The sequence below is a fragment of the Pinus tabuliformis genome, chromosome 4_1 (genome assembly GCF_031772625.1).
Source record: "Pinus tabuliformis cultivar Carrire ecotype Pingquan chromosome 4_1, CPIR1, whole genome shotgun sequence".
Lineage (NCBI taxonomy): Eukaryota > Viridiplantae > Streptophyta > Pinopsida > Pinales > Pinaceae > Pinus > Pinus tabuliformis.
The window spans coordinates 826,629,082-826,773,260 of NC_142303.1; the positions used below are offsets into that span (position 1 = coordinate 826,629,082).

The window sequence follows — 144,179 nt, forward strand, 5'->3', positions numbered from 1 at the left end:
AAATGTGAGTCTAAGTATGTGGTGCATAAAACTTTTTGTAGGCTTTGTCCCATGGAAAGACATTTATTGATTTAGGACATCCGTCCCAAAAAAAATTTCACCTTCTCCACATATAGATGGCTAAATTTTTCCGGGCCACCTGATTTTCCTCTAGTCATATTCATTGCATGAGAAATTAATCACTTCAAATTTCGGTTGTCAATAGCCTGTGAAGGACTTGAAACTAACGAGGCCTTACAAAAGTAACCAAGTTGCTTTCTAAGAGAAATAAAACAAAATTAGATTGAAGTCCAGAAGAGCATAAAAGCATAAGAGTATTAAAAACAGATAGCCATTAACTCGAAAGAAGCTAACTTTTGTTGTGACTACCTAAAAAGTCAATCTACATTTTCCCCAAGCCCAAGCTCAAAGAAAAGTCTAAATTTAGACGAAGAAAAACATTCCACTAGGCTTGGATGGTGAGAAACAAAAATTACTTGACTCTTGTATCCATTCATAAGTTGGGGTCTCGCTATTACTCAGTACAAAAATAATTTGAAATTTCATTCTAGTCTATTTCTTTATAACTAAACTCAACGAAGAGATAAATATAACCAAATGTTGATTTAGAGCTTATGACATGAATTTTTAAATGTGTGCAATATAATACTTTAAATGGAAAACACTAGTTCTAGTGTTCGAGTATTTCTTTTTCTTTGAAAGTGTTTAGGATATAACGAAAATAATACTCTGTGTGTGATTATAATTGTGAAAAGATTGAAGATCTTGTACCAAATGTTTACGATGATCTGATAATCAATATTGCAGGTAGAAAAAATGAAATAGATTGTGAACAGGTATAGGAGTATAGGTTTGATTATAAAAAGACACTATTGTAAAAAAACATTTATTTGTTGGAACTAACCTTGATATGATTATAGGTGAAGGAGAAGTGAGAAATAAAGGTAGATATATTGTTTAACGTAGAGGGTTATTAGACTAATAGACAGGGGTTGAATGCAGGTAACACAATGCCTAAAGTCAATTTTTTTTTTAATATTTATGTGTCAATTCTAGAAAGAAAAGTTTTTTTTCTTGCAGAGAGGAAGTCAGTAATCCAAGATTGGATGATGCTTTAAGAACAAATATTTCAATAGTAAAAGTAATACCACCTTCATACTAACAACCATCAAAATAATTAGGGATTTTAAATTTGAATAACTTAAATAAGACAAGATGAACATATATTGGATTATATATTTTTTCGAAACAAAGGATTTTTTTTTTCATTATTCAATTCAATGGTTTATTAAGACTTAAAAAGAAAAACCTCCATATCTACACCATAAATCATAAACAACAATTCTAAATTACTATTAAAAATAACAATCTACAAGAAGAATGTAAATTACTTTGAGTAATTTTCATCCCATTAATAGGATGATGTCTGGAATGGATCCATCCCTAACCAAAAATACAAATGTAACTAGAAATTTAGTTCAACGTAAACCCCTAAGTTTAGCATATTAATTCATTTCCATACACTAATTATGAATAATTACTTGCATGTTCATGAAGGTATAGTTAAAAATTTTAGTAGGCTTGAGGGCCAAACTGAGAAACAAAGAAGGTACGCTTCACAAACTCATTACCTGCTTTATTTACAAGGTGGTATGCCATAACCTATCAAATGTAGCACTATGATGTTCACTCATTATTACACTAATCAAATACAAAGCTACAAAGGTTGGACTCCTAGAGATTGACCACATAGATGCTTTTTCTAGTAAAGAAAGGAAGACTTGGATCACTCGAAGAGGAGAAAATGCTCCAACCACAAATCTTGCAATATGCAACAAGTAAAAAAATACAAGATTAGAATAGAAACACATGAATCAACTTGTAGAGAATCCTAGACACACATAGAAATCCATGATTACAGAATGCAATGTATAAATTGATCATATAACAGAAACATCATTGAGTTATATAGGCATGATGACCATATAAAAAAGAAGACCATCATTTCTAGTCCCTTCCAACAAATCTAACCTTCAGATTGAAGACAAAACTAAATAGACTAAGAACCAACAAGTTCATTATAAAAAATATGAGATTAAATGGATGACCTCGAGCATATCTCATCCACATCAGGCGAAAATTAAGACAAACTAGAAATTCCATGCCTTTAGATTCTTGGCCATCAACAAATTTATATAAAGAAAAAGAGCCACATGGCTACTCCAACGCCTCCTTGGAGAGCTTATCTGCTAGTTGATTGAGGTCATGATAAATGTGGGTGATGGATGACCATTCTAGCTCCTAAATGCACTGCCAAATTTGAGACATCAGGGATTGAAGTCGCACATTCTATATAGAAAACGTATATTAGCCCGATCAACAACTATTTGAGATTCCCCATCACTTGCAACCTCCTCAAACCACAATCACTCGTCAAATCAAGAACAACATACCATGTTGAGAACTAGACATTTCAATTTGAACCAATACCCAAAGTATATCTGATATGAATGAATTGAAATGCATTTATATACAAAACACCTCCAATCCCACACCTAGGTGGATGCCCTTGGCTGGCCCCATAAAAGAAACCCTATGGGGTATCACAGTCCAGAGTAGGCATAATCAACATACCATATTTGTTTAGTTTAGGATTGCACTTGAAGTTATTCATGAACTTAACTATAATATTGGCCAACACTTCTTCTAGAAGTTGCTTATCTTGAACACACTGATATTGTGAGCCCACCATACAAAATAAACAAAATGACAAGGCATCGAATCATAGTTAAAGACATATGCATCCAATAACCAACCTTGGACACATAGCTCTAAGCTCTCCTTATTCCAAGATACCTTCAGATTATTTTTGAGCTCTAGGTAGGAGCTATCCACCCACATTTGAGTCTAATGTTCCAATGTAAGTAACTTGCCACTAAGTTAGCCACTGAACCTTGCAAAGTTTATACTGAAAAATAAAGTTGGAAAAAATTAGTAATTTTTGAAAATATGAAACCGCTATGTATTTATTTCATGGTCAAAAATCCATTTGACATAGATGGAAATATGAATCTAAGGTTAAGTTCAATTCTACTGGATTTGAGACAAAATTTTCACCAAAAGAGAAAATACCTAATGTAAGCAAGGGAAATCTAATATTCTTTTCTATTTGAACCACAAGAAAATTGTACAGTACAAAATATTGGAAATCATAAAAATCCATAAATCGTCAAAATAATAATTATTGAGAGAGAAACCATCAATTGAATCTCAAAATATTGCAGCAAGTTTTTGGTACCATCAACCGGAAACACTTTCAGATGTTCACCAATTAATACCAAAAAGGTGAATAATCATGCAAGCATGATATATTATAATGTGGATAAAGTTCCAAATCACTAAAAACAACATCCAAGTCTGAATATCTAATATATTAAGGTCACAAAACAGAATTCCATAAAATTCTTACATGCAAAACTGAATGCTGGTAAAAATTCGGAAATGCAAATAATTCCCATCTCTTAACATAATGGAACAAGTAAGAGCATGAATAGTTGATTTTCATCTTAAATTATGCTGATCCGCTTCCAAAAAGGAATATAACACCTAATACTTGTCCCAGGTAACAACAAGAGATCTGTTGCTTTAGGCCTGAAACAACAAGAACCAACATGATGATCAACATGTGCAAGGGAGTCCAGTACTTGAATGAGATTAAGGATTCCGTGGTGGATGCATTCTAATGGGCATGAATGATAATAGCACTTATAGAGGAGAACATGCGCAATAAGGGTCTTCTATGATGCTTAGCGTACTACCAAGCTGAGGCTTCTGGAGCCTATATATCCGGTTGATATTTAGGCACCTGAGCAGGATCTGCATGGAATTTAAAATGTGTTGAATCAAAGGAGTGGCCATGTGTTTGACGAGCTGTAGAGACCTTAGAATCCACTGTATAACATTAAATCCTATTTTCCAGTGATGAAGTCTTTCAAATTTGCAGATACTCTTCGACTTGAAATTGGCAGGTAGGATTTTATTGAGACTATATTTGATCAATAGGATTTGCTGGGGTATGATCCAATGGACTCTTGTTCAGAGGCTAGTCATCTTGTGATTAATTTCAGAAGGAGAAATGGACTCAAGGAGCATATCATTTTCCTCTGAGAGTATGAGGATAAGGTGTAAGGATTGAATGTTTTTAGTGCTTTTGTCGTGACACTTTTGTAGCAGAGGTTGTGAACCCACGTCATTTTCTGCAAATCTTGTCAGTTGTTGTCAGTTGTGCTCAGGAGTTGTGCATAAGTATCAAGCAGCTTGAAAGTTTTTAACTTTCAGTTTCCATGGGTGATATTGATAGAGGGAAAATTGGTAAATTTTTTCAGAAATGGGTTCAATCCGCATCTTCAAAAAGAGTGAAACAAATCTCTCTCAACAATATTTTGACTGGCAGTTTCATGGATGTTCCAACTTCTCTTTTTTCTTGCAAATCCCTAACATCATTGAAGCTCCAGTGGTTTTTCTTCACACGAATGCCTCTCTACTTCAACGGTTTTAGATGCCTTGTAACCTATTCTCTGTCATTCATCTATACAAATGATGATATACTTTAGCACCTTGTAGAAAAATTCCCTCTTCTTGAAAATTTGACAGTTCAACATTGTACAGGGCTGAGCAATGTGAAAATTTGTGCGACCAATCTCTAGTGTATGGATTTCACTGGGGTTGAGTGTGAAAGGTCAGTGACAGTGAACTGCCCAAAGATGGTAAATGTCATAGTGCATAATTGTCCTAGGATGTCAACATTGGAGCTCAAGTCTTGTGGGTCTCTGCATCTGTGCATGACGAAGCTTAATGTATTTAAAGGATTTTCTGTTACAAACTCGCTGAAGAAAGTTTCCCTTCATGGGCTTGGTAGACAAGCACCTTCTCTCACAGTTCTAGAAAGTTTGGTCTCTCTTGAAGAACTCTCAATAGAAAGTAAATGTTTTAAGGTTAGTAATTGTCTTACTTTTAGCATCATGTTAATAGTGTTTTGAACACCATAATTTTATTATATAGGGAGATTTATCATACCAAGTTTGGATTGCAAACCACGCAGTAAGCCTAGAGGCATTAAGTTTAACCCTTTCACTCAATAGTTTGAAAGTGGTTTGCATGAAAGTTTCAAAATGTGATAAGAAGAAAATTGATATGATATGTTACGTGTTTAGACATGTTCCTTTGCTGCAAACAATGACACTTACCCTACCAATATGCTCCCTATTTACTCATGAGAAGAGCTTCTTAAAACAACTTCTGGGTTTGAAAATACCTAGTGAAGAAAGCGTGTATATATCAGAAGAACATGAAGACTACTACCATAGACGTATTGGAGATGCTTTATAGCTTATTGATGCTTGACTTTGTAATTGATTGAAATATGCCATACAAAGAATGAATTGATTTTTGAGGTCAAGATACATTCTCCTGTTTTGTTAAAATTTCATGGCAAATACATTCTCCCATTTTGTCCTTCACCTGCATATACCATACCGACCTTATGTGGCCAATGTTGTTAATTGTTAAGAATCACAGGTCATGTCTTGTTGGGGCTGGTTTCTTTTGTCATTCTAGGGATGGTTTCAAATTTTCTACCCAATCTTTTGCTGATGGAGTAGAAACAACAAAATGGGAAATTAATATTGTTCTTTTCTTTCACCATGCTTAGCTTGAAATTTTCTAGCCATTGAAATTTGCACGCCATTAAGATCACATGTAACCATTTTCATGGGAATATTATAATTGTGAATGAAGGCTAGGACTTGTTTTATTTAGGAAACATGGCAATTGTCTTGATAGTTATTACATCTTAAGTTTTACAAAATAAGTTTTAGCAATTTCCGTTTGTCTCAGAATTTGGCTCTATTGGGGTATTAAATTACTATTAATGCTCTGACAATATTAGCAGTCAAAATTTTGTGTAGTAAAGATCGGTTGAGTAGGATTTTCATATGGAGAAAATGAAGAATCAGGACATGGTTACGCCTTCAGTGATTTCCATAGAGCGTTGTGCTTGAGCCTTGAGTAGGATTTTCATATGGAGAAAATGAAGAATTAGGATATGCTTATGCTTTTGGTGATTGTCATAGAGAATCATGCTTGAGCCACATGTGAGCGATTATGTTGTTCATAGCACTTTGAGTCTTGGAGAGGGCCTCTACCGTCTTGCTTGAGGGTTGTAAGCAAGGATTATTCAGGAGTTTCTGGTTTGTTCAGAGAGTCAAAGGATGTTAATTAAGATTTTTCCTATGTTACACTGATTTCTAGAATGGGAAAATAGTGTGGATGAGGGAACGAGTTTCTGGAACAGTTAGAACACACCCTGAAATAGATCAGCATGATTTTTCAAGCCATCCAGAGCTCTTAGGCAAGGCTGCACTTTGTCTCCTTGTCTACTTTGAAATGAATATTGAACGAGTGGATCAATTAAAGGGATTAAGATGGGGAGGGTCTTGGCCTTAACACATTTTATTTTTTTAGATGATGTTCCATTGTTTGGAAATTGTACTCTAAGGGAGGCCGAAATTACAAATAAGTTGTTTGTACTGTACAACTAGAGGTATGGAAATCAATGAACATAAATAATCAATTGACTACTTTGAACCAGGGGCAAGAGGAATTAGTACAACTTGCCTAGTGAGTTGTATTGTACAACTACATGTATGGAAATCAATGAATATAAATCATTAATTCCTTCGAATAGAACTCAACATGGGCAAGATAAATTAGTTTCCAGAATATTCTCATTTTAGTAAAGGTTTGAAACACTTGTGATCCAAGTTAAAGGAAAATTCTTATGGGTATGGATATTGGATCTGGCTCTATCAAAATGTTGACAAATATTATTGTAACGTGAAATATGTAGTTGTCCAAAGGTAGTAGGTTGATGTTATGAAACCAGCTCACAAAAAGATAGAAAAGATAGATCAATGCCTTAGAATTCAGCCTCTTCGAGGGGGCAACCTCCTTTACAGTACATAAATGAACAATTCTTGGATGATACAAATGAAAAGACCTCCTTTCTATATATAGGAGTCTAAGGGGTCATAATATAATCAAAGCCAACATAACAATAATAATGTAAGGGCACAATAATAACAATAGTGGGCTTCTATGGGGCACACTAGTAACAATATGGGCACTACATGGGTACATCAATATAATAAGGGGGTTTTACTAAAAACAGTAAGGGGTTACACTAGTAGTATAGGGGCCTAACATGCCCTCTCCTTCAAAAGGTGTTGTCCTCAACACTTGAGTAGTTCTTGATGCTTTTGTATAAAATTCTTGTCCTCCCATGTGGAATCTTCAACGGCTAAGTTCTTCCACTTGATGAGATACTCTGAAATTGATCAATTTCGTAGCTGTCGGGTTCTTGTTTCTGTGACTGCTCCAGGTTCCAATATGATTTTTCCTTCCTCTTCAATTTCTGGCAATATTGTTTGAATTGGGATCTTTTGCAACTTTTGAATAAGTGGCCATACTTCTTCGTCCTTCTTCCATTCATCCCTTGCTTCGTTTATCCAATCTGGTTGGATAATAGAAATAGCACAAAACAATGCTTCCACATCCTCATCCTTTCTTGAGAGTGCATTTGCAACAAAAATTTTCTTCCATTTTCTATAGATGATGTCAAAGTCATAACCCAACATATTTGTGACACATTTTTTCTATTCTTCTAAAGATAATAGTTGTTCTAAAAAGTATTTAAGACTATCATGATCCATTTTTACCTTGAAGTGTCTTCCCATTTGGTAAGGTCACCATTTCTTAAGTGCATGAAGTATTGCCAACATTTCCTTCTCATAAATAGCTTGCTTGAGATGTTGCAGTAAAAATACCCAATCACCTACATGAAAACATTTTTCACTACGATGTTGATCTACCTGTTGTTTCATTCGATTTTGCACCAAAGTGGTGTTATCCTTTAAAAGTTGGAGAACTTGTTGTTGATGCTCGATGTGATCTTTCACTACTTGAACCTTTTTCTTCTTGATATGTCCTTCTATCTTTAGAGTTTGAGGAATGGTAATTTCTTCCAATCCTTTACAAGATATGGTCGGATTCATTTCTTGATGCTTGATGTGATCTTTCACTTCTTGAAAATTTTTCTTCTTGATATGCCCTTCGATCTTGATAGTTTGAGGAGTGGTAATTCCGACCAATGAATTACAAGATATTGTTGGATTCATTTCTTCTTTCTCGATGTGATCTTTCACTTCCTGCACCTTTTTCTTCTTGATATGTCCTTCTATCTTGAGAGTTTGAGGAGTGGTAATTCTTGCCAATGCTTTACAAGATATGGTCTGATTCATTTCTTCTTTCTCTGGGGTTGGGTCCTGGCATATATCCTCTTTTTTTTATGTTTCTTGATCCTTTTCTTCCTCCTCTTCATACTCTATGTAAAATAATTTCTTCTCAGCACACTTATGACCTTTAGTGCATTTGCTATCACAATTGTAACAAAGCCCTTTTTCTCTTTTTTCTTCCAATTGTTGTGGTGTAACCCTTGTAGGTTGTGGAAGGCTAGGAGAAACAACACTTCCATATTTATAGTTGTGAGGGGTAGACTTCCTTGTTGCCATAATTTTACTTTCCACTATGTAACAAAGCCCTTTTACTCTTTCCAATTGTTGTGGTGTTGCTCTAAAGAAGGTGTTGCTCTTTGTATCCTCATAATGTGCTATCATTTCCTCCGTGAAAATTGACCACGTAACAAGTTGTTTACGAGAACAAAGCCCTTTATACCATAAAAATTGATCTGGTTCTAAATATGAAGATGCAATACATACCTTTTGTAACAGTGGTACACCATGTAGATCAAAATATTGCTCCATCTGAAGTATCCAATTTACCGGATCCTTGCCATCAAACTTCCTCATCTCGCTTTTTCTTGATTTTAGGAGCTTGATCTTGAAATGACTGTAACTCTGTACTTTTGGATCTTTAAGTTTTGAAATTGTGATCTACAGTACCCTCTACATCCTCTTACCAATGCCACCAGTCTGATCCAAATTGGATTCTCCAGGGAAGAGTTATGCCAAATCTCCCACAGTGACCTGATTATAGACTAGTTCAGTAGAGCGAATTTGTACGACGTGCCACGTGTCACTGTTTTGACCTTAGGATCTGAAACATATACACAGGAAACTACAGTCTATCCTCTTTCTGGACCTTCTTACGAAACTTCAATCCAATGCTCAGAGAGAAAGTTATGGCAATTTTCCCCAGGTCACCTGCTTGGAATGTAATTCAGGAGTCTGCAAAAATACCAACTTCCTCAGATCATATCTCTGCAAATATAGCATGAAAAGCTCTGAAATTTAGACCCAAGGTTTAGTGAAAATTCTTCTCAAATGGGTTTTTGTTTTTGCATCTGAAACGTCACAGAAAAAAGTTATAGCGAAAATGCCACGATGACCTATTTGGAGCAGTGAAACCCTAGAATCCAAAGCTCTGATACCAAATGTTATGAAACCAGCTCACAAAAAGATAGAAAAGATATATCAACGCCTTAGAATTCAGCATCTTTGAGGGGGCAACCTCCTTTACAGTACATAAATGAACAATTCTTGGATGATACAAACGAAAAGACCTCCTTTTTATATATAGGAGTTTAAGGGGTCATAATATAATCAAAGCCGACATAACAATAATAATGTAAGGGCACAATAATAACAATAGTGGGCTTCTATGGGGCACACTAGTAACAATATGGGCACTACATGGGTACATCAATATAATAAGGGGGTTGTACTAAAAACAATAAGGGGTTTCACTAGTAGTATAGGGGCCTAACAATTGAATTTTATAAAATCTGTTCTAGAAGCAATTTCTATTTATTTTTGCTCTATGTCCTATATCCCCGTTGGAATGTTGGAAGAGATAAGATTTTTTTTAATAATTTTTGTGGACAGGAAGGAGAGAAAAAGATGGAATTTACCATCAATTGGAAGAAATAGCCAAGATCAAGGTTGCTGGTGGGTGGGGTTTAAAAAATATACATCAATTCGGCAAAGCATTAACTGCTAAGATCCTCTGGAGGGTCATCAACGGTGAAGGTCTTTGGCATAATGTTATATTGAAAAAATATCTTGACCCACTGAATTTTGAAGATTGAATTCAGAGCCCAAACACTTAGTAAATCTAATGCTTTGATTATCTGGAAAGCCCTAGTCCTATCCTTCTCTATTGGGAATTGGCTTGCATGGAGAATGTGGGATGAAGAGAAGGTAAGATTGGGGATAGATCCTTGGATGGGATGTGTGGGGCAACATCATCTCCTGTAGCACATGTTAAATACATTGAATGAACAAGGAAGACTAGTACTAGCTGATGTTGCAAATCCAACTGTTACTAATATCTGGCTAGTGGCAACAAGGATGGATGAATGCTTAGTCTCTAGGATTGGAAGGTTTAGATGCAAACCCATAAGGATTACACTCAGAGGTTGGCTCAGAGTTCTATCAAATTGAAGGTGGAGGATGATACCTTAGTATGGTCCAACAATCCTTCCATATGTCTATTGATAGCTAGCTTGCAGTACACAACTATCTTTGATGATGAATCATTAGTAGTAGCTTGGTGGTGGGGAATATATGGAAAGTTAAATATTCAATGAAATCCAAGATTTCTATGTGGTCGGCCCAAGAGGCCCTACAAAATAGGTAAAGGTAGGGTCATGGAATTTGTAATCTATGCAAATGTTAAGGGGAAACAATAGACCACGTGTTGGTTCATTTGTATTTTTTCTCAAGAGGTATGGGGTGATATTCTCCCCTTATTTGAGGATAGAGTACTTGGTAGGAGGTTTCCTTGTTGGATTGTTTGATGATAGAGCACTCAAATAACATAGATCATTCCCCTGATTGCCTCTAAGGCCATTTGGGTAGGAAAGAAGGAATAACAATTTTGTAGACAATGAGTTCCCTCCTTTTGAGGTATATCATCAAATAAAATATCTATATGAAAGCTTAAAGATGACTCCAAAGGTTAAAGTTCCAAGGTGGGTTGCAATCTGGAGGTTGATAAAACTTATCCATGGACTTTCTTTGTTGGTGCTTGCTAAGGTACACCTAGATTATGTGGTGGTGGAGATGTAATCTAGTGTTGCAAAAATCGTGATATTATTGCGATTTTATGATTTTTTCGTGGAAACATTAATGTCACTTGAAAATATAGCAATATTCTTATGAGACAATTGAAAATATCACCTTCCTGTTGTATTTTTTTAACATTTTTTGTATTTTTTAATATTTATGTATTTTTCTAATTTTACTAATATTTTGCGATATTTTCCCAATGTTTTTGATATTTATTTTTCGGCCCTTCACATATTTTTGTTGACATGAAGTTTGCAACATTGAATCTACCTCTCTAAATTTTCATCTTAAAAGATGCAGATCCACTTCCAAAATGGAATATAACACCTAATACTTGTCCCAGGTAACAATAGGAGATCTGTTGCTTTAGGCCTAAAACAATAGGACCCAACATGATGATCGACGTGTGCAAGGGAGTCCATTACTTCAATGAGATAAAGCATTTCATGTTGGGTGAATTCTAACAGGAATCCATGGAAGGAGCACTTACAGAGGAGAACCTATGCAAGAAGGGTCTTCTATGCTACTTAGCTTACTCCCAAGCTAAGGCTTTTGGAGCTTATATATCTGGTTGATATTCAGGCACCTGAGCAGGATCCACATGGAACTTACAATGTGTTGAATCAAAGGATTGGCCATGTGATTGAGGAGCTGCAGAGACCTAGGACTCCACTATATAACATTAAATCCTATTTTCCAGTTATAAAGTCTTTCAAATTTGTAGATTCTCTTCAACTTGCAATTGGCGGGTAGGACTTTCCTAAGACTGTATTTGATCACTAGGATTTGATGGGGTACACTCCAATGGAATATTGTTCAGAGGATGGTCATCTTGTGATTAATATCAGAAGGAGAAAGGTTCTACAAAATAGGGAAAGGTAGGGTCATGGAATTTGTAGTCTATGCAAATGTGAAGGGGAAACAATAGACCATGTGCTGGTTCATTTGTATTTTTGCTCAAGAGGTATGGGGTGATATTCTCCCCTTATTTGAGGATAAAATACTTGGTAGGAGGCTTCCTTGTTGGACTGTTTGATGATAGAGCACTCAAAGAACATAGCTCATTGCCCCTGATTTCCTCTAGGGCCATTTGGGCAGGAAAGAAGGAATAACAATTTTGTAGACAATGAGATCCATCCTTTTGAGCTATATCATCAAATAAAATACCTATATGAAGGCATAAAAATGACTCCAAAGGTTAAAGCTCCAAGGTGGGTTGCAATCTAGAGGTTGATAAAACTTATCCATGGCCTTTGTTTGTTGGTGCTTGCCAAGGTACCCCTGGATGATGTGGTGGTGGAGGTGTAATCTAGTGTTGCAAAAATTGTGATATTATACTGATTTTCTGATTTTTTCGTGGAAACATTAATGTCACTTGAAAATATAGTGATATTCTTATGAGACAATTAAAAATATCACTTTCTTGTTGTATTTATTTAAATTTTTTGTATTTTTTAATATTTATGTATTTTTCTAATTTTACTTTTCCCAATGTTTCTGATATTTATTTTTTGTCCCTCTACATATTTTTGCTGACATGGAGTTTGCAACATTGAATTTACCTCTCTAAATTGTCATCTTAAAAGATGCAGATCCACTTCCAAAATGGAATATAACACCTAATACTTGTCCTAGGTAACAATAGGAGATCTGTTGCTTTAGGCCTAAAACAATAGGACCCAACATGATGATCGACATTTGCAACGGAGTCCATTACTTCAATGAGATAAAGGATTTCATGGTGGGTGCATTCAAACGAGAATCCATGGAAGGAGCACTTATAGAGGAGAACCTATGCAAGAAGGGTATTCTATGCTACTTAGCTTACTGCCAAGCTAAGGCTTCTAGAGCCTATATATTTGGTTAATATTCAGGCACCTGAGCAGGATCCGCATGGAATTTACAATGTGCTGAATCAAAGGAGTGGCCATGTGTTTGAGGAGCTGCAGAGACCTGGGACTCCACTATATAACATTAAAGCCTATTTTCCAGTTATAAAGTCTTTCAAATTTGCAGATACTCTTCGACTTGCAATTGGTGGGTAGGATTTTCCTCAGATTGTATTTGATCACTAGGATTTGATGGGGTACACTCCAATGGAATATTATTCAAAGGATGGTCCTATTGTTATTAATATCAGAAGGAGAAATGGAATCAAGGAGGATATCACTACCCTCTTAGAGTATGAGGATAAGGTGTAAGGACTGAATGGTTTTAGTGTTTTTGTCATGACCCTTTTGCGACAGAGATTGTGAACCTGTTGCCACTCATGGCCAAATGTGTTTTCAATTGTCCAAAGTGAAAATGAGTAGTAAAGTTTGAAGCCATATTCTAAGCCACAAAAGCTTTCAAAGCTAAATCTGTCCCTCTCCATTGGATAGTTCTTGGAATAAGCTTTTCAACAATATATGGAACTCCTTAAATGGACCCCAGAATCAGAAGATATGGCCTATTGAAGTTTGAAGGTTTCGTTGCCTTTGAAATAAAGGAGAAGAGTTTATTGGAGGTCCGCGAGCATATCACAAATCGCATATCAGAGGTCCTTGACAGTAATGAGGTAAGAAGAGAAAAGAGAAAACTAGCGATCAACAATCACCGATATCGGAGATCAAAGGTTCTAGCGATCTCGCATATCAACAATTGCCAATTTCATAGGTTCGGGGTATAGTGTATATCAACGATCGCTGATATTGCAAATATCATATCAAAAGGGTCCAGGGCTTCGCACATTGGAAATCGGTGAATTGGCGCGCCGACAGGGTAACAACTCTAAAAATGTTTCGAAATGGAAAATTTCTGATATAACATAAAATCACCAGGAGGGTTGAAAACATTTTAACAAAGGAAATCATCAAAAAACCAGGGGCAGGCAGACCTTTTATCTCTCCTCCAGGGGGGCATGTGGCATAATACTATTGGTATGAATGGGGCCATGTGGCGGCTGATGTCATCATGATGTGGCAGTATGGAGGACACGTGGCATGCTGATCTGACATTTTTAGGGGTCCTATGGGGGTATATCTGAGTGACACATGTCACCACTCACAAGATGACATGTGGTAGAGGATGATGTCACATCGAATATCACAAATTGTTTGCAGGTTGAGGCATGTTATTACATCAAGGTTAAAACCTCGATTGTGATTCGCCAAGAAAGGGGCTTTGATAAGGGGGTTGTCTAGTGGTCACAGGGAGAGCGAAGAACCAATAGCTAAGCAGGATAGACGATTCCATATTGGTGATCACAAGTATCAAAGGGTGCAAACAAAGATGATACTATGAAATCGTTGATTGCGGTATCCCAGGTGGGCCTAATCGGTGTTCAGCGGTCGCAAGCTATAGAGGGTGCAAACCCTCCCTTATCCTTTTTCCAAGTGGGCCAGGCCGCATCGCGCATCAGAGATCGCAATGTTGGGGAGGAGGAACCAAAGATAAACATCATAAATCACCGATATGTGGGATTCCATGTAACAGAGGAAAAATGCTCCCGGAGGGGAGTACAAAGGCCCTAATGCCCGAGGACCAAGCTCCTAGTCATAGCCCCCGGTCACATGAAGCAAAAGGGGCTAAAGTGGATCAGAATTCCCCGTCCCGTAAGGACTTTTAATGGGAAAGCCCGATGCGATAGCTCCGCGATGAGGTAATGCAAAACTTTAAAGGCGATGTGGGTCGGCGGCTGAGGCATTTAATAAAGGAGATGGAGCATTCAAAAATCGACATGGGTTGACCCTGTAAGGCCCATTGTGACATGAAATCGGGGTCGACATTGACAGAGTAAATGAAGACATGGAAGCTAAGGAGGACTTGATGATCCAACATGGTGCTCCATGCAGAGCGAAGATGAAGTATCGCCAAGGAAACCTCTGCTTCTGTACTATGCCATGAAACTGATAGTTGACCACTCCCATCTTTGAATAATGAATGATTCAAGCAGTAAAGGCAAAAGCGACGGGAATTAGATGAGTGACACAGGAGGCTAGACCGTGGGCAAGCAACAACCTGAAGCAAAGGTGATCCCATGGATGGGCATGGATATATTTTGTTGGCGTTTTCATCTGATTATTGAATAGTTTTGTTATCCTGTAATGTGTCACCATTTAATGAAGCAATTAATCTTTTGTAGTCATTTTTGGGCCATAGAGCCATCCTAGGCCGAGACATCTAGTTGATCTAATAGCTGAGGCTTGACTGAGATATTTTGTTGTAATTACTATTTAATGCTCCCCTCTCCAGATAAATAGTGGGAAGCAACACTTCACACAGGTTCAAAATCCTAAAGAAAGAACTACATGTTATTTTCAAGACTGTATGACTTTATGGAATGCGTCTTTCAGAATATTAAGGAAATGGTGGTGATTCCTCCTTCGAGTACTATAGTATGTTACCCCCTTGTTTAAATTCCATTATGTTCATGTTTCCTCTCTGATTTCAGGTAATCGTAGCTGCTAGAAATGTTTCATATTTTCTTACAAATTCATTTCTATTGACTTGTTAATGCATGTTCCTGTATGGATCTTTGAGATTATATCTTTAAACTTGCACTCCATGAATCATCACACCCAATCCTCTTTCATCCATTACATCTACCTATAACTTAGATAACTGTAGAATTATTCATGCTTCAAGCTCTATGTGATGAGTGTAGAATTCTTGATGCTTCAAGCTCTCTATGATGAGTTATTCTATCTCCTTGTCTTCTCTCATTTCTCTGCCAAAGATTATTAAACTGTAGGTCCTTGAACTACTCCACCTCCACTAGTTTATACATATATTTCTATGAGTTGTATATGTGAAGCAGTACTAGAAATACATGGCTTATGCCTTTAAATGAATGAACCAACCCATGTTATTTAATATATATATGAAGACATATGTACGAAAATATATGTGATGTCTCTAGCTTTCTAAGAATCATATGAGACACACAAAATCTAGATGTTCCAGGCACTCATCTTGTAAACAATACGAGGTTGTCTCTGGAAGCGACAACATCTTTTGGTGCCATTGTCGGGGAACGTATTAAAGAATTTTCCCTATGGGATATGATAAGTTAAGCACTCTTTGTGTAGGTGAGAAAAGACATTCTAATTGCATCCTCATCACCTTGGCGACTCCAAAAATCCCATTATCATTTATCATCCTGAAATTTAGAAAGCCTCACACTCGCTCAGATACCTCTCAGCAGAAAACCCCATTTGTATCTGACCCAGAGAAATTAATTTTCAGGAGAGTCTGGAAGGAGAAAACTCCTACTACCTATGCTACTGTCTCATCATTCTTTGAAGCCTCCTCATCTAGCTCCCAACCCGTTGTCATTCACTGCTTAGAATTTACTCCTAAGATCCTTACATACCCTGCTCTCAGTCTAGCCACTCCAACCACTGTGGTTTTGGCCCAAGTTCCTTCGACAAATCTCAACCCCCCTCCATTAATTCAAATGGTTGTTCCAGGTTTCTTACTGAATAAATATGCCCCTCTTTATTTACCTCAACCTCTAAGTGTTATGCCTCAGGACTACCTAAAGCTTTTGCCTAGGTTCAATGGGGAGGATGAAAACACTGCACAAAGACACCTTGTAACCTTCTGTGCTTTTGTTGAGAATATAATTGTAGAACAACTGGATGTGTTCCTAAGACTCTTTGTACAATCCCTTGATGGAGAAGCCATAAAATGGTTTAAAGGCCTGCCTAATGCCTCCATCACTACGTGGGAGGAACTCGAAAACTCTTTCACCAAAAAGTTGGGTGAAAAGAGAAATCATGAGTATGTCCTCATAGAGTTCAATGCTATAAGGAAGAAGCTAGAAGAGGATATTTAAGAGTTCATAAAAAAGTTCAATAAGAATTATAATAACCTGCCTGGTGAGACAGATCCTCCTCAAGATGCTGCTTGCATAGTATTTGTGGGGGAATTTGAATCTGACTTTGGTTTTACCCTAGATGAAAGGAAATCTCGCACTTTGGATCAAATCCAAGTTGATGCTCTTGAGGTAGAAGGAAATTTCACCTCGGCAGGGAAGTCAAGAGGTAAGGATGAACCTACTTAGATTAAAAGGGGGAAAGAAGAAACATCCTCCTCTGGTCAAGCTAACAAATCACTAGACCCTAAGTGGGAAGAAATGGATAAATTCATCAGGAGTTTATCGCATAAGGTAGTTAAACTTGAGCTAGAGAACAAGAGTCTTCTGAAACGGAATGCTCAAGTTAACAATCAAAGTTATAACCCATAGTATAGAAGGGCACCATTGCAGATACTTCAAAGGGAAAGAAAAGATCAAGTCGATCATATCCCTCCTCCTGTATATTTAGAAGATGATCCTGATGAAAAACCATCAGATACACATGAGATGCAGGGAAACTTGTATTCTTCTTCCTCTGAAGAAGAACATGAAAACATGACTCACCAGGAGACAGATAAGGAAACAAAAGCAATAACAAATGAGGAGGACATAGGTTATTATTGTTAACAATTTTTGGATTTCATGCAATCACAGCTACACTGAAGGTATGATCTAATATCTTCAAGAAAGAGGTCGAGGGAACCAGAACAACAAGAGGGAATTGCTCCCCAAGATATTCCCCCAGTGCTAGATAAAGGGAAAGGTAAGCTGAATCCTAACTCATCCAAGGTAAAAGTCTCCTCAAATAAGGAATGAAATAGCTCTGAGGTACACACAGAAGAGAAGGCACCTTTTCTAATAAAAATTAATAGTGATAAGGAAAGAGGTGTAGAAAAAGGCCAACATGCATTCAATCTTCAGAAGGAACTCGAAAAGGTAAAGATTCATGTTCCTCTAATTAAACTTCTAAAGAATCCCACTTATAAAGCCCAAGTCTCTCAGTTCATGCTTCCATCCACCTCAGTACTGACCCATGATTGTTTAAACCTTCAAGAAGAAATACCAATGGTTGTTTTTGGGCCTCATGTTGAAGAACTTGATCCTTCCACTGCACCCTTCTATGTGACCCTAGTAATTCATGACCTCTTATTGCATAACTGCATGTTGGACTCCAGAGCCTCACATAACCTCATGCCCTTAGCCATGATGGAACAACTTGGCTTGCAGATCACCAAGCCCTACAAGGACCTATACTCCTTTGACTCTAAGAGGGTCAAATGTTTGGGAATGATAAAAGATCTGGTGGTAAACCTGACTTAGATCCCTGTGAAGAGCGTAGTGATGGATATAGTAGTGGCAGATGTTCCCCCTTGATTCGACATGCTTCTATCTAGGTCTTGGGGTTCCAAGGTGGGGGGCTCTATCAAATTATATCTAACTTATGCCATTATTCCCACTTTTGGAGGCGAAGAAAGGAGGTTGTACAGAGAGTCTAGATTTGTAAAAATTGTGACCCTAGCTGAAGGTTTTAAAAATTCCATAGTGTATGGAAAAGAAAGAAACCTATCCTACTTGTTCCTAGAAGATGAGACCATCTTAGAAGAAACATCAACACACAAATGAAAACAAAGTGTAGAAATTATACTTTGACGGGGCAAATTCTAAAGAGGGAAATGGAGAGGGAGTATTGTTGGTATCTCTTGAGGGCAGCCTGATACACCTATCATTCAAGCTGGAGTTTGAGGAAACTAACAACGTGGCAGAGTATGAAGCATTTATCCTTGGGCTACAAACAACAAGGAATATGAATATTGAATGCTTGACTGTGCATGGAGACTTCGAGCTTATTGTAAAGCAGATCAGAAATTAGTGCCAGGCCAAACACTCCAGATTAAGGACTTACTAGAATGATGTATGGGATTTGATTAATGACTTCTTCCTAACCTTTAATATACAATTTCTTCTTAGAGAAGGAAATAAAATGGTTGATTCCCTTGCTGTAGCAGCAAGCAATTTAAAAATCCCTCAAGATTTGCTTCTCAGGTACAAGGTGGAGGTCAGATACAGACCCTCTATACCTGATAATGTCAAGCACTAGAAGGTATTCGAGGATGATGAGCATATCAAATGATTTATAGAAGTATTTTGGGAGTTCACTAACTCAACCATTGATCAAGGAGAGGAAAAAGAGGTAAATCAAGAACCCACTTCATGGGAAGAGACAATGGCTGGACAGGAAATTCTACAACTGAAAGGGAATACCATTCCTTGTGGGTTAGTCCCACTGGAAATATTATTTAACAAGGATGATGTAGCCTCCAAACCAATTGCTCCAGAGATGGATGAACAAGTAGAATATTGCAATATCGGCTCAGAGGATGAACCCCAGATGGTCAGACTATCAAAAGGAATCCCCTCGCAATATAAAAAAAGGTATTTAAATCTCTTCAAAATCTATAAGGATGTTTTCACTTAGTCTTATGAGGACTTAAAATTATTTGATACTAACATCATACAACATAAGATTCCTTTAAATAGTGGTATAAAACCATGTAATCAAAAGCTCAGGTAAATTAACCCACTCTTACTCCCCTCCATTGAAAAAGAAGTGACGAAACTTCTACAAGCTAAAATCATAGTGCCTTTAAGGTAATCAGAGTGGGTGGCCAACTTAGTCCCAGTCTAAAAAAGGAATGGAGAAATAAGGCTATGTTTATATTTTCGGAACCTTAATAGGGGATCGTTGAAAGAGAACTACCCGTTGCCTAATATGGATTACATATTGCAGAAGGTGGTTGGGTTAGTCAAAATGTCCATGATGGATGGGTTCTCTGGTTACAACCAAGTGGCAGTCTACCCTGATGATCAGAAGAAGACTTCTTTCACCACCTCTTGGGGAACTTTCATGTATGCTCGCATGCCTTTCAATCTTATTAATGCAGGGGCCACATTTCAGAGAGCTATGGATATAGCTTTTGTAGGGGAGCAAGACAAGTTTGTAGTGGTATATTTGGATGATATCATAGTCTTCTCTAAGACCGATGAAGAACACATCCTCCACTTGAAGCTCACCTTTGAGAAATGCAAGAGGTATGGTCTTTCTTTGAATCCCAAGAAATATCAATTCGCCCTGAGTGAGGGGAAGCTACTAGGACACATAGTAGCACAAGAAGGAGTGAAAACCAATCCTAAGCGAGTCGAAGCTATCAGTCATATTCCTCTACCCAGAAATAAGAAAGAGGTCCAAGCCTTTTTGGGGAGAATCAATTTCTTGAGGAGGTTCATACCCAACTATGTAGAAATAGTGAAGGGTATTACAGATATGCTAAAAAAGGAAAATGAAGTCAAGTGGAGCCCTACCCCCCAAGATTCTTTTACTAGAATTAAAGAAGCATTGGTTGAAGCACCGGTACTAGTCAACCCTGACTACTTAACACCTTTCTATATATTTTATTTTTCTTCTTCACATATTATTGCCGCAGTTCTACTACAGAATAATAAATATGGTTATGAACAACCCATCGCCTTCTTCAGCCAAGTCCTGAGGGATGTTGAACTGAAATATAACATCTTGGAGAAACAAGCCTATGCACTAGTCAAGGCTTTGAAGGCATTTCAAGTGTATGTGCTACAATCATAAATCATAGCATTTGTCCCAATGACAACAGTCAAGGACATCCTTGTGCAAGGAGACAGTGAAGGAAAAATGGGTAGGTGGATAGCAAAGATACATGAATATGAGTTAGACATAAAGCCTACTAAGCTCATAAAAGGCCAGGGGTTGGCCAATATTTTATCAAAATCTAATTGCCAAGCTTTGGGGATAAACCTGATAATAGAGGAAGGCAGAATAGAAGTTTAGTAGAACGGGATTAAAACATTAGAGCAAAAGATCTATGCTAAATATGAGGGATCACCCTGGTATAAGAATATCATCCATTATCTCTTATTCCTGAGGTGCCCACTAGGGCTGGATAAATCTAAGTACAGAACCCTGAGACTGCAAGCTCAAAAGTATATCATATCCAATGGTCAACTCTACTAGAAGGACCCAGTGGGAGTTTTTCTGTTATGTTTGGTAGAAGGCGAAACTCATAAAGTGATTGAGGAATTTCATGGAGGAGTTTGTGGAGGTCATTACAACTGGAAGACCACAGCTCACAAAATCCTCAAGGCAGGATTCTACTGGCCTACATTGTTTGGAAATGTTCATTCCCAAGTCAGGTCATGTCAAAAGTGCCAAGTCTTTGCTGAGAGACAAAAATTTTCTCCTCTTCCCCTGATCCTAGTGCATGTGCAAGAACCTTTTAGACAGTGGGGACTATAATTCATAGGAGAGATAAACCCACCTTCTAGTGGCCAACATAAGTGGATATTAACGACCACAGATTATTTCACCAAATGGGTAGAGGCCATCCAAACAATAAATGCTATAGATTCAATGGTAATCAAGTTTATGGAGGAGAACATATTAGCTAGTTTTGGTTGTACTATCAAAATTATCACTGACAATGCTCAAGTCTTCAAATCTACAAAATTCAACAGCTTTTGTTAGAAGTTTAATATCATCATCAGGCACTCCACTACCTACTATCCTCAAGGAAATGGTTTAGCTGAGTCCTCATTGCTCAAACAAAACTGTGGTGAGAGAGCTGAAGAAGACCATCACCGAGAATCAAAGAAATTGGGACACCCAATTGAAGTTTTCCCTCTGGGCCAACCGAGTGACTCCTAAACGTTCCACTTGAAAATCACCTTTCGAGCTAGTGTATGGTAAGGCTGAAGTCTTCCCAATCTAATTAGTAATGGTAGTGGTGAAGTTACTACAAGAAGCTGAGATGGAGTTGAGTGCTTTGACACGAAGGATAAACCAACTGTTTGAGCTTCATGAAAATAGGGAACAGGTGGGGACTAAATTAGAAAATTACCAATAGAAGATGAAATCCTTGTTTGAAAAAAAGGCCAAGGATCGACCTCTTTAACCAGGGGATTTAGTTCTCCGATGGGAAGAAAAAGATAAACACGGAAAATTTGATTCACTTTGGTTCGACTCTTTCAAAATTTCAGAAGAGAAAGGAAATAATACGTACCTGCTCGAAAATTGAGAAGGTGAATCATTAGAGCTACCAATAAATGGTCAATTCCTCAAACTCTATTTCCAGAATTAAAGGTACCTGTCTTACACTCATTGTAAATACCGATATGTGTGTTGTAATTATCATATGAAATTTCCATTTTTCTGTTTAAAGTTCCACTTTCAAAATTTTCACCTGTTTAAAAAGACTCCATGCCAAAAAAAGAACAGAAGTTCACAGACTACAAGTTCTCGATGCATTGCAATCCAATACCCCACCCTCAGGTGGAGCCAATCTTGTCACTCACTACCAAATGTGTTTTTAGTTTTCCAAACTGAAAAAGAGCAGTAAAGTTTGAAGCCATCTTGCAAGCCACAAAAGCTTTCAAAGATAAATCGGTCCCTCTCCATTGGATAATGCTTGGAAAATCTTTCCGACAATATATGGAACTCCTCAAATGGACCCTAGAATCAGAAGATATGGCCTATTGAAGTTTGAAGGTTTTGTGGCCTTTGAAATAAAGAAGAAGAGCTTATCCGAGGTATGGGAGCATATCTCAAAACGCATATTGGAGGTCCGTGGGAGCAATGAGGAAAGCAAAGCAAAGAGAAAACCAGCGATCAACGATCATCGATATCGGAGATCAGAGGTTCTAGCAATCCCAGATATTGGCGATCTCTAATGTCAGAGGTCTAGGGTACAATGTATATCAGCGATTAGCGATCACCGATGTTGGTGAGGTCAGATCCAACTTGCATGGAGTGATCACCGATATCGAAAATCTCATGTCGAAAGGGTCTAAGGCTTTGCACATCGATGATCGACGAATTGGCATGCGAGTAGGGTAACAACTCTAACAATGTTGCGAAATGGAAAAGTTATGATATAGTATAAAATCACTAGGAGGGCCGAAATTTTTTTAACAATGGAAATCAATGAAAAACCAGGGGAAGGCGGACCTTTTCTCTCTCCTCCAAGGGGCCATGTGGTGGAATACTATTGGTCCCAATGGGGCCATGTGGCAGCTGATGTCATCATGACGTGGCAGTATGGAGGACATGTGGCATGCTAATCTGACATTTTTAGGGGTCCTATGGGGGCATATTCAAGTGACATGTGTCATCACTCACAACGTGACACGTGGCAGAGGATGACGTTACATCGGAGATTGCAAATCAACATTTGCAGGTTGAGGCATGTTATTACATTAAGGTTAAAACCCCAATTGTGATCTGCTGAGAAAGGGGCTCCGATAAGGGGCTAGCTAGTGGTCACAGGGAGAGCGAAGAACCAAGAGCTAAGCAGGTCAGACGATCCCGCATATGAACGATCGCAAGTATCAAAGGGTACAAACAAAGATGATGCTATGAAATCATCGATTTCAATGTCCCTGCAATTGCAATATCCCTGGTGGTCCCAATCGGTGTTCGGTGGTTGCAAGATATAGAGGGCGCAGACCCTCCCTTATCATTTTTCCAAGTGGGCCAAACCACATCACGCATTGGAGATCGCAATGTTGGGGAGGAGGCACCAAAGGCGAACATGAGAAATCAATGATAAGCAGGATTCCATTAAATAAAGGAAAAGGACCCCAGAGGGGAGTCCAAAGTCCCAAGCGCCCAAGGACTAAGCGCCTGGTCATAGCCCCTGGTCACATGAAGCAAAAGGGGCTAAAGTGGATCAAAATGCCTCGTCCCATAAGGAATTTTAATGGGAAATCCCAATGTGATAGCTCCACAACGAGGTAATGTAGAACTTTAAAGGCATTGTGGGTTGGTAGCTGAGGCATTTAAGAAAGGAGATGGAGAATTCAAAAATCGGCATGGGCTGACCCTGTAAAGCCCCTTGTGACATGAAATCGGGGTCGACACTGACAGAGTAAATGAATACATGGAAGCTCGGGAGGACTTGATGACCCAGCATGGTGCTCCATGCAGAGGCAAGATGAAGTATCGCCTAGGCGACCTCTGCTTCTATACTATTTCATGAAATTGACAGTCAACCACTCCCAACTTTGAAGAATGAATGATTTGAGAAGTAAAGCAGAAGCGATGGGAATCGACTGAGTGACACAGGAGGCCAGACCGTGGGCAAGCAACAACCCGAAGCAAAGGTGATCCCATGGATGGGCATGAATATATTTTGTTGGTGTTTTCATCTGATTGTTGAATCATTTTGTTATCCTCTAATGTGTCGTCATTTAATGAAGCAATTAATCTTTTGATGTCATTTTTGGGCCACTGATCCATCCCAGGTCGAGACAACTAGTTGATCTAACAGCTGAGGCTCGGATGAGATATTTTGTTGTAATTACTATTCAATGCTCCCCTCTCCAGATAAATACTGGGAAGTAACACTTCACACATGTTCAGAATCCTAAAGAAAGAACTACAGTTCATTTTCAAGACTATATGACTTTATGATATGCGTCTTTCATAATATTAAGGAAATGCTGGTGATTCCTCCTTCGAGTACTACAGTATGTTACCCCCTTGTTTAAATTCGATTATGCTCATGTTTCCTCTCTGATTTCAGGTAATCATAGCTGCTAGAAATGTTTCATATGTTCTTGCAGATTCATTTGTATTTACTTGTTAATGCATGTGCTTGTATGGCTCTTTGAGATTATATCTTTAAACTCGCGATCCATGAATCATCACACCCAATCCACTTTCATCCATTATGTCTACTTATAACTCAGATAAGTGTAGAATTCTTGATGCTTCAAGCTCTATGTGATGGGTGTAGAATTCTTGACACATCAAGCTCTTTGTGATGAGTTATTCTATCTCCTTATCTTCTCTCATTTCTCTACCAAAGCTTATTAAACTCTAGGTCCTTGAACTACTCAACCTCCACTAGTTTATACATATATTTCTATGAGTTGTATATGTGAAAAAGTACCAGAAATACATGGCTTATGCCTTTAGGTGAATGAACCAACCCATAATGTTTAATATATATATGAAGACATATGTACAAAAGTATATGTGGTGTCTCCATCTTCATAAGAATCATATGAGACACACAAAATCTAAATGTTCCAGGCACTAGTCATGTAAGCAATTCGAGGCTGTCCCTCGAAGTGACAACAAAACCCATGTCATTTTCTGCAAATCTTGTCAGTCGCTATCAGTTGGTGCTCAGGATTTGTGCATAAGTATCAACTAGCATGGACTTGATCCAGGCTCTATGAGGTTGATCAGGACAATTCACCATTCACGAAGTGTGGAAGAAATGTACATCCCAAATATGTATAATAAGGCCCAGGAAACTTGATTAATGTAGAAAAGGCCCATATTATAATAATATGCCATGAAAGCCCTCCTTTTTGTCATCCATGACCTGATATGAATAACCTAAAACCAGAAACAAAAAGGCAATAAAACAAAAGGATAAACTCTCAGTATATATAATATAGTCACATAATAAGGAGAATCATACTTGTTTAATGAGATCACATTAAGATTCTATGATATTTTGATTGTGGTTTCCTTCAAAATTCCTACAAGAAAAATGCCACTTAACATGCCAATATGTATAAGAAACTCCTTATTTTTTCATCCAAAGTAAACCATCTCAAGTAGAGATGCCACAAACAGGACAAGAATGAACAATCGCTTTTCCACCTCAAATGTGAGCTTGAATATGCGGTGCATTTTTTTTTTTGTAGGCCCTATCCCACAGAAAGAACTTTATTGGTTTAGGACATCTCTCCCATAGATTTTTCACTTTCTCCAAATATAGATGGCTACTTTTTTCTAGGCCACCATATTTCCCTCTAGTCAAATTCATTGCATGAGGAATTAATCACTTAAAATTTCGATATGCAACACTCTATGAAGGACTTGAAGCTGATGAGGCCTTGCAGAAGTAAGCAAGCTTATTTTTGAGAGAAATAAAATAGAATTAGATTAAAGTCCAGATGAGTATAAAGGCATAAGAGTATGAAAAATAGATAGACATTAATTATGGAGTAGCTAACTTGTATCACGACTACCTAAAAAGCCAGTCTACATTTACCCCAAACCGAAGCTCAAAGAAAATTCGAAACTAAGAAGAAAAAAAACATGCCACTAGGCTTGGACAGTGGCAAACCAAAATTACCTAACTCTGTGTATGCATCCATAATATGGGTTCTCACTTAAAAAATTTAGTAGACTTGAGGGTCGAAGTGAGAAAAAAAGAAGGTACGTTGATTCACAAACTTCTTAATTGTTTTATTTACAGGGATGTATGCCATAACCTATCAGAGGTAGCGCTATGATGATCACTCATTATTACACCAATTAAATAAAAATCAACAGAGGTTTAACTCCCAAAAATTGACCACACAGATGCTTGTGCCCGTAAATAAAGGGAGACTTGAATCACTCAAAGAGAAGAAAATGCTCCAAACGTAAATCTTGTAATCGATAATAACCAAAAAAATACGACATTAGAACAAAAACATAATAATCAACTTGCAACGAATCCTAGACACACATAAAAATCCACAATTACATAATGTAATGCATAAATTGATCGTATAATATAAACATCCTTGAGTTGTATAAGTATGCTGAAAATGAATATATCAACCATGACATCTCCTCAGCTCATGCAATTGAACCACCCACTCAAAGACAATTTAAGAGATTATAGTAATTAAGGATAACTATATAAACCAAGAAGCATTGTAGTAACTTAGGGTTTTTTATATTAATGTTTTAAAAATTGGCTTCCCCACTAAAGAATTCTGAAACCCTAACTCGAAGCTCAAGAAGTATAGTTAACTAAATTTGAGAACCTAGTTTTTCTATGTGGAATAAACCACATAGAAGGAGTTGAATCTACCAATGATCCAACATGTAGCCATAAGAAAACATTGAAGTTACATCACTAAAAGAAATTCATAATTAACCACAACAGGGTTTTCCAATTATACTTGCAAAATTTCCAGGTAGGGCAAGACCCTCATCTAATCCTATCAAGAAAAGTCCAAAAGTAGATAAAGCATTATAGTAATTAAGGAGAACTGTAGCAACCAAGAAACATTGTAGTAACTTAGGGATTTTTTATTAATATTTTAAAAATCATCTTCCCCACTAAAGAATCCTAAAACTCTAACTGGGAGCTCAAGAAATATAGTTAACTGAATTCAAGAACCTGAGTTTTCTATGTGAATCCGCACAGAAGGAGTTGAAGCTACCATCAATCCAACATACAACGAGAAGAAAACATTGAAGTTACATCAATAAAAATAAATTCATGATTAACCACAACAGGGTTTGCAAGTTATACCTGCGAAATTTCTAGGTAGGGAAAGACCCTCATCCACTCATGTGAAGAAAAGTCCAAAAGGAAGTAAGATCGCAAACATTTATATCTAAAGAAAATCCAAGAAACAAGATTTAAGAAGGAGTGAAATTTAAACAAAATATTCCCTTTCTTAGCAAGAGAATAGACCCTAAAGGATGAAGCTAAAGACTTAAGATTTTTGGAGTAAAATGATAATAGCATCAACCATTCCATCCATGCTCAAAACGAAATATGTCCCTTCCATTATGAACATGGCTGAAAGGGATTAAAAGGAAGTAGGTATAAACCCGGGAATGTGGTAGACCTTCTTAACAGAATTCACATCAGATGGAGTAAATCGTAAATCAAAGAGTTGAGTTGAGAGTGAAGAGTTGGTGGTGGAATCCAATGGCCCAAAATCGTTCAATCGTTTGACATTCGATCCAATGATATATAATGATACATAGTGGCAACTGGGGGAGTGGTTCTAAAAGGGAAATGCCTTATGGCCTAAAAATGTATAGGTGCAAAAGTTTTTTCAAGTTTTGCACTATAAAAGAGGTTTTCACTTCAAGTGAGATAAAATATTTTTAGGTGCAAAACATTTTTCAAGTTTTGCACTATAAAAGAAGTTTACACCTCAAGTGATCTAATCTCTCTAGGAACTTGATAGATGCTAGATTAAGATGAATATATGTTGGTATATAAAAAATAAATTTCTAGTTTATAGTTAGACATGAGATGATTCTACATTTATAGACTTTGATTACAATATTTAGAGATTTAAAAATATTATTTAATATCTTTCGCATATAAAAAATCACTTTAAGATGTAATATGATGGGTTGAAAAAGTGGAAAATAGATTAACTTATATATGTGTTAGTTGAAAATGAAATTGGGGTTTTATTTTTTCTCAATTTAATATATATATAGTTATTCAATTTTGTTGTTCATGATAATATATTTTTACATATTTATTTTTAACCATATTTGTGTTAGCATACTATTGACGGAGGTGAAAAAGGAAGTCAAAGGGAGATCAATAAGTTGTTTAAAGATAACATAAGTGTGTTAAATGGTTCATCTATATCTCAGAAAAGATACATTGAATATGATTCATAAATAATATTATGTTCATTTCCAAGTAATATGAGATATAGGTCATTTCTTAGTTGTTTTTGTAAGAGAATATTGGTAAAAATTTGGATTGGGTCTTTCAAATGTACATATGAACATAAAGAATATTATATATGTTAATGTTCATTAATTATACGCTAAAGGAAAAATTGCTGAGTAAATTCTTGGTCTATTTACCATGTATATATTATGCAATTGCAGAAAATAAGTGCATATGGCATAGATGTATATTTCCCTACAAGCTTGCCTTTTATCACTTTTAGGAATATGAGATTATATTAATGATGGATTCATTGAGGCATGTTGAGATTGAATAATTAGTTCAAAGCAATGAATATACTTGTAAATGTGCATTATAGTTTACCAAATTAAAAATTCAAAGTGGATTTTTAATATCATTATTATTTCAAATCTAATGATAGTTATTTCATTTAATATCTATTTTGAATTTAATATATAAAAGTATATTTATAAGGCCAAAATAGTCTTTGATATGACCAAGAAAGAATAATTTATATTATTAAATAAATAAAATATTAACTAATTGTGTCCTTTATGTGTAAATTAAGTTATATTGTTTTCTAATTCAAGGATATAAAATAATCTATTCCCAAAGTATAGATGATGTAGTTTCAATATGTAGCTTATGAAAATGGATTAGAAAACTAGTTGAAGTTATTTGAAATAAGAAAACACACATTGTTAATTGATACAGTAAGGTGATAACAGAAAATCACATGATCAATTTTATTAGACTTATTTAGCAATGAAGGAATTTTCCAACATCCTCTATAATAGGAAAATAGGATTCGGTACTAATTATTACTATAGAAGTACATATCAAATTTTTTTAGCCATGGTTACTTCTATAATACTTTTGTATCTAACATGAGCTTCACATGTCATAATACTAAGTCCCTTACCACTAATTATCAAGGAAATGAAACATTTGGAAATGGTTACATCAATGTATCCTTGAATTTCTATGATCGAGGAGACATAGCATACATTTGATCTCTTCCCGACTAGGGAAATTTCTCTATAACTTAAAGCAAAAACAAGCGTTCTCTTTCATTTGTAAGATAAACCCTAAACATGTTTTTTTTCCATGGAGAGAAGAAATAAATTTCCTTTTTTCATACAAATAAAAACTTTACATGTCATATAAATTCTTTCCAAATATCCTAAAATGAGTCCAAGCTTCAAGAGGGAAATCCTGGAGAAAATCAATGAAAAGTTGAATGGAAAAATAGAGCACACTAGCCAAACCAATGTGCTAACCATTAAGTTGTTGAGTTTCAAATTCATATTCCATATTTTCAAGTGTTTTAAATATAGGATATAGACTCTTCTAGGTGAATTTCGATGACATTATATGAAAATAAAACATTCTCTAAAGGAATCAAAAACATAAACATAACGACACAAAATATTTCCTGACCTAAGAAAAATTCAACATGGAGAATGAAACACTACACTCTACCCTTCAAATTTAAAACAACAATAATAAATAAATATACTATGCCTTGAAACAACCAAGGTTCGAAACTCAAAAGATCAAAAAACATAAAGTTTCGAACTCGAAAGATACAAAAACATAAGAATAACAAAAATTGCCAAGGTTCAAGAATAAAATATGAAAACATTATAATAACTTGGATAATAACAAATAAATACACTATGCCCCAAAATGACCAAGGTTTGAACTCACAAGCTCCTAAAACATTGGAATAATAGAAACAACCAAGGTTCGGAACTCAAAAAGGTCCCAAAACATCATAGTAACAGGTTTAACAGAGGAATTCCTTACCTACAAAGTCCAAGATACCACTCCTTACTTTCCCTTTGCAACATATTGATGAGCGGTAGTATGGCAGAAAGAATGCTACAACTCCTAGGGCTACCAGCTTTATTTCATCAACCCAAGGTTCGTACAAACTTGGAGGTGATAGTGTTGTATACACAAATATATGTAATGGTCTACTCTTGTCACTGTTCAACTAGGGCGATAGACCACTAGGGTTTCTCAAACCAGTCTTGTATTGACTAGAATAAGTCTGACTACCAATTGGAGAAGGGACAATTATCCTAAATGAATGAAAAGAAATGATGCCTATTTTAAAGAATGAAAGACTGAATTGGAAGATAATTGTAAAGTAACATGAAATCCTCTATCTATTCATTGACACATTTTTCTTGCAAAATAAACCTAGCATAACCCTATTTATCACATGTGATGATTCAAACTACTGAGCATGGAATCTGATATAGGGAATATCAACTGTTGCATGCATGTGCTAATTAAGAAATAAAAGAACTATTTTCTTTATCTGTTCATTTTAAGAATGCAAATGTTAATCTTCACTTGTTCTTTGGGAGGGGAGACCGGTATGGAGGAAGAGGGTTAGAATAGGCTTAATGGTATGGAGGTCAAGTAGAGGCCTAATCCTAGCTTTAGTGATGATTTTGTTAATTCAGGCTCAAAGTAGGCTGCTACAGGATTTCCCACAGGGAAACTACAGGATGTCCTAGTTCTCCTACAGGATCCCCTGTTTTACTACAAGAAAAGATAGAAAGCTTAGGAAGCAGTTTAGAAGGTGGAATGACGTTTGGGAAAGGTAGAGAATGGGAGAATAAGGCATGGAGGGGGTGAACACTATCCAGAGCTTAATCAAGTTCTTCAAGATGGTTGGATTTGCTCAATGGAAATGGCGATTTTTGCTTATAAAACAAGAATTCGGATTGAGATTTTAGTGGATTTTGGTGACATGGGTGGATAAGGCTTGGATGAGGCAAACGAGATGAGGTATCCTTGCAATGTAGAAGCTCCTGCAACAACACACATTCTTGTCTACATCTATACACAAATTCATCTATACATAGGAAAGATTTATTAAATGGAAGAAAACAGATCTATTACCATCTAATGGCTAAGTGCATGAATGGAAGTGCTTTGAAATAAATACAAGACCTAAGAGATCATAAATGACAATTGCAACTTATCCTAAGAAACTTAAAGATAATGACCTACTCATCAAGAAACCCTAGATTATGCAGCAAAGCAAGAATTTTGTTTTTGGGCTATATGAAAGTGTCCCTCAAGTCATGATCCCAAAAGAGAGAGATGAGGTGAAAACCACTATCACCAGATTTTCTGAAATGTCTTCTGTCACTATGATACCACTATTCTAACTATCCAAAAATGGAAGAAAACTAATTAATCATACCAATATTTGCAAACTAACAACACCAAAATCAGTTCAGAAGCTAACTATGAATGTAATCTAAGCATACATCTACAAAAATAGGAACCTATGTTGTTAGGGTTGGGCCCTAACGCAAGAGCTTCAACCCTCTGAGTCAACTCAGTGCTGGATCAAGGGAATGCTTCTCATTTTCATTAAAATATCAAAAATACACAAGAGTGATCAGTCACAATGTTTCAACTCGAAAATGCTTCTTGGCTACAATGAAAAAAAAAATGAATCCTAATGAGGCTCTAGGCCTTCTTATTTATGCAACTAAAGTTACCAACAAATTCCTTAAATTTATGGATGCTTGGCTCCCATATCAAGATCAAATGATCTTCAACTATCACTGGCTTGGCTGCCAATGATCTTAATGGCTCAGTTGCTTGCAACTCTGAGCTGATGAGATTTGATGGAGGAATCTTCGAGTGAGTGAGGAGTTAAGGAGGGAGATCCCATCTCCTAAAATCCCTCTTGCTTGTCTCCTTCGAGTTCCTGCACTTTAATTAGCCAAAATTTTCTCCAAAACCTGCAATTAATGCACATTAGACCACTAGACATGACATCTCATCTTTACCCTTGTCATTAAGAAAAATATAACAAAACATGTAAAGAATGATTATAAAAGTTGGTTTTAGTAGGCTAGAGAGTTGTATTAAGGTCCATATAATTTACCCATTGATGGGCCTCATCACATACAACAATATATATGTATATAACTTATTCTATTTTTTTAAATTATATTAAATTCAATTTTTTTTAAAGAGTTACTGTAGAGATGGATCTATGTCTGTGCATACTAGCTAGTTTTAATCACTTTTTTTTGTAAGTCTTAAGGCAGTTTGGATTCCCTGTCAATGAAGAATCATGTGCTTCCTATATAATATTCTCCTTCAATTGTGACTTTGACACCAAGTAGATCTTTTCCTTATAATAAATGATGTCATTGAATACTCTGTACATGTCATCCTGTAACTACCCATCCAAAATCCCATAAGCCATCTTATTCTTTGAATACTCCACTAAAATATGAAATATCCAATCTGTCAAAGTACTCATGAAGGAAAATGTCATTGGCCTCCTAGTTAGATCATATACAACCACATTATTCTTCCCCTTGACATAATCAATCGCGAAATATTAGGGATATATCTTATTAACCCACTTTTACTTCCTATCATTCAACTCCTTTTGGTCTAGGAAAAATTTGAGGTTGTTATGATCTATCTTGAACTTGAATCTGTTTCCCACCAAGTATGGCCTAAAATTGGCCAAGGCATGCATAATATCTAGCATCTTCTTATCATATATGGAGTAATGGCTCTCATAATCCTTTATTTTCCTACTCTCATATGTAATGGGGTGGCCATTCTACATCAAGACTACTCCAATGCCTTCTCTTGAGGCATCACAATATAGAACAAATGGATGTGTAAAATCTGGTAATGCTAATGTAGGGCATGAACTCATGACCTACTTAAGCGACTCAAAGGCTCCTTATGTTTCATTCGTCCAAAAAAATGCCTCTTTATTGGTGAGATATATGAGAGGTGCTACCAGTTGAGAGAATTCATTGACAACCCACCTATAGTATGTGAAAATGCCCAAAAATATCTTCAACGTCATCATGTTTTTGGGAGTTGGCCATTCTATGATGGGTCAAATCTTCTCCTAGTGTACTTGCACCTCTTCTCCTCCAATCACACGACATCCTAAATAGAGCATTTATGTCAATATGAAATCACACTTGGATATCTTTGCATAAAATTTCTACGCCTATAGAGTCCTCAACACCTCCTCCAAGTGTTGCAAATTCTCCTTCAAGGTCCTTTTATTCACCAAAATATCATTAAAGAAAACCGAAACAAATTTATGTAGTTTCTTATTAAAAACATGATTCATATAATATTGAAAGGTAACAAGTGCATTCATTAGCTCAAAGGGCATAACAAAACCTGATAATGTCCATAGATGGTATCTGGAAGCAGTCTTTGGAATGTCCTTCTCTCTAACTCGGATTTGATGGTATCTAGAAAAAAGATCTATCTTTGAGAAATACTTTTCCCTCTTCATCTCATCCATTAACTCATCAATACCGGGGATTGAGGGCCTATTCTTGATGGTTTTCTTATTTAAGGCCCTATAATCAATTCACATCCATAAGGTCATGTCCTTCTTCTTCACCAAAGCCACTAAAGAGATGAATGTGGTTGAAATAGGCCCAATGTGTCCAAGTGCAAGAAACGCTTGTATCACTCTCTCAATATTGTCTTCGTATGTCTTGGGATTCTTGTACATAGTGGTGATGACTTCCTGGACCCACTCCCCCATCTCAATAATATGCTCAAAACCTCTATCAAGAGGTATGCTTGGGGGAATACCTCCCAAAACCTTTTGATGCCTCTCTAACAAAGCCATAATATTTGTTGGATACTTCCATGGTTGAATTTTTGCTCTTTTATTTGAAATCTAGCACTCTATTGCCAATTCAATGTGGCCATAGTTCATATTCGCCTCCATATTGTTAGATGATACTACTTGTGGTGGATATGTGTCCATGCCTGTCAACACCACTTTCTTGTCATCCAGTCCTATGAACTCCATCTCCATTGATTTTTAATCAATGGTGTAATGCCCTATAGAATAGAGACACTGGAATCCCAATACTACATTAGTGTTGGAGACATTCACTACAAAGAATTCATCTTTGTTGGTGTAATTCCCCATCGTCAAGCTCATCTTGGGGATCATTATGGTGCATTGCAAAAACTTGTTCGCTGGAAGGGCCACTGAAAACCCCTTGAATTCCTTGGTGGCTAACCCTCTTATGGACACATAGTCAACATCTATAAAATTATTACTAGCCCCATCGTTAAGCAAAATTGTTATCATATGCCCCTATATTGTGCCTCTAATATTGAGCATGTGGAAACAAGGAATCCCTATGAGTGAAACAATAATGTTGCCCCTAGCTCCATCTTTGGGCTACTCATCCTCCCGTGACTACTCATACTAACCCTCCTCTTCTTCACTTTTAGAGAACACCTTGATGTAGTGAGCCTTCCACTTTTTGGCACAATGGTGTCCTAGTTCCCTACGACTCCTGACAAGTGAAACATAGCTTCCTCCTCCTAAGATATCTCTTGTTTTTTTTTATCCAACTTGTCTTGCCATGTCCACTACCTTTGATGTTTTTTGATATCTTTACCCTTTAGTGGAAATGTTGTTGTGGGAGGAACCCTGATATTGGGTACTACATTATTCATGTCCCATGCTTTGCTGACCACCTCCTATAAGGCAGTACATTTGTTTTCCAAAACCCATCCACATAGACACTCAAATAACCCCTCTACGAAGAGCATGATTAACTGGATAGTTTAAATGTATTTCATCATCATAACCAATCTCTGGAACTTTGGTATGAATGCATCCAAACCACCTGTTTGTCTCAATTGTTTCAATTCCTGAAAATATATCTCAGGATCCTTTCGGTTAAATTGATTTATCACCCTCATGATGTGAAGTCCTAATAAGAGGTCACACTCATATATCCCAAGGTAGATAATCCATGGTACCACCAGTCATGTACTTCTCCTTCTAGGTGTAGAGTGGCTCATTTAATAACACTCATATCTACCATTGGGTTCATGCTCTCATCATGCTTCTAGTAGAGCCATAAAAGTTTAGTTGAGTCAACTTCCCAATAGTGTGCTGCAACTTTGTGCTTTCTGTGGGTGCTCCAATAAAACCCTTATTTTTTTTGTTGCTTTTCATATATCAAAAACATTTGAAGATTATTGCAACTTGGAAATCAATCCCCATTGACTTATACTCCTGAAAATAGTCTCGTAATGGAGTATCATCTTGAACTACCGATCCTATTGTATTGGAAGGAAAAAGATTGGGCATAGTAGATTGAGGTAGCCCACTGTAAATATCAGGATGACTCTCGTTATTAGTTGTAACAATATTCTGGGATGTTCCTACCCCTTCACCATCATTTGAGTCTCCTTTTATACCCTTGTTGTGATTTTGTTTCCTCATTTCATCCACTATATCCCTTTGGCCCTTTTCCAAATCATTTAGACCCTTTAGAAGGCTCCAAAATTCTTCCTCCCCTCTATATTGTTCCTCCATGTGTTTGGTATTAATATCTTCTTATTTATTCCTGGGAGATTCTGGTTCTGGATCAATATGAAATTATCTTTCCTTGATCTTATATCTATGCCTTCTATATGTCACATTCTATTTGTCTTTCAGGGTTTTTTGACCGTGATGGACCCGCCAACATGTCAAGGGGATATCCTCGATAAGAAGTCCCAATTAGACCTCAGACCATTTGGTGTAGGAGTCCTAGCAGTGGGTTGTATGATAATTCATTGACCGCGATTTCACACAGAGGCCAGTAAGATAACTCTGTTGGTAGCAAGGGTGTGACAGCTGCAATGAGTCAAGGAAGGTGCATAAGAGGTTCTAACACAAGTGGGTTGAGATGAGTGTGCCCCTTGGCAACCTATAATAGTACTTGGATGGGAAGGGAACACACGAGCGAAGATACATCACAAGCTGGAAAGCAAGTTAGCTGGAAATCCAAAGTGATGGTTAAATCAACAACACATTTCAAAAAGATTCATACATACTCATACAGAATAGTCCATACATGCATGCGTAAGAAAGAAAATACATATGCCATTTAGAGTAAACAAGATAGCTGGAATATAATACAACATATGCATGAAACGTGATGGCTCTTATTATATAAATAAGTGTAAGTTCCATTCATACAATACATCCATGTCCAACCACTAGCTCCAATAGTGGAACGTTATAGCCACATCCACCTGCTCCTCCAAAGAGATGTACTAGCTCCATGCAGTGGAGAAGCCAAGGCGTGTTACAATATTATCCAAGCTCTCTCCAAGATAGTCTTATCGGAAGCTTGGCTGACCAAAATCCTCTGCAATGAGTTATGGGGGACTGTTTATAGCAAAGGGTGGGGTGACCCTTGGCATTCCCCTTTGTGACAGTTCAACTACCCTCATGACTCTTCGCCTACTCTATGACTATTACATCCAACTAATGACACTTGACTTACACTTGACATGACGTAAAATTACAATGCACATGTACCCATGTGAACAAGATGGCTTCAGAAAACCATGCTAGACATCACTCTGACTTAGATAACCATGGAAGTCCAACTCCTCAACATATTCATGCTGATCAACAGTAACATATTGATGCCAAGATTGGTAGTCCTTGATGGTGTCCATGTTCTCCGCGGTGACATCCATATGAAACCTAACTCTTGCCTCCATAGCATCTGGGTAGACTGCTCAGGCTCCTCTGTCCAACTCGTCTGAAAGCATGCACATCATTGTTTTCAATGTGGCTAGACTAGCTACATACTTGTGCATGACGTCTACACTGATGGGCAAGTCTAGGCTGGTGGCAATGTGCATCAACTTGTCGAAGTACGAGTCAAGCTCTAGTCGGACCTGTTATCACTCCAAGAAACTCTCCTAGGTTGTAGCTTGGAGATGCCTGGTAACATATAATCTTCAATATTGTTCTCTGAACTATTGGAATAAATGATGGTTGGATCAAGTAAGATAACCTTTTCAGCTCTTTTTTCACATAATGCATGCATGAACACTCTCACCAATACAAGGCTTTAGACCACTAATGCTCAATAAGTTGTAAATTCAATGGATAGATGGGGAATACTGATTGTACCAACAGATTGCATATATAAACATACATAAATAGCTAGCTTTAGGGAGCAAAAGAGAATACTGACTGTACTGGCAGATGTATATATGAACACATATGGATGGCTAGTTACAGGCAACAAAGAAGCTTGAAAATCTAATATATCAAAGAAGAGATAAGATGACAGTTATCTGGCCTTAGACACACAGAAAACATGAACAAATTGTTCAAGTGCAAGCATAGAACAACAAAGAGAATGGACATTAAACATATAATGGCAAAAGAAGCTTATATTTCTAGAATGAAAATGAGAAGCTTGAATGAACAGAGGAGGAATAATCTCCAATAGTTGAACCCTTATTACATCTTTGTTTTAGCTATTTATATCCTGTTTACAATGCTACTCAGCCTTCTAAGGCTTGAGAGGTCTTAATCAATCACTGTGTCTTGTTTAATTGTTTGATTCCCTGAAGACAAGCATGGCTTGGAGGTTTTTCCCCTTCTGACAGAGGAATAACCACATTTAGATATTTTGGATAGTCTGTTGTGTTGTCTGGGAGTTTTCCTATGCCAGAGATGCTCCATAATGTTTGTTGGGGTGGCTGTTGCGTTGTTTGTGCTGTTGATGCTCCCTGATCTTGTTTGATTCGGGTTGCAACATGTTGTGCCCCTTCCAATGATTTAACAAGGCATGTTTTTGTTATAGCAGAACAACGCTGCTCTTGTGGTGGACCTCTGTTGAAAACAATGTGTATTTCTATTTTAAATAGAAAACACAATCATCATTGCTAAATCCTGCCTTCTCTGTCCTTTCGAACTTTAAAGGTCTTCAAAAATGGTTTATTCTTCTCTCGGGTCTGCCCTGGTCACCATTGCAATTCGTAAAAATCTGCATCCTGTGTGTTTTCCTTGTATTTGGAAATCCGTGAAAAACACTAAAAAACACGTAAAATCAGCTTTGGCAGACCTGAAACAATATATATTTTAGCTCTAAAACCCTTTCGGGTTTGGGCTGTATCGCTATCGGCACTTCCAAGTTCCCTTTTGTATTTCGTTAAAATAACGAAAATACATAAAAACGTTAAAATATGGCTTTCCTCGGATTTCAAAATATATATATTTTTATCTCGAAATCATTTCAAGTCCAGGCTTTATCACATTGGCATTGTCCCCCATTCCCTTTGTATTTCATTAAAATAATGAAAAACTGCAAAAAACGTTGAAAAAGCTTGGGCGCGGACTTCAAATATTATCAAACATTGTATTACATAACTATCGGGTCTAGTTATTGCGTCGAAAACATATATGTGCATAGGCCCTGGTCCTTGGTATAGCTCCAATGCGATATCGGCGATGCGATCCAATCGCAATCACTGTTCACTCCATGCCCAAGCCTTATATATCTATCTATATATATATATATATATATATATATATATATATATATATATATATATATATATATATATATATAAAACAATGCATATGTTCCTCGCCGATGCGACCCGCCGATCCGATCATCGGCGATCGCTGATCGGTGGTGTCCTGCGCCCGACTATTAAACTGCCCCTTCTACTCGGCTGATTGCGATTAGTCGCCTAGATCTGGGTCGTTGATCGGCCAGATCTGACGACGGATGTTCATTCACTATTTAAGCCTGCTTTCATGGGTTTTTTCATGGTTTTTAAGCATTTTTGCCTCCCAATAGTGTATTTCCGCCCTTCCAAAGGCTCTCCTCTTGCGTGGATTTTGATCATTTGATGATCTTTGAGCAAAAATTGAAGATTTCAAGGGCATTAATGGATCTTTTGGCATGTTTTTAAGCAAATTTGGAGACTTTTAGAGCCTATATGGATCAATTTGTGGGTCTTTTTCCATCAAAGCTAACACTACCTCCTTTTGGGGATGAAATCCTCCCTATGAGGTTTCAAGGATCACAGATCAATGCCTTTCCTTAAAAAACAAATTCAAATCTTCCTTCTAGTGTTCCATTGGGCATGTATTCTATTTTGTAATGAAAATAAAAACTGGAAAAACATATTTACAATGACAAGGCTTTAAAGCCTTAGATGAAATAAAGTTTCAAGAACCGCCCATTTATTGGGCTACCAAAAGTGTCTTCTCCTTCTAGACTGTGCAGAATGAATGTATTGTTCTGATGAACTTGAGCGATGACAAAAGTACCTATCCATAAGGAATCAAACTTGCCATGATTGCCTTTATTTTCCTTAAATGCATCCCATTTACGCACCCAATCACCAACTTGGAAATTGTCCACCTTTGCCTTCCTGTCAAAGGTTTCTTTGACTTTGTTCTGATGAGCTTTTGACTTCTCAACCAACTGTTCTCTGATCTACTGTAGTTCAACCAGGTTATTCATTCTTCTTACCATATCATTCTCTTCATCTTGTTCTTCTTGCAAGAATTTAGCCACGGGGAGAGTGAGCTGGATGGGCAAAACAACATCAATGCCATAAACCAATTTGAATGGAGAATTCCCTATGGACTTTTTGATCGTAACTCTGTCAGCCCACAGTGCAAACTTCAACTTGGAATCCCAGCTATTTTTGTTGTCCTCTAATAGATTTTTGATTACCCTTACCAGAATTTTGTTAGATGACTCTGCCAGGCCATTTCCTTGAGGATAATAGGAGGTAGAATGCACCACTTGAATGCCCATGGATTCAGTCATGTCCACCAATTCTTTTGCCTTGAAAGCTGTTGCATTATCAGTGACTAGTTTGGTTGGGCAATCAAATCTAGTGAAAATATTCTCATTCAAGAATTTTATGACAACTTGATGATTGGCATTCTTAGTGGGTATAGCCTCAATTCACTTGGTGAAATAATCAGTGGCTACTAAGATCCATTTGTTTTGGCCACTGGAATGTGGGTTGATCTCGCCTACAAAGTCCAAGCCCCATTGCTAGAAGGGACCATTTACATGTATTGGCTTCAAGGGCAGAGATTTTAGCTGTTGTCTTCCTGCAAACCTTTGGCACTTGTCGCAAGATTTTACAAAAGAAAACACATTAGAAAACAGAGTAGGCCAATAATATCCAACCCTCAAGATTTTTTGGGTTGTGGTTTTCCAATAATGATGCCCTCCACAGATGATAGAATGGAATTGGTGTATGACTTCCACATATTGTTCTTTATCTAGACACCACAAGAGGATTCCTGATGGGTCTTTCCAATAAAGAAGATTTTTATCAATATAGAATTTGGCTGATCTGAGTTTAATGGCACGAGCTTGACTTGAGCTAAGCCCTAGAGGGACTTCTAGCTTTTGCAAAAAATGAACTATGCTATAATACCATTCACATGTGGCTAGATTTTCAGCCAAAGACTGATTCTGCTTTTGCTCTTCTGCTGATCCCTTTGTCTGCTCGTCATCTGAATTTAGACTCATGGAATTTATATCTAACAAGCTGCAATTTTCTTCAGCCATAAGTTTTGCCAAGCCCTGGCCTTTGACAAGCTTAGTGGGCTTCACCTCTATGTTAAATTCTATTAATTTTGCAATCCATTTAACTCTCTTGCCATCAATATCTGGGTGAGTTAAGACATCTTTTACTGAAGCTAAAGGTACATATGCAACTACTTTGGAACGCAAAATATAAATTCTGAATGCCTTTAAATACTTTATGAGAGCATAAGCTTGTTTTTCAATAAGGTCATACCTTAGTTCAGTGTCCCTTAAAGTTTTTCTGAAAAAGGCCAAGGGGTGCTCTATGGCTTCATCATTTTTCTGCAACAAAACTATTGCAAGTGTATCATAAGCGGCAAAGGAGAAGATACAAAACTCCTTAGTGTAATCTGGGCTAATTAGAGTGGGAGCTTCCATGATAGCTTGCTTGATGGCTTCAAAAGAGCTTCTTGAAGCATTTGTCCATTTTATTTCTGCTCCTTTCTTCAGCATGGGAGTGATGTGCTTTACAAGCTCTGCAAAGTTTGGAATGAACCTCCTTACGAAGTTTACCTTACCCAAGAAGGATTGAATGTCCCTTTTTGACCTTGGGATGGATAATGTTTGAATGGAATGAACCCTTGCTGGATCAATCTTCACACCTTCAGCAGAAACAATATGTCCCAAAAGTTTGCCTTCTTCTAGAGCGAACTGTGACTTCTTTGGGTTCACTGAAATTCCAAAATGTCTGCACTTTAGGAAGACCTTCTTCAAATTCTGTAAATGATCTTTGTGGCTGCTGGAGAAGACTGTTATGTCATCAAGATAAATAAGGACAAACTTGTCCTTCTCTCCCATGAAGGCTATGTCCATGGCCCTCTGAAAAGTAGCGCCAGAATTTACCAGTTCGAAAGGCATCTTGGAGTACATGAAAGTGCCCCAAGGAGTAGTGAAGGCAGTCTTTTCCTAATCTTCAGGATGTACAACAATCTGATTGTAACCTGAAAATCCATCTAAGAAAGACATGACTCTAGCCCCTGAAACTCTTTGCAGTAAGTGTTCCATCTTAGGCAGGGGATAGTTATCTTTTTTAGAGCACTTGTTCAAATTTCTAAAGTCAACACACAGCCTGATTTCTCCATTTTTCTTTCTCACTACCACAAGGTTAGCTATCCATTTCGAATAACTTAGGGTAACTATGATTTTGGCATCCAACAACTTCTTGATTTCTTTCCCAGTCAAAGGCAATAAAAGAGGGTTGATAGGTCTTAATTTCTGCTTAAAAGGGGTGGTGTTCTTTTCCAGTGGGATCTTATGTTGAATGATGTTCGTATCATAGGTTTTGAGATCACTGTATTCCCATGCAAAAATATCAGCGAATTGCTTCATGAGTGTGCAATACTCAGAATTCTGGGAAGAAGACAAATGAGTGGACAAATTTATGTATTTCGGATGGGCTGGGCTCCCTATATTATGTTTACGGACAACAGACTCATTCTCTGTTTTGGCCGACTTATATGGTACATCATTTTGGTTGAACAACTTCTCTAGAGGCACTAATCCCTTTGGTATGTGATTACTAGGCAGCTGGACAATGCTTCCTCGGCCAATCTCGCTTTTTAGCTTGGGATGGCTGCATTTTCCCATGGTTTCATTTTCTTGATCGATGCGCGTTTCAGCAAATTCCTCCATGACTTGTAAAAACCTGTTAATTTCCTGATCTTCTTCAAAAACTCTCCAATATTTGACATTGTCAGGTAGAGATGGTCTGTATTTTACCTGAACTTCATATGTCAATTTAGGAGGCAAGTGAGGAATAAACATGCTAGCAGAGACAACAAGGGAGTCGGCAAGATGGTTCTTCATTCTTGGAATATAAGAAATGTTGAAATCATTAAAAGAATCCTTGAGCCTCCATACCTCATCTCTGTATGCTTTCAGCCTTGGATGCTTAGCTTGGAAAGTTTTATTGACCTGCTGAATGATGAGGTCTACATCTCCAAACACTTTCAGGCCTCTGATACCCATTTCTTTAGCAGCGTTTAAGCCCAGAATCAAAGCTTCGTACTCTGCTATGTTATTTGTGACCTGAAAGGTTAATTTGAAAGATAAATGAATATATTCCTGTGCTGGGGACACAAGGACTACACCTGCCCCTACAGCTTCTTTAGAGCAAGCCCCATCAAAGAACATATCCCAAATCTGTGGGCCTTCTTCTTCAGCGATTTGGAAAACTAGTTTTTTAAGTTGCATGGAGGCCAACTGGGATTCTTCAATATGGAGAATACATGCTCCAAAATCAGTGTCAACAACATATATGGGATGATTGGTGGGATTCTTTTCATCACTGATTATATAAGCCAACTGCGCCTCTCTGTATAATCTCTTGCTCTCACCTCTGAAAACTGGGACAATAGCATAGGACAGATCATTTTGTAATGATCCACCTAATCTCTTGATCCAACCTCTGGAAAGTAACATGCCAAACTTGGGAGGTACATCAGCTACCAAAATATCCATGATCATGCTTTTCATAGGTAGCTGAGACAAAGTTATGGCTAGGTCCTTTATTAATCCTAGACATTTCACCTTTCTAGAGTCAAAAGAAAATAGGTCATGATAAGGCTTAGTGATGTCAAGACCCAACTCATCCATGACAACCTTGGCCATTAGATTATGGTTGGCTCCAGTGTTCAAAAGGCAGTTGTGAAGGATTTTTTCATGAATAGTCAAAGAGACATAGAATGATGGTGAGCTGTCTTCACAATTTTCAATCATTGGGCTGAGAATAACAGCTGGCTTGTCATCCTACATATTTACATAGTCAGTGGAGGCTTGGATTCCTTTAGGCTCAAGGGCCTCGAGGATGGATCTTTTGAAGGACTCATTATTCACTAGTTCAATCAGAGGCATATGTATTCTTAGCTTTTGAATTTCTGATTGAATACTGAAAGGAGAAGGAGACTTGTCAAGGCCTCTTACCTCATGAGCTGGAGCTTTGAGGATGATGGGATCAACTGCAACTTGTTTTTTCTTATTTGCTTGTTGTACTGCAGGGACAACAACTCTTTGAATAGGAGTTTCCTTGGCATTATTTATCTTTGACCTCAAATTATATCTTTGCTAATCTACAGTTTGTATAATAGCTTCATCATCCCATTCTTGGCTGATCTAGTCATTGCATAATGACTTTTCATAGGCAGCTAAGGTAAAAAAGGAAGCATTGCCTTTGTCTTCTAGACAATGGATCTCATCATCTTCTTCAAACTGCTCTTCTTCCATGACTGCATTTTGAAAAGGAGCCTTTACCCTTTGGTCTTCATTAGCATCTTTGTTTCTTTGCAAAATCTGCAACTGCTCATTTGTTCTTTTATATGGATTTGGATTTGGATTTCTAGGAGCAAAGGCATTAGGTACTCTTCCTTTCCCCAGGTGCTGACCAACCTTCAATTTAGAAATTTCAGAGGCTAATAACTCGATCATTTTGGCCATTTGTCTATCTTAAGATCAGAGGATGATGAAGACTCGCCCCTCTGCCTTCTTCTATCAACATTTCCCTTGAGCTTCTCTACAGCCATGATGTTTGATTCCACTTCCAAGGCTGCATCCTGCATGTTATCCAAGGTAGCACATCGCCTCTCTCTCAATAGTAGGTAGAAGTTAGAATCAAAAGCACTGGCATATGTGAGTTTAGCAGAGGTAGTAGTGGGTTTTACTTCAGCTGGTATCTTGTTGTACATACAGTTAAACCTCTTATTAAAATCAGACAACAACTCATCATTTTCCCTCTTTAGGTTCCCAAACTCAGTGTGGTAGTAGAGGAGATCCTTCTTATCCCCCCAATGTTTTAGGAATGCATCATCTAAAGCTTCAATATCTGCTATAGATCTTGGGGTTAGTTCTCTGAACCATTTTCTAGCCTCTCCATCTAGGCTTTGGACAAAGACTCTCATCCACACATCATCTTCACTAATGTCCAGATTATCAGCATAGCTATAGAATGACTCAAGATGTTCTTCAGCAGTAACACCTTCAGTCCCAGTGAACTTAGGCCTATATTTCTGATATTCTCCAGTAGGCATGGCATTCAAAGGAGTGGGTAGTATTAGAGGTCCATACCTAGCAGCAATGATTCTTTCCATTTTGGTAGGTGCTTGTGGACCTGCCATGGCTGTGGTGGGTACAAGAGTACTGGTAGTCTGAATGATAGAGGGCTGAGGAGTGACTGACAAGACTAAAGGAGTATGATGGATATGAGGTGAGGTTTCCTTTGGGCTTAAAGCAAAAGGAGAACCTAAAGAACAAGGAGCTTTATGAATCTCTGAGAGTTTTTCTTCACTACTAGTATTAGATGTTATACTCTCAACATGTATTTGTTCTATTACAAGCCTTTCTTAAAGAGATATAGAAGATTGTTTAGGTTTACCTGAACCTGATGCTCCTTTCTGCAATACCTTTCTCTCTTTGATGATTTTTTCAGGGTCAGGCACTGGGTCAGCTTGTAGCTTCTGAGGATTTCTCCGAGTATGCCTCACAAACTGAGACAAAACTATGAAGTGAATTCACCAAGACGTTCGACCTCCAGTAGAGTCGCCAGATAGATGATTACAACCAAAAAAGTGCCCAGAATTTGTCTATCATCAAAGCTGGATCTATGTCGTTTCCCAGGGAAGCTGAGCTTTAGTTTCCTCTCCCCGACAGCGGTGCCAATTATGTTATCACTCCAAGAAACTCTCCTAGGTTGTAGCTTGGAGATGCCTGGTAACATATAATCTTCAATATTTTTCTCTGAACTATTAGAATAAATGATGGTTTGGATCAAGTTAGATAACCTTTTCAACTCTGTTTTCACACAATGCATGCATGAAAACTCTCACCAATACAAGGATTTAGACCACTAATGCTCAATAAGTTGTAAATTCAATGGATAGATGGGGAATACTAACTGTACCAGCAAATTGCATATATAAACATACATAAATGGCTAGTTATAGGCAGCAAAAGAGAATACTGACTGTACTAGCAAATGTATATATGACCACATATGGATGGCCAGTTACAAGCAGCAAAGAAGCTTGCAAATCTAATATATCAAAGAAGAGATAAGATGAGAGTTATCTGGCCTTAGACACACAGAAAACATGAACAAAATGTTCAAGTGCAAGCATAGAACAACAAAGAGAATGGACATTGAACATATAATGGAAAAAGAAGCTTATATTGCTAGAATGAAAATGAGAAGCTTGAATGAACAGAGGAGTAATAATCTCCAAGAGTTGAACCCTTATTACATCTTTGTTTTAGCTATTTATAGCCTGTTTACAATGCTACTCAGCCTTCTAAGGCTTGAGAGGTCTTAATCGATCACTCTGTCTTGTTTAACTGTTTGATTCCCTGAAGACAAGCATGGCTCAGAGGTTTTTCCCCTTCTGACAGAGGAATAACCGCATTCAAATATTTTGGATAGACTGTTGTGCTGTCTGGAGTTTTCCTATGCTAGAGATGCTCCATAATGTTTGTTGGTGTGGATGTTGCACCGTTTGTGTTGTTGATGATCCCTGATCTTGTTTGATTCGGGTTGCAGCGTGGGTTGCAGCGTGTTGTGGCCCTTCCAATGATTTAACAAGGCATGTTTCTGTTATAGCAGAACAGCGCTGCCCCTGTGGTGGACCTCTGTTGAAAACAATGTGTATTTCCGTTTTAAATAGAAAACATAGTCATCACTGCTAAATCCCGTCTCCTTTGTCCTTTCGGACTTCAAAGGTCTTCAAAAATGGTTTATTCTTCTCTCAAGTCCACCTCGGTCGCCATCGCAATTCTCAAAAGCTTGCATCCTGTGTGTTTTCCTTGTATTTGGAAATCCGTGAAAAAAATTGAAAAAACACGTAAAATTGGCTTTGGCAGACCTGAAACAGTATATATTTTAGCTCTTAAACCCTTTCGGGTCCATGCTATATCGCTATCGGCGCTGCCAAGTTCCCTTTTGTATTTCGTTAAGATAACGAAAATACATAAAAATGTTAAAACATGGCTTTCCCCGGATTTCAAAAAATATATATTTTTATCCCGAAACCCTTTCGGGTCCGAGATTTATCGCATCGACATTGTCCCCCGTTCCCTTTATATTTCGTTAAAATAATGAAAAACTGCAAAAAAGGTTGAAAAAGCTTGGGCGCGGACTTCAAATATTATCAAACATTGTATTACATAATTGTCGGGTCTGGTTATCACATCGCAAACATATATGTGCATAGGCCTCAGTCATTGGTATAGCTCCAATGCGATATCAGCGATGTGATCCGATCGTAATTGATGATTGCTCCATGCCTGAGCCTTATATATATATAACAATGCATATGTTCCCCGCGGATCCGATCATCGGCGATCATTGATCGGTGGTGTCTTGCGCCCAACTGTTAAACTGCCCCTTCTACTCGGCCTATTGCGATTAGCTGCCTAGAACTGGGCCGTTGATCAGCCAGATCTGACGGTGGCTGTTCATTCACTGTTTAAGCCTGCTTTCATGGGTTTTTTCATGGTTTTTAAGCATTTTTGCCTCCCGATAGTGTATTTCCACCCTTCCAAGGGCTCTCCTCTTGCGTAGATTTTGATCATTTGATGATCTTTGAGAAAAAATTGAAGATTTCAAGGGCATTAATGGATCTTTTGGCATTTTTTAAAGCAAATTTGGAGACTTTTAGAGCCTATATAGATCAATTTGTGGACCTTTTGCTAGCAAAGCTAACAGGACCTATTTCTTTGTCTTCACCTAGGTGAGAGTTCGAAGTGATGGGATCACATGTGTGCACACCACAACATCCATCCTCTTGAATACTCATGCATATGAAGCCTGTATGCTAGTGATGAACTGCGAGAGCCCTTCATAATTCCAAATCTGACTCCAGATATGTGGCTTTAGCTCGAATGCATTGACCCTCATCATCTTAGGTAAGTGAGGTGGGGCTCCCTTGTACTTCATCGTCCATGTTTGCATGTCATCAACAACATCATGCAAGTTCATCAAGATACGTGCTCTTCTAGAACATCACTACTGCCATCCGTTGAGATTGACAATTTCCTTGTGCATGGTACCAAACTTGGAGTACAATGCTTGCATAACTATGTCAAGGGACAATATTTCATCTAGTATTTCCTTCTTCAGTTCAGCTTGAGCGGACATTGTCACCAAGTCTCCTCCTTGCTTGGCTGTTTGTAGTTCCCTTGCCATTCGCTCATTCTCAACTATCAGAAAGCGAACACTTGAGCTAGTGGCTGCGACATACACTATGGTTGCATTGACCAAAGTTGCTGGATGTTTGCACACATTATTCACGATCACTCATTCCTCAACTTGTGTGGGAGATGTATGATCCTTCGGAGTTGACACTCTATGAGATTGCATAACTCTATGTTGAGATTCGTCAAATGAGATGTTGTGCACATCTCCTTCTGACTGATCACCAAGGATCTCAGTGCCTCCTTGGTCATTCAAGACTTGCTCATCATCTGGATGCATTGAAGCGAGTGAGTTGACCTCTTTGTGGTGAGGCATGAGTTCAGTGTCCTGTTCCAACTCTCGTCACTCCATGTCTGCATCCAACTATTGAAGTGCTTGTTCTATCTCATAAGAGAAGTTTTTCTCCTGTGATGGTTCACCCTGTTTGCCTGATGCCAACTGTTCTGATGAATCAACTACTTGTACGGGTGTTGCTTCATCTGTTTGCACATGTTGCGCCCCTGCTGCATATGCTGCTACTGCACTTCCCTCTCCTATTTGTGCAGCTCTTGTTTTTTCGAAGTTCCTCCCTCAGCTCATGCAACTCCTCTGCTTCTTCCATTCTTCTCTTATCCCTCTGCCTTAGCGTGATTCGCATGTCGCGCTAGTGCCTCTTTTCCTTTATAGCCATAGCTGCTTGTTCTACAAGTGGATCTACTCAAAACTTGCAGCTTTGATCCTCCTCCATGTGATCAACAATATTCCTCTTACCTTTGTCGCGCACTGGTATTATTGCCTCTGCTGCCACTGCTGCTATTGCTGCTGCTGGTGCTCTTTGTGGTGCTGCTTCATGTTGCTTCGCTAACCACTCCACAGCGAAGCCGACCTGTTCATTGGGTCTGCAAAAACTGTAGCAATATCTGCATGGGTCCTCCTCGGCCCAATGGAATGCCCCATAGATCTAGTTGAACTAAACTCTCATGCAGTGATCCTTCACAATGCAATGTGGGTCATATGGATTGTAGCTTCGGAGGTCGAGTGGGTACTTCTTCATCTATTCCACTTCGACATCCACTTGCTTGATACTCCAGATCTCATATAACCCAATCCGCAACAGAAGAGCAGGCCAAGGTGCCTTCTTCTTCTGGTGCAGTCTAGCTGTCAATCCTGCCGAGATATGATATGCTACTTCCTGCATGACAAGTACGTCCAAGGAAAACTTTGGTAGAACATGCAGAGGCTTCTCCGCGCTGAACATTCGGATGAAGGTGCCAAATGGTGAGGCATACCAATCTGCAATGCCTATCAATGCCTCCATCGCTTCCTTTGACATGCAGGGTGGATCTTGTTTGAATATCATCTTGTACACAGGGGTGACAAAATGATCAGACAGTCATGTGATTACTCCTCTGAAGCTGCATTCAGACAACAACTTGAAATATGTGTTCACAGCAGTCTCTACCAGTGACCATGCCCACTCCAAACCTGGGAATTCCTGTTGGGCACAGACTGCATCTAAGATGTAGGCAGACATGTAAATCTCTACATGCATACCTCTGGGTGATTGTCAAGCCTTCGTTACTTGTTCCTTCAACTGATGAGCCAATATGTCGGACTAGTTACATGGTTTTCCTTCTCTAGCCACTTGGTCCAGTGCAATCACCCAAATCTATGGGAAGGTTTCTGTGCTTGCTTGGCCATACAATCGATATGAAAATATGACCAAGTATTGGTATGCCTTCCTCAGTATATTTGTCTTGTAGATCTGGTTGGGTGTCAACCTGAATCGAGTCGGTTCCTTTATCCAGTTCTTTAGAATGTATCTAGAGTTAGCATTGTTGTTGGGTAAGCTAAAAGGAGTATTCATGATAGTCACGGGCTTTGACATATGATACATCTCATCATAATCTTGTGCCCAAAAGGTCGCAAGCTTCGTCCCACTAACATTTTTCAAGGTCATCGTCTCGGGATCAGTGTGAGAGACGATCCAGTGTATCATGTCCGCGCATGGGAATGCAAGGTATCTGCATGAAATCTGGTACAAGTCAGACTTGTGAATGTTCACGTACACCTGACGATCTTCGAGGCCTTCCTTAAAAGTGCTTTCAAATGTTTCATTGACCTCTTGCCACTTCAATTTGATGTCCCTGCCTAGATACAACTTTGTATCTTCATAGATTGGTAGACTAGAGGACACTCGCTCAACTGCTGCCCTAGCTGCGTTTCCATCAATATCCTATGATCCCGCTCTCTTGGAGGCCATTGAACTAGTAATGTTAAGAGGTGGATGAACACCTGAAAGGTATGGAGACAAGCAACATGCATGGCAAGAAATCTGTTAGCGAAAACCAAAGCAAATTCGGGGAATGACACAACACATACCTGGGAAATTGATGGGAAAGATTGCACAATTTCTTCTGGGAGATTGGGTGACTGGCTGCCAAAACTACACAAAAGGTTGTCTGGGTTGTCTGGGAGGCAATACTAACTACTGGATTTGTGCAATGCGTAATCCAGCCTGGCTGCTGGCTGCTAGGATTGCGCAATGTGCAATTCCAACTGGGAGTGACTACAGGCTCAAGGATTGCATTGCGCAATTTTCTAGGAAAGCAGTCACTGTCATTCAAAAATGTGAAAAGCAGTCCTGGAGGACAGTGCTAGGTAGAAATGAACATTTCTAGAGAGGAAGGGAGAGCCTTCCTTCCCCAGATTGCGCAATCCTCTCTCGGCGAAGGCAGAGTTCGGGCCAAGGTTGGCTAGATCCATCGACTGGCAACTGAAAGAAAATAAGATAGTGAATGCATGGTGACACTAAGTGAAATCAGAAGTGATTGACAGTGCATGCAAATGTGAATGAAAGATTTAGTAAACAGATCAACATGCATGTGGATGAAGCGAGTCGCCAAATCGGCGACCGTTCGTGCAAAACAGTTTCATGCATGTGACAACAGTGAGATAGCAACAAAAACTAAAACAGATCTAGGATAGGCTAGTATACATGTAAATGACAAAAAGCGCTTAAAGAAATCAAGCAAACAACACTAACACAAGCAAAAACACAAAAAGTGACAGAAATGCTGAAAAAGACAAGTTGAAGCCACTTACCCGTGAATAGCTGAGCCGGATGTGTCGAAGAGTCTTGGATGTAGTGTGGGATGTCAGAGCTCCAAGATTGATGTGAAAGAATGAGCTTTGATGTGTCAAATAAATAATTTTTGAGCTCATGACACACATGCGAAAAATCTAGGAAAAAGCGACACTTGGAGGAAAGTTTTTAAATCAACTTTGCATGTAAAATCCAGCTGCTAAAAATAGCTCCCTGAATTAGGGATGACTTTTTCATTTTGCCTTCTACTATTTCGAGAAAAATCAAGCCATGCATGCACGTCAATTTTCCTTGGCCTCGGGTGGAATTGGTCAACAAAACTGCTCAAGCATGAAGCTGCTCAACTGCTTGAAGGAAACGCGCATTTCTGGCTGGGAGCTGGGCTACCTTCCCAGGAGATTTGCACAATTTCTGGGAAGAGCAACTAACTGCTGTCCAAATTTGCGCAAATTCTACGCTGAGTAGCCCTACTAGGGAAAATTATGCAATTTTCACTGTAACTGTTGACTGGCAGAATTGTATAATCCTGGAGCCCAGCAGGCCGCCAGACAGGATTGGTCAATTTTTGGACGGAAGGCTGGTTTCCCTCCAGAAATGCGCAATTTCTTGGGGGAGCTACTCAGCCTATAGCTAGACCAATTCCGGGTGATCAACCTGTGAGGGGAATGCATCAAGCTGTGATCGACAGGCTGTCTTTGTGCAAGAAAAACACTGAAGCTTGTGTACTTGACGAAACAAGACAAGGTGATGTGAAAAGTTGGTAGGGAGGCTCCAAAACTAAGCTAGGGCAAAATTTTGGAGGGTGGTTGTAGTTGCTATAACAGAGTCATATGTACTATTACCATACTTGGCCAAGATCATGCTATGATACCACTAAAATGTACCTTTGCTAAAATATGCTAATGTAACCCAACAAATTATTAAAATTTTCTTATCACATTTAATCAAACACTTTGATAACATACATTTCTTCAAACAATTGGTAAACAACCCAATACGAACATAAATATATCTCGATGGCACAATGAAACCTTATTTAATATGGTCATGAGAGTACATATGAAAATATCAGATTATGAACCAGGGGCTCCTTTCTAGGGTATGAAGATTACACAACAACAGTTATCTCTATCCTGAGCACTCATTTGGCCTCCATGTAGAAATCGTAGACTTGGTCCATGATGAAAATGATGATAGTGGAGCTTGGAACCTCCTTAAGAAACTTATGAAGATACAATTTTTCCCAAAGTAGGCCAAATCTTAGTCTACCCAACAACAATCTCAACATCAAATAGATTCAACCCACCTCAAGATGATTTGGCTATAATTAGGATGATTCGACCTCAACAACAGATCAAGAATTTGGTGTGGTGAAGACTCAACCTCTTATAGACAATGCAACCTCAAAAAAAGCTCAACTACAACAATGAGATTTTACCCCTTAACAATGAACTCACCCTCCAACTAAGAAACTTGAATTTTAGCAGGAAATTTGACCCACAAATAACTGGTTCTGGTATAAAGATAATGGAGCCTCAACAAGTTGGATTCATACTCCAGTCAAATGATCAGATTCAACCTCTAATGGTATATATTAATAATCAAATTTGAGCTCCAATGGAAGGTAAATTTTGAGCCTTCTGATAATGCATATTTATCTTCCTTTTAGACATCCAATTTAGCATCCTTAGGTCTAACAATTTTTACCTCCAAGAAGATTGTACTCAGCTGGAAACTCAATCCTTGAATAGACAAATTTAGCGTCCAATAGAATTAATGAGCACATCCCTCTAAGAAAATTATGATAGAGTAATTCAGCCCCTTCCCGGTCTTCATGATATCTACCATAAAATTTGTAAATCAACCTCTTCATTGTTAAAGATTTCAGTCTCTTTCTAATATAATTGTTTGACCCCTTTTTCCTTTAGAAATTAAGCCTCTTGCAATAAACCCTTGCTACAAAAATTACCCCTAGAAATCATGAGTTTTTTCTTTAGTGTTTTTTTATCTAATACATGCAATAAACGCAAATATAATATTTGAAATGATGTCCTCTAAGCACCAACTAGTGTGGTGATAGATGTCCACCTGTTACAGATCCATTTGGGCACATCAACCCAAACTTGCAGATCGATACTATTAGGGCCCATCAACCCCTCATACAGTTGTTACATGCCCTCAAGAAGTTGAACATCAGAATGCCTCACTTCCCAAGAAGTTCCATCACTGAAAACATCCAAAAACTACCTCTAAGAAGATCAGCGCAGGTAGGCCTTCATTAGGGTGTGCTACATTGCAAACCATACACTAACAGGGTGCTATGTAGCGCACTTGGTCCCTCTTTGGCCTACGCTGAGAGAATTTGAGCGAACTTCCGTGAGGGTTTGAAGATTCCTTATCCATTGGAAGCCTCTGGAAGTTTATCAATAGCACCTACACCTTTGAGTTCGCATTTGCATGAGAAAGGGAATTAGGAAACATCAATCCCCTATCCCTTCTTCCATGGAACTGATTTCTAAATTTAGAAAGGAATTCATTATCACCATTGATGGCATAACCTCCTGCATTCACCTATAAAAAGATCACTCATCTAAGAGATCAGGGGCTGAAAAATATTGAGTTGTAAGGAGATGCTGGTGATATGAGATTAGAATTGAGTGCAAGTATTGTAATAGTGTTGAAGTGTCTTGCTTGTCATGAGGTGAAGAGGATGGGATTGAATTGGAAGAGTGTCATTGGATCGAGCACATATGGGTTGTAATTCTTCCTCTTATCAATAAAGTCTTCAAAACTTTTTCCCTTATGCTTGTGTTATATGTTGATGCTTTCATATGTATATCATGTTCTCGATTCCATGTTATTTATAAACAATAGATCATTATCATTTGCTTTGATGGGTTCTTGTTTCTGTCTGTGTGTAGGTACTTCTCAAGCGATTTAAGTACGGGAAGGAGCAATGGAATCGGTCAAGGGAGATAAGGAACAAACGGAAGCTACAAGTAGGTTCTCTGTTCTCTTATTTTATCTGTTGTTTATAGGAAAGGTAGAGATTACTTTGTCTGTTGTTTCTAGATCTGCTACTAAATCTAGAGGGTTAGGCGTTTGTCCAAGAACACTAAATTTTCCCAAAACAAATTGGCGACTCCGCTAGGGACCAGATTATCCATCTTAGTAGCTTATCAGCCTCTTAAGACATTTCTACATACTATACTTGTGGTCGTTCATTGAATTCCAGTCCTCTTTCGTTGAAAATTGAGTCGGAACTGTAACAAAATTGTCTTCAGAATTGCTCACTATCATCAGCGCACTGTCTCTAACGGTTGCCTGCGCTGCAGTGCACTTCCCGCATAGGTATAGAGCGATTCAGTGCACTGTCTCTAACTACTACCTGCGCTGATCTCTTGAGGGTCAGTTTCCCATCTAGGAACTAAAAGTTTTCGCCAATTTTCTCTTGTTTGAATTAGTTGGTGAATGTCAATGATCTTTTGTCTCTGAAAAAGTTTTTCATCTCCTTAATTTGGCGCTACTTAGACTGGATTGTTGGATGTTTTTATGTATTTGTTTTTTCATTTGCAATCCACTGTCGAAAGGTAGTTTTGATCGATTGTTTTGTCAATAGAAAAGTGTCATAAAATCATCATTTTCTTTGAAAAATGAAGTGTCGTAAAGTATTCCTTCATAAATAATCGAGTTATTTATTTGTGCATTTGATTTGTATTTTCATTTAAAGTGTCGAAAATCTTCATTTCTGTAAAATCGAAAGTGTTGTATAGTATTCCTTTCCCTTTTAAAAGAAATTGTCACAAATCGTCATTTTTTATGAAAAGAGATCTGAATCATTTGTGCATTAGTTTTTATTATTGCATCATTCACATTAAGAGAAACTGAAAAGAAATACATGCAATTTTCATTTTAGAGTTTGAGTTTGTGTGCTAAATGGAATAGTGTAGGGAATTTGCATTTAGATTGTGCTCTTTTCTCTATGATCAAAAGAAATTTGATTGCTCTATCCCTAAGTAGTTAGGATTTTCATTGTTAAAACTGAATGGAAAGAATGCTTATCATGATAGTTGCATTCCTAGGAATTCCAGAATACATCATGTGGTGAACTTGAAAGGCAAATTCCTAAGCAAGATCAACTTAAAATGAACATCAATTTATCTAATAATGCATTGGAACTTAACGAAAAACATCTAGAGGTCTAGGCTAGAGACGTGTTCCGACATCTTTAAACCTAGTGGCTATTATTTTCACTGAGGTTGGGTGATTCCTCCTCTCTGATTCGATAAGTGCTAGTATGGACTTGTGCTCCCTATACCGTCAAGTATATGGTGGGAGACCCTAATAAGTTGAAATCCTTTACCCCTAGGAAGCCAAGTTTGTCGCCTTACCGATCACAATGCACCAAACACAACATTCGGGAAGATTGACTGTCGTACGTAAAGTCCTTGGTCATTTCTCTTTCATTTATCACCAAGGTGTATATTGTAGTTTTGCGATTTGTTTGGTAAACCCTCTTGTCTAGAATCTCCAAAGTAGTCACTTTCATTCCTTTTTGACTCTTTAAAAGTAAAAGGATCATCTAAGCACTTGTCCTTTCAGGCTCATTAAACATCGAAGGCGACTAGAGTCATATTTTTCTTTTTCTCGACTCTTTAAAAATGAAAAAGCGAAGTTGTGTTCCAGTGTCGTAAAAAAATAATTGACCGCGAATAACATCCTGATTCCTTAGTTGATTTTAAGTTGATAGAATCAAACAAAAATCGTGGAGGAACATCAACCCAAACCCCGTCGTTCGCGGAGAACAACGAGCCAACCGCCTTTGCCTCCCGAAGTGACACCAATTCGGACAAAGTGGTCTCGTTTAACTGAGTCTAGTACATCAAGAACTCCTAGTTCTTCATCTAGATTACCTGAAACATTTGTTTCAGTAGCTATAAAGACTCTAGTTACTCCGACTATTTCTGGTACATCCATTCCTAAAGAAGAAGTTCCACAATTACCTGAGGACATTAGCACTGATCCTAGTGAAATGGTAACCGAGGTTGTCCAACAACAAGTTGATACTCAACTTGAAATTATTCAACAAGAAAGTGCTTTTAAACTTGAATCATTTCAACCAGAAGTTTGTCCAGAATCTATTCCAGTTCAAATAGAAGTTACATCTAAACCTGAAGTTGTTCAGGAACCTCCCTCTGAAACTGTTGTTCATTTACCTAAACATCTGGAATCGAATTTCGACATTTAGAAGTTGTTACCCCTCAGACATCAGTAACTGTTGAAACTACACTTTCATCAACACCAGAAATCTTTTACGGACCTGACGGTTAAGTCCTTCCACCAGGTTTGATTGCCATAGAGGAGGAATTAGTAGGAGAGTCCACACCTAGAACCCCGTTTCACTTCGGAACTGGGCTTTATCTTTACCCTACTACTCCTGATTACTTTGCTTCATCTGATCCTGCTTCCTTTCAAGTACCCGTCGAATCTTTAGGACAACTTTTGGGCCAGTTAACTATGGCTAAACAACCGTTAACATCCCAGACTGTATCATTTGATGTAGCTATAGCAGAATCTTCTGTTGTAACTCCTTCGATGTTTTCTACCACACCTGAGTCGCACCTGTATGGTGAATCGTCCATCCCGATTGGTTACCAATCATTGTCAGGAACCCACTCAGGGGTTGCTTCTGCACCATGGTCATCACCCATGTCCTCAATCGGAATTCTACCTGGTTCTTCTCTAATGGGAACTCAACAATTTGATCCTGCATATCAGTATCAGGCTGGGCAATCTGGTCATCAAATACCTGTGTATCCATTAAATACTGGATTTCCACCATAAGGAGACAATTTTCTTATTCATCTTATCCTCCTTATTCCAGAGGACAACCATATGGTAGTTTTTCACAATATTCAAGTCAACCTGGAATTAGAGTTTGTCAATGGAAACCAACAATGCTAACTCAACCAAGGCTTGTGTATCCAACACAACCAATGCAAACTGTGTCAACTATTCCTACTACACCTATTGTTACCACTGTGCCACAGTCACAATCTCAAACTGTTGTATCTCAACCGGTACAAACTGATCCTTCTTCCTTGCAACCACAAGTTTCACGTCAAGAGGTTTAAGTTTCTCAAGTTGTAATACAACAACCACTTGTTTTTGGAGCTCAGCAACAACCTTAGGTTAGTATACCTTTATTTGGACTGACCCAGGCTTACATTGGTATAGTTGATTCACAACCTGGTCAACCTTTCATTGCTGGGCAACAACAGTTGGTTCAACAACCATGGTTGCCACAATTCCAACAACCCCAGTTCCAACAGTTCCAACCTCAGTTTGGACTTGGTTCCCAAGCTCAACCTGGTTTTGGTCAATATCAAGCTTACCAAGGTCCTGGGCAACAAGGGTTTGCAGGTTATGGACAACCACAAATTCAGTCTAGTTATCAACAACCACCTTATACTGGTTTTGTCTAACAACCACACCAAGGTTACCAAATTCAGATGCCCTATGTTGGTATGTAAAGACCTATTGCACAGGCAATTCCATCATATCCTGGGTATGCTCAACCTGACTTGAATCGACAGTTGCCATTCGTAGCAACTTTAGAATTACCAGATTTAAACTAGCTCACTAATGATCCAATCGCATATGCACCTTGGTGGCCGGTAATTCCGCATAAGTTACCATCTAATATTCCGAAGTTTAACAAAAATCCTGGAGAAGACCCATCGAATCATGTTATGACCTTTCATTTATGGTGTTCATCCAACACTTTGAATGATGATTCGATCAGACTTCGTCTTTTCCAAAGAACACTTACTGGTCCAGCTGCTAAATGGTACATTGAATTACCAAGAGCTTCTTTCGATAACTTCACCACTTTAGCCACTACCTTTTTGACCCACTTCCAGTTACCTATTAGATACGAGACTGGAACGGAGCTCTTGACCAACTTTAAACAGACTACTGCTACCCATATCTCAGATCATATTCATGAGTGGCGGCGTCGTCGTCGAATGGTTAAGACATATGTTCCCAATCAGCTTTTAGCTGAGTGGTTCATAAAGTCCTTGTTTCCATCAATCACCAAGGATGTGGCAAACGGAGGAGTCATCACAGAAGAGAAAGTTATCTCTCGTGCCCAATACTTGGATTTAATTTACACAAAATTCGGCACGCTCTATGATAAAATTCATGATGCACCTAGACCATCTTTCACTGTTCCACCACCTCCACAATCGAGTAGGGACTCTCATGCTGACGACGGTGTGATCAGTTCTTCAAGAACATAGGCAGCAAGAAGACCATCTGGTCAAACTCTTGCTATTTCCAATCAAGCTACCAATGCATCAGAAAACACTCATGCCTCAGAGATTAATGCCATGTCATCTGACAAAGGAAAAAATCCAAAGCAACCAGGAGGTAAGAAAAAGGGGAAGAATAATAAAAGGAAATAGGAAAATTCCACTCTAGAGAAATCATCTGAATCCCACACTGTGACTAGGAAACCTCGTTATCCATGTCTAATATGTAATGATGAGAATTATACAAGAGATTGTCCACATCGCTCTGAGGTCTCTAAACTTTTAAAGACTTCAACCACATCAGCAGTGTTGACAGATCCGTTTCCTACCCCAGAGACACATTTGGTTGCAACTGACAATGCTTCCACATCCCAAGTACTCATGTTATCCATCAAAAATCCACAAAATGATGTTTTGATGTCAACAAGAATCAAATATTATGGAAATCTGTTGTCATCGAATAACCAGGCCACTGATCAACCTAGTACTTTGAACTCAACTTCACCTAAAGTTGTTCCACCAATTGTACCTGAATTGACAATAAAACCACCTAAGGGAGTTGTGCACAAATCAACATTCAATCCTCATGCTCAAGCAGCTCAAAACTATAATATAGTGGAAGATCTGGCTCAATCACCTTCTGCTATGTCGACACTCGAGGTGTTGCAAAATTGTCCCTCCCAGAAACAAGCTTTATTGTCAGCAATAGGTGGAATAGATCCTACGGATTCAAATCTTGTGGTTTTTAACCATGCAGGATATTCACCACAGTTACCGACGCAATTAGCTTTCCTAATCCAAGTAAAATCTCTCAATAAGAATATTCACCGAACCATTATTGATGAGGGGACATCTACTTGCATTATGTCCATGAGCTGCTGGAAAACACTTGGTTCACTGCCTTTGTCATGATCACCAACTACGTTAAAAGCCTTTGATGGAAGAACATATACTCCATATGGGATTTTGAGTAACCTACAAATCGAACTAGGGGGCAAGACAATTACTATTGACGTTGAGGTAGTTGACGGACTCCTCGATTACAACATTTTACTAGGAAGGCCTTGGGTATATGCTATGGTTGCTGTCGTTTCCACGTACTTTCGTATAATTGCATTCCCTTTCAAGGGTGGAATCACAGTCATTGATCAGCTAGCCTTCTTTGCCAATAGTTCACAGGCTATGGGAAGCATTTCGTTGATACACGGAAACCCACTGTCACTTCAAAGTGTTGGAGTAGGTCTCCTTAAAGATCCTTCCTTGATGGGCACTTTCACCCTCCTGTCACCATCTGGTTTGGCGGAAGTGGCAAGAGTGGAGACTTGCAACATGATTTCTTCTACATCATCTGATTTTACGAAGATTTCCAACCACTTTGAAATTGATGGTCATAGTGAGGGGTTGCCATTCAGCCCCATTGAATCATCATAGCAATCAATTTTTTGGGCTTGTGCGGCAAACCCTAATCCACACTCAACAATTGTATGGGTAGATAGGTCGTTAGAATATGGTACCTCTTCGGATCCTTTTTCACGTATACATTCTACGGATGAAGGAATCGTCAAATCAATGATGATAGGAGAGACGCCGTGGGAGGATTATCATCATCGTTCCCACCTTTGAGATGACAATGAAGATTATTTAGATGAACTAAATCACCCATCGATTGTTGATTTCTTGTCAAATTCTGTAAATATTGTAGATTCTAAGCGTAATTTGTCCAACATAGAAGAAACGATTTCTATAAACATTTCGACCAAGCCTAACATTGTAGAAAACATTCATGTTGGCAAATCCTGTTCTCCATTGGAACTTGATATTTACTGTGCTCTTTTTCGCAAATTTCGAGATATCTTTGCATGGTCTTATGAGGAGATGTCGGGCATTGACTCAAGTATTGTTGAACATGAGATTAAAATGTACCCTAATGTCAAACCAGTATGACAGTGGCTTTGACCTATTCATCCTAAGAAAGTTGCTACCATTAAAGCAGAGGTTGAAAAACTTTTGCATGCTGGCTTCATTTTCCCTGTACCTCTTACTGATTGGGTATCTAATATTGTTCCAGTGATGAAAAAACAAGGGACAATTCGAGTGTGCGTCGATTATAGGGATGTAAACCAAGCATGTCCAAAAGACAATTATCCTACACCTTTTATCAACCAAATTATTGACGAATGTGCCGGATGTGAAATCTTTTCATTCATGGATGAATTTTCTGGCTACAGTCAAATCAATATCCTCTCACACAACCAATCGAACACTGCTTTTATATGTCTGTGGGGCACATTCGCTTATCGAAAGCTACCTTTTGGTTTGAAGAATGCAGGGGCTACATTTCAGAGGGTGATGAATTATGCCTTCCATGACATCAAGCACATTGTTCAACCTTATCTTGATGATTTGCCTGCTCATTCACGAAAACAGACTGATCACCCGCAACATTTGAGAGCAATATTCTTACGATGTCGACACTACAAGATAAGACTCAATCCACATAAATGTGTGTTTTGTGTTGGCTCTGGTCGATTGCTTGGATTCATAGTTTCAAAAGATGGAATTTGACTCAATCCCATTAAGGTTCAGGCAATCCTTGACTTGCCTCCACCTTCAAACTTGTTACAGATACAGAGACTTCAAGGGAAGGCAAACTTTCTGAGGAGGTTCATTCCAAACTATGCTGAATTAGCTAAAGGTTATACACATCTATTGAAGAAAGGGGTACCCTTCCATTGGGACCAAGTTGCGCAAGCTTCTTTTGATGCTCTCAAAGATTCCCTGATTAGAGCATCATTAATGTATGCCCCAAACTATCAAAAAGACTTTTGCTTGTATCTCGCCACTGCAGATACAACCATTGGTATGGTTTTAGTTCAAGAAGAAAGTGGAATTGAACATCCTATTTACTATTTGAGTCGTAATCTCAACTATACCGAAAGTAAGTATTCTTATGTCGAAAAGTTAGCCTTGGCAGCCGTTCAAGTTGTGCATAGATTTCATCATTACATCCTCCTCTGCAAAACTACCATTATATCAGATTGCAACCCTATGACATACATTTTGTCACGTCAATTTCTGGGGGGGAATATTCTAAATGGATAGTTATCTTGCAGGAGTTTGATTTGGAGTTCATCAAATCTAAATCAAAGAAATCTCTTGTCTTTGCCGAGTTACTTTGCGATCTTCCCTCATCCTCCAATGATTTAACATCAGAAGCATCAATCTTGGATGAGTCTCTATTTCTTATCTCGTCAAGTGATCCATGGTATGGAGATATACTGGTCTATCTCTAGACCCAAGATTTTCGGCCTAATACCTCTCGCTCTGAACAACGACATACTCGATACCAAGCCAAAGATTATCTGATCATTGGTGATACACTTTATCGTCGTGGTGTCGATACGATCTTACGTAGGTGCCTTACTCATGAGGAGGCCAAAAAAGCTTTGAATGAGTGTCATTCAGGTGCTTGTGGGGGGCATTTATCTGGTTACGCAACTACATAGAAAATTCTACATGTTGGCTACTTCTGGCCAACCATATTCAAAGATTGCATTCTTGTTGTCAAAATTTCCATGCTTGCCAGATATTTGACCGTAAAACCAAATTACCACCTGCACCACTGCATCCAGTCGTTGCTGTTGGCCCATTCGCAAAATGGGGCATTGACTTTATGACATGTAACCCCACTTTAGTTGAGGGGCATGGGTATATTATAGTCATCATTGACTATTTTACCAAATGGGCTGAGGTGATGCCAACATTGAACAACAGTGGCGAAACGACTGCTCTATTTTTTTTCAACCATGTGGTTTCCAGGTTTGGTGTACCACAAGCTATAGTTATAGATCATGGGTCGCATTTTCGCAATCACATGATGGTTGAATTAACTGCCAAATTAGGATTGTCACATGATAGTTCTACTCCATACTACCCACAAGCTAATGGACAAGTTGAGGCTATCAACAAAGTCCTTAAGCGCATGTTGCAAAGAATGATTGGAGTTCATAAAAGGAATTGGCATTTAATCCTGTACTCGGCTTTGTGGGCATATTGAACCTCGATGAGAAATGCAATCGGATTTACACCTTTTCAGTTGGTGTATGGTTTGGAAGCAGTCTTACCAATCCAATGTGAAATCTCGTCTCTCAAACTCGCGATTGACTTGCTACCTGACACTTCTGAAGAAGAAGCGCGTTTCTTGGAGTTAATCCATCTGGATGAAACCCATCGTGATGCCGTAGTGGCTAACGAGGCGCATAAAAAACACATCAAGGCACAATATGATAAAAATGTTAAGCCTCGTGTCTTCTCAGAAGGTGACCTGGTCTTGCTCTACAATCAGGATTCTGATAAACTTGGAGTAGGAAAATTTGAACCACTGTGGATGGGCCCTTACATCGTTAAATGTGTGTTGTCGAAAGGTGCCTATGAGTTAGTGGATTATGATGGGATTCCATTGTCACAGCCCCGAAACGGGTTGTACCTTGAACGCTACTATGCTTAGTTGAGTGTAGTAAAACTCACTGTATATATGCTTTGATTGCATTTGTGTCTGTGTTTCTTTTAGAGTTTTTTTGGTTAGGTAATCCACTTCACATTTGTTGCATATGTCGAACTTTTCGGAACCATTTGTTGGTTATGCCGATGGAGCTAGTTGTAGTACGTAGAATTTATCTTCTACAGCATGGGCCATTTTTGTTCCAAGCGGCGAGCTAGTGAGTTTTAGAGGGATATGTATTGGACGATCGACAAATAATATCGCTGAGTATAGCACATTGATTGAGCTCCTCTCTGATGCCATTTCTCTTGGGCATACGCCAAATCATCATTAGGCTAGACTCACAACTTGTCGTACTACAACTTACTGGCATCTATTCCATTCGAAACCCAGCAATTCATCGCATGTTCCTTAGAGTTCGTATTTTGGAAAGGTATTTTGAGTTTATTCAATATCAGCATATTTCCAAAAATCTAAACACATTAACTGATTCTCTAGTGAACTATGTGTTAAATAGACATTTGTGACATTTGTAAAGTAAACATTTTCAAGTCACATCATCATTTGAATAGGATTGCATCACTTAACCATAATAAAACTCTGAAAGTCAAATAGATAGTTGTATATAAGTTTTTACAAATAGTTTGTGTCCAAGACAAAAATCGGTCATCTGACCCAAAAAAATAAAAAATGTATGCAAAAAATATCCAAGTAGACTAATGTTGCTCATGATAACAGGTCACAGCCTGTGCTATCATGTGTAGGAGTCTCATCCAATGACTTGGCACGCCAATGGTGTGGCGCTGCAATCGCATAGGTAACTACTCGATCTGGACATCCTAGGTTCAAACCCTCTATGTGATCTTGTAGCTGGGCCAATGTCTCTGCTAAATCCAAGTCTCGGAGAACTTCTCTCCCAACAGCTCTCTATACTGGTGCACCTACCTCTCGTTGGTGTCCCACAGGTCGAATAGATCCAACATCTGCATGCATATAAAAATGTTTGTTTAGTCTTGGCAATAATAAAAAAAAACACAAAAAAAGTAGAAACTTTAAAAACAAAAACACTTTGGTCAAAACAATTTACCAATAGCACTCCACTGTGCCCCAACTGGTAACATCAGATCTGGATCACCACAGAAATCCATTCCTGAATATGGATATTCTGTGAAGGCCATGTCCTGATGGTCAAACCACTCAAAGAAAGCAGAGGTAAATGAGATCAATGACTGGCCAGCATGCCTAGCCATAAGATCTACCCACCTCTGCATCCATGGGTCTCTAGGTCTAGGTACTCCTAGTGAGATGTGTTGTGGCTGCATGAGTGGGATTCTCTCCAAGGAAAAAGAAATCAAGATAGACCCATAGCCAAAAAAATTTGTCTTTCCATTCTTTACCTTGGTTAGTTGTTCTTTCATGGATGAAAGAACTGCCTCACACCAGTTGAACACCTTTGGCTCCAAACACTCTAAAGCATATTGCATATATGACCTGTTTGCCAAGTGTAAAGTTGCGTTGCCAGCTAGTTTGGTGAGGGTAAAAAGGATTGTTCTCAATGGTAAATCATCAACATCCCTGATATTGATCTTTCCGTCTCTGCTAGGTTGAGCTCCTTCCCGGCAGAACTGTCGTATATAATCTCTCACTGATTCACCTCCTCTGGTAAATCCTGATAATGAGATGGGGGCACCCCGCCTCGATAGTCCAGTCAGAAAGTAAATATCATCGATGGTAAATGGGATCATTTTTCCCCTAATGTGAAAAACCTGATCGGTAGGATCCCAAGAAAGGAAAAGGTATTGCAAAAGCTCAATTTGTTGTCGCATGCTGGATAATCGAAAATATTTCAGCAACCCACAATTCCTTAAGGCATCAACTGTTCCCTGATCATTTAGGGCAATCATGTCTTGTTCTTCATGCTCTCGTTCTCTCCATATAATCACCATTTTGATCCGATGAATGTCTGAAATGAAACCATTAGACAAATTAGGATCCATTTTTTGCAAAAAATAGTTGAAAATTTGGGAGAAAACAGTTGTCAAAATTTGGTTTTTGCACCCATCACACCCCTCCATTAGAGACAGTGCGCTGCAATGCATACTGCCTTCTAGGTGTATGCAATGCAGTGCACCTTTCAATATTGAAAGGGTGCGCTGATCCAGAGTGCGCAAAATGAAACCCTAGGGGCCTCAAAAACAATTTTTTTTTGCTTAAAACTGAAAATAAATGGAATAAAATGGAAGAGAACAGGTATATCTCCTACTTGGTCCAGAAGGCACGAGAAATGGTCCATTGAATCCTCTGCAATCAGCTAGTGAACTTTGAGGTAGAAAATTGCTCCAGAGCACCAAAACAAAGGGTAAAAGTGAAATGGTGAAAATGAATAATAAAACTTGTTTTTATGTTTATTTCTTGCATGTTAATCGAGTAAACATTTGTTTTTATTCATTTTTATCCATGAACATGTATTTTTAATCCTCTTTGATAGATTTTTTAGCAGGTTTAACAACTAAAAGCAGAATTTGATGTGCTTAAGTGTAAATTGAACATCTTTGACCACAAAGCAAACTTTTATCTCTTTTTCGAGCTTTGTTAAAAATGAAAAAGAAACCCCCTTGGAGTCCTCTTTAAACTCTTTTCAGACTCTCTAAATATGAAAAGATTGTCGAGTGCTTGTCTATTCCAGCTCGTTAAAGGATTGGAAACGATATCTCTCTTGTATTATTTTATGCTTTTTCGGACTTGAGAGATTATTTTACGAAAAAGAACTTGTGGAGTTTCCTTTTCGTCCCTTTTCAAACTCTCTAAACATGAAAAGGACCAAGTTGTCTTTGTCGTTAAACTCGTTAAAAACATCAAATAGTGACAAGCTTGTCCATCTAGACAAGGCCGAGTTTCACCTTCGCTAGACTCGTTAAAGCATCAAATAGTGATGGATTCGCCCGAAGGGTGAAATTATACAACAAGCATATGTTATCCTCCTCAAGCTTGATAAAAAATAAAGAGGTATTGGTCAACAATGACTGGGGAAAAAGGGAAAAAGTCGAGAAAAATTTATGGTAGCAAGTCGCTCTTGAACATGACACTTTCACTTCATCTCCATGACTATTTGGGTTGGGTTATCTACTTGATGGTTATCACACCATTGGTCTATCATACCATCCATTACTTGGTTTTGGGTCAATGCTGCCAATTCATTTAGTGTCGCTGATATGTTCAAGAGAAGTCATTCAGTTCAAACTTCATCCTTTGCAATACCGTAAACCTTCATTTTCATGACCACCATTCCTGAACCTTGTGTCGTCAGTTGATTTTTCATCTCCAAAATCATTTACCTCATTTTGTGTCGTAGATGTGGGATACATCAAAGCCCTCCTGCGACGAAGTTGCTTCTTGTCAACATCAGCACATCATCCAAGAAGTTGACTCAGAAACACCCCTTCAGTACCTTGAAGCATGCATACATCAATGGCAGGTTTCTCGCTTCTGGTGATAGGTTGACATCAATGGCCTTTGACCAAAAGACTTTGTATGGTGTTCGACATCAAATCATTTATTCACACCATGCGAAATGTACTATAGTACCTTGAGGGTCATTATCATTATCGGTGATTCCTCTCGCGTCTGTTAGCAGCTTACATCATTGGCTGGTAATTAGACGATATCTTTCCATGTTCGACTTCAGAACATCAATTCACATGGTTAGACTTGTACTTGAGCAAAAGATTGAACGAGATTGAAGACCCCAGATCTAGTTCCATCCATCTGGGCTATGATATTTTCAGGAGTACTAAATCAAATGTACAATGGCCTTACATTCATGGTCAACCATTCATGGGCCTATATCGGTAGACGGCCATATTTGTACATGTAATGAAAGTTTATAAGTTGAGCATGGGTATGCCTTCCCTCAGCTAGTTCATGAGAAAAATCAAATTATCATGATATATGTATTGTAATTGATGCAGGTCACCTTCCATTTCGAAACCTCCTCTCCTCATGATAAAGCATTTCACTCGACATCAAATATTTTCGACTTCATGCTTTAGGGTGCAACTGTTACAGATCCATTTGGGCACATCAACCCCAACTTGCAGATCGATACTATTAGGGCCCATCAGCCCCTAATACAGTTGTTACATGTCCTAAATAAGTTGAACATCAAAATGCCTCACTTCCCAAGAAGTTCCATCACTAAAAACATCCAAAAACTACCTCTAAGAAGATCAGCATAGGCATGCCTTCATTAGGGTGCGCTGTATTGCAAACCATACACTGACAGGGTGCTATGCAGTGCACTTGGTCCCTCTTTGGCCTGCACTGAGTGAATTTGAGTGAACTTCCATGAGGGTTTGAATATTCCTTATCCATTGGAAGCCTCTAGAATTTTCTCAATGCCACCTACACCTTTGAGTTCACATTTGGATGAGAAAGGGAATTAGGAAACATCAATCCCCTATCCCTTCTTCCATGGAACTGATTTCTAAATTTAGAAAGGCATTCATTATCACCATTGATGGCATAACCTCTTGCATTCACCTATAAAAAGATCACTCATATAAGAGATCAAGGGCTGAAAAATATTGAGTTGTAAGGAGATGCTGGTGATATGAGATTAGAATTGAGTGCAAGTATTGTAATAGTGTTGAAGTGTCTTGCTTGTCATGAGGTGAAGAGGATGGGATTGAATTGGAAGAGTGTCACTAGATCGAGCACATATGGGTTGTAATTCTTCCTCTTATCAATAAAGTCTTCAAAACCTTTTCCCTTATGCTTGTGTTATGTGTTGATGCTTTCATATGTATATCATGTTCTAGATTCCATGTTATTTATAAACAATAGATCATTATCATTTTCTTTGATGGGTTTTTGTTTCTGTCTGTGTGCAGGTACTTCTCAAGCGATTTAAGTATGGGAAGGAGTAATAGAATCGGTCAAGGGAGATAAGGAACAAATGGAAGCTACTAGTAGGTTCTCTGTTCTCCTATTTTATCTGTTGTTTACAGGAAAGGTAGAGATTACTTTGTCTATTGTTTCTAGATCTGCTACTAAATCTAGAGGGTTAGGCGTTTGTCCAAGAAAACTAAATTTTCCCAAAACACCACCGCAATCAACTGAGTACCAACTAGGGTAGAAACTGATGTCCACCGAAACCAGTTTGCGAATTTCTCATGAAATCCTTAAGCTATAATCACTTGAGCCCAAATCCAATCTCAAAAATAATCACCAAATAGAATGAATCAAGAATGGCCTTCTTTTCCTTTTTAAAAGACTTGTTGAATCTTCTCCAGTCTTCTAAAAATCTCCCTTTTTAACATTATATTGATGAAGTAACTTGATCCTCTAAGTGAATTTTTCCCCTTTTTATTAATTAATAATTTTCCCCTTTTTATTTATAATAATAAAATCAAAGTGAGTTGGGAAAAACTCCCTTAGTCTCCTTAATAATTTTCTCATCCTGCCAGCCTAAAGGAGACAATTAGGAAAGCAGGAATGATAACTCCATGCTCAAGTAATTGGGAACATTACAAATGAGTTCATGCGCTTCCATGACTGAGCCTTTATTGATAGTATACCACGCCCCTGTGGACCTGAACTTGCTGACGTGACATGGTGACTACACGGGGATGCAAATAATGTTAAGGACAAGGTAAGGATGGGTTGAGGGAGAGACATAGATGGATAAATGTAAATATAGTGATGGTGTGATAGAGCCATGACTGCGCTTTGAGCTGAGGTGTGTTCCAATAGAGTGGATGGTGCCAGAGTGGGTAAGAGAGTGCTACCATATGGTAATACCAATCAAAAGGAATGTTGCAATGAGTTAGGAGCCACAAAGGGGGAAGGGAACCCAAAAAGTGTAGACAGTTAGCAGCTGATTGAGGAGGAAAGAGGATCAAGTTGTGCATGGAATGAATATCCAGAAAAAAAACACCAAGCAAATAATACCTAAGAAAAAATCAAGGGGGAAGAAGGTTTAACTTTCCCAAGGGAAGACCGACTCTATTGATGTGATCAAGATTCACCATTGAAGAGTGTGCCACCTTGCTTCTAGGCTCTAGATAAGCTACTGTGTAGAGAAGCCCTGTTATCAAGCTTAACCAAGTGCCAATTAAGATGGAGAAGGGAATTTGTCAACTTCGTGGAGCAAAGCCTGTTGTTGGTTTGGCTTTCCCTCTCTCTAGTTCCACTTCAAGAACTAGAAACAAAAAGTCCTTGCGAGCATGGGTCATAAAATTGAGCTAATGTAGGCTGCCCTTGATTGATTAAATTATTACATCTGAGTGAGAATTGAATGAGTAATTCTTCCATATGGGATTTGTGTTAAATCTTTTTCACCCACAATCCTTTTAGCTAAGGTGGTCGACCTTGGTGGAGCCTTCAATTACCATGATTGGGGCATTGAATTTGATTTTTGATGGCGGTAGAGTGTGCCCAATCGCATAAGATAGAGAGTACATACAATAAAGTAAGGAGATTATGTGCCAGACAAGGTAGATATGAAAAGAGTGCAGATAAGGGGAAAGGAGTGGAAAATGCATGGCACCAGATTGCATGTGTGAGATGCTCCCTATGTGGATTTATTGAATGCATTAACTAGCTAGGGGGCATGTTACCATGTCATCTGGTTGAATGGTCAGTTGGGTGGCAGTAGCCTACCCCTCACCATCTCGCATATGAAATACCCCATTTGGGGATATAAACTTCATATAAATTTAGGGAGAAGACTAAGTGGCAATATACAACTTGTGCTCGGAGGCAAGACCGCAACTTCCTTGCTCCTCAGCCGAGACCAACGCCCCAATGGGGACGCCATGACCCAAGACCCAAGCACCTTCAAAAACTTTCAAAACCAAATTCATCTCCCAAATTGCCGAACTGACATGCACAGGCTGCCTACCGGTGAATTTAAAGACTGGATGCAGGGAGGGACTCATTTGCGGCAATGAATGCAAGTGCAGAGTGTCTAGGGTCTATCAATGCCTGCGTGGAGGAGGAGTTGGTCCCGGAGGCCTTGCACGAGACAAATGGGTGTTGGGAAGAGCACTCCCATTGGGGGATGCTTTATACCTCCCTTAATTTAATAATAATAATAAAATATTTTAATGCAAAGAATATCACATATAAAAAAGCATTTCAATGTCTATATAAAATAACATAATTTTATATCAACTTTATATAGATAGATAAAATAATTGATTGTTTGTATATATATATATATATATATTACTTTCTAATATAATGGAGATGTATAACTCTTTTACTATTTAAAAATATTTTAATATTTTTTTTAAATAAAATATTTGAATATCCATTTTAATTAATATATTTGAGTATCAACTTCTTAAATATTTAAAAAGATAAAAAAATTATAAAAAATATTTTAATGAAATTGTTATAAAAAATATATTAATACTTATTTTTTATAAAATTATTTTATAGCAAAATATGTGTAATTTATTCAATTATTAATATGAAGTTATTTCCCCATATATATATATATAACCATCCTTAATTTACTAATAATAAAATATTTTAATATAAATAATGTTAATAATATTTTAATATTAACTATATATACCTAATATATAACAAATTTCTAATTTATAGTTAAGCATGAGTTGCATTCTAAATTTATGGATTTAGATTTCACTTATTTGGAGATTTAGAAATATTATTTAATATATTTTACATATATAAAATAAATTTAAAATGTGTTGTATAAGTGGAAAATGGTTTGAATTCCAAAGATATTTTATTTTTCTATATATATATATGAGAGAACTAATATTTGTATTAGCATACTCATGAAATAGGTGAAAGGGGAAGTCAAAGCTAAAGCAATAAGTTGTTTAAAGATAAGAGAAGTGGGAAGTCAAAGCTAAAGCAATAAGTTGTTTAAAGATAAGAGAAGTGTGTTAAATGGTTCATCTACATGTAATAAAGCATACATTGAATAAGATTTATAAATAATACAAGTTCATTTAGTAAAGGTTAAATATTGATGAAAGTAATGTGTTAGTTTTTGGAAGAGAATATGGGTGAAATCTTGGTTTGGCCCCTTTACAAGTACACATGACCATAAAAAATATTATACGAGTTGATCATTGATGAGAGGTTAGAGGCAAAATTGTTGACTAAATTTTTGCTTTTATTTATCATGTATAATTTATGCCATTGAAAAAACAAATATATATTGCATAAATGGATACTATCCTACAAACTTATCTTTTATCACTTTTGTGAATATGAGATTTCCACATTGATTGATTCAATAAAAGAAATTAAACTTGAGTAATTAATACAACACAATAGATATACTTGCAAATGTGCAATATAATTTACCACATTAAAAATTGAAATTAGTCTATGAACATTATCATTTGAAAGCTAATAAAAATTATTTCATTTAATACTTATTTTGAATTAAGATATAAAAGCATATTCATATGACCAAAAAAATTAGTATGACAAAAAAATCAAATTAATATTATTAAATAAATAAAATATTAATTAATTATATTTTTTACATTTAAATCAAGTTATATTGTTTTCTAATTCAAGAATATAGAAATAATATATTGCTAAGGTATAGATGATGTAGTTTCAATTTCTAGCTTATGACAATGGATTAGAAAACTAGTTTTTTTTTCATGTTTTTTAAAATTATCCAGAATACGAAAACACAAATTACTCATTGCTTTTATTGAAGTTGATAAGGTATAACACAAAATTACAAGATCACTTTTATTAAACTTCTCTAGACATGAACGAATTGTCCCACATCCTTCATCCTTTATAATAATAAAAGAGCATTAATACATATGAGAGAGGAAAAATGTGAAGTACATATGTAAAAATTTCAATTGTGAGCGGCTAGGAAAAGTGAAAGAATAAGATGTCTCATCTAAAATCAAAATCAAATGTTGTGTTTATTAATTATTGAAAAAATGTTAACATATAAGACTAATATGCAAATCCTTTTGAGATCCCATGAAGTTATTAATTATTGAAAAAATGTTAACATATAAGACTAACATGCAAATGTATGAAAAGGTGAGACATTAATAATTGTGTAGTAACTAAAATAAAAGATAACAATAATTGTGGTAACTAAAATAAAATTTAAAAATTGTGTGGAATTTTTAATATATGTATATGTTTTCTTTTAATTAAGGTTTTATATCAATAAAAAAACATAAAATATAAAAATGTTGTGATTTTCAATATATGTAAATGGTTTTTAGAATTAAGGCTTTATATCAATAAATAAAAAAACGGATATGCATGGTTATTTAATATATAGTTGGTTTGTTTAGTGTCAAAAGAACATAAAATTTAAAAATGTTGTGGAATTTTTAATATGTTTTTTTTTAATTAAGATTTTATATCAATAAATAAAAAAACATATATGCATGGTTATTCAATATATTGTTGGGTTGTTGAATGTTAAAAGAGATAAAATTTGTTATTTTTAAAATCTTTTATATATATTAATGGTGTGTTTGTATGTATTTATCTATATATATATTAAGTGAGACAAAGGATAATATTATTATTCTTTTTATCCAAGTTTATCTTTCATTTATGACATATGCACACACTATATATATAGTAATTTTGTTTTAAGTAAAGTCTTTTGGTAGAAATCACATAAGAGAAATTTTTGACCAATGCTTTTCAAACCAACAAGTATGGTTCATCATCAGGACCAGATGAAGAGGCAAACCATGGCAAAGGCTTAAACATATAGCAATGTAGAAATATAATTTCAAGTAATGACTATATTTGAACAATAATATTTAAATTATGATATTTATTAATATATTAAAAAAATATTATTAAGTAACAACTATACTAGACTGCTAGTTTTTGAAAAATAATATTTAAATCAAGATATTATTTTATTAATTTATTAAAAATATTAATAGGTAACGACTATATTAAATGGCTTGTTTTTGATAAATAATATTTAAATAATGATATTAGTTTATTAATTTATTAAAAATATTAATAAGTAACGACTATATTAAATGGCTAGTTTTTGAAAAATGATATTTAAATTATTATATTAGTTTATTATTTTATTAAAAACAAATATTAATAAGTAACCACTATATTAAACAACTATTTTTTGAGAAATAGTATTTAAATTAATTTATTAAAATAAAAATCAAAGTCAAACTCTAAAGGGAGAGGGAAGTAAAAAATTATAAAAACTAGTCAAGACCCTAATCGAGAGAAGATCATTTGATAAATAAAATAATTAATGGAAATAAAATAAACAAAATTAAAAACAAGGAGCCACTGCCATGGCGGTAGTCCCTGCAGGGAACTTAAAAGACGTGCCAACCTTGCAGAAATTATATTTAACTTTGCCTTTGGATGAATGCCTATATAATCCGGTTAAAAGAAAAGAGATTCAAATACTAGTATTTGCTTCCAATTACTAACTCTACTAACATCACGGAGGATAAGAGGGGTTGCCTTCCATCATAATACATCTCATCTGGCAAAATAATAATTGATAGAGGTAACCTTCACTTTGGAATTTTTGGGCAAAGAAAATACGATAGCCATGAAAATGCCAAATAATGACAAGAATAGCACTGTTTATAAGACATAATCCTGACATTTCTGGGCAAAGAAAATACGATAGCTATGAAAATGCCAAATAATGACAAGAATAACACTGTTTATAAGACACGATTGGAATCAACTTGCCAAATAAGGACAACAATACTTTTTGCCATCGTATCAAATTTATTTTAGCATCTATTGATGCCTATTCTAAGATTAACATCCGGCGTACGTGAAATATTGGCCCCTCAAAACATACAACATCTAAAAGCAAACACAATTTTTACAACACAAATGCATCCGCATGAACAAAGTCCAGTTTCTGTATTAAACATTGTTGGGTTCCTTGCTGTGCCATTTCAGGGATGCTCGGATAACGTATTTGTGAAATGCAGCAGCTACCGTAGCTCCAATAAGAGGACCAACCCAGAAGATCCACTGCAATGTAAGAATCAAAATTTAATTCCATAATATCTGCAATACTGATAAATAGAAAACAACAGAAAGGAGACTATTATCCTCTTCTTACATGGTCGTCCCAGGATTTCTTATGGCCATAAATCACGGCTGCTCCAAAGCTTCTGGCAGGATTGATGCCCGTTCCAGTGACGGGAATGGTTGCCAAGTGTACCATGAATACAGCAAAACCAATTGAAAGCGGAGCCAAAGCCTGCGCCAATCAGTATATTAGCATCTATTAATAGATTAAATAATCAGTGTATTATACATAATAATAAAATTGCTTACTGCATACACGTTCAAGAAATGGACAATGATAACGTACAGGATACATAATTCTACATAGTACTCAGTGAGGCTGTTGGAAGTTATACGACTGGAATAGCTCGACATGCACCTGGTATGGCTCAACTCCATTGTTGGAAGTTATGAAACTGGCACAATTTGACATTTAATATTAAAATTTTGATGAAGTAAAATTATTTATTTTATACCCAAGAAACCGGACGGAAAATACAGTTAATGAATGATGGAAATTCATTGCTCTATATGTAATTTTGATCCACTTCGTTGATTTAGAAACTCTTGAAATCGGAAATTAAAATCTGCACAGAGAAATCGCAGGGTAAATGTATAGTATAAAACAGGGTACGTTTTTCTTAAAAAATAATATAAAATTTTGAAAATTTAGATTTAATATTTTAAGTTTTAAGATTTTGAGTATTTTAGTTTTTAATAGTGTTGGATCTATTTTCGTGGTTTGTATTATTGTAAAAAGCCAACATGAACCTAAAGTTTTGAAATTTTTTTTATTAAAAATAAAAATTATTTTCACAATTTCAATGAAAAATTTAATTTATTTTGTAAATTTTTAAATTATATTTAATAAATCACCCTATTAAAAACAATTGCCTCATCAAATTCCATTCCTGAAAGCTGCGACCCTAAATTTAAAAACAATTTCCCTGTCACATTCCATCCCTGAAAAATGTGACCTTAAATTTAAAAACAATTTCCCATCACATTCCATCCCTGGGAAATGTGACCCTAAATTTAAAAGCAATTTCCCCATCACATTCCATCCTTGCTGGGAAGTGTGACTCTGAATGTGAGTGCCCTTTACGGGTTTTTTCCAAATTCATTTGTTTTCAGCCACCTGGCAATGCTGCTCATGAGTCATACCGTGAAGTCCCGGGGAAAACAACCATTATATCGACGAGGACATACGCAGGCGCTAAATGCAGTGAGCCTCGATCGAAACCGCGACCTTCAATGCTGCTCATACCGCGTGAAGTTCCCCGCGAAAATAACATGCGGATAGCGTGAATCGAACACGCGACCTTCAATGCTCCTCGTACGGCGGATAGCGTGAATCGAACACGCGACCTTCAAAGCTCCTCGTACGGTGCTATTCATACCGTAATGTTCGCCGCAAAATAAGCATGAGGTTAGGTTACCTCGAACACGCGGCCTTGAGAGTTGCTCTAGCATAAAGAGAGCCCAGAAAAGATCTAGTACAAATAAACAAGACCGAAGGAAAACTCTTCAATTCGCAAACCGCCAGAGGATTTCATGGCAGAACCAACCTGAGGACAGAAGATGAATTTCCCTGTTAACAACCCACCCATCTGAACCCGCAATTTTGGAAAAACGCATGACAAACTGCAATGGCAAGTTAGAAGTTAAAGGCATCTGAGATTCTTAAACAATATTAAACCGGAAGAAAAACCGAATGCTACAAGCCCTTCTTACCTGTGAAGGAGCCGCACCGGACAAGGGAGAATCGAATACCTGGAAGAACCATGCAAAAGTTAGTGCTTGTGCATCTACTCAGGTTGGGAGAAACAGAGGAATACCCATTTCGAAACTCTGAAAAAACCCTTACCTCTGCGGGAGGGCCATCCTCTTATCGCTGTGACTCTGCTGGAGGAAACAAGGGAGTAGTTGGAGAACGTGGCTGCAAACAAAGACAAATAGATTAGAGGTATTCGTTCAGGCGATGAATCAAACCCGAAGGTAGAGTGTTGACAGTGTATTCTCTTGACACCAATGGAACGTACTTCTATCTCTAATCGGAATTGAACAGACTGGAGCTATAACTCATAGACATCCACTATTTACCTCATAGGGTTGGGTTAGTTCATGATATTATACACAATCCGCTGCAAGCCACAGTTGGACACCTTTATCAATGTGCCTACATGCAAAAACACACCTGGCCTCAAACCTGCATACACACGTGGCCTCAAACCTGCATGCAGAAGCGCAGTTGTCCTCAAAATAAAACCTAGGATATGATCTTCAAAAAATTATATAACGAGTTTAAAGGTCGAACTTAGGTTAAAACGACAAAGTAAATGCATTGATCACTTAAATCTAAAACGAGGTTGCAAAATAAAACTTAGTATACGATCTTCAAAAATTTATATAACGAATTTAAAGCTCGAACTTAGGGTAAAATGGCAAAGTAAATGCTCTGATCACTTCAATCTGCATTGGTATAAGCGAAGCCTGCAATAAGAGGTCCTTTTTTGCCCAGCCAAAAACTTTGGTTAAAATCTTGATAGACTAAAATTGTCATTTTAAAACATTGGTTAAATCATGATAACGCAAAAAAAAACATGGTCAACTAATGGATTAATGGGCGGTCAACGATCTATCGATCGCTATAGTCCAGGCAGGGACTAATAATTAATGGAAAAATAAATAAAATAAAACAAAAATATATATATATTATACAAGAAAAAATTGTTATTCACTTCAATCAGGTTCATCTGCTACATATTACCTATTTGCTACATATTACCTATTACCTGATCTAATTGTTGATTAAGGCTTTTTAAAGGTAATTATTGATCATTATTGACAAGGTACCAAAAATTTCATTCTCACTTATTAGCTATAGGGTGAGAGTATCTAAATGTGGAATATATACATATGATAATAAAGATATGCTTAACATTGACATTGGATCATAGGTAAGGATTTACTTGGTTTGCTTTAGAAGTTTATTTTTTTCTTGAAAAGTTTTAAGAGAATTGCATCTAGATCAATAGTTTTGATGAATTAAAATGTTAGGGAGGTTAATGTTGTAAAAAATATTTTGAAATTCTGATTTATTGTGGGTGTACAAAGGAGATTCTAACATAATTGTTTTTCATCTTCAACCTTCTTAGTGTCACAAAGATGACAAATTCTTTTGACCCATGATATTTGGGAATTGTCCAACGCATTAGGAAGCTCATAAGTGTTTTTTTTTTCACAATGTTGATTTTTTTTTCGACAATGTTGATTTTTTTTTCTTTACATTACTCAAGATGTATAGATATTTTTGATCTCCTAGATTACGATTAATCCACCACCTTATAATATTTTAATTTAATTTAATTTTTTATTTTTATTTTTATTGCACCGATATATATGTATATAACTTATTCTAATTTTTAAAATTATACTAAATTCAAATTAGTTTCGAAAAAATAGTGTAGAGATGGATCTACATAGCATGCTAGCCAATTTTAATACTTATTTATTTTTCTATGTTGTCTATGACTTGTAGGACTAGGTTATGGTCTAGGAAACTATGACCTAGGGGCATTTAAGCCATGTGTGTTGACATGGCATCCTTTCGAATTATGGTGGCGAAAATAGAAAGGTCAACTTCTAAGTGACATAACTTTTACATGCAAATTTTGATTGAGGTGATTCTTACATTGTTGGAAAGGACTATGTGTGTAGAATAGGAAAAAAAGGTGCTGCACTAGAGAAACAAAGATTTACCCCTAAAAAGTCCATTTCATGTCTTAAAATGCTTTCGAAAATTTTCAAACCCCAATCAGTATTCCACTAGTAAAAATAGTCATGTGAGTTGTTTCCCCCACTTTTTCCACTATAAAAGAGTTGAAAGTGATGAAAAACAATATAATGATCTAATCTAGATCAATGTATCTCTTACGAGTATGTGTAGTTGGAATTTTCACTTCCAATATATTTTTATGTTAAATAATAACCATGCATTCGATCATAAATACATCAATGTCTTCAATATAGAGAAACAATGTTCATAACTCATACTTTTTTTTGGCAAGTCAATCTTCTATTAATTTCAGAGAAAGGAGTACATAGAGATGCTATCAAAACAGGTGGTCTCACCTTGACTGGGTTTTTTGACCAAAAAGTTCACCATATGAAAAAAATACAAACGGGTCTCTAAAGGAAGAAGCCAGAACTGATTAGGCCATAGACACTAGAACACAACTAAAACAAAAAATACTCCACAAAGCATACTAGTCACCAGAAGTGATGGATGTAAGGTTGTTCGGGGCAATGCCAAGAGGCGGTGGGGGGTGGAAGTCGCACTGGATTTGTCCTTCGAAAGTGCACCATCGAGGTCTCCAGATTTTCAACATTCTCTGAGAGCATATTCTGACCTCTCCACACCACAACTACACGCTCCCTGGGTTGACTCTAGAAGTAGTGAAGTTGCTCCAAGGTTGCCATCTGTAGCTCATGTTCTTCTCTCCTAATGCGTTCAACAACATCCATTCGATTCATTAGATTAACAATGAGGTCTTGGCAACTTTCCCCATAACACTGATGGTGGAATTGCCCTTCTTGATCTTCAGATGCTTTCGGGCCGCTTTTCACTCCACCTCGACGTCCACCACCCTGGCTCCTCTGTCTGCGACTGTTCTCTGCGTTCCCTCGGCTTATCCCTTGTTTGCCACCTCTCCTATTGCCTCCCCCTCGGCAAACCCCTAGTTGTCCTCCACCTCTACCACCTCTTGACCCGTCGGCACTCCCAACAGTTTTGCCACCACAACGAGGTGGAGCCAGAGCTAATGCTTGGGCAGGAATTCCTCAGTAGCAAGAGGACCAGAGGAGGAAGCCTTCCACGATGGGGTCTTCATGGAAGCCGAACCAGACAGGGAATTGCACAGAGCTTCCAACTCCAAATTGAACCCCACCGGCCTGCACTCGCACCAAACAAAAATTACCCAGAACACAATCCACCGAATGTCACCATCTTCCTTCTTAGGGGAAATGGCGTCCTCTCGAGTTAAGTGGATTATTACCAAATTGGAATATAAATTTGAAAAGCTTCCAGCCGCAGAATTCAACAAACCAAACTCGGTAGCATACCCTCCCAGTTTTCCGTTGCGGATGAAGAAGGATGCCATGAGGGCGGGTCGGTTGCTGTTGCGTAAAGAACGAAGGCCAGTCCAGCGACTTCCACCACCCTATCCCACTGCTACACTGCCAATTAACCACTATGTTGAACACACAAAAGAACGAGCTTCGCAAGCAATGGAAGCCTCCCTCTTCGTGCCTGGCACTCTCCCCAACACATAGCCAGAGCTCTCTACCCAAAAAAACCAGCTTACCAGCTTGCCATGCCTTTCAGACCACCACCCTGTCACCTTCTTCCAGACGCGAATGCAAACATAGATGCAAATACCTGGGATCGCCATCGCTCCCTAGTATTTAACCCCGCCACCTTTGACAACATTCTCAGAAATGCTTATCGCATGCTTAACCCCCACTCTACTATACCACTCCCCACGGCATCTAAAACCATAACTCATACTTATAATTTATTTGTATGGTATTTTATTTAGTGTATTTAATATATTTTCTTTCGTTACATTACTTCAAACGAATACATACTACATTGTCAAATGAAGTTTTTCACTTTTTTTTTCAAATTTTAATTGCGCATTATAGAATCTGTCCTATTTTTCAAATTTTATTTGCACAGACTAAAATGATGTTGTATATATTCTTGTTTGCACCATTGTATAATTATGAACCCACCAAAATACACCACGTCAAATCTCCGTGGGAGCTCAGCCACGGACTTTCCAGTCCCCGCGCGCCAGACGGTGGAGCCATTCAACAGATTCCATGGCGTCCTCGCATGGTGCAGGTAGACGGTGTTCGGGCATTAGCCTGTAATCTACTGAAACGCCCATCACCCTGCACTGCTTCACAAGCCCAGAGAGAAATACGTTAAAACATCTCCAATGTGCACTTCCTATACAAAACCCTCCACCATGGAAATGAAGCAGAACGGGATATTTCTCCACTTGGCTCCAATATTCTGGTGATGTTTCAGGCAAATAAATGCGAGCCCAGATGCCCTTATGAGGATCGATCTCCAAATCTCTGGTTGCCACTCCGTCCACAAATGCCTGAGAAGCAGTGACTGGTGTATTCCAAATGTTTAGGGGACGCTCGATTGTGCCATCGTTGTAGATCCGAATTACACCAGGAATTTCATCTATGATTTGCTTACTCATTTTTATAATCTATAGTCCAGTTACCTGCCCTTGGTGAAGCTATTGAATGGCTTTTCTGATATTTGTAGTCTGCAGAAATGTCAATTCGACATTGGGTTCAATTTTTCATTCGCAAGTTTAATCCGTGAGTGATATCATGAATCATAAGCGATTCAACCTAAGTGACAAGAGCTTTGGTATTGACTTGGTCATTTGCCACGAAAAATCTAAAATATATGTTGAATACTATCTTGCAAACAAAACAAATTACCTGTCATTTTCTTAAGAATTTTTATATTAAAAAAACAAGGGTTATATATTATATTTTTTATAATTTATTTAAGCTAGGCTGGGAGCTGTCTCTGAATTATAGATATCGGTTTCTCTGATTGGTTGATGGTTACATTAACAAATATTAGATATCGGGTTCTCTGATTGGTTGATGGTTACATTAACAAATTTTGAATTAATATGAAAGAAAAAATCTTTGAAGGTTGGTTATAGAGAAATAAAATAATTGAATATAAACTAATTTAGTTTATAATTGTTTTTTTATACAAGGAAGATGGGTGATTTCTTTACTTTCTAAATGTCACATTTTGATATTATAGTTTAATGTGAAAAATTTTGTAATTCAAATTGTGTTCAATTCACATGTGATTTTCCAATTAGAAATTTTAACTTTCAATTACTTTTTTTATATGGAGTTGATATCAAATTAAAATAGAAATTTAAGTATTTTTTTAATATAAAGTTGATATTAAATTGAAGTATTTTATTTGTGGTCAACATTGAATTTTTCTTTTTCTAATTATTGTTATTTTTTAATTTGTTAAATATGTAAAAACATATAAACCAGCATGCACTAAGTGATTGATTTAATTTTAAAAATAATACATTACACATCCAATTAACTAGAATTAAAATTAATTATGTGATTGGCTAATGTCAACATGATGTCATTTCAGAAGCATACCTTGGACGGTCGAGACCCTGTAACGATTTCCAATCACATTTCAAAGGGAGTCGAGCTCCCGAGGAGCAGGGGACCAGAGCACTAGGGCATCCGAGTTGTAGCTCATCAGTGAGGAAGTCCTGGTAGCACCATTTTGGGCATAGAGGAGTTGCCAAGTGGCAGTGGCCCTTTCCCCACTTTTCGAATATAAATGGCTAAGTAACAACCACCAATGGGACAAATACCCATCCATCTTACAACAACCTCACTCAGGAGAAGCTTTGACGAAGAAACAAGAACGAAAGTTAAGCCAACACTTGCCCCGTGGAAAGTCAGAGTCAATAATGTGTACAATGCAAATCGATGGTTTTGATGAATTCTGTAGGGTCCCTTTCCTCCCAACCACCAAGGCACCTTGTCGGAAGAAGTAAAATGGGTCTGTCGTTCATCAAACCAATGCGGTGACCATGTCAACAACTGAGACCATTATCAAGTGAGTCAACAATGAAGATTTCTATGATTAAAAATCATGACATATCTCTAACATTTTGGAAAATTTGTAAATATTTTGTTTTCAAGAAGGAATCAAGTTCGTTATGTAATAATTAGGACAACTAGGCCATTAACATGCCCGCCTAACTGATTGATTTAGATAGCTATCACATTTCAATATATTTTTGTAATTGTATTGTTGATACTCTCCCTATAAAAGGGAAGCAAAACTCATTTTTAAAAGTTTGATTTTCTATTTTAAAGGTTGTAATATTCTGCAAGATTTGCAAGTTATGAGGCTTTATGACATGTATGTTGTTCTAGAAGATTAATGAAGGAGTTTTTTTATGATTCCAAGCACTGATATGTGGAGTATTTGTTTTGTCTTTGTTTATCATTTTCATATGTGTTTCTTTCCTCTTGGAAATCATGTAATTGTAGCTACTAGAATTCAGTCTTGTATGTCATATTTATCTATGTCATGCTATGGAAAATGGTACTTGTGATATATGCAATTGAAGGCCTTAAAATGTGCTCCATGGTTTCTAATTTTGTTCCACTTGTGTTTTCATAAGTTTACTAGAATTTGGTGTATATGATTCTATCACTAGCCCTCTGCACTGGATTTCTTTGTTGGATTCCTTCTTTCACCTATACTACAATAGCTAGAGAAACTTTGCTATCTATGTGTTAGAAACCATGGCTGAACTTTAATTCTTTGGAATGAAACACGTTTAATGTGTTAAATGTGATTTTCCTTTGAGTAAGATAATTGATCCAGATCTAAATCATTTTATATTTAACTCTTGAGCAACAATGATTCATCTTCAAGAGACTCTAAGATGTACTAGGCACTGACCCTTCTCCTCAACTTGGGGTTGTCTCTAGGAGCGACAACATCTTTTGCACCGCTGCCTAGCAAAAAATTAGAATATATTTCCCTGGGTATGATTTATGAACATTACTTTGGTATGTGGAGCAAAGGAAGTGTGGGTTGAGATTTCTCACTTATAAAAGTCCTTATACTCTAACCATGGCTTTTAGAAGGCCTCATACTCACTTTGATACATATCAACATAAAACTCCTCATGCTTTGACCTAGAAACAGTTGTCCTGAGGAGAATTTGGAGAGAAAGAAGTTAGAACCCCAAGAATTCTAGAACTTATTATTTTTTCACGAGAGATCTTGACTTCTAGCTCTCAGAAAGATGAGATAAAATATCATGAAACCTCATTTAGAGTTTTATAAATTTTAGAAGAACATTTTCCCCCATGTGGATTTTAGTCTTTTGAACCTAAGTTTGACGAAATTTCTATCAGTTCCGATCCTTTTACATATCATACCTTCCCAGAGGTTGAAGAATTCAAAGATATTCTCATTACTAGTCCATCTCAAACCCCCACAAATATTTCGTACCAAATATTAACAAGTGTTGTTCACCCAGCCTCTCATCTAGGCCTTGCAACAAATCGAGGGAAAATTTTAAAGATGGAAGTTTATCTTAAAGTTTAGAAAGCTTGGTGAATCCTGCTAGTGCCTAATATGCAAATTGTAAATTTTCTGCTGATATCTTTGTAGAAATATTTAGATTTCAAATTATTTGATATTAGTCGATATAATATTTTGGTTAATTTTAAGGTAAAATAATGGTGTATTATAAAATTGGGTGAATCATTTTAGTAAAAAATGGAAATTGGAAAATCTTTTTTTTTTAAAGCATGGAAAATTAGCCCACCTGTGAATATTAGCCCATAAAATTTCCCCTGAGCAAATATTTTTCAACCTCCTCTGTAAAATATGGTCGTTGGAGGATTTTTTACTCAACAAATATGCTCCTCTAAATCTACAACAGTCTGTGAATGTGATGCCCCAAGACTATCTCAAGCTCCTTCCTAGATTCACTGGGGAAGATGATGTCACCACATAAAATCATATTGAGATATTCCTTGCATTGGAAGAAAAATTGAATGTAAAACATTTGGACTTAGTCCTAAGGCTGTTTATCCAATCCTTAGATGGGGAGGGCATAAAATGGTTCAATACACTACCAAACAACTCAATCAACACATGGGAGAAAGTGGAGAACACCTTTATGCATAAATGGGGGGAGAAGAAAGATCATGACTATTTCTTGACTGAATTTCATGCAATAAAGAAAAGGCACAATGAATGCATCACAAAATTTATAAAAAGACTTAATAAATTGTATAAAAACTTTACTGTTGAGATTAAACCTCCACAGGAAGTAGCTAAGGTGGTGTTTGATGGAGCCTTTGAGTCTTATTTTGGTTTTACCCTTAGGGAGAAGAAATCCCTCATACTAGACGAGATCCAGACTGATGATCTGGAAATTGAAGCAAATTTTACATCTACGAATAAGTTGAAAGGTAAGGGAGAACATAGTGATAGGAGAAGAGGAAAAGAGGAAGCGAACTCCTCTGTCCAAGCGAGGGATTCTCAAGAGAAGAAACTGGATGAGATGAATAAGTTGATTAGAAACATTTCAAACAAGACGATGAAGCTAGAGTTGGAAAACAAAAATCCTCCTCTACAAATCCAACAAGGCCCTAATGGAAAATTCAATCCCTAATATAGGAAACCTCCTTTGCAACTATTGCAAAGAGAAATAAAATACCAGCAAGACCAAATATAACCTCCTCTATACTTGGAAGATGATCCCGAGGAAAGTATTGAATATGCTATTGAGGTTCGGGAGAATCAATACTTTACTCTCTCATAAGAAGAAAATGAAATAGAAGCACAAGGAGGAGAGGAGGATAATCAAAATGTCCCTCTGGATGAAGAAGAGATAGATGCTTACTATAAGAATTTTCTTGATTCCATGCAAGCTCAATTGCATAGGAGATATGATATGAGATCAAGAAGAAGATCCCGAAGACAAGAATAAAATGAATAAATTGTCCAACCTGCCCCTCCAAAACAAACTAATAAAAGGAAAAAACCTCCCAACCCTGACCTACCAACCAGAGGAGAAACCTCCCACCCCATTGATTCTAAATCTAAATCTATAAATGTAGAGAAAATACCAATGCAAACAAAGAGAATACATCAAGAAAACAAAGAGCCAATCGAGCTAGTGAATGTGGATAGGAATCTCTCTATTTTCAGTCTATAAAAAGAGTTAGAGAAGGTAAAGATATTTGTTCCCTTGACTAAATTGCTTAAACAACCTATTTATAAAAAAAAAATCTCTCATTTGATGGATGTGTCTCATATTGCTTCATCACAAGACAGTTTAAATTTGCAGGAAGAAAGGAATGTAGTCATGTTTGGTCCACATGTGGAGGAGAAAGACCCATCCACATTTCCATTCTATGTTACACTAGTGATTCATGATTTATTGTTGCACAATTGCATGCTTGATTCATGGGATTCTCATAATATTATGCTCTTGACTATCATGGAACAACTAGGCCTGCAAATAACAAAACCATATAAGGACTTGTATTCCTTTGATTCCAAAATAGTAAAATGCCTTGGGATGATCAAGGATTTAGTAGCCAATCTAGTTCAAATTCCTATGAAGAGTGTGGTAATGGATATTGTGGTTGCAAACATTCCTACAAGATTTGGTATGCTACTCTCAAGTTCCTGGGGGGTGAACCCTATAGGATTCATCAAAATAGACCTTACATATGCCACTATTCCAATATATGGTGGAGAAGAGTGCAAGTTGTACAAAGAATCTAGGTTTGTAAAAACTATCACTAGAGCAGATAATTAAAAAAAAATCCAGTATATGGGCAAGAAAAATACCTTTCATGCTTTCATCCATAAATGGTTGATCATGTGATGGAGGATACCCAACTGGAGATTCCCTCACAGGCCAATCAAGAGAAAATGAAAGTTGGTTGTGTGTGGAATTTATACTTTGATGGGGCCTACTCCAAGGAAGGAAATAGAGCATGAGTATTTCTAGGATCCCCCGAAGGTAACCTCATTCTTCTTTTATATAAGTTGGAGTTTGACACTAAAAATAATATTTTGAATATGAAGCATTGGTGTTGGGCGTAAAAGATGTTAGAGATTTAAAAATTGAATGGTCACAATTTTTGAAGACTATGATCTGATTGTGAAATAGATTAAGAATTAATGACAAAATAAGCATCCCGGGATGAAATCATTATAATCATTATTCATGATAGAACTTGAATGTCACCACAACACCTATAATTTTGGTGATGCCACCTTTGGTGACATTCAGTTTTGTGGTGGAGTCTAAGGTCCATCACTATTTCTCATAAGAAATGGTGACAATCACTATCCATCATTATAAATCATTATTGGTGATGAACCTTGAATGTCACCACAACACCTATATTTTTGGTGACGCCACCTTTGGTGACGTTCAGTTTTTTGTGACAGATTCTCTTTTGACCGTCACCGATGAGCTTATGGTGACATTTTTTCACCCTCACCAATGTCTTTTTTTCTTGTAGTGGCTGAGTCTCTAGGTTCAATATTTCATCTGTACAAGTACAATTGAGCTCCCATAGGGTGAGGAACTTGGTCAAATGTGCCCTTTTTGCAACAACTCCTGGATCTTCCACTTGATTTTGTAATTGTCTATGATGGAGTGGCGGTATATTGTCCCATTGGGTAGAGGTACTCTGGGAGTCATATTGATCAAATTCTTGACTTAACAATGTGGAGGTACCCATGTGGATGAGGATAATATGTCCATGTATTCTTCCACGACCTTATCCACTTGATTTTGTTGTGTGGGGGAACCCTTCCCAGGGGCCATTGATGTGGTCATTATCTTCTCCTTGCTTTGAGAGTGAATCAGAAAGAAAACAAATTTCCTGGTGTGGGAGATGATCTTACTGCCTACTTAGCAGAGATCAAAGAGATGGTGGTAGGGAATACCTCTAGTATCCTATATAACTTATTGCCCAAAGTAATAATAACAGTGTGAGGCTTAGACTCGTACATATCATGATGCTTCCACAAGTATGGTTGGCCTAATAACATATCATAAACTTCATGACGATCAACATCACATAATACCTCATTCGTGAAGGGCTTGATGTTGTAGGGAAGGCGACACTACTTGCTGACATAGAGATCTTGTCCTTGGTGAAGTCACCTGATGGTGTACAATTGTGGGTGTGGTGTGGTCGGTAGGCCCAAATGCTTCACAACCTCTACTGAAATGAGGTTATTTTGGCTCCCGTTATCAATAATGAAATGTAGCGGGGAAACCTCCACCCACATATGTGAGTGGAATAGGCACTTACCCTCTTATGGATCTTCGAGTTCAATCTTTTGGACCTTGGTGGTGGCAACGGTTGCATTGGGTTCTCCATCAATAGTTTGCTTCCCCTTGTCATTCCCCTTGTTGGATTATGGCTCAGAATCAAAACATACATTAAACCCTAAATCTTTCAGTTCAATCACCAATGGCTATTTGATGTGACACTCATTTGTCTTGTGAGTGGGGCTCTTGTAGAACTCACACCACTTTCCTATGCCCTTCATCATCTTCATGTTGCCATTATTTCTTATGGCTTTGATGGGTTTTGTTAGGTCAGTCCACGTTGGCTTTGTCCTTTGTTCTACGATTTGAGGGTGCTCTTTACCTGCTTCTGATTCACATATCCAAAGTCATGCTTCTTTTGTTTAAATTTGTGTTCAATCTGGGCAGCATATTGATATGTTGCACCAAGCGAGGAGATGTGCAGTAAATCAATTTCTTCTTGAATGTATTTTTGCAGACATTTGCAGTACTTGAGCACTAGATGTTAATAAGATTCTTTGATACTCAAATTTGCATGTAGAGTATGAAAAATATTTGTGAACTCATGCACATCTTGTGTTGAAAATCAAACAAGAAAATCCTAATTTAATTTTGTTCTTGAATTAAATTGGGAATAAAATTGTAATTGCACATCTCATGACAACTTGTATTAGTTAACTACGTTAATTTGACCTAGTTGTCTCAGTTAATTCGATTTGAGGGTCTAAGTAGAGTCATGTAGAGTGTCTCCTAAAATTAGGAGATATGGTTGAGTTTATTTTGAGTTGTAATTAATTAATTCAGTCTAATTGAGTTAAAGTTGTTTAAACTAGTTCCAACTAATGGAGGAACTAGTGGGAGGTCTAGTAGTGTTGTGTTGACTACATTCCAGTGGTGTGTTTCCTATAGACGAGTGTGGTGTTGCTTGAAGTGTGGTGTGGTACTACCTGAAGTACAGTGTGGTGTTTCCTGAACTACAATGTGGTGTTTCTTGCGGTGATCAACCAAAAAACTAGAGATTAAATCATAATTAACTAATGCATGTCATATCAAAGAAAGACCTAGTTGATTTTGGAGTTCAGGGACAATGTACTATCAGTTGTATAATCATCTGAATTGTACATGTGGTGCATGCAGTTAGAGGAATGACTATGAGGATTGCACAATTCATAATTGACCAATTGAGCAATTAAATAGGGGAAAATTCCTTGAGGAGTGGCACAAGTAAATAGGGACTTGGGAAAGTAAGAAATTGGTTATGTATTGGCTAAGGCTTGTCTAGGACGTAGTGAGACAAATAGAGATAGTGCAGAGGTTTCTCAGGCTTGAGAAAAGCATTGTAATCTTCTCATATTTGTTGACTAATGGAATATATGGATAACATGGGTTTTTAGCTATGCCTTTCCCTAGGAAATCATTATGTAATGTGTTGATTGAATTCTTTCTCTTGTATGCTTCATGATTTCACAATCGTTTAATTGTTTTCACTGATGAGTAGAGTAGATTGAAGTCTATTGTTTTATCATATTACAATTAACAGTTTGAATCTACAGGAATTTCTACATGGTATCAGAGTTGAAATCACTAGAGAAGAGGAGAATACAAGTTTGTCTTTTGTAGGTGAAATCAAATTTGTAGTATCATACCTCAGAGCCAACATGATGTCATTCTACAGATTGAGGCTTGAGTATGTCCTTGAGGGTAGTTCAAACTATATTGCTTGGAAGGACAGGATGGAGGTAGTGTTGAAAGACAATAGGCTTAAGGAATTCATATACACATATATTCCTAAGCCTCCAGTAGTTGATTCTCAAGATCTGACAGAGTGGACAAAATGTGTGACGAAGGAGAGAAGTATTATCCTAGAAGGTGTTCGAGATCATATTGTCTTGAACCTCCATGGTAAGGAGACTCCATATGCAATGTGGAAGGCATTGACAGATCTGTTTCAAAACAACAGTGACCATAGGAATTAGGCACTGAAGGACAAGATCATGAAATTCAAGATGGAGAAGGGTGACACAATACCAAAGTACTGGAGGATGAGCTTGGAAGTGTTGGTGTGACAATTGTTGAAGATGATCTGGTGAGCCTAACACTTCTAGACCTTCCTAAGAACTGGCACAACTACTAGTACTCAGTAAATGGGAGGGAGAAGCTACTAGAGTGGGAGCGTTTGTGGTCCAACTTGGTGTAACAAGAGATTTGTTGGAACACTAGAGATGGATCCTCATCCAAGCATGATGATGAGTAGAATTGTACCTTAGCTGGGAAGGTGAAGAAAGGGAAAGGGAATTCAGACCATTCCAAAATGAATTCCAGTCAGGGCAGCAAGAAGAAGGACATGTTGAAGATTAAAATTTTTCACTATCATGAGCTGGGACATTATGCCACAAAGTGTCTGAACAATAAGGCCAACAAGAAACCCTCAGGAAAATTGGTAGGTGAAGATATTACTTCACAATTCGAGTTGGATTTCACCCTCATCGCTTTCATGGTGACATCGGTTATGGGTAGTGTGCGGTACTTGGATAATGGAGCCTCATTCCATATTACCAGAAACAAAGAGTTATTCAGTGAATTGGAGGAGAAGGACCTCCAAATGCACATCGAAATGGGAGATGATGGAAGGTATAACATGACGGAATGAGTACTATTACCTTTCAGAGGGAGTTTGGTTCTCCTCTCACATTAAAATATGTCATGTATGCTCAAGGTTTGAAGAAGAATTTGGATTCATTTGCCATGTTGGAGGCCCATGGATTGATGTGATATTTAGCAAGGGGAAGGCTTTCCTTCATCACATAGCCTCAAGAAAAGTGAGGCAAATTGGGGTTTGGGTGAAGAAATTCTACAAATTGGATGTAGAGGACTTTTTTGCTTTGAGCACAAAAGCAGAGAAGGTGCAAAGCTGAGACATCAGTGAGTTGTGGCATAGAAGATTGGGTCACTTGCACTGTTATGAAACTAGCTCAAGAAAAGATAGAAAAGAAAGATCAATGCCTTAGAATTCAGCCTCTTCGATGGGGCAACCTCCTTTACATTACATAAATGAACAATTCTTGGATGATACAAATGACAAAACCTCCTTTCTATATATAGGAGTCTAAGGACTCACAATATAATCCAGCCGACCTAACAATAATAATATAAAGCCGTAAAAATAATAATAGAGGGATTCTATGGGGCACAGAAATAACAATATGGGGGTAATAGGGGCACAACAATATAAATAAGGGGTATAACTACAATAGTAATGGGGTAATCACTAGTATTATAGGGACCCAACATGCCCCTCTCCTTCAAAAAAGTGTTGTCCTCAACGCTTGAGCAGTTCTGGATACTTCTGCATAAAATTCTCATCCTCCCATGTGGAATCTTCAGCGGATAAGTTCTTCCACTTGATAAGATACTCTGAAATTGATCGATTTTGTAGCTGTCGAGTTCTTGTTTCTATGACTGCTTCCGGTTCCAATATAATTTTTCCTTCCTCGTCAAGTTCTAGCAATATTGTTTGAACTGGGAGCTTGTCGCCTATAACCTTCTTTAAACATGAAACATGGAAAACTGGGTGCAATCGAGAAGCTGCAGGAAGCTCCAATTTGTATGCCATAGTACCAATCTTTTCCAACACCTTGTACGGACCATAATACTTTGGTGATAATTTATTATCCTTCTTAGCTTGCTTTGGGACATTTGCTTATATGGTTGTAGCCGTAGGAATACCCAATCACCTACATCAAAACTTCTTTCGCTACGATGTTGATTTGCCTGTTATTTCATTCTATTTTGTGCCAACTCGAGGTTATCCTTTAAGAGTTGGAGGACTTGTTGTTGATGTTCGATGTGATGTTCCACTGCCTGAACCTTAGAATTTTCTCTTAAATATGATGTGATTGATGGTGGTTGGTACCCATAAAGTGCCATAAATGGGGTCATTTTTGTTGCTGTATGGAAGGAAGTGTTATACCACCATTCAGCCAGAGGCAACCATTTGACCCATTGTGTCTGTTTATCAGATACAAAGCAACGAAGATATCCTTCCAAACATTTGTTTACTATCTCAGTTTGCCCATCAGATTGAGGATGATAAGATGAGCTATGAGCTAACTGAGTACCAAGACAAGAAAATAATTCTGTCCAAAAATTTCCAGTGAAAATGGGATCTCTGTCACTTACAATAATCTTTGGGTTTCCATGTAGCTTTTGAATTGTTTCCATAAATGCAGTAGAAACTGTACTGGCTTTAAATGGATGTGATAATGCACAAAAGTGTGCATACTTGGTAATTCTGTCAACTACCACCATGATGACACTCTTTCCCTCAGACTTGGGTAAACCTGTGATAAAATCCATTGAAACCTCCTCTCAACGTTGGCTTGGAATGGATAAAGGTTGTAATAAACTCGGTGTCTTAATTGCTTCAACTTTATTTTGTTGGCAAACCAGACATTCCGCCACAAACTTTTGAATATCTGATTTAAGGCCATCCCAAAAGAATTCCTTCTTAACCCTGTGGTAAGTTTTTAAAAATCCTGAGTGCCCTCCTAAGGGAGAAGTGTGCAATTCCATAAGAATCTTTTGTTTTAGCTGGGAATTCTTACAGAGGTATAAGCGATCTTTGTACCATAATGAATCATTTTGCCAGCTAAATGTATCAGAAGTACTGGAATCTTGTTGTAGCTTTCGAATAAGTGCCCACACTTCTTCGTCATTCTTCCATTCCTCCTTTGCTTCGTTTATCCAATCTGGTTGGATAATAGAAATGGCACACAACAATTCTTCCATATCCTCATCCTTTCTTGAGAGTGCATTTGCCACCACATTTTGCTTCCCTTTTTTGTAGATGATTTCAAAGTCATAACCCAACATCTTTGTGACCCACTTTTGTTGCTCTTCAGAGGATAATCTTTGTTCTAAAAAGTATTTAAGGCTATCATGATTCGTTTTTACCTTGAAGTGTCTTCCCATTAGGTAGGGTTGCCATTTCTCAAGTGCATGTAGTATTGCCAACATTTCCTTCTCATAAATAGCTTTGCTTAAAAACTTTCCCTTGATTGGACGACTTTCAAAAGCAATGGGTCTTTCATCTTGCATTAGAACAGCACCAATTCCATTTCCTGAAGCATCACATTCCACAATAAAGGTTTTTGTGAAGTCCGGTGTAGCTAAGACCAGTGCTTGGCACATTGCCTCTTTAAGATGTTTAAAGGCTTTTGTTGCTTCCGGAGTCCATGAAAATGAATCTTTCTTCAATAATGTTGTTAGAGGTGCTGCTATTCTCCCATAATTCTTAACAAACTTGTGATAATACCTTGTCAACCCAAGAAATCCTCGCAGATGCTTTATGGATGTGGGGATTTTCCATTCCTTAATGGCTTTAATTTTGCTAGGGTCTACCTTAACTCCTTCATGAGATACAATATGACCCAAATATTCCACCTCCTGGACTCCAAAGAAACATTTGGATCTTTTTGCATATAATTGTTTCTCCTCCAATAGTTGTAGCACCTTGTCAACATGTTCAACATGATCCTTCCAAGACTTGCTGTAGATTAGTATATCATCAAAAAATACTAACACAAATTTTCTAAGGAATGGTTTGAAAATTGAATTCATCAAACCTTGAAATGTTGAAGGTGCATTGGTAAGGCCAAAAGGCATGACCAAAAATTCATAATGAACCTCATGAGTTCTAAATGCCGTTTTCGGAATGTCTTCAATCTTCACTCTGATTTGATGATATCCTGAACGAAGATCCAACTTGGTGAAGTAAATTGATCCATGCAATTCATCCAGTAATTCATCAATGACAGGAATGGGGAACTTATCTTTAATAGTGATCTTGTTGAGCTCCCTATAATTTGGACACATGCGCCATGATCCATCCTTCTTGTGCACCAATACTACTAGAGCTGAGAAAGAACTTTGACTTGGTTGAATTATACTAGCCTCTAGCATTTCTGCAACCATACGTTCAATTTCAATTTTTTGGACATATGGATATCTATACGGCCTGATGTTTGGAGGAACACTTCCTGGAATCAGATGAATAGCATGATCATGATCACGCATAGGTGGGAGACATTTGGGAGTCTCAAATACCTTGGAATGATTGTCCAAGACTTTTTGGAGATCTGGAGAAATAGATGATTCCAATGTGGAAACATCTAGCGAACATAATTGTGCAATTACACCTCTTTTCTCCTTTTTTAGAAGCTTTGTCATGCCATTAGAGCTGATTATCTTTCCTGGTTTCCCTGCAATACCCCTTAATTCAACTTCCTTTCCTTCCAAAAAAAATTTCATGAAAAGTTCTTGAAAATTAAAAGCTATTGTACCCAAGGATTGTAGCCATTGGACTCCTAGTACAACATCAGCACCTCCCATTGGAATGGAAAGCATTGGGCTAGTCAATACATATTCTCCCATGGATAGCTTGATATTATGGCACTTTCCAGAACAATTTATTGTTCCTCCATTTGCAATCATCACTTGACACTCTGGTGCTGGATATAGGAAGCAATTCAATTCTTTTGCTACCCTACAATGAATAAAATTGTGGGTGCTTCCTAAATCAATCAACACTATTACCTTTTTCTTCTTGATTTGTCCTTCTATCTTGATGGTTTGAGGAGTGGTAATTCCCGCCAATGCATTACAAGATATGGTCGGATTTATTTGTTCTTCATCTAGGCTTTGTTCCTGAAATATATCCTCTTCTTTTGACCTTTCTTGCTCCTTTTCTTCTTCCTCTTCACAATCTATGTAGAATAATTTCTTCTCAGCACACTTATGACCTTTTGTGTATTTGCTATCACAATTGTAACAAAGCCCTTTTTCTCTTTTTTCTTCCAATTGTTGTGGTGTCAACCTTGTAGGTTGTGGAAGACTATGGGCAACAACACTTCCGTCTTTATAGTTGTGAATGGTATGCTTCCTAGTTGCCATAATTTTGCTTTCCATTTTTCTTGCTAACCTGAATGCCTTCTCTAATGAACCAGGTTCCCAAAGGCACACATCATGTTGGATATTATCCTTTAAAGACCCTATGAACACATCAATCCTATGCTCCTCTGGAATATCTTTTACCCTTATGTTCAATTTTTGGAACTCCTCAATGTGCTCCATTATTGAACCCTTTTGTTTGAGACTTATCAATTGGCTAAAAAAAGTGTTGCTTTTTGTATCCTCATAATGTGCTATCAATTCTTCCGTAAAAATTGCCCAAGTGATAAACTGTCTACGAGAACAAAGCCATTGATACCATACAAACTGATTTGGTTCCAAATATAAAGTTGCCATACGTACCTTTTGTGTGTTTTGCACATTATTGAGATCGAAGAATTGCTCCATCTATAATATCCATGTGGCGGGATCCTTGCCATCAAACTTCCTCATATCGATTTTTGGAACATGGTGAGTCTTCGATCCAACATTAGAGTCTATGGAATCATGATTAACATTTCTTTTTTTCTCATCATGAGTTTCCTTTAGTACTCTTTCACCCTTAGCGACCATTTCTTGTAGCAACTTATTCATATTTATCTTCAATTCGTCCATGTCTGTCTTCAAATCTATCTTCAAATCATCCATCTTAGCTTCCACGTCAATCATCTTAGCATCTACACCTTTCTTTAAACAGTCCATCTTAGATTCTACACCTTTCTTTAAACCATCCATCTTAGCTTCTACATCTTTCTTTAAACCATCCATCTTAGATTCTGTTCCTTTTTGTGCAAGGGACAGTTGTTGCACTTGGTCTTGTAATTTTGATATATCATGTTGCATTTCTTCCTCTTCTTCATGAGTCATGCTAGAGCTTTCAGGTTCCTTACTAGGTGTTTGCATTTTATTTCCTCGGGGTATCAGTTACCGATAATAATTCTCTACTATGCCCTTTGAATTCCTTCAAAATAAATTTTCAAACCAAGCTTAAGCAAAAATTTAAAAAAATCTACACACTTTTTTTCACTTTGTAGGAGCTTGATATTGCCTCTGATGTATCTCTGTACTTTCCAATCATCTAGTTCTGAAATTGTGACCTGTAGTAGCTCTCGGTGTCCTCTTTCTAATGCCACCAGTTTGATCCAAATTGGATTCTCCAAGAAAGAGTTATGCACAATCTCCCAAGATGACCTGATTATAGACCTTTCCAGAAGAGTGAACTTGTATGAAGTGCCACGTGTACAATTTTCGACCTTTTGTTCTGAAATAGATATACAAGAAACTGCAGTCCGTCCTCTTTCTGTACCTTCTTACGAAATTTCAATCCGATCCCCAGAGAGAAAGTTATGATGATTTTCCCTAGGTCACCTGTTTTGAATGTAATTCAGGAGTCTGTAAAAAGACCAACTTCCTCAGAGCATATCTCCGCAAATATCGCTTGAAAAGATCTGAAATTCGGACCCAAGGTTCAGCGCGACTTCTTCTCAAATGCGTTTTTTTTTGCGACTTCTGAAACGTCACAGAAAAAAAGTTATAGTGAAAATGCCACGATGACCTGTTTGGAGCAGCGAAACCCTAGAATCCAAAGCTCTGATACCAAATGTTATGAAACCAGCTCAAGAAAAGATAGAAAAGAAAGATCAACAACTTAGAATTCAGCCTCTTCGAGGGGGAAACCTCCTTTACATTACATAAATGAACAATTCTTGGATGATACAAATGACAAAACCTCCTTTCTATATATAGGAGTCTAAGGAGTCACAATATAATCTAGTCGACCTAACAATAATAATATAAAGCCACAAAAATAACAATAGAGGGATTCTATGGGGCACAGAAATAACAATATTGGGGTAATAGGGGCACAAAAATATAAATAAGGGGTATAACTACAATAGTAATGGGGTAATCACTAGTATTATAGGGACCCAACATGCACCATGAAACTTTGAAGGTCATGCAACAAATTTCTATAGGACCTCCCAAGGGTACACTAGAGTAGAGAGAAACATTCAAAGGGTGTGCATTAGGGAATTACGCCAAAGATACATTTCATGATAAATATAGTCAAGTGCAAGCGATCCTTGAAAGAGTTCACTCGGATGTGTGTGGACCATTCTCGACAGCCTCCATGGCCAATCACATGTATTATGTGATATTTGTAGATGATTTTTCTCTTAAGTTCTAGATTTTCTTCATGATGAAGAAAGATCAGATGTTCACTAAATTTTGTGAATTTAATGCACTTTTTGAGAAAGATACTGGCATGAAAGTTAAAGCTCTCAGGAGCTATAATAGTGGAGAATATGTTTCAAATGAATTCAAGAAAATCTATGCATCGAAAGGCATTTAATGGGAGTTAATAGCACCCCATAACCCACAGCAGAATGGGGTGGCTAAAAGGAAGAACATAAGTATTGTGGGAGTTGCACGAGCGATGTTACATGATCACTGTCTACCATTGCACTTTTGGGATGAAGCTTGCAACACAACTGTTTATGTGAAGAACATAAGTCCTCATCAAATTCATGGGATGAGTACACCAGAAGAAGCTTTTTCAGGTAAGAAACCATATGTGGAACACTTCAGGATCTTTGTTTCATCAGTCTATTTTCATATTACTAAGGATGCACGAAAAAAGCTAGAGCCAACAACTGAGTTGGGCATATTTGTGGGGTACACTGATACACTTCACAACTATTGGGTGTACCTACCATCTCACAGGATGACAATGGTTTGTATATATGTGAAGTTCGATGAAGAGAAGGTCATGAGATGTTCCCTTGAGAGGGAGATACAGTTACATGGAGAAGAAGATATTTTATCTCCTAATGAAGAACCTCAGGATGATGTGAAGTAGCCACATGTAGAGGAGCAGAGAGTGGAATAACCCATTCATGCAGATACTTCCAAAGATGGAAGGAAACATACCAGAGAGGTTGACAGATTGATGCATGATGCTAGAGAGAATGTGGGAGCACCCACATCACAACCCAAGTAGAGGAGGTCACCAGATCAGTACACTCGCTACATGTCTCTAATGAGCAAGAGTGTAGATGTTCAACCATCCTCATTTGAGGAAGCAGTGCAACAACCAGTATGGGTTGATTCCATGGTTGAGGAGTATGACTCCATTATCAGAAACATTGTTCGGGAAGTGGTCCCAAGACCAATAAACATGTTAGTGGTGAGTTCGAGATGGCTTTACAAGGTAAAACAAGTAGCATATGGAAGTGTGGAGAAAAAAAAGGCTAGATTTGTGGCTGAGGGTTCTCTCAGGTAGAGGGAATTGATTACGAGGAGACCTTTGCTCTAGTGCAAAGGTACTCTTTAATCATATCTATTCTATCATTTTCAACACACATGGGATGGAAGATACATCAAGATGTGAAGACAACATTCCTCAACAGTGTGATTGAATAAGAGGTGTATATTGAGCAGCCATAAGGATTCAAAACCTTCAACAGAGAATCACATGTGTGAAGAGTCAAGCAAGCGTTGTATGCACTAAAACAAGCACCTCGTTCTTGGTACACCAAGATTGAAAGCTATTTCACCATGTTGGTCTTCACTAAAAGTGAAGCAGATGCGAACCTTTAGCATATTATGGTTGAAGTAAATTTTTGTATTATAGTATTATATGTCGATGATTTGATTCTAATAGGTGTTGAGAAGTTAATAAAATATTTCAAAGAGGATCTTGCAAGAGAATTTAAGATGAAGGACCTAGGGCTCATGCATTATTTTCTTCGTAGGGAAGTATGGCAAGGAGATGGGGAATTGTTTGTCTCTCAAGGAAAGTATGCCAAAGAGATACTGAATAAGTTCCACATGGAGAACAAAAAACTTGTGGAGACTCCTTTAGGAGGTAATTGGAGGAAGAAAGATGCTACTTCAGGTGAAGTACTAGAGGCTATTATTTATAGGCAGCTTGTGGGTTCACTTTTGTATTTGGTGAACACATGACTAGACATATGTTTTGCAGTTAACCAACTTAGTCAAGCAAGGGTTAAGCCAACCAAACTCTATTCAAAGGAAACTAAACATGTGTTGAGATACCTCAGAGGAACCAATCAGTTTGGTCTTTGGTACAAACAGATAGAGAGAGTGAAGCTTCAAGGCTTCACATATGCATATTGGACAGGGAGTCCATTTGACAAGAAGAGCACATCAGGAGGAATCTTTAGTAGTGGGTCAGTAGCAACTTCTTGGTATAACAAGAGGCAGAGATCCATTGCACTCAATTCAACATAAGCATAGTACATGCATTACAGGAAATTTTAGCCTAAAAGTGCCCATGAAATTTTCATGTACATAATATGTAAACTAATCAGAATCCTTTAAATTTAAAAAGAGGTACATATAAATATTTTGGAGGGAAAATGAAAAAACTAATTTTTTAATTGTATTTTTGGGTTATCCCGTTATAGGTTTACTCAAATTTCAAGTGTAGAAACTCATTAGATGCATAATTAAATTTTGCATCCAATGAGTACCCATTATGGATACTTTTTAGAAGACCCACCTTGATAAAAATTGAAGATACATTAAAAAAATGTGTTCAACACATTGTTGTTGAATTGTGGCAACAAGAATATCCAATTTAATTTGTCCCTTGAATTAAATTGTGAATTAAAATTGAATTTAGTCTTAATAGCTACTTGGAAATAATTAATTAAGTTATTTTGACTTAATTAGTTGGAGAAATTCAAGTTAGAAGTCTTTCTGAAGTCATGCAAGAGTTATCCCTTAAATTAAGGAGATAAGCCTTAAATTAAGGAGATAAGATTGAGTTATATTTGAGTTGTAATTAGTTAACTCGGTTTACTGAGTTAAGTCCAGTTAAATTAGTTCCAAACTATTTGAGGAACTAATAGAGAGTTTACAGTCAGTTGATGCATGCACACACTCAACTAGTGTACTCCAGTTAACTGAAGATTCCCTCAACAGATTCTCATGCATGTCTATTCTGAGAAAGACCCAGTTGAGATTAAAGTCAAGGATAGTGTACTATCAATTGCATGTGTTTTCCTATAAATAAAACTCATGCATGCAAAAGGAATTAATTCCTTGAGGATTGCGTAGTTCTGATAGTGTGTGAGATCAAGTGATCATCCACTAGGTGAATGAGTTTTCCACTTGGTTGAAGGAGATCCTCCCAGAGGAACAAAGCAAGGAAATAGGAGCTTGGAGGGTAGAGGAGAAGGCTTGTGAGAAGCTAGGATTTCCTGTGAGCATCTATGAGGATTGTACTAAGAGCTAGAAAACTGTGAGAGCTAAGGCTTTGTATAATTCCTATGTATTTCCACCTTGTATGATAACACAGATAGTGGGGTTTTTTAGCTGAGGCTTTCCCCAAAGTATTTTCAAGTGTATTGTGTATTGATTCTTCTTCTTCTAGTTATATTGTTTAGCTCGATTCAGCTCGATCTTTAAGATTCTGCAAATTGATAGTAGAATTAGGTTATAGTATTTTGCTTTGATGTATATTGCATTATCGGGTTAATCTATAGGCAGATTTTCTACATAGGTCTCAGAACAAGATTTGTAGAGAATTTGAAATTTTTTTACATGGTATCGGAGCTGCAAACAATATATGGAGAAGAGAATTCAAAGTTTGAAGTTCGTGGTTGCAGGTGCAAATTGAATTCTTATCATACTTCAAGGTTGACCAATGGCGTTCTATGGCTTGAGACTCGAGTATGCCTTGGAAGGTAGCTCGAATTACATAGCATGGAAAGATTGCATGGAGGATGTATTAGAAGACATTGGCTTGAAGGATTTCATTGATCAAGAAATCCCAAAGCCAGCTTCAACTAATGCACAACAGTTGGCTGAGTGGAAGAAGTGTGTGGCAAAGGCGAGACAGATCATCCTTGAGGAAGTTTGATACCATATTGTTTTGAGTCTCCATGGGAAGGATACTCCATATTTAATGTGGAAGACAATGAAGGACCTCTACCAGAATAGTAGCAACCAGAGGAAATTGGCGCTCAAGGATAAGCTTCGGAGAATCAAGATGGAGAAGGGCGATACTATTTCCACATATTTGAACAAGCTCACCACCTGTAGAGATGAGCTTAGCAGTATGGGAATAACTACTTCTGATGATGATATGGCAAGCCTCGCTCTCCTTGGCCTTCCTAAAAGTTGGAATAGCTACCAGGACTCTGTGAATGGAAGAGAGAAACTACCGGATTGGGAATGACTATGGTCGGATCTCATGCAAGAGGAGATCAGGAGGAGCACACAAGATGGTTCTTCGTCCAAGGATGATGATGAAGAAAATCTGGCCTTAGCAAGTAAGGCAAGGAAAAGGAAGGGGAAGGCTTCCCATTCCAAATCGAATTCTTCTCATGGAGGTGAGAAGGGTGACAAGTCTAAAGTGAGATGCTTTAATTATCATGAGATGGGACATTATGCAACTAATTTCCCATCAAAAAAGTCCAAGAAGGGATCCTTGGAAGGATCAGAAGGTGAGGCATTAGCCTCTCAATTCGAAATGGACTTTACCCTCATCGCATGCATGGTGTCATCAATGATGGGTTGTGTTTGGTATCTTGATAGTGGAGCCTCATTCCACATGATTGGTGATAAAAGTTTATTCAATACCTTGGAGGAGAAAGACCTCAAGATGCGCATAGAGATGGGTGACAACAGAAGTTATAGTGTTTCAAGAGTGGGCACAATTGCTTTTCAGAGGGAGCATGGAGCTCCTATCACCTTGACAGATGTGAAGTATATGCCTAGACTAAAGAAGAACTTGGTATAGATCGCGATGTTGGAGGAAAAAGGCTACGATGTTGTCTTCACTAAAGGAAAGGCGTTCCGAAGATACATAGCCATGGGTCAGACCAAGAGGATAGGGATTCGGGTGAAGAATCTCTATAAACTAGAGGTAGATGATTGTGCATCATTGAGTATGAAAGCAGAATTGGTGCAAAGCCAAGATATTGGCGAGTTGTGGCATAGGAAGTTGGGTCATTTGCATCATGGGGCTTTGAAGATAATGCAACAGATATCTACAGGACTTCCCAAAGCTATACCTGAGCAAGTTCACACATGCAAAGGCTATACCTTGGGAAAGTACACCAAGTCTTCCTTTCATGATCGAGATAGTCAAGCAAAGGCTATCTTAGAGCGAGTTCATACTGATGTGTGTGGACCATTGTAACAACCCCAATTAAAACATGCAACTAATTAGATTAATTATGTGAATTATAAACAACACAGTTTATCAACTATTTAACATCGAATTTCGGAAATATGAGCAGAGACAACTTACTTGTGGCGATGATATTCCTTACTTGTGATTTCGGAGTTGAACGCTATTTGAATCCTGCTAACCGTAACAAATTTTTGTAGGCTCAGTTGCATATAATCTTTCTACAACTGGCCACCCCCGAACCCTCAATCAACATACTATTGCCAGGGAATATTTTGTCTTACAACACTTTTCTCTCAAGAGAATGGATGATGGAATGATAGAATGATCTCTCATCTTCCTCACCATCTATTAAATAGAGCAAACATTGGAAGGGGAACTGCATGCACACACTCCATGTGTCAACATGCAACTTTCATTTCTTTATTTTAATTTTAACTTAATTTAGTAATTCTCTTAATATAATTCTTTCTTATTTTATTCCTTTTTAATTTTTGATAACTTTACTTATTTTCACTATTTTTATAGTTCTCTTAATTGAACTCTTTCTTTTTTTATTTTACATTGTGTTAATTTCACTTATTTTTACTATTTTTACAGTTTATTTTTATTTTTATTATTTAGAACTCTAGTATTGTTATTTATTATTTTATTTATTATTATATTTTCTTCATTATTTATTGTTTATTTACTATTATTATCTTTTCTTTATTGTTTATCATTTACTTTCTTATATTTTAATATTATATTATATTATTTATTATTTATTATTTTTATTATTATTAGGGGACATTACATACTCCCCTTCTTTAAGGAACTTTGTCTCGAAGTTAAGTTGAATTATTTAACATTTTATTTATTTAGTTATTTATTACTTCATGTTTGCCCTACACCCTCTGCTCAACTAGTATAACCAGCAGGCATCAAAAGTTTTCACAACACTTGGGAAATCTCAAGGAATCTCTGTCCTTTTTCCCACTTTCGAAACTAGGCATAAACCTCCTCGGTCTTTATCCTAGTCCAATGCTGGCCCCAAGGCTCGCGCCTGACGCAGACCTCATTTGCCCCAAGGCAGGCATCCAGTACGGTACTCAATGACTCCAGGCATCTCGCAAGGCTGGCCCACTCCCTCCACAACTACTAAGGCGCACAGCCTCAGGCATCGAAGTCCTTACACCCCCACCAGACTTCAGCACCCCAATCGAATACTAGGCACCTAGCCTACAATATCAGGCACTTGGCCTCCTCAAGATGTTCCCATAGCCCCTCAAGAGCTATCCATCAAGAGCTATACAAGATAAAAGGAACCATTAGCATATGTAGTGTTGATTGAGTTTGTCCCCAACCCATATGGTGTTACATATTCTCCCTCACAAGTATGGGCTCCCACGAGATCATCAAATAAACCGGCCCTCTCGGCCCATTTGTGGAGTTCCTGTCAGTCACCACATCTCAACATGCAACCATTGCATTAGTTATAATCATAGTATCATAGAAAATAATCTACATGCCAAGTCTTGCATGTCATCATGAAAACATAACATCATTGTTAATCACAACATTCTGAATAATAACCAACTACATGCTCATGCATGCCATAAAACTTGCATGAAAATACCACATTCTTCACTTTATGAAATACCATCATAAGTTATAACATCAACATATCTTCATCAAAGATATATCATGACATCACAGAATAAATGAACTACATGTCAATATACAACATATCATAACATCATGATTCATATGCATATCATATCCATCATGAGCATACAACATCATTATCATAACAAATAAATAAATAAGCACCACATATGCATCATTAACCTCTCATGAGAACTATATCAATTTATCACATACCATCACATCATGAAACATCATTAATATGATAACCATCTCAATACTTATCATATACAGAAAAATAATACACTATAAGAATTCTTATCATGGTTCATAAAAAAAAAAAAAAAATCATTTGTTTGTATAAACAATGAATACCAAAAATAAGATTATTCAACATTCCTCTAGGACATAAGTTATCTCACTAATACTATTAGTGTCATGTTTTCATCAAGGTACCAATTACTTTTTTAATAATCATTTTCTGTTCTTTTAACTAGGAAGTTGACTATTTACCTAGGGTTATAGTCATCATCATTAAATTTCAAGGGGTGACATCCTCAAAGCAATGTTGACCAATTAAACTATTGATATGCCCAAAGGACTATGAGAGTTCAATCACATATATTTTCAATCATATGAATTACATCTATATCTTTATAAAAAGGACACTCCCAACTGTAAATGATAACCCAAAATTACACATATGTATACCCTTGCGAGCTCAAACTCTTACATCAATTCCATAAAATATAAGATGCCAGAAACTAGGATACAACATAGGCACATGATCACATTATTGCAACCAACCCATAAATAAATATAGTGGGAATTATTGAAATAATCAACAATTTATATTTTAGATGACGTACAGTAGATCAACACCATGAGAAAGCTTGATACCTCTATAATCAATTTGATGAATCAAGTCATAATTGACCAATCATCAAAACTCACATAATTCAATAAGGGACACCACATTGTTAGTTATTCTAAAACTAATTTCATGAAGGTCCAGAAAATTCTCGAGTGACCAATGTAAATTTAATATATTAGTGTCAACAACATTAATAACTAGACCCAAGGAACCCGGATGTGGGTGACATTCCAGACATTAATAATGATTAGATTGATGGGCAACGAGAGGACGAGCCACATGGCCGTCTGCGTTCCCTCCCATGCCAGCCTGAGCCGAATTCATGGCGGCCTACAAGCTACATTTAATGGGTACTCTGGCCGAAAATTACCCATTATGTGCATAGATATGGACTCCTCATGCCATAATGCTGCTCCTCCCCCCTGCTCCATTGCAATTGTCCACCTCAGGCTGCTGAACCCTGTTCTCGCATTGTCACTGGGAGCCGTTGTTGTTTAGTAAGTTGTGTAGACCTTGGCAATGGGCATCACTACTCCCAAACCAGGCTCTGCAACTTGAAATCAGCCCAGCCTTCCCTTGCTCATCCTCTACACAATTCATCAGCCAACTCCCCCACTGATAGCTCGGCTTGGCATTCTGCCATGGCACGCATTCGTCACTGCATGTGAAGCCGAAGAGGGGGAAGTCGTGGTGGTAGTGTCCGCCCTCCTGCGACACCAAGCCTTGACCCCGCTTCCCCCTCCCCTTCCCCTGAAATTCCCAACCCACATGGCTTCATCTCCTGCAGGTATCTTGAGACCCACAGTGGCCATGGTCACACACAACTTCAAGGTGTTTTCCAAAGAGACGATGCGGTCCACACTGCCAACTTTCCTTTGCCCCCTCACCCGGCTCCCCACTTGACCCAATTTCGCTTCCGCAGCACCCTGAACAGACCTGTCATTACAACCACCATCACCATCGTTTTCTCTGAAGAAAACGAGCTGCAGGATGCCCCGTACGGAGGTACTAGAGCGCAACAACGGGATGCTCACAGGCTCAGGAATGATCGTGATTCAGGCAAGCAACTGATGGATGAGGAGATGTTTACCTTGCATGGCAAGGCTCTGGGTGGCGGTCAGCATGCTGCGGAAGGAAAATCTGGAGACAAGTGACCACTGGGTGGCAGAATGGTTGACACGTTAGGACCGCATGCAGCTACTGGCAGCTCTAGTGGCGTTCAAACTGCTCGTGGGCCACAAATCGGCGTGTCGGAGGAGGAGGATGACTGGTATCAGTATGCGTGCCTCATCAAAGAGGAGCCCGCCCCGGACGAACTCAAGTGATGACACATGGCAGCCAGGTGTCACCCTTTTACCAACTGGGGTCTCCTCTGTTGACTGGCTCTTTTCTGTTATGGTTGTTCTGTTGAAACTTCTCTGGGTTTATTACCATGTTTTGATTTTTTCTGTTTAAAAGACTGATAGCCCACATATGGGTATTTTTGCCTTTGCGGACTGGTTTCCCCATCGATGGGGCAGTCAAGTTATTTTGTGATAGATGATGTTCAGTACTGTTGAGGCCTGTGCCTCTTTGTAAACATATTTTGTTACATATTAATAGATTAAATTTACTTAGAAAAAAAAATAACTAGACCCAAGGAAACCCAAACGGTAAATAAAATTGACATCTTAACTTAATAGACAAGTATATATTAGGTGAGAAATCAATATTTTTAATTAGAATTAAAAGATGAAAAACCATGATTGAAGACAAACATCTCATTTTTATTTTTCCCTATCTTTCTTAATAATAATAAGTTCCACAATAGAGATCAAACCACAATTTATTTTCCATTCATCCAAATATATTTATTACAATACTTAAACCATAAATTATCAATAACCACTAATTTTATAGTATTCTAAATATTTTCAAAACTAATAAAAATAAAACAAATATTTATAATAATTCACTAATACCTACACAAATAATACACAAACACTTATATTTATCTCTACATGAATGCATTAAAAATAATATTTTTACATTTAATATAATTAATTATATTATTTTAAATATAATTAATTAAAGTAACTAATTATAATTATAAGTGCAACCCCATGAGTTTAATGAATGTATATTTGCAAATATTTTACTGTTCAAATAAATGAAGACCAAAGAAAAAATAGTTAGGTTGCTTAAACGTTCTTTCAAAACCTCATCGAGATTATTAAAAGTTAAAAATATTCCTATCTAGGAAAAAATCTATATATTAATAAAGACTTAAGTTGTATTTGAGGATATTATTTTAAATGTTATAATCTATGGGGCACATTCATTTCACGTAATATAATAAATAATATTTATAAAAATAAAGGATTTACAATTAGTAACTCAGGGAAACTATAATGATATGTCTTTCCGATAGAGATATCGTTAGTTAACTATTATATATATTTATCTTTTCAATTAGATAATATAAAATAATAATTCATCTCATTCCCTTAATTGAGCATAAAGTCACTACGTACTGGTTGAGGTATCCTAAGTCGCAGTGAGGTAGAAGACGTTGGTGGAGTTTGGGCTCCCAATGTTACACCAATAGTCAGTTGGTTTGTTACTATGAATATATGGTAAGTATATGTCATGTATCAACAACAATACTTAAATATTATTTATCAACACCGTAACTAATTATATAAGTATTTGTGATCTTTTATAACATATTTTGTTTTGGGTAAAGATATAAGTTATCTAATATTATTAAAAAGAAATAATTAATTTATTACAAGAAATTATAATAATTATCTAAGAAATTTATAAATAGTGATTTTAACAATAAAATGCCCATAGGCCTTAAGGGTTTGAGCCTAGCTCTGATATTATATGTAACAACCCCGAATTAAAACATGCAACTAATTAGATTAATTATGCGAATTATAATCAACATGCAATTTATCAACTATTTAACATTGAATTTCGGAAATATGAGCAGAGACAACTTACCTGTGACAATGATATTCCTTACTTGTGATTTCGGAGTTGAACGCTATTTGAATCCTGCTAACCGCAACAAAGTTTTGGGGACGACTCTCCACCAAACCGTAGGCTCAGTTGCATATAATCTTTCTACAACTGGCCACCCCCGAGCCCTCAATCAACGTACTACTACCAGAGAATCTTTTGTCTTACGACACTTTTCTCCCAAGAGAATGGACGATGGAATGATAGAATGATCTCTCATCTTCCTCACCGTTTATTAAATGGAGCAAACATTGGAAGGGGAACTGCATGCACACACTCCATTTGTTAACATGCAACTTTTATTTCTTTATTTTAAGTTTAACTTAATTTAGTAATTCTCTTAATATAATTCTTTCTTGTTTTATTCATTTTTACTTTTTGATAACTTTACTTATTTTTATTATTTTTATAGTTCTCTTAATTTAACCATTTCTTTATTTTACTTTGTGTTAACTTTACCCATTTTTACTATTTTTATAGTTTATTTTTATTTTTATTTATTTAGAACTCTAGTATTGTTGTTTATTATTATTATATTTTATTTATTATTTATTGTTTATTTACTATTATTATCTTTTCTTTATTGTTTATCATTTATTTTTGTATATTTTAATATTATATTATATTATATATTATTTATTTTTATTATTATTAGGGGACATTACAGCCATTCTCGACGACATCCACAACGAAGCAAAGGTATTTTGTGATTTTCATTAATGACTATTCTCGTAAATACTGAATTTATTTCATGCAAAAGAAGGACCAAACCTTCACAAAGTTTTGTGAGTTCAAAGCTTTGGTCAAGAAAGAGTCAGGGAAGAAGATCGAGGCCTTGAAAAGCAACAATGGTGTAGAATATGTCTCTCAAGAGTTTAAGGACTTCTGTGTAGTGGAAGGAATTAAACGGGAGTTAACGGCACCTCATAACCCACAGCAGAATGGGGTGGCCGAGAGGAAGAACATAACTATTGTAGAGATAACACGGGAAATGCTGCATGACCAAGGCCTACTATTTCACTTGTGGGCTGAGGCATGCAACACAACAGTCTATTTGCAGAATCGAAGCCCGCATTGCATACTTGGGATGAAGACACCAGAGGAAGCTTTTTTTTTCAGTAAGAGACCAGACGTGAGTCACTTCAAGATCTTTGGCTCATCGGTATATTTCCGTGGGACAAAGGATACACGGAAGAAGCTTGAGCTGATAGCAGAGTTGGCGATACTTGTGGGGTACATTGATACACCTCACAACTATCAGGTGTACTTGCCTACCAGTTGGAGGACAGTGGTTCATAGAGATCTCAAGTTTGATGAGCAGAAGGCCATGCGAGTTTCCCTTGAGAGGGAGCTCCAACTATAGGTTGTGGAGGAACTGTTGGTTCCTAAGGAGAAGGAGCCTCAGACTAATGCGGAGCAGCCGCATGTAGAGGTTCTAGGAGTGGAGACATCCACTCAAGCACTATCTTCCAGAGATGGATGGAAGCATACAAGAGAAGCTGAAAGATTGTTGCAGGATGTGAGAGAGAATGTGGGAGCACCATTTTCTCAGCTCAGACAGAGGAGGTCACTTGAGAGGTACATTGCATACATGGCCCTTGCTGGGAAATGTGTTGAGACTCAGCCATCTTCCTTTAAGGAAGCAGTGTAACACCCAATTTGGGTTGATGCTATGGTGGAGGAGTATGACTCCATAGTTCGTAACAATGTTTGGGATGTGGTTCCAAGACTAGAGAATAAGTCAGTTGTGAGTTTCCTTTGGCTTTACAAGGTAAAGCAAGCTGCTGATGATGGGAGGATCATGTTGCTACAGTATATTTTGACAGAGTGGCAAGATGCTGACATTTTGTCAAAGGCATTTTCAAAGTGTAAATTCGAGTTCCATAGAGATAGGATCGCGATGGCGAATAATCTCTTTCTTGTTGAGAGGGAGTGTTGAAATGTGGCAACAAGAATATTCCAATTTAATTTGTCCCTGAATTAAATTGTGAATTAAAATCGAATTTAGTTTGAATAGCTACTTGGAAATAATTAATTAAGTCATTTTGACTTAATAAATTGGAGAAATTCAAGTTAGAAGTCTTTCTGAAGTCATGCAAGAGTTATCCCTTAAATTAAGGAGATAAGCCTTAAATTAAGGAGATAAGCTTGAGTTATATTTGAGTTGTAATTAGTTAACTCAGTTTACTAAGTTAAGTTAAGTTAAATTAGTTCTAAATTGTTTGAGGAACTAATAGAGAGTTTACAAACGGTTGACGCATGCATGCACACAACTAGTGTACTCCAGTTAACTGAAGATTCCCTCAACAGAAACTCATGCATGTCTATTATGAGAAAGACCCAGTTGAGATTAAAGCCAAGGATAGTGTACTATCAGTTGCATGTGTTTTCTTATAAAGAAAACCCATGCATGTAGAAGGAATTAATTCCTTGAGGATTGCGCAGTTCGGACAGTGTGTGAGATCAGGTGATCATCCACTGGGTGAATGAGTTTTCCACTTGGTTGAAGGAGATCATCCCAAAGGAATAGCGCAAGGAAATAGGAGCTTGGAGGGTATAGGAGAAGGCTTGTGAGAAGCTACGATTGCCTGTGAGCATTTGTGAGGATTGTACTGAGAGCTGCATAGCTGTAAAAGCTAAGGCTTTGAATAATTCCTATGTATTTCCACCTTGTATGATAATACAGATAGTGGGGTTTTTTAGCTGAGGCTTTCCCCAAAGTATTTTCATGTGTATTGTGCATTGATTCTTCTTCTTCTGGTTATATTTTTTAACTCGATTTATCTCGATCTTTAAGTTTCCGCAAATTGATAGTAGAAGTAGGTTATAGTATTTTTCTTTGATGTGTATTGCATTATCAGGTTAATCTACAGGCATATTTTCTACATAGGTCTCAGAGCGAGATTTGTAGAGAATTTGGAGAATTTCTACAATTGTTTCACTGTATCTTCTGTTAGAGCCTAGATTTTCCTCAGGCTGAAAAGACAAGGTTCTAGGTCCACATAAAATCACGCTCAGCCTCGTAGCTAGCCCTACGAGGATAGGGGAGGGCTCTCTCCGGGTCAATCTCAGTAAAAGCTAATCAAATAGGGCTTGAGATGACTGATTTAACAACTAATCTTAGGCTAGGTATGAACTGCAAGGATTTAATTTGATTTTTTGGGGGTTTTGTGTTGGAAAAAGGGAAAGGCAAATTTGGGTCCGGGGATGAGGCCTAGTTTTTGCAGAGTTCTGATTGGGGCAAGGAAGGCAATCGTTTTGATGCTTTGGATTGAATGAATGGATGGATCAGACTGGTGAGGGGCTAAGGAGGGCAAGAAGATCTCAAGAGTCCTTCTCAAACAGATGAAAACATGTAAAATTAAACAAAATTTCAAGGCCGAGCATAACAGTCCAATGAATTCTACCTTAATCACTCATTTGTTTAATTTCAGAAGATAAGAGAAGGGAAAATGATACACATAAACATCAGTGAACTTACAAATACATAGAGAAACACACCATCAAAACATAGAGCCACATGGATCCCAACAAGTGTTGCAAAACCTTGGTCCTTCCTTTGCCAAAATTGCAGAAATAAAATGTACAATAGAGTACCAAGCAATCCCAAGTATCCAACCTTGAAAATGACTGAGAAATTACATAATATAGACAAGCCTAACTCTTTCCCATGCCTCTAGTGGTAGATCTCATCATTCTAGGAGCTGTTTGAACTAATTCTAAACAAGGAACTGAAATCTAGGTAGTCAAACAACTTACCCCTATATGCTAGGAAACTGATTCATTCATTTAATTTTCACTTTTTAGTGAATGAATCCTCTAGAAACAGTAAAAATGTGCCAATATTACATCATGGTTATCAAATTACATCATGCCAGGTCAAGAGTAACATCAAAAAGCAAAACTGATCAAAACTGGGTGAATTTCTGAGCTGAACAATGAAAAATAGGCAAAAATCCTCTATGCGTCGCGCCCAAATTCTCTATGCATTGTGCAACTTTGGAGCTTATTTTGAGGCACTTCCCGAAGTCCAAATTGAGCCCAAGATAGCTCGTTGGAAATCCCTACCTGTGTACTTTCCAACCCAAGTGGAATTTCTAGATTTGGTGTCCATTTGCCCCTCCAAATATCCAATCTCCCAAGACTGCTTCCTGTGTGTGAAAATATGGGCAGCGAGGTCATTTTTTGAGTGTTTTTGACCTCCTGAGGACTCAAAACCTGCCCAAATTTCTTGGCCATGCACCAGAAACCATGATTTTTCATGCCAAATCCAAAAATGCAAAGTTTTTGTAATTTGGAGCTCCCTAGCAAAAGCGCACGCCATGTGGCGCGCACATAGGGAGGCAAAAACCTGTTTTTTAGTGCAAAAAATTTCAAAATGCCAAAATTGCTCCAAATTTCTTGAAATTGGGGTTGGACCTTCTCCATCAAGTTTCATGCTGGGATAAAGAGGCTTTAGCCAATATCTGAAGACGATCATGCTCCTTTTGCCTCTTTTGCTTCCTTACTGCCTTCTTTAATTTTGGGTTTAGATTCCTTATTCGTGCCTTGCAAACCTTATTCCGCGCCATGTAGTGGAGAGCCATGTGTCTCAACAATGATTTGTCTCTATTAGCCTTGTCCAACAGTCCCTCTAAGTGGATGTTGACTCTCTCGAGCCAAGATTCCTGATCATCATTAATCTCTTGCTCCAATGAAGAGAGTTTAATCCTCCTCCTTTGAGTAGCTTGACGATTCTCCCTGATGTTTTGTAATTCCATAATCACCTGCTGATCTTAAAACTGCTTATTCCTTTGCTCTAAGTACTTATTATTCCACTTAGCCCTCTCCAAGTCGAGGGATAAGGCTTTGATCTCCATCTGCTGCTCCTGAATGATATCTCTAAGTTTGGCACTTTCCGGGCCCATATCTTTATCATCATCATGAATGAGAATGAAGTCGGTCTCTCATTCACCTGAAGGCCCCTCATCCTGCATTGGCCTCTTGCCTTGATCCTAAATCTGTTGTGCTGATGTCGGAAGCGAGGCCCCTTCCATCCTGGGCGGAGATAACACTCGCTTCGCTGTTGCAAACAAATGTCTAGTGCCCCTCTGATATGTGATGAATATCAGCACACTAATGGTCTCATGGTGCTCATACTGATGAGAAGGTCCACCTGTCTCATGCCCAACCTCTGAAAGCCCCTGTGAAGCTCTGAAGAAATCACGGGAGATGAAATCATCCCAAGTGATGCCCTGTAATCCAAGCTGATGAACCACCAAAATTTTGATGAGAGCAAAATGATAAACATTGTTAACTTGCTGCTGAGGGGTTTTGCGTTGCACAAGGGTGGTCATCCTCTCTATGTTCTGGCAAATGAAATAAGGAATGTTCATCATCCGTACCCGGGTGAAATGCATGAGCAACCTGATGTGATAAGCATATAAACGAGAGAACCGTCCCTCACAGCTGAAATACTTCATGATTAATTTCATTAGTGGAGCATATTCATCTTTAAGATATCGGAATGGAAACACTCTCTTGAGCTGTCTCAAGAAACCGGTTTTAATATATGGCTCATAATGCTGCCAGTCAATCTTCTTCCTCTTGTTCCATGGTTCTCCAATGTTGGGTATGCCAGTTTCTAGTGAGATAGATTCTGGTGTAAGTGTGAAGGTGACACCAGCCAAAGTAACCTAATATCCATGTAAATGCAGTACAAATAGATGAGCCAACTCATGATGAAATTGAACATTAGCCACCTTCTCACAAAACTCATAGCATGACTGATGCTGAAACAAAAGATGGCTGGAGGGCAGGCCTGTAATTCAGTAAGGGTGATGGGTTCATCTATAATATGTCTTCCTCCTCTATGAGGCCTCTGGGATGCATGTTCCTCCATGGGTGAGTCACTGTGGGTTCCATTCCATAATTAGATGAATGCTCAGATGCCATGACTGTTGTACAAAATGCCTTGGAGAAAACTGATTGTTGATGTATAAAAACTGTGTTGGACTGCTCTTTTGTGACGTGTTTAATTTCTGCCACTAAGGGGGAAAACAAATGAAACAAGGGACTGTTAGGAAGGGGGAAGAAATAAAGGATTAGGGACTATTGGGACAAATTTTATTAGGGAAAGTAGGAGGGTTTTGAGGGGTTTTATGTATAGGGTTAGGAGATTTTTTTGTAGGGTTAGGGTTTGAAGTTTTTGGAGTTGAGAATTTGGGATAGGGGTTTGATGATTTTAGGGGGTAGGGAAGACTAAAATTAAGGAAAAAGAATGAAATAAAGGAGAAAAGAGAATGATGGAAAAGGATGAACTTGGTGGCAAATAGCTTTTAAAACCCTAGGTAGCCATTCTTATGTGAGGGTTTTGACATGGTGGATTTTGATTATGAGTTTAGACCATCACCATTCATCAATCACCGTATCATAGCACAAATCTGAATGCAATGCAGTGATAGAGATCCTACCTAGCAATTCTATGCATTTTCATGGCGATTTGGAGCAAAGTTTAGCAATTTGGGGCTTTTGAACTATATGTGCCGTGTAGCTTGCCCAACGCACCATGCCTTCCCAGTGCGCTGCGGTCGTTCAAAAATGTATTGCATGATTTATCCCAGTGCGCCACGCCTTCTACCCAGTGCGCCGCGCCAGCAAGTTGCAGTGATTTTTTGTCCAATTTCTCACTCTTTCACAAAAATCACTTTTAGATGCCTCCTCTTTGTTCTTGGCATGCAAATGGGCTTTGAACACATAGAAATACCTTTATAAAAGCATGGCTTTGATTTTGTCTTTGTAAAGACCCACTTTTGTAATGTTTTAAAATTGGCATTTTCTTCACTTTAATACAACTTTGTCTTTTTGTTTCCTCCTTGATTTTTTGGCTTGAATGATGTTTTCTTTTGGAAATTTTTGCAGGGATAGTGGCATGTCTTGACAAAGGAATACCAGGGCTGCGCCTAGAGAATTCAAAAGCCGAAAAACTTTTGAAAATTACATGGCAATTTATTACAAAAAGAAATGACGAATTTTCTTCAAAACAGAGTTTTGAAGAAAAGTCATAGTCGAGCATATGATGATGAAAATATTGAAAATGAAAACTTATTAAGGACCTCCCTCATGGGTCTGCTAGCATTGTTGGACATTGTTGAAGATCAAATCAACTAACCCTAGACCTAGTGACTGAAATGACTCTTGTTGATCAAGAAACTGAAACAGGACTGTAAGTGACTTTAAAACTTGATTTTGATGAATAGACCTGATCCAACAATGATAAGGCATGAGGGATAATGAATGACAAGACCCTTCTGTCAGACTATGGCATGCCCCTAGCGGAATGCAACTGAGTGACTCAAGCGAGACACTTAAAAATGAAATGCAATAAGAGAAATGATCTCTGACAGAGGGATGACTAGAAATGATCTCTGACGGAGGGATGACTAGAATGACTCTAAAATTGGCTCCAATGGGGATGGTAGCTCCTAGGAGGTGCCAAGAACAGAAGATCTTTGGGAGAGTAGACAGTGCCTTCATCCATTGGGCAATGGAGTCAAAACTCAAGCTAAAATGCATGATTGAAAACCGACACAAAACAACTTAACAACAAGACTGAAAACTGACCCACAAATGACTCATGATTGACTTAACTAAAACAAGAACTTACAAAGCTTATTGAAGGGCAGCAGTCCATCAAGATTTCAAATCATGATGAAAACCACCTGCATACTAATGAAATATGTACAATCATGTGTAACGAGATTTCCAATGTAACCAATCCAGCAGATGGCTACATACCAAATTTATGCTCTCACTTTTCTCGAGCAGGCGGAACGATGAACCTATAGGCAACTCAAAATAACCACTGAAACCAAAGCTTATGATAATGAAATAGGCAATATTTATCTTTTCTAATGCTTGCAGAAGAATGCTGAAGGGATCTTGAAAATCCTGAAGCACTAGCTTATCTTGAGATCTAGCTGCAAAAATACAAGTACTCCCTCCATTTTGATCTGAAAGAAAAATTGATTTCCAATGGATAGGAATGCACAGAGAGGTATGTGCTTCTTCCATCTGAGTAACCGTGAGAAATTCTGGCATATTGTCTCTCTCAAACTCAACCTCATGGCCTAGGTCATTCGTAAACAGAAAACAATCTTCAAGATTATCAAACATGATAGCCTTATCATCTTCATGAAAGAAAATATTATCAGTTTTCTGATCTATAACGCTAATTACAAGACTATCATCATTTTCAAAAGAGGAAGAAGTTCCACCATCAACTTCTTGACCATGTGCACACTGCAGATCTGCGTTAGCCTGGACTGTAACATGACCTTTGAAGAGTTGATCTATCTCATCTTCAGACAGGGGAGATAATACTTTCTGTTTTGTTTTTCTCAAGCGATTACTATCTTCTTGAAGTGACATTTCAAAACATGAGAAACCTGAATGACAGTCCTCAATTCCCTGATCTTCTGAAATTTGAAAACATTGTTGATCATCTTCATATGACATGGTAATCAAATTATCATTTATCACTGAATTATTGAAAGAAGATTTTTCACTTACTTGAACAAAGATCTCATCTTGTTTTTCATGAACTGACTGGATTACCTCCTCATGAAGGCTTTGGTCAATAACTTTGACTTCTTCATTCCAGATGATCTCAACAGCAGAGCTCTCCTTCATGGGATTCAAAACAAGGTAGTCTTGATCATCATGATCTGAATCTAGATTTGAAATAGCTGACTTGAATTTGTCACAATGTGAAATTGAAACTTGACTTTCCTGCATCCTGTCTTCTTCTATGGACAGATCTGAAATAAAACCTTCTCTTTCATCATTTTCCATTGTACCAAGATCTTGATCCTGCTGCAAAGCTTCCTGAGCATCTTGATGGGAATCCTCTAGGTTCTCTTCATGTTGCTGAAATGGATTCTCGTACAAGGCTTCCATGATCTCATCATCCATGAAGTCATCATCTTCATAATATTTCTCAAGGCTTTCAATAAAACTATAAGCATGTTTGCAACAGTTCTGAACTAAATTTAATGATGGATAATATTCTTTATACCTTTCAAAGAACATGGCATGAAAATCCTTCAAACAGTAAATACAAGCAGGCGGCAAACTTTCATACCAAGATTGGGCTTCACCTTCTAGAGTGGCCATGAATATCTTCATCAAGCAATCTTCAGGAAAATCAACCTTCAACTTGCGAATATGTATGTGAAATCTAACCAGATGTAAGGCAACATCCTTCCTATCATCATCTTTAAACATAGGCAAATTCTTTTGCCAATCTACCTTGGGAATTTTATTTGGAAAACCTGGAATGTGATCTCAGCTCATGGGATTGTATCTTCTTGCAACCCGTTCCATCTAGAAAATCTTAAAGCTACTGATCTTCCTGCAGTGGAGTCACCAGGTGAATGATTGATTTCTAGATTTTTCAGTGAATGGAGTCGCCAAGTGAATGATTTCAGCCTTACTGTGTCTGATCGTTGTTCACCATCAAAAATCAGATCTAACTTGATACATGTATTGGGGTGATCGTTTAGATCAGATGTTCAGTTTATAAACTAGACCGGAGATTGACTGAAGCAACTTTTATCTACTTGCGCTAATGCAAAGCAAAAGCGTTTCGAAGGATACCTGGCTAACTTTAGCCTTCGTCTGTAGTATGCAAAAGCCAAACAATGAAAATAAAATTTCGTCCCCAGTATGGTCGCCACTATGTTAGCGCCTAGATTTGCCTCAGGTTGAAAAGACAAGGTTCTAGGTCCACATCAAACCACGCTCAGCCTCGTAGCTAGCCCTACGAGGACAGGAGAGGGCTCTCTCCGGGTCAATCTCAGTGAAAGATAATCAAATAAGGCTTGAGATGACTGATTTAACAACTAATATTAGGATAGGTATGAAGTGCAAGGATTTAATTTGAGTTTTTGGGGGTTTTGTGTTGGAAAAAGGGAAAGGCAAATTTGGGTCCGGGGATGAGGCCTAGTTTTTGCAGAGTTCTGATTGGGGCAAGGAAGGAAATGATTTTGATGCTTTGGAATGAATGAATGGATGGATCAGACTGGTGAGGGGCTAAGGAGGGCAAGAGGATCTCAAGAGTCCTCTTCAAACAGATGAAAACATGTAAAAGTAAACAAAATTTCAAGGCAGAGCATAACAATCCAATGAATTCTACATTAATCACTCATTTGTTTAATTGCAGAAGACAAGAGAAGGGAAAATGATACACATAAACATTAGTGAAATTACAAATACATAGAGAAACACACCATCAAAACATAAAGCCACATGGATCCCAAAAAGTGCTGCAAAACCCTGGTCCTTCCTTTGCCAAAATTGCATAAATAAAATGTACAATAGAGTGCCAAGCAATCCCAAGTATCCAACCCTGAAAATGACTGAGAAATTACATAATATATACAAGCCTAACTCCTTCCCATGCCTCTAAGGGTCGATCTCATCATTCTAGGAGCTGTTTGAACCAATTCTAAATAAGGCACTGAAATCTAGGTAGTCAAACAACTTACCCCTATATGCTAGGAAACTGATTCATTCATTTAATTTTCACTTTTTAGTGAATGAATCCTTTAGAACAAGTAAAAATGTGCCAATATTACATCATGGTTATCAAATTACATCATGCAACGTCAAGAGTAACATCAATAATCAAAACTAGTCAAAACTAGGCGAATTTCTGAGCTGAACAGTGAAAAATAGGCAAAAATCCTCTATGCGCTATGCCCAAATTCTCTATGCATTACGCTACTTTGGAGCTGATTTTGAGGCACTTTCCGAAGTCCAAATTGAGCTCAAGATAGCTCGTTGGAAATCCCTACCTGTCTACTTTCCAACCCAAGTGGAATTTCTAGATTTGGTGTCTAGTTTCCCCTCCAAATATCCAATATCCCAAGATTGCTTCCTGTGTGTCAAAATATGGGCAGTGAGGTCATTTTTTGAGTGTTTTTGACCTCTTGAGGACTCAAAACCTGCCCAAATTTCTTGGCCATGAACTGAAAACCATGATTTTTCATGCCAAATCTAAAAATGAAAAGGTTTTGTAGTTTGGAGCTCCCTAGCAAAAGCGCGTGCCACGTGGCGCGATGCATAGGGAGGCAAAAACCTGTTTTTTAGTGCAAAAAATTTCAAAATGCCAAAATTGCTCCAAATTTCTTGAAATTTGGGCTGTACCTTCTCCATCAAGTTTCATGTTGGGTTAAAGAGGCTTCGGCCAATATTTGAAGACGATCATGCTCATTTTGCCTCTTTTGCTTCCTTATTGCCTTCTTTAATTTTGCCTTTAGATTCCTTATTTGTGCCTTGCAAACCTTATTCCACGTCATGTAGTGGAAAGCCATGTGTCTCAGAAATGATTTGTCTTTGTCAGCCTTGTCCAGCAGTCCCTCTAAGTGGATGTTGACTCTCTCGAGCCAAGACTCCCCATCATCATTAATCTCTTGCTCCAATGAAGAGAGTTCAATCCTCCTGTTTTGAGCAGCTTGACGATTCTCCCTGATGTTTTGTAATTCCATAATCGCCTGCTGATCTTCAAGTTGCTTATTTCTTTGCTCCAAGTATTTAATATTCCACTTAGCCCTCTCCAAGTCGAGGGATAAGGCTTTGATCTCCGTCTGCTGCTCCTGAATGATATCTCTAAGTTTGGCACTTTCCGGGCCCATATCTGTATCATCATCATGAATGAGAATGAAGTCGGTCTCTCATTCACCTGAAGGCTCCTCATCCTGCATTGGCCTCTTGCCTTGATCCTAAATCTGTTGTGCTGATGTCGAAAGCGAGGCCCCTTCCATCCTGGGTGGAGATAACACTCGCTTCGCTGCTGCAAACGAATGTCTAGTGCCCCTCTAATATGTGATGAATACCGGCACACTAACGGTCTCATGGCGCTCATACTGATGAGAAGGTCCACCTGTCTCATGCCCAACCTCTGAAAGCCCCTGTGAAGCTCTGAAGAAATCACGGGAGATGAAATCATCCCAAGTGATGCCCTGTAATCCAAGCTGATGAACCACCAAAATTTTGATGAGAGCAAAATGATAAACATTGTTAAGTTTCTACTGAGGGGTTTTGTGTTGCACAAGGGTGGTCATCCTCTCTATGTTCTGGCAAATGAAATAAGGAATGTTCATCATCCGTACTCGGGTGAAATGCATGAGCAACCTGATGTGATAAGCATATAAACGAGAGAACCGTCCCTCACAGCTGAAATACTTCATGATTAATTTCATTAGTGGAGCATATTCATCTTTAAGATATCGGAATGGAAACACTCTCTTGAACTGTCTCAAGAAACCGGTTTTAATATATGGCTCATAATGCTGCCGGTCAATCTTCTTCCTCTTGTTCCATGGTTCTCCAATGTTGGGTATGCGGTTGCCAGTGAGATAGATTCTGGTGTAAGTATGAAGGTGACACCAGCCAAAGTAACCTAATCTCCATGTAAATGCAGTACAAATAGATGAGCCAAATCATGATGAAATTGAACATTAGCCACCTTCTCACAAAACTCATAGCATGACTGATGCTGAAACAAAAGATGGCTGGAGGGCAGGCCTGTAATTCAGTAAGGGTGATTGGTTCGTCTCTGATATGTCTGCCTCCTCTATGAGGCCTCTGGGATGCATGTTCCTCCATGGGTGAGTCACTGTGGGTTTCCATTCCATAATCAGATGAATGCTCAGATGCCATGACTGCTGTACAAAATGCCTTGGAGAAAACTGATTGCTGGTGTATGAAAACTGTGTTGGACTGCTCTTTTGTGATGTGTTTAATTTCTTCCACCAAGGGGAAAACAAATGAAACAAGGGACTGTTAGGAAGGGGGAAGAAATAAGGGATTAGGGACTATTGGGACAAATTTTATTAGGGAAAGTAGGAGGGTTTTGAGGGGTTTTATGTATAGGGTTAGGAGATTTTTTGTAGGGTTAGGGTTTGAAGTTTTTGGAGTTGAGAATTTGGGACAGAGAATTTGGGATAGGGGTTTGATGATTTTAGGGGGTAGGGAAGACTGAAATTAAGGAAAAAGAATGAAATAAAGGAGAAAAGAGAATGATGGAAAAGGATGAACTTGGTGGCAAATAGCTTTTAAAACCCTAGGCAGCCATTCTTATGTGAGGGTTTTGACATGGTGGATTTTGATTATGAGTTTAGACCATCACCATTCATCAATCACCATATCATAGCACAAATTTGAATGCAATGCAGTGATAGAGATCCTACCTAGCAATTCCGTGCGTTTTCATGGCGATTTGGAGCAAAGTTTAGCAATTTCGGGCTTTTGAACTGTATGCGCCGCGCAGCTTGCCCAACGCGCTGCGCCTTCCTAGTGCACCACGCCCATTCAAAAATGCACTGTGTGATTTCTCCCAGTGCACCACGCCTCCCCAGTGTGCCGTGCCTTCTGCCCAGTGCGCTGCGCCGACAAGTTGCAGCGATTTTTTGTCCAATTTCTCACTCTTTCACAAAAATCACTTTGAGATGCCTCCTCTTTGTTCTTGGCATGCAAATGGGCTTTGAACACATAGAAATACCTTTATAAAAACATGGCTTTGATTTTGTCTTTGTAAAGACCCACTTTTGTAATGTTTTAAAATTGGCATTTTCTTCACTTTAATACAACTCTGTCTTTTTGTTTCCTCCTTGATTTTTTTGGCTTGAATGATGTTTTCTTTTGGCAATTTTTGCAGGGATAGTGGCATGTCTTGACAAAGGAAGACCAGGGTTGTGCCTGGAGAATTCAACAACTGAAAAACTTTTGAAAATTACATGGCAATTTATTACAAAACGAAATGACGAATTTTCTTCAAAACAAAGTTTTGAAGAAAAGTCATAGTCGAGCATATGATGATGAAAATATTGAAAATGAAAACTTATTAAGGACCTTCCTCATGGGTCTGTTGGCATTGCTGGACATTGTTGAAGACCAAATCAACTAACCCTAGACCTAGTGACTGAAATGACTCTTGCTGATCAAGAAATTGAAATAGGACTATAAGTGACTTTAAAGCTTGATTTTGATGAACAGACCTGAGCCAGAAATGAAAAGGCATGAGGGATAATGAATGACAAGACCCTTCCATTAGATTATGGCATGCCCCTAGCGGAATGCAGCTGAGTGACTCAAGTGAGACACCTAAAAATGAAACGCAATAAGAGAAATGATCTCTGATGGAGCGATGACTAGACCGACTCTAACATCTTCATTTTTTATTAGTGTGGGTCTTCTCAACAGTATGCATAATGGGTATTAGTTGGATGCAGAATTTAATTCCACATCCAACGGGTGTCTAAACTTGAAATTTGAGTAGAACTATAAGGAGATAAGCCAAATATATAATGGAAAAAGATAGTTTTCTTATTTTCCCTCCAAAATTCATAACTCTTATTTTATTATTTTTTCTTAGGATGCTACTTTTAGGCTAGAATTTCCTCTAATGACAACTAATCAAGCAACTTGTGAGGCTATCTAGATGAGGAAGATACCTTTTGGGTTATTTAGTCAACAGATGGATCCTACAGTGCTTTACTATGACAACCATAGTTGTATCAAACTTTTTGAGAATCCAGATTTTCATGATCGGTTCAAGAATGTTGACATCTGATATCACCATCTATGAGATTGTGTGTAGAGAAGAATCATGTTGTTGGAGTACATTCCTTCAGAGGAACATGATGAAGTTATTTTGACAAAGACATTGTCAAGATGTGACTTCGAGTTTCACAAAGGCAAGATCAGGGTAGTAGATAATCCCTTTCTTGTTTAGAGGGAGTTTTGAAAATGCAACAAGCAAATCCTAATTAAATTTTGTCCCTAAATTAAATTGGGAATAAAATTGTAATTCCAAATCTCATGACAACTTATATTAGTTAACTAAGTTAATTTGACTTAGTTGGCTCAATTAATTCGAGTTGATGGTCTAACTAGAGTCATGTAGAGTGTCTCCTACAATTAGGAGCTTTGGTTGAGTTTATTTTGAGTTGTGATTAATTAATTTAGTCTAACTAAGTTAAAGTCAATTAAATTAGTTCCAACTGATGGAGGAACTAGTGGCAGGTCTAGTAGTGTGGTGCTGCATGCAGTTCAGTGAGGTGATACCTGCAGTCAAGTGTGAAGTTGCTTGAAGTGAAATGTGGTGCTTCTTGAAGTACAGTGTGGTGTTTCCTGAACTGTAGTGTGGTGCTTCCTGAAGTACAATGTGGTACTGCCTATAGTGCAGTGCAATGCTACCTGCAATGATCAACTAGTAAACTGAAGATTCAATCCGTAATTAACTCATGCATGTGAGATCACAAAAAGACCCAGTTGAGATTAGAGTTCAAGGACAATTTAATACCATTTGTATAATCATACAAATTGTACAGGTGGTGCATGCAGTCAGAGGAAGGCATATGAGGATTGCGCAATTCATAATTGAGGACTTTCCCAATTAAATATAAGCTAATTCCTTGAGGAACATTGCAAGGAAATAGGGTCTTGGGAAAGAGATAAATTGGTTGAGTATTAGCTAAGGCTTATGTAGGAAGTAGTGAGAAAGATAGAGATAGTGTAGAGGTTTCTCAGGTTGGAGAAATGCATTGTAATCTTCTCATTTTTTATAACTAATGCAATATACAGATAGCAGGGGTTTTTAACTGTGGATTTCCCTAAGAAATCATTGTGTTATGTGTTGACTGAATTCTTTCTCATGTATGCTTTATGATTTCACTATCATTTAATGGTTTCCACTAATGAGTAGAGTATATTCAAGTCTATTATTTTAGCATATTAGAATTAGCAGTTTGAATCTATAGGAATTTCTACATCTTGGTCCCTTTGTTGCCACAGTGTGTTCCACTGTATGTCCTTGTCCTCATAGCTTCCGACAAGGTAATGTTATTCCTTGACAATGTCTCAGAAAGAGTTCCAAGATAGGGTGACTATAAACAGAAAGGATTCCTCAGTCCTTTTCTCACAATAATTTTCCCACCAGTCCTTGACATAGGGGGAAAACCTTAAGCAGTGAAAAAGTAATCTTCTCCATATCGGAGAAAGTATGGAGCAAAAAATAACATTCCAACATATTCAATGATTTATCTACAACATATACATCTATTTGATCTTCAAATATGAAGATTTCAAAGTACACATGTACCTTGAAGGAGGTGGAGCCTTTGAAGTGATTGTTGGATGAAGATGCTCATTGGTGGGCATCCACCGAAGGATCTAGGAAATTTTGTTCATCATCTCATTCCTTTGTTGCTTGAGGGCTTATTAGGGAAAAAAATTGATAGGATATTCTGCTCCCTCGTCTTTCTTGTCTTTCACCATGGGAGTTCAATGGTGTCAGTGGGAACAATCTTGCAAAGGCTCTACCCATTCAAGTCCCAAATCCTTATACCCTAACCCTGTTACACAAAAATATTGTCACCATGATTATTCATAGTCAGTATGGGTCTATCATCACTTGTACTGTCCTCTTAGGCAAGTCTCAGACCTCAGCTCTTCAAGTCAAGCTTTGAAAATAAGAGAAAGACATTAAAAATCAATGAAACTCTGGTTCCGCACTTTCTCTCACTGTTACCTGCGGTCCTGCACCTTCTGTTTACAAAAGCTGCGGACCTGCCCACTCTGTCCCTAACGGTGTGGGTGCGAACCCCTATGAAAGTCAAAAGGCGCAAGTTTTATCTTAAAAAATCTCACTTTGGGTTAATTCTAGAGGTTTCTAGAAGGAATTTTGATGTGCATTATTCGCTCTGAGGTGGTTCATGCATCCCAAAAGAGAAGGAGCTAATCCCTTGATGAGAGGAGCTATCCCTTTGAAGGAGGACCTAGTAACCTCCCTCCATTGCACTATAAATACAGGCATTGGGCTGGTTGGTGAGGAGGTTAGAAGCTGAACATTTTTGAGGGTAAATGCTGGTGAAATCAAGACTTCCTAGTTGAGCTTAAGAGAAGAGATCACACATCTTTTTGGCTTCATTGGGAAGTGATGAAGCTTGTCAAAGTAGAGGAGACTTCTTGCTGGACCCTGGGAGGAGCTTGTACAGTGTCAAGGCAAAGGTTGTAAAGTTCTTCTTCTCTTGAATTAATACAATCAAACTCATTTTTCTCAACAAGTATCTTATGTTATTTGTTTCATGGACTCCTTGACTTTCATGTTAAATATGTTTTATGCAATTGGCTTTTCAGGTGCTATTTAATTTGTTTTCCTTGTTTGTGTTTGCAGATTCGCGAAAAGGAGCTCATTTGGATCGAAGAAGCGAGGGCATCCACAAGCTTGCATTGGACCTAAGGTAGGCCCTAAAAACACTTGTTTGCTATTGTTTATCAAATCATATTTAGAGAAAGATAGTGTCTGGTTGGTTTGCTTGTCATTAGGTCTTCTTTAGATTCTAGGAAGGTCTATCTTATCCGCAAGATCGACTTATTTCGCGTGACAAAATGGCGACTCCACTGGGGACTTGATTTTTTCCTTGTTTTTACTTTGACCTGAGAAACTGTGTTTTTGTTTCTGTTTTTGGCTTGTTATGTGTAAAATTGGGTAGAGTTTGTATATCCAGGGTTATTTTTTGTTTTTCATAGCTTTGGGAGAGAACCACACCCTAGCCATTTGACACAGTGCGTACCTACCCGCAGCTTGGCTTTTAGCATAGAGCGGGACCGCACCTCTGTCAACTGTGGGCCTGCGAACCTTGTAAAAATTTTGAAAAACCTAAGATTTCCTTTGTTAGTCAGCTTAGATTTTTGTTTAGATGTTATTATCCCCTGCCCAGACCTACATGTAACTTGTCAGAAGCTTTTCTTAGGTTAATTCCATTGGAATTCCTGTTTTAAGCTTTTATCAATTGGGTGTTTTGAGTCTCTTTTTTTGAGAAATTCTTAATTTGATTTCCTTTGGTCATTACTTGGAGGTTTGTCTCAGTCTTTTCACAATTTTGCATCTTTTTGCTTTTGTGTATGAGTGTTAATCGCCTTTGAGTGTCTTTATTTTTTGATCTTTGGAATTCTCACCCAATTTTCTCGACTTACACTTGATTGGTTCTTAGATTACATCAGAATCATCTTGTGTTTGAGAATTCTCTTGCATAGATCACATTTTCATAATTAGAATTCTCATTTTCAGAATATGAATGAAAAATGTGCATAGATTACATTTGCATACTGTTCAAGTGAATTGTGCATAGATTACAATTGCATAGTTTACATTCTGAAAAATCAATCGTAGATTTAGATCAGTTTTCTTTGATTTGAATTTACATATTTTTATGCTTGTTTTTAACACATAAAAATAAAAATAAAAAATGATTTGAAATTGATTTGCATTAGTTTTTATTGATGAAATTAGTGCATTAGAGAATTTGTTATATTTTCTCTTAGTGATCAATTTTTGCATTGTTGGAAGTGAATGGAAACTCTCTCCTTACTTTAGTTAGGATTCATCGAATTGAAAGGATTCCATTATCACATTCGATTGCATTCAGTTTTGAGTCGGGTCATAACACCATTGGTTTCATATCCATTTATCCCTTTGAGTAATAACAACCTAAATAACACAGCACTTAATTAAAATTCATCTAGTAATTTTTACATTTTTAGGGCTCTTTCCACCAATCTAGCTTAGGCTAGTGTCTTGGAATAGGTTTTAGTTAACTCTCCAAGATAGTAAAACAAACAAGTAGCTGTATCTTGAGGTAGAAGAAAAATCCAATTGTTGCATCTGTACTCTGGGAAAGCTCCTCTTAAAGGAGAAGCACGAGATCGTGTCCGAACCAGTGTGGGAATCAATCCTTCCTCATTGGGAACGACACCAGATATTCACGTATTAAAAACGGTAAACCTTGGATTAACCATTGTCGAGGAGCCTGGGGTCACTTGTTGGTAAACCTTGGATTATGTCAAGGAGCCTTCAAGGGGATTGAGCTTTTTACTCTGCCCTTGCGTGCGTATCAGATCGTAGACTGTTCCCCTAGGTATATTTGTTTCCGTTGGTAACCTTAGTGACCATATTCTATAGGATTCTTCCTAAGGTGACAGTGGTGGGAAGATCCCACTGTACCTAGAGCAGACGTCGGCTAGACTCACTTGGATTTTCTGGGGGGTTCTCTTCACTCGAGACGGTTTAGTGGAGAAACTTGTGCCAGTCTATTCATTAAGTAGGTTGTCGGGGTAACTGTTCCAACCGCCATTTCTGTATTGGATTCTGCGACGTTGGATTTCATCACCAACTAGTGTTTTCGGTACAGAAAGTTACTGTTTGTGTGTGGTTTGACTCCTAGATTTGATAGCGCGTGTTAATTTGTTTGTTTTTACTTTTAGAGACCATAGGTGTGAATTGTGAATTTTAATTGTTAGGTGTGAATTGTGAATTGTTAATTTTAGTTTTAAATTCACTGAAGTTGAATATAATGGCAAGTGTTCCGGAATTTACCAACAAAGTAACCCCTCCTAACGAGAATCCTAGTACTTTTCCTTACTTTGGAAATGTTGGTCCTCCTTACATGGCTACTTTGTCATTACCTGGATTTACAATAGGTTTACCGATATGGTTATTTTCAACTTCGTTGGCCCCAAATACTCCAGTTGTTCCACCTCAACCGAATGCTTCACCTCAACAGAGTTCACCATCTCAACATCACCAAACTTCTGTTGACCCTTTACCTTCTTCGCCTATTTTTTCTTCCTCCATTTCTTCCTCTTCGCTTGGTAAAAGCCTCGATGCTAGTAACTAGGTGGCTAAGAAGAAGAAGAAAGGGAAGAAGAAGAAGAAGAAGAAGAAGCAAGATAAGAAAGAAGTCAACCAACCAACCACGACTGTAAGTGTTAGTTATGTTGAGGAAAACTCCGACATGCATCGTAAACCCAAATACCCTTGCAGCTTTGTAAGGGTGACCACTTCCTTATCAATTGTCCTGGTATTCCAAAGGTCTTGGAAATATGGTCAGAAAAATCTCATCAACTATCCATTGATCCATCAACCAGTGATAGTCAGGTTCTTGGGAAAAAGGGTAAAGTTAGGTTTCCTTGTAAGTTATGCAAAGGGAGTCATCAAACTCACATTTGCCCTCATATGGATGAAGCCTCAAAATTTTTGGAAAACCTTACTATTCCACAACAAGAATTTCCAACTGGTTACCGTAAACTTTCTCTCAACCTACCGTCAACTGATAGAGTGATTGATCTAATTTCAAGTACAGTAAATCACACTCTTCCATTGGAGAGTGAAACTCATGTCACTCAAGTTGATGATCCATTAGTTGATCAAGTGGTCGATTCAATTTCACATTCGGTCGATCCCACTTTCCCTTTAGAGAGTGAAATTCATACCGCTCAAGTTCTTTTTGTTACATCAGATTCTTCTATGCCGGGGGCATTTCACCTGTTTCTACAGAACCCCCTCCAAGTACTGAGGTCTTTTCCTTTGATTGGAATAGACTGACAGAACCTCGTCTTCCTTCCTCCATCCCTTTCCAAATCATTGTGAAGGTTGGTGGTAGGGACATGCACCGCACACAGGTAGATGAAGGTGCTTCTGTTAGTATTTTATCCTCAACTGCTTGGAAAGCTTTAGGTTCCCCTCAACTTGGGCCTATTACGCAGAATCTGAAATATTTTAACAGAACCATTAGTGAACCTTTAGGGATCCTTCCTAAGTTTTCTATTACCTTGGAAGGTAAAACTGTCTATATTGATCTTATGGTAGTTGGAGGTCCCTTGGATTTCAATTTACTCCTTGGGCGAGACTATGTTTATGCAATGAAAGTTGTCGTATCGACACTCTTTCGCGTGATGTCTTTCCCTCACAATGGAAATATTGTGACTGTAGACCAGCTTTCGTTCCCTAGTCTTGTTTCAACTACAAATAATATGACACCCCTAAATGTTCCTGATTCTAAAGTGGTATCTACCCCGCCACGAGTTAATTATGTGGCAACTGGTCCCATGTTTTCAATTACCGATGTAAGTGAGCCTCTCACTGTTTTCTCATCTTCCTTTGATTTAGATCCGGTAATTGACATGGAAAAATCTATGGGATTACTTGAACATGATGTTCTTATCCCTTTTGAGTCCCTTGATATGTGTTCCTTCCAAAGAACTATTCTTCCTTCTGATGAAGACCTTTTGGAAGCCATGATCAAGGTGTGTCCATTGACATGTCTTTCTTCCTGTTGGAAGCCATGATCAGTGAGTGATGAGGATATATATATATATATATATATATATATATATATATATATATATATATATAGATATATATATATATATATATTTTTTTCGGTATCAACCTCGTTAAAAAATGAAACAGGATGTTTCGAGGATAGTTCCTGTTACTGAGTCAACCTCGTTAAAAAATGAATCAGTTGGTTAGAAGAAAGTTCCTGTTACTGAGTCAACCTCATTAAAAAATGAATTAGGTATGAGGATAGTTCTTTTCTTGTGTCAACCTCATTAAAAAATGAAACAACTCCCTTTTCAAGTTAAGTCTTGAAAGTAAACCTTCATTCCATCCACATGGTTGAATGCAATGAAGCTTGGGGGGCATGTACCTCACTTTGCATCATTATGCTGGGGGCATGCGAACTTCTGGAGCATAGTTCCTTGTCTTGTGTCAAGCTCGTTAAAAAATGAAACAAGGAGTCTTGAGCATAGTTCCTTGTCTTGTGTCAAGCTCTTTAAAAAATGAAACAAGGGTAGGTTATATAAGTAGATTGTAGAGAGTAAAAGCGAGGATAGTTTTGTTCCTGTGTCAACCTCGTTAAAAAATGAGACAAGATGTTTAGAGGATAGTTCCTGTTACTAAGTCAACCTCATTAAAAAATGAATGGGGAATCAAGCACAGTTTTCTCTCTGTTTCAAGCTTGTGTAAAAATGAAACTACTTTGAAGCATAGTTTTTCTCTGTTTCAAGCTTTTGTAAAAATGAAACCTATCTCGAGTCAATTTCAGTTATTTTCAAGACTTGTTAAACTCATGAAAATCTCAAGATTATTTTTCTATCTTTCATTCTCGTAAAATAAATGAAAATGCTGAGTTCTTTCCGTGTTTTCCTGCTCTTAAATTAAATTAAAAGTGGGCCATATGAGTACATTTTTATCATTTTTTCGAACTCATTAAAATTTACGAAAAAGTGAAAACCATGAGTACATTTTTATCATTTTTTCGAACTCGTTAAAACTTACGAAAAAGTGAAACCTTGGAGTTCTCTTTTAAGCCCTTTTCAGACTCTCAAAATATGAAAAGATTGCTGAGTTTTTCTTTTTAAACTCGTTAAAATGGAACTAAAAAGATGGTCCACTTACAACTCTTTTCTGACCGTAAAAACATGAAAAGATTGCCGGATTTTGTCGTTTCAAATTCGATATTGGTCATAAAACGACGTGTCGTTGATCACTTTTTTACTTTTTTCGGAACAAGGGCACTAATTACGAAAAGTACTCCTTGGTCGTAAAGATCAAGCGGTTCTCTCAAGTATTATTTTATACTTTTTCGGGCTTGCGAGACACAAATTTATGAAAAAGGTCAACCCTGGAGTCTTCTTAAGTTTTTTCAGACTCTCTAAAATTGAAAAACGCCGAGTTTCTCCTATACTGGACTCATTAAAATTTCACAGTAAAGGACCTGTTCAATTACAAACAGGAACGAACCACTCCTTCTTAGGGTTCGAATTTAAACTAAGTTGGACTCATCCGAAGGATGAGCTTATAATCAAGCAAATGTTATCCTCCTCAAGCTTGTCAAAAATAAAGAGGTACTTGCCAGAAATGGTGGGGGAAAAGAGAGAAAAATGAGCCTGTTCGTCATACTTTGTAACCACTCTTGAACACGACACTTTTATTCACCCGGGTTGGGAAATCCTTTGCCTAACAGTTGATCAAACCACATTGAAAGTCTTCAGTCGGTTTCTGGGTATTAACTTTGGGTCAATTTTCACCAAGCCATCTGTCATGTCGTTATGTGTTCAAGAGGTCACTGCCAATAAGCCATTCATCTGCAAAATATCTGTCATCCATCTTGACCATACCTGAGTCAGTCCTTGCAACTAAATTTCTTCAACTTGATCTATGATTTCGTGTTGTGGGCTTGCCAATGATGGATCGCTTTCTATCGACTTCAGCTCATTATCTAGAAAGATGATCTAGAAATCATCAGTACCTTGGGATCTACATGCCTCAATGGCAGGTTTCTCGCCTTTGATGACAGGTTGCATCATTGACCTTCAATCTAAGGATTTCGTGAAATGTTCGACATCAACACATTTATTCGCATCTCATGGATTGTACTGGGTACTTTGAGAGCCATTGACATCACTGGTGGTTTCTCTCACACTTGTTAACAGTTTACATCATTGACTGGTAATCAAGTGGTTTCTACCATGTTCGACATCAACACATTCATTCGCATGGATAGAATCATACTGTTTCGAGAAGTAGAAATGAAGACCCTGGATCTAGTTTCCACAATCCAGGCTGCAAGGAATTTTGTATTCATTATATAATGGACTATTCATAAACAGATGGCTGCGTCCATACTGTGTCCACATGAGTCTATACTTGTGATGTTTTACAAGATCATTCCTGTATCAGAGCGGTAGTTAGTTTCTAAGTTAGTTTTGATCTGAGTATGGGAATGCCTACCTCAGCGATGATATGATCTCATATATATATCTTGCATTGCATGTTTTTACAGGTTCCAACTAGGCTCTCCACAAGATGATCCTCGAAATGATAAAGTACTTCACTTTTCCTAGATGATAAATGAAATCCTCATCTACTACAGACTTCGCACTTTAGGGGGCAATCTGTTACACAAAAATATCATCACCATGATTATTCACAGTCAGTATGGGTCTATCATCACTTGTATTGTCCTCCTAGGCAAGTCTCAGACCTCAGCTGTTCAATTCAAGCTTTGAAAATAAGAGAAAGACATTAAAAATCAATGAAACTCTGGTTTCGCACTTTCTCTCACTGTTACCTGCGGTCCCGCACCTTCTGTTTACAAAATCTACGGACCTGCCCGCTCTGTCCCTAACGATGTGGGTGCGGACCCCTGTGAAAGTCAAAAGGTGCAAGTTTTATCTTAAAAAAACTCACTTTGGGTTAATTCTAGAGGTTTCTAGAAGGAATTTTGACGTGGATTATTCGCTCTAAGGTGGTTCATGCATCCCAATAGAGAAAGAGCTAATCCCTTGATGAGAGGAGCTATCCCTTTGAAGGAGGGCTTTATCCCTTTGAAGGAGGACCTAGTAACCTCCCTCCATTGCACTATAAATACAGGCATTAGGCTGGTTGCTGAGGAGGTTAGAAGCTGAACATTTTTGAGGGTAAATGTTGGTGAAATCAAGACTTCCTAGTTGAGCTTAAGAGGAGAGATCACACATCTTTTTGGCTTCATTGGGAAGTGAGTGAAGCTTGTCAAAGTAGAGGAGATTTCTTGCTGGACCCTGGGAGGAGCTTGTACAGCGTCAAGGCAAAGGTTGTAAAGTTCTTCTTCTCTTGAATTAATACAATCAAACTCATTTTTCTCAACAAGTATCTTATGTTATTTGTTTCATGGACTCCTTGAATTTCATGTTAAATATGTTTTATGAAATTGGCTTTTCAGGTGCTATTTAATTTGTTTGCCTTGTTTGTGTTTGCAGATTCGCAAAAAGGAGCTCATTTGGATCGAAGAAGCGAGGGCATCCACAAGCTTGCGTTGGACCTAAGGTAGGCCCTAAAAACACTTGTTTTCTATTGTTTATCAAATGATATTTAGAGAAAGATAGTGTCTGGTTGGTTTGCTTGTCATTAGGTCTTCTTTAGATTCTAGGAAAGTCTATCTTGTCCGCAAGATCGACTTATTCCGCGTGACAAACCCCATTGGGTACATGCACATAAACATAGAGAAAGAGAATACCACTCTAATACAGTTGATCCATATTTTATGAAGGAATGAAATGAAATAAAAATATAAAAAGAAACACAAAGATACAACAAAAACAAAACTTCAATTCATTAATAATAGAGTGCTGAAAATTGTTTACATGAATAATAGAAATAAACTAGCTTAGGTGATGCTAGCTTATCTTTGGGAAGAGATGTAATGGCTACATGCCTTCTGAACTATGTCACAATGAGGCTCAAAGGCCTATTTATTATTGAGAAACAATGGAGAACCTTAAATATCCAAAAACCTAACCCTAGGAAATGAAGCACAAAAAGTATGTGGGCCCTATTGGGTAAATTGGTACATCAACTTCCCGGGGTTGTAACTTTGTTATACGATCTCTATTTGACACTTACAAAACCTCATTAGAAATATCTATCCCAAGGACTATAAATTTTGACTGCAATCCCATAGTGTAGGTTATGGGTTTGCCCATTTTCCAAAAAAACATTTTTCAGGGCCTCAAAACAACGCCAAAAGTTCAACACCTGAAAAACTGCCAAAAATAGTAAAGTGTGCTATAATTAAGGAAACTTAAAGAAAAATGGTGGGGTTACAAGTGGAATGGGCGGGTGGCCACCATATCCACCTGGATTAGAATTACATGATCCAAAGTTGTAAAATGGCCATTTTTCATCCTACTATGTCTGAGAGTCTACATTATTTCAAATGTTAGTGAAGTTGAGAGATGGACACAACCACGGAAGCCATTCTCCTCGATTTTGCAAAGACGAGGCCTCCATGGTTTGTTTTTGGAATTCTAGTGCTCCCTAAACATCATCTTTTAACTTTGGATTGTTTCCCCTTCACACCTTGATGGGAAATCCTCTATCACTATGTTTTCATGGATGCCTCTTTTCTAGTAGCGGTGTATAACTTCACTACAAAAGGAAACAAAATTCTAGGTTAATTAGAGGGACAAGAGTGGGAGGAAAAAGAAGAGCTCAACTAGTTGAAGATACTCCTCTAGCTACAATGGTGGGCATCTAGCCTTGTGATGATGACTTGAGTTATAGATGAAATGTTAGGGGTTGTTTTGTAGAACTCACTCGACACTAACTAGTGTCTAGACGCAACACCTCCTTCCACTGGGAACATGGTGCCATTGATAACATAATTCTTGACGAGATGAATGTAGAGTTCTCAAGGTGAATGCAGGGTTACAAGAATTGAACAAAGTTACCAAAATGTGAATTTAGGGTTACAAAAATTGAATGTGGAACAAACAATGGGAGGATAACCACTTGGGAATGCATAAAGGGAATACAACTTCCTAAAAGTTAGAGACTATGGAGTTGCACTATCCTTTATTGGTTCTTTTCAAATCTTACCAATATACTAGACAAATTCTCTAAACCCAAATGTAAAGAATCACTAGCTATATGTTCTTTATATTCTTTAAACACATCCTTACCATATATTTTATCACAATTAGGGTGGACATCATCCTGCTTCCACCCACTTTTCAAGTAAGATCTTGGGTTACAAAAAATTCTACAAATAGAATATAGATAGAGTAGTTTTATAGGGTGCATGAGTGCATACCGAAGCTCTGAAGCTTCTCCTCCTCAACAGTTTTCCCTTTCTAAGTGTGCCCTATAACTCACTTGACTATGTTTAGTGCACTGAAAAGGCACAAAGGGGAAAATATGCATAAAACATGGTAGAGTAGGATATTTTCAAACTGATAGTTACTCGTCATGAGTGATTATAGAAACAAGTATCATAGGGATTATCTGGAAAGAACACACAAGGAAGGTCAGGAAAAGAGCATGAAGTTGACTAGGGAAAATTTTAAGGATGGAAAATTATCTTAAAGTTTAAAAACATTGGCGAATCTCACTAGTCCTAATATGAAAACTATAAAATGTTTATTGATGTATTTGTAAATTTATTCAAACATATAATGATTTTATATATACTGTCTATATAATGTTGTCAATTTTTAAGGTAAAATAATTTTATATTTTAAAATTTGGGCGAATTTTTTTTATGAAAAATGGAAATTGACGAATCTTGTTTTTGGAAAAATCATGGAAAATTAGCCCCTAAAATTTTCCATGGATGAACAAAGGAAGCACAAGAATAACCGAGAACATGCCTGAAACTTGAGGATCAAAGCACCATGAAGACTCCAAGGTTGAAGACCCTTTGGAGGGTAGAAGTACCATGAGAAAATGATGATAAAGAATAGACACGGTAGCAACCATGTCACTACTAAAACAAGTCCATGTCAGCAGTCACTGTTAGTCTGAGTTACCCAAGATAATGATGTGACAAATATCAACATATGATGATGTGGAAGACAAATGTATCATTTTAATAATTATATAACACAAACAAGTAGAAGTCCAAGAGTCATGTGTGAACTTAGGAGTCATGGAAGTCCAAAGGACATGTAATACCAAAATTCACATGTAATTCCAAAAGTCATTTGGAACTTCAAAGTTTGAAGAAGTCCAAAGGTCACTAGAAGTTAGAAAGTTAGGCGTCATGAAGATATGAAAGGTGACTCCTCAAGTTATAAATAGATCCTCATTTCTCATTTAAAGGAATTTTATCCTTGGGTTCTCCCATAAGGCATAAAAGAGATAAGTTAGTGCTTTTGGGGAAAAAGTAGTGGCTACAATGCTCCACTATTGGAGCAAGTGATGTTTTTTCTATTCATGCATCTTGGGACGTTTAATTAATATTTGAAGCCTCATGGCCAACACATTTTCATACATGGTGTTATAGGAAAATTTGGGCACATCAACCCCAACTTCCAGATCTGTATTATTAGGGTCTTTAAACCCCTAATTCAGTTGTTTTCATTCCCTAATGAAGTTAACCTACATCATGCTTGCTTCCCAAGAGTTTCATGACACCATTCATCCAAAAAATGTCCCTAATGAGATCATCGTAGGTGGCCTTCTATTTGGCTACAATGAATGGCAGGCACTGCACTGTATGGGTGCTATGCATCGCACCTAGCCTTTGTTTCACATGTGATGAGCGAGATCCATCGAATTTTTCAAATGAATCCATTGGATTCCTCATCCAATGGATGCTTCTAGGGGTTTCTAGAAGGATTGGGCTTGCTTTTGGATGAGGAAGGAGATGAATGAACCTTAATCCATTATCCGTTCCTCCATGGAACCAATTCCCAATTATGGCAAAGCATTGATGAGGCCAATTAATGGCTTAACCTCCTCCTTTCAACTAAATTGACCAGGCATTCAAGGCTGGTCTAAGGTTGAGACTTCTAAAGCTAAGGAAATGCTGCTTAGATGAGATTAGTAGAGAGAGTGATGTTATCATGTCAAATTGTTGTTTCCATGAGGAGAGAAGGGTTTGAAGCTGGAAGGATGACACTAAATTTGCCCGTAACAAAATGGCGACTCCGTTGGGGATCGATTTTATCCCTTATATTAGCTAATCAATCTCTTAGATCATTTTGACATACTTTACCCTCTTTTTCTCATTGAATTCAAGTTCAATTCACTAAAATTTGAGTCAATTTTGAGCATAAAATTATGATTTTGTAATCATCCCATCTCTGTAACTGACATGGTGTTATGCATTGCACCCTCTGCACAGAGACAGTGTTATGCATCGCATTGTCCCTCACTCTCACCTGCGATGATTCCTTTAGGATCAGTTTTCCCATATAGGAGCTGAAGCCTTTAGCCAATTTTTAGTTGTTTGAATTGTCTGTTGAATTTAGATGAGATCTCGTCTCTGAAAAAAGTCTTTGTTTCCTTGTTTCAACCCATTTTAGACCAGATTGTTAAATGTCTGTTTATGTATTTTTTTTATCATTTTCATTCCTTAGTTGAAAAGTATTTTCAGTCGATTGTTTTGTCAAAATACGAAGTGTCGTAAAATCTTCCTTCATTAAAATAATCGATTGGTCTACTTGTGCATCTGATTCATATTTTTGTTTAAGTGTCGAAAATCTTCATTTCCTTAAAGTTAAAAGTGTCGTTTAGTCTTCCTTTATATTTAAGTGAAATTGTCATAAATCGACATTTTTGTGAAAAAATCTTTTGAATCATTGTGCATTTGTTCTTTTTAGTGCATAATTCACATTAAGGAGAACTAAAAAGAAAAATAAATACATGTAATTGCATTTTAGGAGATTGAATGTGTGTGCTTAAAAGGAATGGTTAGGGAAATGCATTAGTGAGTGCTCTTTGTTGTTTGATCCAAAAAGTACTTGTTTGCTCTTTCCCTTGTAGCTAGGATTTTCATTGTCAAAATGGAAAGAGTGCTTCTCATTTTAATTGCATTCTTAGGAATTTTGGAAAACATCACGTGGTGAAACCCAAAGGCAAATTTTAAGCAAGATCAACCTAAAATTAACCTCAATTAACCTAATAATGCATTGGAATTTAACGCAAACATCTAGAGGTGTCTAGGCTAGAGACGTGTTACGATGTCTTAAAACCTAGTGGCTGTCGTTTCATTGAGGTTGGGTGATTCCTCCTCTCTGAACCGGTAGGTACTACTACAGACTTGTGCTTCCTATATGGTCGTGTATATAGTGGGAGACCCCAATAGGTTTAAATCCTTTATCCCTAGGAAGCCAAGTCTGCTACCTTACCAATCACAATGCACCGAACATAGCATTCGGGAAGACTAATTGCCATATGGTAAATCCTTGGTAATTTCTCTTTAATTTACCACCAAGGTGCATATTGCAGTTTTGTGATTAGTTTGGTAAACCCTCTTGCTTAGTATCTCTAGAGTAGTCACTTTTGTTCCTTTTCGACTCCTTAAAAGAAAAGGTCCATCTGAGTGCTTGTCCTTTCAAGCTCATGAAACAACGAAAGAGACTATAGTCATCCTTTACTTTTTCTCAACTCTTAAAAAATGAAAAAGCAAAGTTAAGTTCTAGTGTCATAAAAATTAATTGACCATGGATAACATCCTCCACGCTTGTGTTTTAGTTGATATTAGGTTGAAACATATGGCGAAAAATCTGGAGTCCACCAACCGAGGAATTCCTTTTGATGGGAATCCTAGTCTTTTTCCTCCTTTCGGAAATATCGGTGCTCCTTATATGGCTACATTGTCCCTTCCGGGATTTACCATTGGCTTGCCAGTATGGTTTTTTTCAACCTCTTTGGTTCAAAATGTCATGATTTCTCCGCAATCGAGTACACCTCCAACTGGAAAAAATCAACCTCCAGTTGATCCTAAAGTTGACCCTTTGCCTTCTTCCTCATTTGTTTCTTCCTCCCCTTCTTCCTCTTCGCTTGGTGAAAGTAGTGGTACTAGTAACCAGGTGGCTAGGAAGAATAAGAAAGGGAAGAAGAAGAAGAAGAAGCAAATTCAGCAGAGGGCCAACCAAGAAACCATTGCTTTGAATGCAAAATCTAATGAGAAACCGTCCATTAAGCCTCACAAAGTTTGATATCCATGCAAACTTTGTGTGATAGACCATCTTCTTCAAAATTGTCCTGATATTTCTCAGATCTTAGAAGAATGGTCTTCTCATTTACATCATCCCGTCTCATCGAATTCTAGAGATCATGTTGGTGACACACCATCAACTAGTGGCAGTAAAGATCATGGAAAGAAGGGAAAAGTCAAGTTTCCATGTAGGTTATGTAAAGGGAATCACCCCATTCACCTTTGTCCCTATTTGGATGAAGCCAAAAGAGTGTTGGATAACCGTCCTACTTCACCGCAGCGACTTCCATCTGGTTACAGGAAACTCTCCCTAAATCCTCCACTAGTTGATGAATTGACTGACCAAAATCAACCGTCGGTTAAACCCACTCTCTCTGAAAGTGAATCCTCTGAGTCTATACCCGACCCAAATCAACAGGTCGTGGTAACAGTTGACCTAATTTCACCTTTAGTAAATCGTACCTTTCTTGAAGAGAGTGAGCATGATACCACTCAAGTTCTTTTTGTTTCATCAGATTCAAATGAGCTTGGGGGCAATCCTCCTGTTCCATCAAGACAAGAGGAAAATCCTCCAGTTCTTGTAACTCAAGGGGTTAATTCTCCCATTTCTATGGTACCCCCTCCAAGTAGTCTAGTCACTTCCTTTGATTGGAATCGACTGGCAGCATTCCACCTTCCTTCTTATGTGCCTTTCCAAATCATAGTACAAGTTTGCAATATGATTGTATTAGGCACTATTATAGATGAAGGTGCATCAGTGAGTATCCTTTCCTCAATTGCTTGGCAAGTGCTTGGTTCACCACCACTTGTGCCAGTTACACAGAATTTGTTGGGTTTTAACAAAGGAACGAGTCAACCATTAGGGATCCTCCCTCAATTACCTATTACTTTGGGAGAAAAAACCATTTATCTGAATGTGATGGTAGTCCTAGGCCCATTAGATTACAATTTACTTCTTGGGTGCAATTATGTTTATGGCATTAGAGCTATTGTTTCCACACTCTTTTGAGTGATTTTTTTCACGCATGAAGGCAAGATTGTCACCATTGACCAGCTTTCATTTCCCGGTCCAAATATGGCTCCTAGTCAACCATCTTCCCTAAATGGATCTTTTATAACAATGGTATCATCCCCCCATGGGTTAATTATGTGGCAACCCGTTCCATACCTACATCAACTGACAATCAATTCAGTGATGTTGTACATTTATGTACTGGGGGCATTGGAACCAGATCTCTCTTTCATGACCTATTATGAGTTGTGATCAGAAGGGTCTGAGGATAGTTCGTTGTCTTGTGTCAACCTCATTAAAAAATGAAACAAAGGTCCGAGGATAGTTCGTGGTCTTGTGTCAACCTCGTTAAAAAATGAAACAAGGGTCGAGGAAAGTTCATTGTCTTGTGTCAACCTCATTAAAAAACGAAACAAGGAATTCCGAGGATAGTTCATTGTCTTGAGTCAACCTCGCTAGAAAATGAAACAAGGGTCCGAGGAGAGTTCCTTGTCTTGTGTCAGCCTCGTTAAAAAATGAAATCAAGGATATGAGGATAGTTCTTTTACTGTGTCAACCTCGTTAAAAAATGAAATAGGCCCCATGAGGATAGTTCCTGGTCTTATGTCAAGCTCGTTAAAAAGTGAAACAAGGAATATGAGCATAGTTACTTGTCTTCTGTCAAGCTCGTTAAAAAATGAAACAAGGAATCTTAGCAGAGTTCCTTGTCTTGTGTCAAGGTCATTTAAAAGTGAAACAAGGTCCCCTAGAGCAAAGTTCCTTGTCTTGTGTCAAGCTCAATTAAAAATGAAACAAGGTCCCAAGTTCGATGTCGAGTCTTTCACTTGATCTCGTAAATGAACCTTCATTCCATCCACTTGATAGCCATGAGTAGTCTACTTAGGTGAATGTAATGAAGCTTGGGGGGCATGCACCTAATGGTAAAAGTTAAGTTTCCCTGTAGGTTATGTGAAGGGAATCACCCCATTCACCTTTGTCTATCTAGACGAAGCCAAAGATATGTTGGATAACTGTCCTGCTTCACCACAATGACTTCCATCTGGTTACAGGAGACTCTCCCTTTTATCATGCTGGGGGCATGTAAACTAATTCAAGCATAGTTTTTTGTTTCAAGATTGTGTAAAAATTAAACTGAATCCAAGCATAGTTTTTCGTTTCAAGCTTGTGTAAACATGAAACTGAATCCAAGCACAGTTTCTTATGGTTCAAGATTGTATAAAAATGAACCCATTTCCATTTTTACCCTGTGATTGCCATTTTATCATACTTTTCATCAGATGAGCCTTGGTTGTTTTCATCCCATCACCACCATCCCTTTGGCCGATCATATGCTTTCACTTGGTTGTTTTACCCTTTTTGAGGAACATTTGCAATGAGTGTTCTTATTAGCTAGTCTCTTCACATAAATCAACATGTTTTGAGAAGTTCCAACATCATCAGAACCAATTGCTACCTTAGACACCACTCATTCCTCAAAATGGAGTCCTCTTTAAGCTCTTTTCAGAATCTCTAAACATGAAAAGATTGTCGAGCCCTTGTCGTTTCTAGCTCGTTAATGGATCAGAATCGATAGCTACTCAGTATAGTTTTACCCCTTTTTCGGGCTGAGATAGATTAACTATGAAAAAGGTCCTAGTTGGTCAAACATGATCAATAGGTTCTCTCTTGTATTGTTTTATGTTTTTTTGGGTTTGAGAGACAAATGTACGAAAAAGAAGTTTTGGAGTTCACTTTTAGTTCCTTTTCAAACTCTCTAAACATGAAAAGGACTGAGTTATCTTTGTCGTTAAACTCGTTAAAACATAAAATAGTGGCAAACTTGTCCATCTAGACAAGATGGAGTTTCACCTTTGTTAGACTCGTTAAAACATCAAATAGCGATGGATTTTCTTGAAGGGTGAAATTATACCACAAGCATATGTTATCCTGCTCAAGCTTGATTAAAAATAAAGAGGCACTGGTCAGAAATGACTAGGAAAATGGGAAAAAGTTGGGAACACTTTATGGTAGCAGGTCACTCTTGAACATGACACTTTCACCTCATCACTGTGACTATTTGGGTTGGGTCATTCAGCTTGATGGTTATCACATCATTGGTGTATCATACCATCCATCACTTTGTTTTGGGTCAATGCTACCAATTCACTTCAATGTCGTCGATATTTTCAAGAGAAGTCATTCAGTTCAAAACTTCATCCTTTACAATATAGTAAACCTTCATTTTCATGCCCGCCATTCCTGAACCTTGTGTCGATGTTTCATCTCAAAAATCATTTACCTTGTTTCACGTCGTTGATGTGGGATACATCAAGGGCCTCCTGCGATGAGTCGCTTCTTGTTGACATTAGCACATCATCCAAGAAGTTGACTTCGAAACACCCCTTCAGTACCTTGAGGCTTGCATACATCAATGCTCCAGCGATAGGTTGACATCACTAACCTTCAACCGAAAGACTTCATATGGTTTTCAACATCAAATCATTATTCACACCATGCGAAATGTACTGCAGTACCTTGAGGGTAATTATCATTATCGATGATTCCTCTCATGTCTGTTAACAGCTTACATCGTTGGCTGGTAATCAGATGATGTCTCTCCATGTTCGACTTCAGATCATTTATTCACATGGTTAGACTTGTACTTGAGTGAGAGATTGGACGAGATTGAAGACCTCGGATCTAGTTTCATCCATTCGGGCTGCGATATATTTTTTGGGAGTACTATATCAAATGTACAAATGGCCTTACATTCATGGTCATCCATTCATGGGTCTATATCTGTAGATGACTATATTTGTACATGTAATGAAAGTTTATAAAGTTGAGCATGGTTATGCCTTCCCTCAGCTAGATTATGATAAAAAATCAAAGTATCATGATTTTGTATTGTAATTGATGCAGGTCACCTTCCACTTCGAAACCTTCTCTCCAAGTGGTAAAGCATCTCACTCAACATGGTTATTTCGACTTCATGCTTTAGGGGGCATATGTTACAAGAAAATTTGGGCACATCAACCCCAACTTCTAGATCTATATTATTAGGGTCTATCAACCCCTAATTCAGTTGTTTTCATTCCCTAATGAAGTTAACCTACATCATGCTTTCTTCCCAAGAGTTTCATGACACCATTCATCCAAAAAATGTCCCTAAGGAGATCATCGCAGGTGGCCTTCTATCTGGCTGCAATGAATGGTAGGCACTACACTGTCTAGGTGCTATGCATCACACCTAGCCTTTGTTTCACCTGCGATGAGCGAGATCCATCGAATTTTTCAAATGAATCCATTGGATTCCTCATCCAATGGATGCTTCTAGGGGTTTCTAGAAGGATTGGGCTCACTTTTGGATGAGGAAGGAGATGAATGAACCTTAATCCATTATCCCTTCCTCCATGGAAGCACTTCCCAATTATGGCAAAGCATTCATGAGGGCCATTAATGGCTTAACCTCCTCCTTTCAACTATAAATTGACCAGGAATTCAAGGCTAGTCTAAGGTTGAGACTTCTGAAGCTAAGGAAATGCTGCTTGGATGAGATTAGTAGAGAGAGTAATGTTATCATGTCAAATTGTTGTTTACATGAGAAGAGAAGGGTTTGAAGCTGGAAGGATGACACTAAATTTTCCCGTAACACATGGATTGTAGAATCTCATGACTATTTTGTTTTTGACACCATTTCCATCCATTTTTCCTCTTTTCATCATTGTTATCAACTCAAATAAACAATAAACTATAGATTTTTCCATGGTAAGTTAATCAGATTTCTTATTTTCATATTTATTAATGTGACTTATTATTAAGTTAAAACATTGTAATAGCTACAGAATTAACACGATTCTGCAGTTGTTTCATGATTTCACAACTATCTGCATGGTTTTCCAGATTCCAGTATGCCAACCAAGCAAAGAAGAACATGGGTATATGGGAATTGATTTCCTCATTGTTACACTAAAAAATGTCACCATGACTATTTACAGTTAGTATGGCTCTATCAACAGTCATGCTATCCTCTTAGGCAAGTCTTATGCCTCTGCTCTCCATGTCAAACTCCCAAAAGAGAGAAAGTCTTTATAAATGTATTTATCTCTGGGTACGCAGGTTCTCTCAACCTTACCTGCGGGGACGCATCCAATGTTCACAAAAGCTGCGTCTTTGGACGCTCTGTATGTAAAGGGGCAGGTGCGTCCCCTGTAAAGGTTAAAATGCGCAAGTTTCATCTTTAAAAAGTTACTTGTGGTCATTTCTAGAGCATTCTAGAAGGTTGTTCGACGTGTATTGAGCGCCTCCAGATGGTTCATGCACTCCTACTAAAGAGGAACTTATCCCATCAGTAAGGGAGCTATCCCATCCAAAGAGGGGATTATCCCATTGATGGTGGACCTAATTAACTTCCTCTTGAGCACTATAAATACAGGCATTGGGCCAGAAGGAGGAGAGGTTGGAAGCTATACATTTCTAAGGGTAAATGCTGCAGGAATTAGGACTCCCATTTAGAAGCTTGTGAGGAGAGATTGCCATCTTTGCTTGTTCTATTTGGAAGTGGGTGAGCTTTGTCAAAGTAAAGGAGAACTCTTGATGGACCCTGAGAGGGACTTGCACAACACCAAGGCTCAGGTTGTATTTGTTCCTTTTGTTACCTATTAATGCAAATGAGTCCATTCTTCTCAATAACTTGTTATTTATGAGTTGTTTCATGTACTCCTTGGTCTATGTGTTAAATATGTTTTATTCTATGAGATTATCAAGTGCTATCTAATCGTTTGATTGTTAGTGTATGCAGGTTTCAAAGTGAAGGAGGAGCTCATCCGGATCAGCGGAACTGGACTGCTACAACAGCGTTGGATTACAGGTAGGATCTAAACACTTGATTTCCCATATAGTAAATGCATGTTTAGAGAAGGATTGCTCTTGTTTGTCTTGTTTGTCACTAGAGAGTCTTAGGCTCCTAGGGAGGTTGATTTGTGTCTGCACTATCGACTCTTTCCGCCTGACAAAATGGCGACTCAGCTGGGGACTCCATTGATGTGAAAGTCTTTTCCTTTGTATGAACTTTGCTCTGAGAAAATTGGTTTATTTTTCTGGTTTTTGGCTCTGTGACTTTGTCTTTGGGTGGGTTAGCTTAGGGTTAGATTTATTTTGGTTTTTCTTGAATTTTCCAGTAGGACGCACCCTCTGAGTATTGCACAGTGCGTCCCTGGACGCACTGTCGCTGTGTGCACAGAGCGGGCCCGCACCTGTCTTAACGGGTCGCCTGCGTCCCCTGCTAAAATTTGAAAAAATTCCATTTTTTGCATTTTTTCTCTTAGATTTTGCTTTTTCTTAGTTTTTACTGCCCAGATCCATTAGTCTCCTGTCAAAGATCTTCACCTAAGCTTGTTTCATTGGCATTCCTGCTTTAAGCTTTCATCAATTGGGTGTTTTGAGTCTCTTTTTTGAGAAATTCTTGATTTGATTTCCTTTGGTCATTACTTGGAGGTTTCTCTCAGTCCTTTCACAATTTTGCATCTTTTTGCTTTTTTTTTTGCAAAAAAACTTCCCCCTCATTCGCCGGGGGGGGGGGGGGGGGGCTAAATTGTGTATGAGTGTTAATCGCCTTTGAGTGTTTTTATTTTTTGATCTTTGGAACTCTCACCCAATTTTCTCTACTTGCACTTGATTGGTTCTTAGATCACATTAGAATCGTCTTGTGCTTGAGAATTCTCTTGCATAGATCACATTTGCATAATTAGAATTCTCATTTTCAGAATATGCATGAAAAATGTGCATAGATTACATTTGCATACTTTTCAAGTGAATTGTGCATAGATTACAGTTGCATAGTTTACATTCTGAAAAATAAATTGTAGATTTAGATCAGCTCTCTTTGATTTGAATTTACACAAAAAAAAAAAAAAAAATGGTTTGGAATTGATTTGCATTAGTTTTTCTTGATAAAATTAGTGCATTAGAGAATTTGTTATATTTTCTCTTAGTGATCAATTTTTTGCATTATCGGAAGTGAATGGAAACTCTTTCCTTACTTTAGTTAGGATTCATCGAATTGAAAAGATTACATTATCATATTCGATTGCATTCAGTTGAGTCGGGTCATAACACCATTGGTTTCATCTCCATTTACCCATTTGAGTAATAACAGCCTTAATAACACAGCGCTTAATTAAAATTCATCTAGTAATTTTTACATTTCTAGGGCTCTGAAACACCAATATAGATCAGGCTAGTG

The 144,179-nt window shown here is 37.7% G+C and overlaps 1 protein-coding gene and 2 pseudogenes across 1 annotated transcript; all 3 read right to left on the reverse strand.

Moving 5' to 3' along the window:
• Positions 1-25,260: 25,260 nt before the first annotated feature.
• Positions 25,261-64,163, reverse strand: LOC149178787 (uncharacterized; annotated as a pseudogene).
• Positions 64,164-73,859: 9,696 nt separating this feature from the next.
• LOC149178788 (aquaporin PIP2-5-like) lies at positions 73,860-74,288 on the reverse strand. Its single transcript, XM_089423718.1, has 2 exons — positions 74,096-74,288; positions 73,860-74,004 (listed from the first exon to the last, which is right to left on the reverse strand). The coding sequence occupies exons 1-2, from the start codon at positions 74,198-74,200 to the stop codon at positions 73,894-73,896; spliced, it is 216 nt and encodes a 71-aa protein (XP_089279844.1). The 5' UTR covers positions 74,201-74,288; the 3' UTR covers positions 73,860-73,893.
• Positions 74,289-79,871: 5,583 nt separating this feature from the next.
• Positions 79,872-80,324, reverse strand: LOC149178789 (putative carboxylesterase 6 pseudogene; annotated as a pseudogene).
• Positions 80,325-144,179: the final 63,855 nt, after the last annotated feature.

What these genes read in the sequence shown, in the direction of transcription:
- LOC149178788 (XM_089423718.1), bottom strand. Translation starts at nt 74,200, where the DNA reads ATGGTACACTTGGCAACCATTCCCGTCACTGGAACGGGCATCAATCCT. An exon ending in AGAAATCCTGGGACGACCAT is followed by an intron (nt 74,005 to 74,095) that starts GTAAGAAGAGGA and finishes CTTACATTGCAG; the next exon opens with TGGATCTTCTGGGTTGGTCC.